The 144,179-nt window shown below is 40.1% G+C and overlaps 1 protein-coding gene and 2 long non-coding RNA genes across 3 annotated transcripts in view; all 3 read left to right on the top strand.

The window, feature by feature from the left end:
* The window catches only part of LOC311435885, a 47,456-nt gene extending 11,793 nt beyond the window's left edge, over positions 1 to 35,663 (top strand). Inside the window, exons 2-4 of the long non-coding RNA XR_014692472.1 lie at positions 22,432 to 22,555; positions 34,488 to 34,682; positions 35,413 to 35,663. This is a non-coding gene — a long non-coding RNA (uncharacterized lncRNA). The remainder of the gene's footprint in view (positions 1 to 22,431; positions 22,556 to 34,487; positions 34,683 to 35,412) is intronic.
* A 2,526-nt stretch (positions 35,664 to 38,189) lies between these two features.
* On the top strand, positions 38,190 to 39,127 carry LOC311435886. The gene is made up of 2 exons (XR_014692473.1): positions 38,190 to 38,346; positions 38,841 to 39,127. It is a non-coding gene; the product is annotated as an uncharacterized lncRNA (long non-coding RNA).
* Positions 39,128 to 74,796: 35,669 nt separating this feature from the next.
* SLC7A11 (solute carrier family 7 member 11) lies at positions 74,797 to 134,471 on the top strand. The gene is made up of 12 exons (XM_084517394.1): positions 74,797 to 75,432; positions 78,360 to 78,486; positions 82,833 to 82,948; positions 90,525 to 90,650; positions 93,307 to 93,406; positions 96,258 to 96,302; positions 121,385 to 121,508; positions 122,695 to 122,798; positions 123,304 to 123,400; positions 126,405 to 126,554; positions 128,264 to 128,441; positions 133,769 to 134,471. Exons 1-12 carry the CDS (start codon positions 75,156 to 75,158, stop codon positions 133,834 to 133,836), a joined length of 1,512 nt encoding a protein of 503 aa, XP_084373520.1. The 5' UTR covers positions 74,797 to 75,155; the 3' UTR covers positions 133,837 to 134,471.
* The last annotated feature ends 9,708 nt before the right edge of the window (positions 134,472 to 144,179 follow it).

Here is a 144,179-nt window from a genome sequence, read left to right as displayed (position 1 = left end):
TTTCTGAATAGCAATTTTATTATCTTTACTTACTTTTACTTTTTACTTTATTATTTATGTTTGAATAAAATCCAGTCTGGATAATTACATTCTAGCTACATGAAATATTGTGCCACCGTAGTTTCAGTTGGTAGCTCTTTCCAATAGTGTATGGTAGCCACTGTACATGATATTTTTCTGCAGCATTTAAATTTACTTTATCTGCTTCCATAAAGTTAAGGTCCATAATTTGTATGTGTCCATCATAACAAGCTGATGTGGTATTGAGGTCTATCAATAGGCAGTGCTGGGTGAAGTTGTGGTTTGTTGGGTTGAAGAAGGGGCTGGCTGATGAGAGACTGTGGGGTATGGAGCTTGTCCTATGACTTTTGTTGCCATGTCACAGCCTCCTTGCCTCCTTTGCCTCTTCTGAAATTAGTCATGATTAACACATCTGAAATTTAGTCACAAATCTGTGCAGATGTGCCTAAGAGGGAGTGGAGGGTTCTTTGTTTATCACCACTTCCCCAATTCAAGTTTTAGTCTTATGACTTGCTTCAGTACATCAGGTTGTGCAGTTAATTTATCCACATCCTGCCTCCACTGAAACTTCTGCAGCCCTGTTGAGGTGCCTCACATTCACAACTGACAGGAACAAGTGATGATTTCTGAAAATTGATGTTGAGTGTCTGTAGCTACTTCTTGAGTTTGCAAAATCAAAGGCCAGTATTGCGTCCACTATGGCGTGTGATTATTCAGAGAATGACAGGGTGATTTTGTGGTTTCATAACAGGAACCCACACTACTCCTTTTCTGTTTCCAAAAGAGTGATCATCTTATCTTAATTAGCTGAATGCATGGTAGCTCCAGACTGCTGGCGGTGTCTGGAAAGGGAAGAGAGAAATGATGCTTGCAGTGCTTAAAACAATATTGGAACCAATGAAAGCTGCTCTTGATGATTATATTGGTCTATAAACCAGCATATATTTGTGTATTGCACTCAGGTGCTGTTGTAGGTGTGAATTGTGAATTAAATTGTGAAGGGTACAGCCCTGATATCCTTGAAAGCAGCTGGAGCTGACCCAGCTGTCTGCCTGAGGGTGCCGGGCCAGCAGCGAGCTCCCTGCAGGGAAGGGAAGGCCCAACCTAGGGAATATCGTGGTGTCTGGTTTGCAGAGGCCTTGCAGGGCATCTAGGATGTTGTACTGGGATGCTTCTGGGGTGGCAGGGGTGCACAACTGTTGGCAGGCTGTGTCCCTTTGAGCTGAAGGCGGCCTTTCTAGGGACACAGCACACACTTAGCCCTGCACTGTGGCTGGGGCTCAGCCCCTGGCCTACTTGTAAACTGGCCTGTGCCTCACCAAGGTGTTTAAATAATTCCCCTGGGACCTGAAGGCCTCCCCACGTGCCTGCTCGCTAGTGTGACGTCTTGGCTGGGAGCATTCCCAAATCCATTTGGAGAGAGGACCTGGGTAAGAGAATGGGGGATTCATCCTTTTGCAAACATACCCAAAATGTACAACTGATGATGGGCATATAGCACCCACTGAAGGGGTATTTTAAGGAACATCCCAACCTTTGAACCAGCAAACCGTATTGACCGTAGAGGAGGTGAGGGTGCAGGGCAGTAGTGGGTTGAGGTGAAACCCTCTGCTCCTGGAAGCTGAGGGAGAGTTGTGTTCGGATCTTGTCGGTGTGAAGAATCCAGTGTTTTGTCATGTTAGCACCTTCTGGCATGGCATAATACATATATTTCAGCATTGAAGATAAGCCTTCAACGTCCTATAGCTTCAAAAACATTGGATTCTAAATTGGGTTTTGTTGGGCCTGGATTAATTCCTCAGAGTCTTCAGGCTGGCACGCCTCATCTAAACAGTCCCCTACTTTCTCCCAGCTTTGTATTTGCCCATGGCCTGCAATTCTGCTCCAACTCAGAAGGAAAATCAGATAAAATAACTGATTGAAAGATGGAAAAGGAGAAGTATAACCTGATTTTAAGGCAAAGATAAAAGAAAAGCCCATGAAAATGTATTTGAAATGTGTTCACACAAGGTCTCTAACTTCAGACTGTGCAAGAGCTTTGGCATTCAATGTTGCCTGTATTGGCAGAGAAAAAACAGCGAGAGAAGTGAAGACAAGTTGAAAAGATAAGCATTGAAGTGCCTCTGATGCAATTAAAACTGAAAAATGTGTATTACTTCTGTCACCCCACTGTATTCTACACGTCTTTGAAATTAAAATAACCAAAAAGTTATGTTACTTCACTTTCTCCTGTAATCTACCTTTAAGGAAAAGTGACCATGCTGTGTTGTGAGTCGGAGAGCAAGCTGTTCAGCAGCGTGGGTTACAGACGGTCACGCTTTTAACGCTCTCTGTCAAGTCCAGTCTATTTGTCACCCACTGAAGAGAAGATACCAGAATGCAGAAGGTGCAGTAATATCACAGCCTCGCTACATCAAGCCAGAAAATTTGTTTACTTGACACAAATATAGAATATGCTTCAGGTTCTGCTCCCTTGATGTACTCTGTTTGAGGATCCTCTCTTAGCTGAGTTACCAGCATCCCGTTTTTTCTTTTTTCTCCTTTAGCATCAGGCTCTTCAAAGTGCATTCTTTATCTTTCATTTCTTCAGGTGTAAATGAGAAATGTGATTTTTTTTTTCTTTTCTTTTTGGTGGGGCACTCCAACTAATACAGCTTTCATCTAGCACATTAAATGCACAGATTTCCACCCCTGCTTGCAGTGACCATTTGCCTGGTGTGGAGACACACCTCCAAAGCAGTTTCTTTAGTAATTGATTGTTTGGCTTCCAAGCAGTCTTTCTCATGTGGGAAAATAGCTGCACTTTCTAGCAGTTATAATTATGCTCTCAGAGAAGCCTGTCACCTTCAAAACAGTGGGAAGGTGGGTAGTGGGGCCAGCAGAGACATACACAATTAGCATGTACTCTGTTTCCTGGCCACTGCCTCCAGTGGCACTGTCAGCCCTTGATTGCTGTGTCCTCCTGGGGTTGAGGGTAACTCATGGAGGGGAGATGGTGGCTTGAAGTGAACAGAGGGCAGGTGAAAGGAGTTGGAGTGTAAGCATGCCAAAGCCAAGGGTGCAAGTGTTTTCCCCACAAATACAGAAGTGGATGGAAGAAGTAAGAGCACAGGTTATCAGAAACAAAATCTACTTCCTTGTAGATACAATTCCTTCCATCAGGGACCTTTTTATTCCCTGCTGTAGAAATATTGTCATCTCCTAGTTGTGCTGCTTTATTGCTGCCTCTGTCCAATTTGTTACTGGCCTGTGTGTCAGCTCAGGTTGAAATATTGAAGAGTGCCCCAGTGAGAGTACCTCTAGGTAGGAAAAACCTCATCACCCATGAACATGACAAGAATCAAACCAAAGTATTGTTATGTGTGGAAATAACCAGGCTAGATGATGCTGAAGTGGAACTTATTCTAGCAGTAGCTGGTATTTTCCCTCCCTTGAAGAAGCTGGGAGATCCCCTGAGCTTTATTTTGAAGTAGTCTTGCCATTTGCAGGAAAATCTTGGCGTGACTCACAGTTTGTGACCCCATGGCTTCCCAGTAGCTCTGGGGACTTGTTTTTCTGGGACTCCCAGACTGTGGTTACTTCTCAGACATCCCCTTGGAGGCAATTCCCACAGCACAAGGAGCCCTAAACAGCATTACAGGTCAAAGGGAGAACTTGAAGTCTTGTCATCTCCCCTGCTGCCTGCTTTCTCCTTTCTTTTTGTTTCGGGGCAAAGAATGAAAGTCAGAGAAGCAACAGGGTGCTATATGGATTTAGGGTGATCTGAACCTGCTTGAAATAAGAAGGAATTTGTTGGACATTTGAAATATGGTGGACGGGAAAGAGGTGTTTGGAGGAAAACTAGATTTCTTGTTTAATATGTCTATAACAGCAGTTCTAACAGGAGTGTTTTTCTAACTCAGAATTTATTTATTTATTTATTTATTTATTTTTTCCCATCTTGACTGTCTCTCATATGTGAAGAATTCTGGATTTTCAAGTTTGTTTCTATCATTGGCTTCAGAGAAGTGGCAGACCTCCACTTGGTGTTTAATTCAGAGCAGGCTCTTCCGATGAAGTCCTCAGCTCACTTATATTATATTGATGTGGCTTCCATGTGAGCGCAATGGGAATAATTTGCTGGCTGAGCTTTGTTTCATTGCACAACAACCTCCAGCATCTCGCCATACTTAGACAAGAGGACAGCACCCAGTACTTTCCAATAGTGCAAAAGCCATGTATGGAATACATTTATAGAAATTAAGATCTAATGTGTTTCAGAAGAAATAGATCCCTTAGTATGGGGCTGGTTTTGTGTGGTTTTGTTTAAGCAGAACTTAACGGACATCAGCTCTATTTTTCTCACATATATTGAAAGGAAACATTTTCCATGTGCTGGGGCTATAAATATATTTTCAGGTAAGGTGCCTTTTAGAGGTGTTTTTAATATCTGATGTCAGGGTGATTGTTCTTTGTGGCTTTACTCAGCCCTGAGGAGGTAATGCTTAATATTGTCAAGGCACGAGTTTGGATTCCACCTCAAGTCTGAGCCTGTAGTCCTCTGTCCTTTCTCTGCATTTTTTTTAAATCCCTGTTTGTTTTGCCCCTGCAAAGGCAATCAGTGCGACTCTCATTAAAAGTGGGGTTGATGACTTTGGCAGGCTGGGTGCAGCACGGATCACCAGACTCTTACTTCCAGGTGTAATTCATGGATTGCAAAAGCTGGGGGTCAGTTTCAAATCCTCAGAGAAAACTTAAGATACTTAACTTGCTTTTCAGTTACATGTTCAGAAGTGACTCATTAAAATCACTATAAACATGATGATTCAGGCTATGTTAACAAGCAGGTCATGATCAGACATACAGATGTATTTAGATTAAGAGACTTCTTTTTAGAGTCCTGCCATCAGGCAGTATAGCTATGAGTCTAACAGAGTTAGAGTGAGTGTAGCACAGAGGTATGCAGTCAACTTTTTATCACATTGTTTTATTTTGAAAAATCTGTGAAAAAAAATAAATATATATTTGTTAAAAGGCTGTATTTTGGTGTGTGTTGTCACTGATATATTCTCAGACATGACTAACCCTAACTGAAAATTCTGTCTGGCAAAAAAGTGATCCTCCGAAGTGTGATTTCTAACTCTGAGCTCATAAAAGCTCTCGAGACACTGGTGGAAAATCGTTGTTGCTTTTTTGTTTGCGTTTGTTTGACAAAACAGAGCAACAACAAACAATTCAGGTTCTGGCCTTTCCTTGAATATTGATATTCCAGTCCCTGTGATGGCAGTGTGAACTGGACCAAAACTGGCCATGTGCTTCTGCTTGGGAAGAGAAATAAACCAGCCCCATCTCTCTGAAGTTTCCCTAGATGCCTCAGAAATGTTGTTTCATGCCCTTTCCCTTTGGTACAGTCTGTGCTGGACTTGTGTTTCCTGAAGAACTTGTAAATATCTACAGCCTCTTTCATCCTGCAACTATGCTTAAGACCACCCCAGTCTTTACCGTGGGAAATTACCAGAGGGCTGCAGCCCCTCTGCTGGTCCATCCTGCCTCACCTGCAGGTGTTGCAGCAAGATGGGCTGATGTGCTGATCCCATCCAACCCTTTTGCATATGTTATGGCCTCTTACGAGCCTGTTAGATCCTTTCAGAAGTACAGGATTTGTTAGATCTGCCACAACAACAACAACAAAGAGTCACGTCCTTTGACACCCCTTCAGAGTGGCAGCTTCAAAGGGAGAAATGTAGGAGCCAGCACACTTTTAAGTGACTGGGTGATTTGAATTTTGCTCTTCTCTTGTTAAGTAGAAAATGTGGATGCAGCACTTACACCTGCAAGAAGACATAGGAATGGAATTCAGTTTTCAGCCATTATTAATGTAGTCCTGCAGAGGTGCAAGTTTTCATCAGAGTTTTGTTAAGAGGCAAAGCATGCTGGTTTTTAACCATACTTTAATATTTACTATGATGAATAGTCACTGTGCAATACGTTGGTTTTATTTGCTGCAGCTTGAGACTTGAATTTGAAATTTGCCGTTTTCAAGTAAAGAGGGGGCATCAAAGTGAAGAAAAATGAGCACCTCTGAAATCAGCTCTCCTCCTGACTGTTCCTTATGAACTATGTGGTAGTACAGGCTCCAGGCACACTCACATGGGTCAACATCATCCTTGGCACTTCCTTCCTCTTCCTCGCGGCGCACTTGAAAGCATGTGTCACCAAGTTCACAGGAGCTGTCAGCAGCAAGGGGCAGAGTGTGGGTGACTGCCCCCTGAGTATGAAAGGGAAAATTTCTGGGCTGGCTCCTCATGACCTTATCTTGTGGTGGGACAGCTTCAGAGACTGTCTTCCTGGCTTCTCAGAAGCCTCTGGTTGTCCCTACCAAAGCCCATGGCTTGCAGCCTTTCCCATGACAATAGCCTGTCTGTTCAGCAGTACAAGTGAGGAGCGGAGCTGTTTTCTTGCCAGGAAATCCTCTTGTTGCTTGGATGACTGGAATGTCTGTCTTGGATGAATGGACTGTCTCCATGGATGGGATGTGGAAAGGGTGTCACGGGAAAATCCTCCTGGGTCTGGCTGATGCCACACTTAACAGGGGGTTTCCAGCATAAGATTTGCTTGCTTTATCTATTCCTCTTCTCATTCTAATAGCCATTAAAATGGCTATTTTATTAAGCCTTTTGTTGCCAGGCTTTTCTGACTGGGATCCAGGAAGAGCCCTGTACCATCTCTCTCTCACCTCACCTCTAGCTCAGCAGAGCCAGGCAGCAAGAGTTTGAAATCATGATATTGTGGAAGTGTGTGTACTATGGGACTAAGTCTGGAGCACAGCAGGCCTCAAACACAAATAAAAGAAGTGACATCCAAAGTGTGGGGCCGAAGTATTCTTTCCAAACACGTGCATCTGACCCGTGCATTGACCATGTCCCAGTTAGCCTTCCCTTGTGCCCCAGTTTCCTTGAGGAAAAAAAACTTGAGCAAGCAGACTGCAAAAACTCTTGGCCCACTCCAGTCATATCCAGCCACACTAGTTGCTCTCATGGCTGGGAAAGCAAGCCTGTGGAGCATGATGCACAGTTCATCTGCTACACAGTACGGCCATTGTGACTGCAGTGGTATTTTGGTGATGGTTATCTGTTAGCTGTGGGGTTGTGGTTTTTAAGGAGATGATATTGCTGATATAAAAGAAAATTAATGGAGTTTTGCTGGCTTGCGCCAAGTGTCTGCACTTAAATCTCTGGTAGTAAGTGTGTTATACGGACAAAGCTTCACAGACTAAGTGAGGGCTGCAGTGTTAGAGATGGGTATGCTGTGACCTTTATCAATCATAACAATGAATCATTTGTTAAATATCATCAAACAAAGGGCTCAGCTTAGGAGCTTGATATGCTTTGCCAAGTACGTTCATGCAGTGCATACAACATTTCTTGTTTTATTTCCAGCTACTCTTACTATTCTAATGTGCTCTTTTTTCATCTTTTCTGCTTCACAAAAATATTTCCTATTTTGTAAGACACATGGTGGCTGTTGCTATTTTAGATCTCTGCCTGCAACAAGAATGTAAAGTTAGCGTGTTGTTTATATTGCTCCACAAAATAGATCTGATTTTACATACAGAGGCTTGGTTTGTTTGTTTTTGCAAGTTACTGCTTTGCATTCAAACTTTACAACAAATACAGAATGTCCAGGCTAAAAACCCAGGAAAAAATATATTCAAAAGCCACTTTGTCTCTTCATAGTAGGGTTTTCTCACCTAAGTAATTACCCACTGAAGAAATTCTAGAATAAATACCCCTCTGAAGGCTGATAACTACGTTTCTGTGTGGAGATTTCTGCTGCCTAGCCTCGTAGGCACTTTTCTGAAGATCCCAAATTTTATTCAGAGGAATACTGCCAACCATTAAGACTCCAAATTTAGAACTCTGTAAATGTTTAGAAGTTGTGAATTGTGCTAAATATTCGCTTAAATTTCGCTGAGATTTTCTTAGTTCTTATGAGATCAGTGTTGTGCTGAAAAAACATTACGTAATGCCCAGCTTCTTGAAAGGGCCATAATAACCGGAGGCATTTATATACTTTTTTTTCCAGCTGAATTTTTTACTCTCCTTCCCCCCATGCCCCATTTGGGGCCTTTTGGTCCTACTCTGTCATCACTCATGCACACATCTCATGTGAGACCACCTGCAGAGATCCAGACCAGAAAACTGGACAAGACTCAAGATAATGATATTGAAAATGCTGAGACTGTTGTTTCAGTTTACTGTGTGGTCCAAGAAAGAGCTGTGAAGGATGGTATAATATAGGGAAAGGCCTAGGCAACCTAGAGAATGGTGCAAGCAGGAGGGAATAGACTGGGGGAGAGGAGTTCTTCAAAGCCTCAGTTGCCACTGGTGAAGGCAAACTGTATCTTGATGCTTCAGTAGAGGGCATTGTACGTTTTGGTTGTGTTGACTGTTGTCCTCACGTAATTCTTGGGCGAAACTGCCATGGAAATTGTTCTCCATGCATAAGATAAGGAATATGGGACCATATCAGTTTTTATTATCAAGAAGTGAGACTCAAAAGCTTAAGCACTTATATTTGCTGTTTTATTTGGGGTGAGATTGAGAATTTCTCCGTACTCTGACTCAGACCTCACTCCCTAGTTAACCCAGTCTCACAAGTAGAGGCTGAGAAGGAACCTCGGAAAGATTTAATTCTATATTGGCAGCTGGACCACACAGGCACACTGAACTGCTGTCCCTTTACTTAGCTCTTGTAGGAGACCACCCAAATGAAATCCCCCCTTCTCTCAGGACACACAGAATTTATGCATATCACACAGTATGGGACAGCAAGACAGGATTATTGCTGTGTTTGTGTCATCAGTGTTGCTAATTTGTCCATTGTTTTGTATTTCCTATACTGTGAATGTTAGTACCACCAGATGGTCAGATTAATGTTTAGAAAATAGTAAAGAAATGGCATCCTGTGTATGTATGGGAAATATGTGTGTCCTCCTTACAAAAGGAGAACCTTAGGAAGAAAATATGGGGACAAAGATCAGAGGGTGGTGTCTTGAAGGAGGTTTGCCTTTTCCCTCTGTTTCAATTAAAATCTTGTTGTTGTGACCCTGTTGTGAGTTGCGCCAGAATCCTGTTGTATTTTATCTAGAAGGGCAAAGTTGCAGCAATGCAGCCACAGTCTCAAGCACCACCTCTGCGGTTTTGATTAGGCCTGGAGCTAAATGAGGTGCTCCTAGGGATGGAGAAAATCTGCCGTAGGAGTATTATCTTCTGAGTGGCCCAATTTTTGTAGAAAGAAAGGTCAAGAAAGCTTTGAAAAGTGACAATTTTTATCATTTTCTGTAATTTACCCAGGACTGTTTCAAGTCATATGTCACTAGGACAACCATCCATTTACAAGCTTCTCGACTGAAATGACATTCTTCTGCTTACCTGCTAACATTTTAACATGAGCTGAGGGGTAATTAGCTGTTTTCACTTAACAAGTTTAAATGTTTTTGGTCTAGGAATTATAACAACAACAGCACCGTTGCACATTTTTTTTTTTTTTTTAATGATAGAGTAATTGACTGCTCAGTGGCTGAGGTATGAGGCCAAAGAAGAGGTAGTTTTTCACTAGAAAATTGGGTTACTGCTTTGCAGAACACCGGGGCAATGATGGCATCACATAATTGTATATCAAGGTAATCTGCTCATTGTTTCCTCGGTAGCTTTCCGAGGTGCAGGGCCAAATACAACCTTGAGATCCGTCACTTAAGAGCTTTGCTGGCTCTTGGAATTGTGCTTCCCATTCCCTGTGCTTTGTATCGCTTTCAAGAAATGCAGCTTGTCCTTTATTTGTTGCTTACTTTCATCATTTTATTGCTGGAAGGCCATAAGAAAGTGCTGTGTGCTCCCAAAACCATGATTCAATGGGAGAAAAGTAAAAATCAAGATGGGTTTGAGTCATCCACTGGCCTTAAAAATCAGAAACATTTGAGATCCATTATAATACAGCATAGGGAACAGGAACAATGTTGGAAACTTGCCACACTGGCATGCAGAAGTAATGATGGAAAGAAGCATCATTCCTAAAAAAGCGCATAAAGTTTTCTTGATTATTAGCACTGTTATATTTTATGAAGGATTATGAACACATACACAAATGTGTACACACAAACACAGTTACCCCTCACAGTGAATAGGCATGATTATTAAAGCTAACATCTATGGTTATTGGCATGTTCTCACTTTCCTTTCAAGTGCCTTCCCTTAGCGTTTAGCTATCTTTTTCTAGGATATTTTTTGCCTCCCAAAATTTATGAAATATTTATGTCATCTTGAGGACAATGGTTATCTATTCCATCACAATCAAGATACCTGCTGTAGCTTTTTATTTTCCCTGTAGAAATTGAAGAAAAATCTATGTTAAGGAAAAACACAGCAAGTACTTAATATATAGTACATTTATTAGAAATCACTTGTTTGTCCAGATTTTAAAGGACATAGGACTGAGAATATACTACAAGGTATAATAAAAAATCTTCTGTTTTCAGACCTGGTATACTAAAATCATGTGGCAAAACCAGCTGGGAGGAGTTGACACATTTTCATATATATCACAGGGACAGATGCAGTCTTAATGTATAATGTGGGTATGGTGGGAGGAAATGTTCACCACCCTCACTCTTCTGCTTCTTGCCAAATTGTTTTTGCTTCACAAGTAACTGTTCTCTTTATTGTGGTGTAATAATTCTGAGTTCTGCCTGAAATACATACAAATAGACTTGGTAGTTCACATGGTTCACATGGTTGTGCAGTAAATGTGTGCAATTATGAGGGCTTTACAGACTGCATGGTGATTCAGTCATGGTCCTGATTTGGAAGGAACAGGAAGCTTGAAGGAGATGGATCTCACCATAATCACATCCTGCAGCTCTTCAGAGAATACCACATGAGGGGAAGTCTTCAAAGGTTAGATTAAGTTCTTTGATGAGAGATTTTTTTTAAATTAAAAAAAAAAATCCTTTTTGATCTTTTGGTGCATTTTGGAGCTGCACATCTAAGCTGCATTTCCCCCCATCCTCTCCCCCCCCCCCCAAAAAAAAACAAACCAAACCAAACCAAACCAACAAACAAACAAACAAAACAAACAAACAAACAAAAAAAAACAAACAAAAAAAAACACAGAAAAACCTGCTAAGAAATGGAATGCTGTGAGGCTAACCAACCCCTGTGTGTTAGGGGTTGGATGCTACTCCAGGATAGCTCTCAACAGCACCTTCATACCAGCTTGACAGCAGCATCTGAAACAGCTGTTTGACAGTATTTGGCACTGTATCCACATCTAGCATTTTTTCAGCCCACTGGGAACATCTTCAGAAAATTCTGCTATCCAGTGACGTATCTGAATGTTTTTTTCATTAGTATTTTGTGCAGTGGGTGCTGTCAGCCACGTTACTTGATACGGCTGCTTTCTGTAGATTATCTTGGGAGCAGGGCAGCATCACAAATTTTACAAAGAAAAGGTTGGACACTCATTGTGTGGGATCTGCCTGGCAGAAAATGCATTGGTGGTGACCTGGAGGAGCAGAATATTTATTTACTGCCAATTCCATTGACAGCAACCCAAGTGACTAGTCTATTTTTTTTTTCTATGAATGTTGTCTACAAAAATATTTTATTTTATGAAAAGACTTGGAAGACACTGGGTCCTATGCAGAGGCTGGAATATAGGGGAAGGAACAGATTTATTAGGTATTTATAGCAAATATCACTTAAATGGTATCTTTACAAATGTTACACTACTGTAGGAAAAACAGATCAGATTATACTTGTGCATACAAACCCTTGTTAAATGTTCTTTTAAGAAATGCACAAACCTGGACATGATTTATTCTGGTGGTTATTTATATTTTCTTTTTTCTTCCAAGTGTGATGGATTGCCTGATTAATAGTACCTGGATCTCTGCCAGCATTAAATATAAACTACACTTTTTTTTTTTTTTTTTTTTTACTTGCAGATTTGTAAAGATTTACAAACTTTTTAGATATCAGCAGAATGTTTAACAAATGGATTCTGTTTTGAATTTCTTCTGCTGTACAGAATTGACTTGAAAGGAATTCAGAAACAAACATTTTCATATTATTTAATTCCAAGATACTCTAGCTGGCCAGTTTAGTTTATTCCCTGTTCAGTTTATTCCCCAATTTCTTAGTATTGTAATAGGTTGTATGGTCTGTTTTAACTTTGAAGAGCAAGCTTCAAGGGGGCAAATTGTTTGAAAAGTGATGGTCCTAGGTGTTCTCAAATTTATGAACTTGCTGGAAGCCCCAGTGTTTCTTTATCTTCCTCAAAATAAATGGAACATGAAGCTGAATATTTAGTGGGAATTTAATTGGAGTAGTAAACTGAAGGGAGTAAGCAATGCAATGTGGAATGTTCCTAAATGTGGGGACATTTTATTAAGCAAAGTGATTGTCACTCTAATGTGTTCCCTTTCTTCAGAATGTTTTTTCATGCTAAAAATCAAAACAAACTGCAAACCAGTCTGTCAGCAATGATTGCATGCTGAATAAAATGTATGAGGAGTGATATGGACAGGGCTTTCAGTGACATGATCTAGTGAGAGGTGTCCCTGCCTATGGGGTGAGGAATGACTAAATGGTCTTTAAAGGTCCATTCCAGCCTCCAAATTCTGTATGTTTAGAACCCCATTAACAATAGTAAATTTCTTAATAGGACATTTAAAAGTTAGATACTCATATCTGCAGCATCACATAAAGTCACTGGCCTGGAACAAAAGTTAGGTTTCTTGGTATGGTTCCTCTCAGTAGTGTTTTGTGTACAGTTCCCGTGTCATGATTAAAACTTTGAACAAAACCAAGTTGTTTTCTGTCTTATAAATTGAGTTATTTTTCTAAAGAAAACTGCCAATTCCCTCTTGGAGTAACAAAATTAAGTTCATGTAAAGTGGAAAAATCTGAAATTTTTAATACTGATAGAGCATGAAAATTTGGGTTTCTACTGGGAAATGATAAGATTACTATCTTTTTAATCTGTGAACTTGCTCCACAGGCTGATGTTACTGGGAATATACATACCAGCCCAATAACAATTATTCGAGTACCTAAGGCAAATACAATAGGATTTCTCTATAATTTTAGTATTCTCAGAATCCTATGTTGAAGATGGCTTTGGTCATTCTGTCACTTTGGCATCCCCACTGACCAGCTCATGTGTGACTGATGATTCCCTCTTATCCCCCTAATCATGTAGGTCCTACTCTAGAAGCCAACCCAAAGTAGTTCAGGGAGGTGACTGTTGTGTTGTGGAAGTGCCGGCCCCACAAGTCAGTGCTGGTTGCTGAGGGACACAACCCAGCATTTTTCCAAAATAAAGTCCTGCACACGTTGATGCTGGAGCATGCTCAGTGTCAAGCTGTGAACATTAGGCTAGTGAAAAATCACAGGAAAAAATGCCTGTTGTTACTGTCAAAAACTTCTGCAGTGAAGCTTCAGTGCACGACAGTATTTCTCTCCTATTCTCATTGTAATCGTTTTCAAGTTTCCTAATTTCTGGGAGATACACATGTTTTGTTTTGTCATATATGACAAGATGTTAATGTTGCCTTACAAGAACCTCTGTTTTTCTTGTTGTTAATTAGGAAAAAACAAATCTAATGACTGTCTTCTAAGTTACCCAGCAATTAAGCAACGAAATGTTTCTCTTTCTAGTGCTTGTTCTTAGAAGCATTTGGAGAGCTGAAGATGGCTATTAATCTTTTCTGTTATCCTCCCCCTCCCCCCGTTTGATCTTTTTCTGTGGAACTGAGTGATGCCATTTTCATTTTATCTTCTGGGCTGGAATGCTGATGCTACGCTTTGAGACTTAGCAAACAGATGCATCAGGCTGACTGTAGCATTTCTCTTCAGGTTACATCCCATTGTTTGTATGGAAAAAAGTGTTTTGTTTTGAGTGATATTTGTCTAATACTTCCAAGGCATCTGTCCCTTTGCTGTACTTTTTAACTACCACTTGTTTTTTAGCATAAGGTTTGGGTCACTGATCAAAAGAATTATTGAAAGTACTAAATGGACATTTCAGAAACATGACAGAAAAAGGCAGTGTTTTATTATTCTTACTAATCTATTTTTCTTTAATGATAGCTTATTTGGCATCCAGTCTACAGAAGTGTCCTTGAATGGGCTGGTGTGACTTCTCCAGTATAAACTATACCAGTCAGCTTTCTCAAAATGAAGCAAAATGTTTATGGCAGCCTGCTGAGAGGACACTTTCAAATCCCGTTAAGATCTTATGGCACAGCACTGCTGGCTGCCTAAATAACAATTTGACAGGACAGCTCAGTTTATTATTTTCTGGGGATTAGTATTGTATCCCAAATGAATTAACCTAAGTGATAGATGCACTCAGGGAACCTATGGTATTTTTCAAGTGTCTGAGCTCAATCTTTACGAGGCTAGTATCACAATGCTGATGTGATAGCTGAAGATGCTCCAGCCATCAGTGGAATTAGGGAGAATTTCAGAATGGTAATTCACATTGTCTTGAGCTCCCCCAGCTAATCCTCTAGTGTACATGGCTGCTTTTGAGCTTTTCTCTGCATTACTTTTTTTCTGGTTTAAATAAGCTCTGTGCTCTGGGTGCTAGCGGGATAAGTTAAGAGTAGAAATAGTATGAAAAATACATATGAACACTTTGCATAGTTTGGGCAGGTGTTTATAAAGATAGGGGACAGAGAGGAGTTGGCTAAGATGGTCTTAACTACAGGCCAGGTATATCCTGAACTGTGAGCCTGAAAAGCCTGTGTGCAGCTCCTGCCTGTCAGGGCTAAATCCCTGTAAGTTCCCCACTTCATGGCAGCACTAAGATATCGCAGGTGGCTACAATCTGTTTGTGCATATGGCTGGAAACACTCCATTCCTATCACTTTTTTAGCAACTTGTGTCAAAGACCTGTCTCCTTGAAGATGTTTGATCTGTGAGGCAGATCAAGCACATTCCTGGAAGTCTTCAAAAGACGTTTAGATGTAATGCTTAGGGATATGGTTTAGTGGGGACTGCTAGCGTTAGGTCAGAGGTTGGACTCGATGATCTTGAGGTCTCTTCCAACCTAGAAATTCTGTGATTCTGTGATTCACATCAGAACCTATCCAAACATGATAGCGTTGGCTATTCTAATACACAGACAGGGGAGCAGTGGCAATACTGCCTCACCCAACCAGACGGTGTTAGGAGTTATAATTACTAAAGACGTGGAGATGATGGGGGTAAAACTTAGTGACACAAAGTCTAACCATGATGCTTGATGATAAGAAATTAGAAAGAGCCCTATGAGCATCAGACTTGGGGAAGCTGTTTAAGCAATAAACTCAACGGACTCCTGAGAGCATGGCCTCAGTACCCGGTTGTGTCTGTTATAGAAGTTCTAGCAGTAGAACTAATATTTTTCCTTTCCTGCTGACCTGTGTTGAGGTTTTGTTCTTGCTCGCCAGCATACGACAGTGTAGCATGCACACTTTGTAAACTTGACCATTAATGTTAAATGTATTCTGGATGAGAATCTTCCCCATTCTTCCACTTGAGCACATTCTGAATCTTTTGCATGGAGAGATGCATTTGTATGGAGAGTAAACTTACTTATTACAAAGGTTTTAATGCTAATAGGGGGGCTAACATCAACTCACGGTGATGGAGCTGGCATTTAGTTTGGGTCACTGCATTAGCTGTTCTTGCCTTTTCAAGTGTGTTTTAAGCAAAACCTCTCCGATTAAGTCTAACACTGCTGTCACAGAAAAATAATTTAGAGGCGAAAGAATGATTTGTTCTTATGCCTTGGACAGTGCTGTGTACAGTCTCCCTGTTGGGTACGGTATTCCCTGGCTGTATAAGGTCGTCTTGCACTGCTAAAGCCTTTGCATTCTAACACTTCAACTGTGCGCAGAGCAAGTCCAACATATTTAACATAGTTGCTCTTATAGGTTTTAAACTGACTAGTATTTAGGTTTCTTCTTCATGAAAGGCATTATAAAAGCCAGACTGCTGCTAGTAATAACAGATGCGATCTACCTCTGGCACATTGCAGAGATTCGGTTCACTAATCCATTACATTACACCCTCTTATGTTGCAGTATTCTGCCAGTGGAAGACTCAAGTGCAAGATGCACTTTTATGTAATGTTTATTTAAATATAGAGAGCTTACCATTAGCTAGTTTTACACGCATACATGTATCCTGCTTTTATTTGCAGAGCAGGGTCCACAGCCTGGACTTGGGAAGGCATTCTTCTATGAGGTACAAATGCAGAATCAAAGTCCCCTACTACAAAGGTACCTTGGCATTTGGTGCCACGGAACACGTGCTGGGATGTGGATGTTAGGGCAATGTGCAGAGAGGGGATTCGGAATAGTAGTAGAACTTTACACTTGCCCAGATAGCTGTCAGATGACTTCTGATTGTGAAAACTGCAGTTTTGGTCTAACAGTTTATTAAATCCCATTTCAGGTACTTCTGTGTTCTTTATAATTTAGGACTTAGTTATTGTTGATGTGTACTGAAAGAGCATGTTAGATTTTTTATATAACATCCTTCTTTGGAGGAGCAGAGAACAGCAAAAATGTATATTAAACTAGATCTAATGCATGTGTTTTAAATAAGAATATATTTTTTTCCTTAAGGGAAAACCATGACCCAGACAAGATGTCATTTCCACTTGGGAAAACTAACTGTCTTACTTGGCAAAACTGAGACTATAACTCGGAGTGTTTTATTTTTTTTTTTATTATTTTTTTTTTTTTTTAATTTTATGTATTTTTTTTTTTCCCTGTGAAAACTTTTGCTGTACTTGTTCTGTACAGGGTTTCTCTGAGGGCAGAAACTCTGGAAGCCAATGGATAATCTTAGCAAGATGGAGAAATTGTGAGGACACGCTCTAGGGTCTTTATAAGGTGCTCTCCTGCATTTCTTCTTGTCTTTTATTTGCGTGTGCATGTGTGAAGGATTCAAGAAAGTATTGGATAGGTAGTAGGAGAAGACTTTTTGATTTTCAGCTTAAATTATGAAGCAGATTGTTTTATTGCATGTTAAAGACTAGTCTTTTCAAACTATAACCAAAGATATAAATGTTTTATTCATAGCTGAGACATAGTTTAAGGCCAGAAGGGACCATTATGATCATCATTTCTAACCTCCTGCATAATTACTATTTGCTGTTCCTGAGTGAAAGAAAAAAGTAGCTGTAGTTTCTTGGAGAAAGATCAGTATAAGCCAAACACATTTTAAACTAATTATGAATACTGTGTACAGTACATATAATAAAGCTGAAAACATGAATGTGCTTTGTCCTGGGCTGCATTACAAAAAAATATTTTAGGTGAGTCTTGACTTTTTCAAGATTGCATCAGAATTGTTTTTCAAATGATCAAAGAAAGGAAGGCAGGAGTAGGCTTGACATTTTAAAATCCTTTTTGTTGCTACTATTTTAGGCTTTTTGAAACTTCAAACTCTATAAAAAGGTAAAGACTGTGTACACATTTGGGCTAAAAAGAGAAGAATGTGATATTTGCATGATAGGAATTGATGCCATAAACACTGTACACAATGGTATTTCTCTGGGGAAGATCTTTTAACACAAAATGTTGAGCTTGAAGATTCCTGCTACTAAATGCTCATTATAAAATCAATATACTTACATATCTTTTCATTGAGTAAATGTTAAAACAAATGTCATAGAATCACAGAATGTTTTGGGTTGGAAGAGACCTTAAAGACCACTTAATTCCACCCCCTGTGCCATGGGCAGGGACACCTCCCACCAGACCAGGTTGCCCAAAGCCCCATCCAGCCTGGCCTTGAACACCTCCAGGGATGGGGCAGCCACAGCTTCTCTGAGCAGCCTGTGCCAGGGCCTCACCACCCTCACAGCAAAGAATTACTTCCTTATATATAATCAAAATGTGCTCTCTTTCAGTTTAAAGCCATTATCCCTTGTCACCACATGCCCTGGTAAAAAGTCCCTCTCAAGCTTTCTTGTAGGCCAGTACCTTTAAGATACTGGAAGGCTGCTATAAGGTCTCCCTGGAGCCTTCTCTTCTCCAGGCTGAACAACCCCAACTCCCTCAGCCTGATTTCATAGGAGAGGTGCTCCAGCCCTCTGATCATCTTCATAGCCCTTCTCTGGACCTGCTGCAACAGGTCTGTGTCCTTCTTGTGCTGGGGGCCCCAGAGCTGAAGGCAGTGCTCTGGGTGGGGTTTCACAAGAGCAGAGCAGAGGGGGAGAACCTCCCTTGGCCTGCTGGCCATGCTTCTTTTGATGCAGCCCAGGACACCGTTGGCTTTTTGTGTTGAAAGCGCACATTGCTGGCTCACACTGAGCTTCTCATCAACAACTACCCTCAGGTCCTTCTCATCAGGGCTGCTCTCAATCCATTCTGTGCCTAGCCTGTATTTGTGCTTGGGATTGCCCCGGCCCATGTACAGGACCTTGCACTTGGCCTTGTTGAACTTCATGAGGTTCGCACAGGCCCACGGCTCTGCCCTGTCCAGGGGTCTCTTATCTTATACCAAGATAATTTTATCATGTGCATCTACTGTCAAGTAGCACAGATTAAATTTGCATGGATGCAGCAGAGCATATGAAGTGAATATGCAGTGTCACTACATAAAATTAAGGTCAAGATTTATTCTAGGCCATCATCTTCTCTTACAATATTTTCAGTGAGCTGATTTTCATTAAGGTAGGATTTTTGATGAATACAATAAAATGTTTCTTATCATCCATACATACCACTTAAGTTATAGAGAATCTTCAAATGTTTGTTTTCTGACAATGCGATAAGGGCACATACGTTCATTGCCCACAAGATCTGTAGGTACGAACTGGATCCATGGGCAGAATGTTTCAAGTGAAAAAACAACAAGAAAACAGGAGATTTTCTTGGTTTTCCAAAGATGTGGTTGTGTCAAAAGAATATTTCTCCATGAAGTTAACATTCAGGTGAAAGGTCAGTGGCATCTGCACTAGGGACTGTATTTCATGCAACTTGATCGACCTGTTTCTTCTCAGATGCAAATCCTCATTTATCAGTGTCACCCCTGGTAGGAAATTGTATGTGGCTAGGATTACTATTGTTTCTTTTTTTTTCTTTTTTTTTTTTTTCCTCTCTGCAGTCCCTGTCAAAGGAGGGAGCCAAGCTATAGCTTCTGCAGAGAGAGCCAGAAAGCTGTCAGGCTTGTCAGGCTGAGGTGTCCACCATGAGGACGAGAGGGTCAGCAGCAGGCTGCTGTTGTGTGCATGGAGCAGCACCACAGAGTTGAGCAGAAAGTAGCTCTGGAAGGGCTCTTTTGAGAGGCATGCAGGGGATGGAGGGGAACAGAGGGATGTAAAAAAGCCCTGTTTTGAGATTTGAGTAAACTCTATGTTGCAGCCTCATTGGCAGTGAAGTTGCTGACCTTTCCTTTTCACCTCATGGTAAAATGTGAACAAAGATGGGATCAAGTCCGATCCCTACGCATTGTTTATTCCTTCAGCTCTTTAGGTTTCCTGCCTCAAGTGGCTCAAGGCAGGGTTTCATACACCCATGTTGGAAGCTGCAGTACCAACCGCTCTCCATCTACCTCAGCTGGCTGTGGGTCTGCTGGGGAGGGGGAGAGGTGAGAGGCAGCTAGTTGTGGCAATTGTCACAGAGGGCAGAGAGATAGCAAGGGACAGAAACTAGACTGTTTCCACCAAACTTTTAAAATCCTGCTTATTATAGAAAGAAGAGAAAACGTTAGAACAGTGTCATCTGGAGTAGAAAATCACAGATAATGTGAACACAGGGAAGAAGCAGAAGGCTAGGAGTTGCCTCTGTGCTCAGAAGAGCAGAAACAGGAGCACCACAAAGACACTATGGGAAGGACTGATTTATCTGGATCGCAGTTAAGGGATGATTTGTCCTGATAGTCTGAGAATCAGTTGTCTAATGTCTAGCTGACTCAGATCCCAGCAGCAGTCTGTCATCCTGCTGCAGCTTGCTCTAAGGGTGGCTCTTGGAAGGTAGCTCAAGAAGTGATTCCCTTTTTTTCCTACAGATGATTTCCACCTGCTCTTTTGTGAATGCCCACCAGATCAGTAGCTGGCATGCGCTTTTGTGAGCAGATACCTCAGTCAAACAAGAATCTGGCAGTCTTCAAATCCTTTCTTTCCTGAGTTGCTGCTGGTGCAGTTATTGAAGCCATGACACAGCTGTAAGCCTGACCTGAAGCCCCTTGCAGATGGTGTGCATCAGTAGGGTTGAGATCAGCATCCTTGAAATACCAGTGCAAAAACTGTTAGATCGGCTTAGCCACTAACTCTGATTTAGAGCAAAGTTGTACATCTACTTCTAATTATCCCAAATGCAGTCTGTTATAAGTCAGATAGATACAAATTAAATCATAGAAGATGATATCATAAATTATAACTCAAAATCTGAGGTTAAATCACACTGTAAATGGATCCAGAGAGCCCTAATTCTGCTCTTTGGTGGCAACAGAAATAGCCACAGTGTGCTAGTCACACAGTAAGCATGTGGAAAAGCTGTTAGCCTTTAAACAACTTGCAATCAAAGGGCAGGGTCACCCTGCCATCCCTGTTCATGGGTGTCCATGAAAAGGAAAGCTTCTTGGACCATTTCACTCACCCAAACAACGCTGTCTGCCAGCATTCAGAACAATCTAACCATGAACTAGTATACACAGTGCTGAACAAATACTAAAAAAAAAAAAAAAAAAAAGCAAACACCCCTCCAGTCAAAAAGATCAATCCACTCCAAAAACATTTAGTAAGTAGTTTCATATAGGCTATCATCTGCATCTGTCTCTTTGTGCTCCAGCCTGAAATTAATTTTCTCTTCAATGTCTTCCCAAGATTTACTTTGCAGCTATATATTTGTATGTGGAGGCAAACAATTTAAGAAACCATTTTCCCCACTAGAGATTATACTTTTTGAAAGCGCTTATGAGTTTAGTCAAGCTTCTGAAAAGCAGAGCAATTTATTTTGACTTATTTATTAGGGAAATTGATAGTGTAAGCGAAGCATTTTATTGTAAGTAGTCTCGTTATCACTGAAATGTGAACAAAGTATGACAAGTTGCGCTTGAATTCTACATCCAGGTGTTAACTTGAACTGGAAATTAACCTTAATGGTGCTTTTTTTTATATTACTGGAAAGCAGAAAGAATTATATATATATATGTATATATATTAATATCTACTTTTCCTGTGGAGTTTTACATGGAGGTTTTCTGACAGTCTTCAGTGCTACAACAACATTCTGCAGCACTGTCATAGTCTCTGAAAATATGCCTCAGCCTCAGAATCAAGTGTAGATGAACTCAGTGGCATCAAATTAGTCAAGAACGAAGCCACAAGGTCCATACAAAGTTTAACATCTTTGACATTTACATTTCTAATGGTTAAAGTGACGTAAAGGAGCAGAGGAAATGGTGTATGGCATAGCAGAGGAAGAAATGGAGTGGAGAAGATGGTACCATGCTCATACTTTGGAAAATGGTTTGCATTGGCTGTGGAGCAGTTTGGTTAGCTGAAGAATGAAACAAACTGCTCAGGGGTGTATGCAGAAGTGAAATGTTTGCTAGAATATTTCCTAGAAAGATTGGAAACAGAGGACAAAGAGGGATCTCGAGGATTATCGAGTAAAGTTCTCTGTCGTTACAGGCTGTGTCACTTAATCCCTTCTAATCCCATAATTAGTTTTCTTTTGTATTTAGAGGTTTCATTTTCCCACTAATTTGCTTAATTCATTGTTTGTCTCCCTTTCTCTAATACATTTATTACCATCTTTTTGATATCATAGGTATGTTTTGGTTGTAACTGGTATTGGGCTGCTGGTTTATCCTCAAAGACCTACAGTTAATTTGTATTCAAGAGTAGTTGTATCTCTATAGCATAGCAGTTTTAGCTAGGAAATATACAGAGAAGAATTCTAATGTTAAATGGAAAAACCGATTCAAATAGGAGTTCTTTGTGCTCTCTAAGTTATAAGTATTATAAATAAATTACTTGATAAAGTAATTCTGTTTATGATAGCTACCAGGTGATGTGCTGCATTGTTCTAGAGAAAATTTAACTTTACAGTATTTTCTCTTGATAGTTAGAGCTTCTATATTATGGTTATCAGTTACTGCTTCATCATCATCACAGGGTTATAGATACTTTCTAAACTCTTTAATTGTGTTGGCAGACATTTTAAGGGCACTTAACCACAAAAGTATAATGCAGAAGACAGTATCTGGAAAGTCTCCTTTCTGTATTTCTACTCGAGAAGAAACAATTGGCCCCTGATAAGAAGTGCTGCAGTCAGAGCCACAGCAGTGCATGGAAAGAAGCAGCCAGCAGCAGCAGGTGAAGCAAAGCTATTGGTGACTTTGGTTTATCCTTTTGTCACAGGTCGGGGTGCTGCCAAGACCGGAGTCACAGCTACTGTCCTCCCTCCAGTAGCCCTTCTGTTCTGACGACTGAGCTGCTGTTGAGCAACGTTTGTGACACCGTTTCCACTTGTAGTTACTATTTGGTGAGCCAAGATAATTTCTATTTCTTGCTACTTGAAGTTTAGGATTGCCTCCTGGCCACCTTTCTACTCATCCTGTTCTGATTTTAATACTGTGGCCACTTTTCTACTCATCCTGTACTGATTGTAGCAAGTTCCAAGTATGAACAGAAAAATGTCTGTCGGAAGCTGGTTGAACCATTCTTAGCTTTTTGTTCTTCAGTTAGTGATCAGAGAAGCACTAATGATTTGACGGTGGCTGATGACTGGTGGAACAACTTTCAAAAGAAGCAGACTGTCATAGGAAAGTATTCACCAGTAAGGAAAAAAGCAAAGAGTGAGGCTACTTCAGGGTTCAGAAGGGTAAACTATAATCTGAACTGGCTGACGCAAGGTCAGATGTCTCTGCTTAACGATGTCCTAATTAGTAATGCCTCTGATGAACTAGGAGAGCAATACTGCCAGTCTGATGTTAATCACATGAACCTCACTCACTTAATTGGATTGTGTTTTGCCACTTTGCAAATCCTAATTATACAAAGTGACTGTTTAGCAGCAAACATGCTTTAACTCTAAAAAATATATATTTTTTTTCCTTTGTCATGCTTGTCATTAAAATAAGGCCCTTTCAAGAAGTATGCTTCTGCTCCAGTTAGATGGCAGCTATGGGGTTTTTATTTTTTTCATCTGAAATCAATATTTACTGGTAAAATCCCACCAATGGGGTGTTTCTACAGTTTCTAAAGCGATGATGCAAATGGAGAACATTGTCACAAAATAATGGTCTCCTGCTGGTTCAGAAAAAACAAAGCAGAGCAAGTTATTGATTGCAAAGCAGGGAGACATTGACTGTATGACAGTGTTTTCTTGCAATGAGGTTGTAAGTTACTCTTCATTTCTGTTAGTCCTAATGAATAATATAGATTTATTTGTTTTGTTATGTGGGTGTTGGTGCAGGAGTGATTACTGCACTGTTACTGTCTAATTGTATTCTGTTTGGGCTATAAAATAGAGTGACTGATTTGGGTTTCTAGAGGTAGAGGACTTAAGACTCTCCATCTCCACTGTGTTGTTCAGCAAATCAGGCTACCTCTTCATGATGTTGTATTAAGAGATATGTTATCGTCTTATCTCTCTGGGGTGTACATTTCTGTGACATTCAAGGATCTGAGAAAGTTTAGTGGAGTCTGCCTCTTCTATTTTCCAGAGATGTCTCTTTCTTTTGCTTTCTTTTCCATCTGTGCATCTCATAGCATCTAGTCCTCCTTCCTAGCATCTCCTATATGGCAGCCATGGCAGGGACAGGCTATGAACTTTCTCTTCTTGATGGTGAGTAAAACAAATTAGATGGTATTTCCCAGTGCCTGCTATATAGAGAAAATTGTCTCCTAACAACTAACATGAAATGTCATCTTCAAACAACTGCAATTGTTCGTGCAAATAAATGTCCTGCCTGATCATGGCTGCCTACAAGGTGGCTGAGTTGGAGCAGTCCTTTTTTATTATTATTTTTATTTGATTATTCTTTTAGGATCAGCCCACCCTAAAGACAAATATTTAGGAGTAAACATTTTTTTGGAGTAAAAAAAAAATATTTGTCTTTATAGTGGGTTGATCAAAACTACAAGTGTTGGCCTAAACTGGCTCCCACTAAAAGCAGTGATGAAGCTCCCATAATGGCAATGGTTGAGCTAAAACTGCCCGGTAAATTATGCTAGGGCAGCTTCTCCCACGAGCACAGCCTCTTTCTTTTATGGGATGTGAATACATCATACAGTGCTGCAGTAGGCAGACTTCCCTTGAAGCACTGTAGGCATATGTACCTTGTGCTCAACCAAAACTAATTGGTTCAGCTCATCAACGCTATTTCACTGTGCTCACATGATTTTAAAGACCCCCTGGTGCCTTGGTGTGTACATGTAACTTGTGGTGTGTCATTCAGTGCACCAACTTGCTTGGCATTTCTTCAGATGTCATAAAAGCAATACAGAGTGAATGTGCCCCAGAAATCTAGGTTTCATCATTTCAGCACTTCAGCACGTTTGTTTCTAGATGGCAACTGTATGCTTATTTCCACAATGTATTTTTATTCTGCAAAAATACAAATGAGGATGGCAGCTACCATAAGCAGCAGCTCTGATAGGATCCTTCTGTTCTCAGTAGTACCCAAATCTGTTTTCCCCATACACAAACCCCAGAATTCCATTTAGAGATATGAAGACGACTTTAGTGGATTCGTGAATATTTATGAAAGACAAACAGCAACAGTCAGCAGGTAGAAAACGACAAAAAGACTTGTGTTTTCTTCCTGACTAACGCACTTACTTCCTTTTTCCAAAAGTAAAGCTATTTTCTATGTTTTCAAAAAGTTTATCTTGTATTTTAAAGCTTATTTATTTATTTATTTTTTTAAAAAGGTGAAGATTTTTCCAAAATAGGTATTGGAATATTTCTGGTTACAAACAAGAAAAACAAACAAACAAACAAAAGTAATTAAAACCGAACAAATTAATCATCCTGAGTTCCACCAGTTTCTTATTAATGATTTAGCTTATCTCTTACTTTTTTTTTTTTTTTTTTTTTTTTTTTTTCTGAAGAAGGGAAAAATACTGCTTTTTAATGTGGGATCTTTACATCTGTAAAAAAAAAAAAAAGTGGCCCTATACACACCTGTGTGATGTTTCTGACTCTGGTCCTGGCTCCTGAGCTGCTTCTAGCATGGTTGTTAATGCTTTTTCTCCTGGTGATTTGTAGCCTGAAGAGGCAGAGACCTGGACACAGACCTAACTGTAACCTGTAAGTAGGTTAGGCTAAAACAAAACTGTAAAAAGTAACCTAGGGGAGGGAAAGAAGGAAAGAAAAAAAAAGTAAATGGTGCATCCATGGTGCACTCTGAAATCTGTGTCTTTTCTGACTATGTAGGTTGCAGACCTGGCCAGCGAGTACCACTGCTCATTCCTAATGTGAGCACCTTGATTTTCTGTCCCTGAAACCCGAGCAAATGAGGGGGTAGGAGAGAAGAAACAGGTCTGTTTGACACAGTAAACCATCTGTATCTCATCCTGACAGAGTTTGGATATTGCCTTGCTGTCTACCACCCCATTAACTATCACCTCCCTTCTCAGACAGCTGCTGGGCACCTGTATCTAATTGCATTTTCTTATGTTTAGGTATCTGCCTTTCATTTTTCATCATGTTACCTATCTAATCTGGTCTGTGATATTTCAAAAGAATTTCTTACTGAAGCATTTCAAATGTCTTACAAAAGTAGATGTGAGAAAGGGCCGTGAGAGGAAATGGAAAATGGTCAATGACGTGCACTTCCTTTTTTCTTTTTTTCTTTTTATATTCAGGTTGTTACTTCTAGGGAAGGTTACCTCAAAAGCAGTGTGTGCATTTCACTCTCTGTGAATGAAGTACAATAGAGCCAAGAATGATATCTCTTGGCAGATTGCTCCATAGCTAGGTTCCTGCTTTTGTAAATGATGGTTGTCAGATGATGAACATCTGATTATCTCCAGCTGTGGTATCTCTGAGGTGTACAATTGTCTGTCTGAAATACAGTGGATTAGCTGCTTTTGAGGTATTGATGAGCAGAAGTGCCAGAGCAATCTCCTCGCACATCTCCTCCTGGAGAGAGGACTAAAACAAAGTTTTTAAATATCAAGTTGTGTATGTGTATGTAACAGTTTTATTATAATATTGCTTAGGAAGTCTTCTGGCACCATGAGAACCAGTGAGTTTGGGTGAACTTGCAGCCTGCGTGGATCAGATGAGACAAGCTCTAGTCCAGCAGGCAGGTCAGGGGAACAGCAGGCACCATTTTCATCCTCAGTTTTAGCACTGGGCTTGCTGCTAGAGAGAGATCAGTGTGACATGGGCCTCAATGGGTCCTTTTAGGCTATGCCTGGAACTGTGGAGCAGGTTTAAGGGCAGTGGTGTACTCAGTGTAAATACTGTATTAGTATATGTTTAGCATAGGGCAGTAGAGGAGTTAAACACGGATACACACACACACACATACACATGTTAATCTACCTCACTGTGGGAAATGAGATACAAATCAAAAACAGATAAAAAATTCAAGCACCTTGAGAAAACAGCCTCCTAACCCAAAAGTAAACACTCAAATAAAACTATAAATACTTCTGCTTTTTCCAATACTGCAAGATTATTGGATTTTTTTTTTTTTAATCGTTGTTGAAGACTACTGACATGATCATAGGCTCTTCTTTTATTAGATAAACAATCCTTTTACTTCTCTCTAAAGCAAACAGGCTCTTGAGAGTGATTAATAATTTATGACTGAGAAACTGTAATTGTAGGTAACATTTTTGCCTTGTTAGTTGAGAGAGGAGATAGGGGAAAGTAACCTATACACCAAGGGAAACGGGCACCCACATAATAGAAATAACCAGCACCTTAGGAAATGTTGCAAACAGACCAGATGCCAAATACGGAGCACAGAAATAGGTAGTTAAAAATTGGGAAACAGAAATAAGTATGACCCTCACCCTAGCAGGCTTTTGGGCAGAGGTGTGAATTAATTCATGTGAACGTGTGCCTGCCTAAGTGTTTGCGAGGGCAGGGTCTTGGTTTGCAGTGCATCCAGGGTTTGGTAATTGCTGGCCTTTTTACAGTGATGCTCAGGCTCTGTAGTCAGAGCCACGGGCTCTCTGTATGTGGGGTGGTAGAGCTGTAGTAGACAGCATGAGTTTTGTTGTTAGGCTTTCATCTCCAGACTGAATTCACTAAAATACATGGACTAATGGAAGTGTGATGTGGGGTTATGAGGCGCTTAGGGTCAGTTCAGTAGAGGTGGGGACAGGGTTTGCAGCAGCAGTAAGAGAAAGTGAAGTGATGGCATGTGTTATACTGTGACACAAAATTACACAGGAAATATTTAATTGGTGTTATCTAAACAGAGGTACATCTTTCTCCTAACCTTGAATGTTACATTCAGCTCCAGATGCATCATAGCGAAGGACGTGCATGGCAGAAATAGAAGAGATTCAGAGGGCAATGGAAATTATTACAAGCAGAGGGGCTACCAAGCAAAGAGATATTTATAAGGCTTGCCTGACCTACTTAAGGAAGGAGGAGACAGTAAGAGATGTTAGACGTGTATAAAATATGAACTGTTATGGAGAAACTCAATCAAATGCTAGCTTTTACTCTTTCTCATAACAAAAGAACAAAGGGACGTTGAAATTAAAAGGCAACAAGTTTAAAACAGAAAAAGAGAAACGTATTTTCATGCAACATTTATTTAATCTATAGAAATTGCTGAGGCAGGATGATGCAGTTGCCAATAGCTCAGTTAGATAATAAAAATGACGAGACACATGAAAAGGAGTTCAGTTACACAAACCAGGAGAAAAGTTACAGTATGTAAGCAATTAATCAGGCTTCAAGGGAAAAATAATGATCAACTGCTGGGTGCAGGAAGGCATATCTGAGCCTTGAGTTCTTAAAGAGGCAAAACTCTTAAATTCAATAGAATTTTGTCTAATTAAGGTCTACGTGATTGGCTTCATCGTTGCACCTTCTCCACATGATTATACAATTAGCAAAAGTGTATTTAAATAAATACTGCCTCCTGCCCAGTGCCTAAACACAGGATATCATGCTAAAACCCATCTCTTTTGCCTCCATTCTGGAATGTGTTCTTATGGAACAGTCAGCTAACACTTGGCTCAACAAGCAAGAATTGTTTTAGCCTGTAACGTCCAAGCCAAGTTGCACTAGTAGCCTCTGTTGGGCCAGGCTTTAACAGAGCAGCTTTGGGCAAGAATCTGGGTATGAAGTCCTGGGCAGAGTCACACCAACAGGTGGGGCTTCCTGCAGGCATTGTATGGTAAGATGAGAATATTTATTAGCTTTCTGTTGCTCCTGAGGTACATAAGATTAATCATATTGGTACCAATGCTTCAGTTAGAAAAATCCAGAATGCTGGGTTTAGCTGTGATGTGCTCCTTGTTTTATTAAAATAAAAAACACATTTACAATTCCTTGCCCATGATTTGAAATCCAATGAGTGTGTTGGATGACTATAGACCTTGCTGCCTGCTGTGTGTTATTAATAGCTAGCATTAAATGTTATTTTGAAAGGAAAGCTGCAGTATTGCACAAGTTTTTACCATGTATACTGAATAAACTATGAAAGCAAAAAGAATGTCTCTTACTGTCTCAGAGCTCCTCGATATTGCTTTGCTTAAAGTTTGTTTAAAAGATAATTGCTTCATATGTTAAATGTTTTTTTTTTTTTTTTTTTTTTTTTAAGCTAACCTTATATCTGCAAATCATCTTTTAAGTTTTTAAGCATTCTTCTTGACAGGATGTCACATTGGCTGATTGTTTTGTATTCCATGATGTTCAGTAGCAATTTAGCTTTCATCCTCTAAAACAACTTTTCAGTACCTAATTTTGCATATACTTATGGAGGGAATGGATATGAGAGTTGAAGTGATTGCCTGTGTGAACATATCTCAAAGATAAAACAGTCATCAGTGGATTTTCTTTGTCTGTAAATCAAGAAGTCTCGCATTAGATGGGCTAACTGATGGCGGCTTCTGTCAGCTCAGTCAAGTCCCAAAGCCTTTATTATCCTGCTATTGTCTTGTGGGTCAGAGGCTACAGAGCAAATTATTGTGATAAATGTCAATAGTTAATTTAACTCCCATTAAAATTTTCTGTGTCGTAAACCTTAAATTAAAGACTAAGGGCATCTCTTTTATTATTCTCTATGGCAGTAAAAGCAGTATTACATCTGGCTTTGGCTCGCAGGGAAAGGAAGAAGTGACTTGAAAACCTGCTACAAGACTGCAGTGGCAGGGCGCAATGGCACACTGCTTTTCAGTGTTACTCATCACTCAGCCTGCTGCTCTCTGTAAGAGCAAGGCTGCTCTGCTCAGCAGGATCCTGACCCTGCTTGGTGGTACGGATGCTCTCCTCTGCAACTGGGAGGCGTGGAAGTAGCCAAACCTCTCAGAGCTACTTGAAGTTTCTGAAGGTATCACTGTTAACTGTAGTCAGTGATAGCAAACCAAGTGGGAATATTCTTCCCTGTTCCCATATTGAGAAGGAAAAAAATAATATATATATAAATATATGTAACATAATATAGTTTTTGATCTCATTTTATGGATGACACAAAAACCCAAATTCATATTGGAGCCACTTAATTTTAACTCCAGTCACTGAGGCTGGACTGGAATTCAATTTTTAAATGATTTTAATCTTTTTCTTTGGGCAGCACCTGCCTGTCTTTTGAAGGACTTACGGTTTCAAACTATTTCCTGCTTAAGAGGAAATGTGCTCTGAAAGGTTGACCTCTAAAAATTGTGTAGAATTAGGACTCATGTGTGTGGGAAAAATCTGTGAAAAAAAAAAAAACAAACCTCAGGAGTTGGCAGAGAACTTAGTTTCCCACTGGAACCTCAGCTTTTGTGATGTCCTTGTCACTGTGGCAAACCTGGAGTTTTCAGCAGTTGGGAGGTGTTGTTTTTCAGTTTAGTAAGTAATGGTTTAAAATGTTAATGTTAGGGTCTTGGGTTTTATTGTTAGTCACTTAGACAATGTGAATCTAAGCATGTGAGCAAGGCATTACCCAACAATATGTCCTTATTTTTCACCAGTGGTTTAATGCCCAGACACAAGTCTGTGACTCAAAGACTGAAGTCATGAAGTACCACCACAGGTCGTCTTTGATTAGGAAATGCTTTTTACTGTCAGTGTAAGCATATAACTAAAGGGATGTGGATATTTGCATGACTTGCCCTCTCACAATCTTTCAGGAAAGAGGCTGACAGTGCTGTTAGCAACTACTGTCAGGTATCAATGTTCTTGTGTAAAACAAACAAACCCATCCTTATGAAAGTCAAATGTTTGGGAAATAGCAACAAAGGTATTTCATTTCTTTGCAGATGGCATTAGATTTCATAGCAGTGAGACTGCTACATGTCCCACGGTAATATTGTACCTGTACTGTTTACCTTTGGCCACTTGTGCCATCTCTAGTGGTGGTCGCCTTTCATACCTGTGGACTCAAGGACAGAATGGTTGTTCTAAATAAGTGTTTCTTCATCATCTCTTGATTATATTATTATATTATAGTTTAGAGATGAAGTATATTGGCATTACATTTTTGAGAAGTTAATTTCAGTTAGTGTTAATTGTTGACAGATGCAGTTAGTAACTAACTGTAAATCACAAGGAAAATTTAAGTTACCTTAAAGTTATCTCTTCGATTTGTGTGAAAGTTATTTTTGGATTTTTTTTTAATTGCCCTGAATTTTAGGTTAAAGATTAATGTAGGCTTATGGTCTATTTCCTATTTTATTTTTCTTATCTTGAGAAAAGAATATGAGGCATAGCTGATATCTTCCTAGCCTTCCTGTGTTTAATGTCACAGATCACTAAGGACTTGAAAGATCCTCTGAATCTTTACTAAGTTTTTTTTAGAGTATAATAATTAAAACAAACATTTGGAAGCTAAGCATTATTCTGCATTAATCTATCTGTCATATTAGCCTTTAAAGTGAGTTTTATTTTGTACCAAGAAGATAAGTTTGGTAGGCCTATCACTGTACTAATAATCTGTGGAAATGTATTACAAAGGTGGATTATCTCCTTGAGGAAATCATAAAAAATTTGCTTTACTAGGTCTAACCCAGTGTCACGCAGTCTTGATTTTTCTTTTGGTTGGAATAGTTTACTTATTAAAGTATATGTGTTCAAAGGTTGAACAGAAAGAAAGGAATACTGTTGTGAATGGTCTTAGTAACTGACATGATACCATTTTCTCGTAGTCTTGTAAGTGTCTTGTGATGCTGCAAGGTCTCATTTTTCTGTTCTCCAAACAAAGTGGTTTTTATTTATTTTTTTATTTTTTATTTTTTTTTGTCCAACTGCAGCATGTTCATGAAATGAGGATGAAAGTCTTGGTGAAGTGTTGGTGAAAATTTATTTTGTGAATATGAAAGGTCTGAAAGAGAGGAGCTTTATTTGGCTCACTCAGATGTCTCTACTGAGTTGCCAGCAAGCCTTTAGTCAGTGTTTTTCCATGTCTTTTTACACCTTCAGCCTATTCATGAGTTTAGGGTAACCACACTGCTGTAGTTGATTCATTGTAAAGTCCAGGAAGAGTTGAAGAAAATATGAACAAAAACCCATCCAAGAAAAATAATAATGGGATTTGGAGGAGACAAGTAGGGGATGTTATTTCCTGTATGTGTGCATCTTATTGACAACTTTGCTACTGTATTTTCTGTGTTAAAAAGAGAGAACCTAATCAACAGAGGCTCCTCAATTTCTTGAAAGTTTGAAGTCTTGAGTATATTTATCTAGGTAGCTCCTATGAAATATAGGAGAACTGATCTTAAACTGGTAACCTGTACAGCTGTTTTTATTTTTTTTTTTTTTTTCCATTGGTGTGCAGGAATAATTTTTACAAGGTAAAAAAAATACAACTGCGTTCAACCACTTCTTTTCCTCTTTGTTTTCAAGTACAGCATTTTGCTGGTATTAAATTTTCAGCATGCTTTGAATGTTTGATATGAAATTGAGAAAACCTCATAGGCTTCACAGTGAAAGCAACCAGTACTGAAAGGTGATAAAAATATAAATACTATGGAAATATTGTAAAATATTTTAATTTTGTGGATGATGCATTTTGTGAGTAATAAATAGAACTAGGCTTCTCTTGGGGGTTGAGTATTTCATTTCTAATGTATCAATTCTTTCTTCTTTTGAAATACACAGGGAAAGTGCTAAGGTAGCCACCTTATTCCACAGTCTATTATTTGAAAATACGCAATTAGGAGAGCAAATAATTTAATATTGGTTGACAGATCATTAGCCTGTAATACAAAAAGTAGATGAACAAGTAAGAAAAAGCAGGAGCCTAAGGAAGCAATAGCTATATTTGGAATTAAGCATGGGGGTGGGAGGGAGGGGAGGAAGGTCTTAATAGTGAAGCATGGTAATAGCTAGAGATAGGCACAAGAAAGTAGAAAATTGCTGGTACACAAAAAACTTAGGCTGTGTCTCACCACTGAAGCTGAGTCAGCTTGAATGTGAACACTAATTGGCACTCATAGGCTGTTCTCTGTACTTCTCCTTCATGACCTGGACCTGTCTTAGGTGACGGTATATGCTGAGTACCTCAGTGAATGACAGCTGTGATGGGCAAATTTGGGCCTGATTTCCCAGAGGGCTGTGTCTTCATTAGGAAAAATATTTTTCGAATGACTGAAAATAGAGTCAAGTCCTGGTGAAGAAGTAGCTCGAGGATTTAATGTGCTAAGATTGGATTTATACATCACCCTGAAATAGGAGTATGCCTTGATGTGTTGCAGTGAGGGGATACTGCCTGGTGTGTGAGATTGAAATGGGAATTTCATGAGATGAGAATGGGAAGCTGTATGGTCCCAAGAGTAGATTTTTAAAATAAAGATTTTCTTTTAAGGAATGACTTAGGGCCACCTCAAACCTGCAAACATCTTGGCTTTCTAGATCACCTCATTCATAGTTTGGGAACAAATCTAGTTACAGATCTTTCATAACGAAAAAGGAAAGCTACAGGGAATACCTACCCTACTCATCAAACTGCTGTCAGACCTGGGCATGGTAACACACATCGTGTTTAGAAAAACATTTCAGTAAACAACAGCAGTAGCAGCAACAGGAGATGGATGTCCTAAGACAGGAAAAAGCGCATTCAGCAGGAAAAGAGGATATTCTTTCAGTAGTTTATAATGAGATCAGAGCAAAGGCTGGGCTGGAACTAACAAGTAATTTTTCATTCTAGGCTAATCAGTACAATGCATTCTGTTGTTAATCTATTTTTTTTCTGGGGGGGGGGGGAGAGAGAGTTAATTTTGTGTCTGATAAATCTCCAGAAAATTGCCTAAAATGCAGTTTCCTCAATACTACATTGGGATTTGGGATGCCTTTTAAAAATAACTAACTGTAGTTAGAACAAGAAGCTTTCAAGGTACTTTTCTTTCCCCCTGGCTTTTTAAAGGAAAAAAGCAGAAAAACTTTTAAAGTAAAAGAGAAGTTTATTCTTTTTTTAGTGTTCATTCACAATGTTTACATTGTTAATGTTTAGTCTCTTCTCTCCCTATATTAAAAGCTTGCCTTTGCTCTCCATTTGTTCATGTGAAATTATTAGGGAATAGAATCAGTAGTGGTAATTAAAAATAAACATGAAGTTTGAAGTTTTCTGTATTCTCTCAGAAGCATGAATTCTGAATAGCTTAGAGTAATATGCAGTTCTTGAGTGTTATATAATTACATGTTTTTTGTTTTCCCTGGAAAACAACAATCTAGGAGAATAAGGATTCTCCTTCCAACAGGAGAATCACTGTACTCTTTCATTGTAGTTCAAAATTTCCATCCTGCAAAGACAAATGTTTGCAGTATATTAGCTACTCATAATTTGTGGGCTACACACTCTTTTGAGTTTGAAGTACACTTTTTAGAGAGGGCATTTAAGATACCTTCTAGATTGCTGCTTGGATTTTTATTTATATGAGATTATTCTATAAACACAGTGTAGTATAAATCCCATTAAAACTGATACATGAGACACCTATCCTTCATTTAAAATATGGGCATGGAATTTAAATGACATGTTTGAAATGACTTTGTGTTGTATAATAGAGATAAATAATAAACATATATCTGTAGAGGAAAGACAGCTTAGCTGGAGAGTGGAAAAAATAAACTTGATTAGTAACAAAGCCTGTCCCTTCAAAACCTGAACACAGCATAAATATAATATGGCAGCTATGGAAAAACACCTGAGTGATCTTTTAAGTCAAATGGTGGCTGACAAGGCTAGGAGCTTTCTAGGAACAAGACTGTTCCCTCTGACTATTCTGATTTTTTTTTTATTTTTTATTTTTTTGTTTGTTTCATGCTCTTTCTGTATATATTTATGAATGTACAGGTGAAACACTGGATTCCACCAACGTGTTCTGGCAAGGCTTACCATCAGATGTCAACCTGTTTGTCCTCTCCACCAGACAAGGTTCCTCTTTAAGAAGTTCCACTGATGAAATACGAGTGCTCTTAGGAAACTGCTTGTGCTGGGATTCATCTCATCCAACTTGAAATATCTCTGGAGTTGTTGTCTGAATCATAGGTAGTCACCCTAAGCTCCCTGTATAGTCAAAGTAGAGAAAGACAAATTTTTGAGATGTAATTTCCCTGTTCCATTTTCAGTTCCTTCTGACTTGTGCCCTGTTTCTTTCCATTGACTCTAATGGCAGTCCAGGAGGATGTGGTTCATATTGTCCCCTTTGCCAGAGGGATGTCACGTTCAGTATAGTAATTGAACTTTTTCCTGGGTGTTGTCCATGTGTATTTCATGAACTGCTTTCTTTTGCTAATATGGGAAAACAGAGTGGAGGGGGAGGGATCTTACAACACTGATTTTGGAGGAAATTAGATCATCTAAATACATAGAGAAACTTATAGTTTCCCCTATAATTTAATTTGAAATACAAATTTTCAAATACAGCTACTTTGGCTTGCACTGTTTCTTGATGAAATGTTGCAAACTCTTTAATGCTTAAAAAATTGCCTAGGCCCACATGTTCATTTTTCAACTTGTTTTCTATGAGCTTGTGGGCCGGGTTCTCTGGGTCATTCTGAGTTTTCTCAACTGTAAAGTACAGGCTGATTAGAGGATTTTTATAGATCAGGGGACCCTGCACATATGAACTATGGCCACAAAACAGAGGACTGAGCTGGGAGTACAGCAGACAGAAATTTTCTAGTGAGTGGAGATGAACAAGCATGCTATATACTTCCTCGTCTGTTAATTTGCTAAGCACCTATTTATTTATTTATTTATTTTTATTTCTCCTCAGAAAAGCTAAATGAGAAGACTGCTGAAGTACTGTCTTATTGCTGGACCATCTTGAGCTGATCTAGATGGATAAACATTAGTGTTTCTGTACTTAGAAAAACTGATATTTCAAGCCACAGATATTTACATTTTGTGTCTAGAACAAGCCTAATAGGTTATGCTTGAATTGAAGTATAGCTTGGTATAAAATTTCATTGTGGCTGGTTCTCACTGTCTTATGTCAGACTTTTTAATACATAATTTTCTACAGTTCTCCATTTTTTCTGTCATACATGCAAATCAATGTCAGGTGTTTTAGTTTTATCATGGATTCATGTAGAAACATTCCAAAACTCTAAGCTGATTTAAAGTTTCATTTACACATAATGATATATCATTCATAATGACACTGTTGTGTCAGGATCAGCACTGTGACTGGTTCCTCTCCACCATCTCACAGAAGCATATGGGTTGTTGATGAGTACCTACATTTTCTTAGGGACCTCTGCAGTTTTCTGAAAGCCATGACTTCTTGAGGGGAGACACTAATGTTTTATTAGAAAAAGGGGTGTGTTTTAAATCTCTTGGCTCAGCTGTTCTGCAGGGAAAGGCCAGAAAATAGGAGCTTAATTCCTCCTCAATGTCCAGACAACAGAAGACAAAGGGATACATCATGAAGAAGAGATTTTTAAAGACTTTTGAGTAGGGGGATTCTTGCAGGAGGAATGAAAGCTGACTAATGAATTTGTAATGCCAGGTATTGGCAACACTGTATGTATTCTGGAACTGAATTCTGCCTGTGAAACTGAAGGCGCAGAAATGACTTCTCTCCTTTATCTTGTGTGTGACAGCTAACAATTTAATCTGCTCCGGGTGTTATGCAGGTTGGCTTCCCTTCCTGGTTAGTGGATTACAGGAACAAAAAGCACCTGTGCTTGTGAAACAATTACTCTGATTCTCTGATTGTCTGTGTGCTATAAAGCAAGATAATCTTTCAGATATTAAACAGATGCATTTAGGCTCTCAATAATGTGACATTCAGCGGTGTGCTAGGTGTTCTGATAAGCAACCTGCGGGCTCGAGTTTCATTTGGAGGTCAACTTAACAAAATAAGGTGTCATATGAACAATAACTTGGTGTGCCTCTTTGATCAGTCACTTATGTGAAGTTATTTCATTTCCCTTTCAAAGAAAATTCTTCATGAAGTAGGGTAGGTGAGGTCTGCAGGAGTCTTGACTGACTCAATGCTGGTTGCTGTGTACAGCAGCACTGGCCATGACTGCGCTCTTCTGATCCTTCAGATCTGTTACATCAGTTTTTAAAGAAGTGCGTGAGTGAATGAAAGGGGTGGAAGGTGAGGCTTTTATGTTTGTCTCTGATGGGACAGCTCTATCTCTTGCAGAAACACCACGTGTGGCCCAAGGTGGACCCATCCTGGGGCCTGGGGCTGCCACTCTGGGCTCTACTCTTGACCACAAGGTAAAAGTGGAGAAAGGTCAAGCCTTTGGCATGTATAAAAGGAGAAAGGAGACAATTCCAGGAAAAACAAAACAAAACAAAACAAAACATTTTTTACTTGCCAGGAATCTCTCTCTCTCTCTCTTTTTTTTTTTTTTTTTTTTTTTTTTTTTGGGGGGGGGGTCTGTGCCTCTCTGGTGGAGAGGCTGGTTACTTCAGTCTGGTTGGAAGCTTAATCCTTCTAGGGATGTGGGTCAAGAAGGCAGCTGAGGATTGTCCCTGGCCTGCCATTCACCTTCTTGAAGAGCCCTAAGGGTTGCTGTCATGGGAACCAGCGCCTTTTTCCATTCACCCCTGTGCTCCCTGATACCTGGCACAGCACAGCTGCTCAAACTGGCTTTTACACAGCTGTGGTCGTGAAGGAGTGCAGACTTCCTCCATACCCTGTCACACTGTTTGAGTTAGGTGCTTTGGTATTCATTCAGTTGCTCATTCTGTCTGTCTCTTTTTCATTATGTTAAGGGTATCAGCCTGTCTGAGGAAAGGACAACTTGTCCCATTAGAATTGCAACACAGATTGACACAGTGTCATTTCCTTGTATATCCTCAGATAAACTTTGATTTCTGTCAGTCTTATAATTCAGGTGGTCTGAATAAAATCTGACAGCGTAACAGAACTCTTGAGACACAGTGTGCTTTAACTCCAGCTTGAATTCACTGGTTCATTAAATAAATGATGAAAAAAATGTGCCAGTTCAAAATCTGCACATTGTCATGTTTTCAGTGATTTGGATGCTTTGTTGCCTCAGTCTCTCTGTTTGCCTCTCACCAGGTTTTAAGTCATAGAAAAACCCTATCTTTTGCCTGCCCACACCTGGCTTCCTCATTACTTTGTATTTCTGAGCCCAAGTTAGTAGAAGCTATCAAAACTTGTCTTGGCACCCTCGTATATTCTCAGCTCTCTAGCGTGTCTCTGATACAGAGATTAGATATCACGTGATTAGAAGGTGGAGTGGCTTTATGCAAAGCTATTCTTTTTCCTTGAGGGATGCTGGATTAGTGTTGTTTAGCTCCTCAGCTGGCTCTGTGAACCAGCTCTTTATCTTTTCTCCTCAGACATTGCACTCTCAAAGCAGGGAGTACAGAGGAGTGTCAGTGATTGAGAACACTTAGTCCAGATAATTTTTGATTTTGTGCCTTAACATTCAGAAGTTTTAGGGCTGTTTGTAAATGAGGCGTATAGAGCATTACAGATTCAGAGTCCCAAGATGAAGCTTAATTGTTCTGGAAGTGAATCACTTGGGATATGAGTGTAAATCTGTTTTTGTCTCTGTAGTCTGAAGAAAAAGTTTGACATTTCAGAGAAGAAAGAAGAAATACATAATGCAGGACAGCCTGTACTCCATATCGACTGGGTGATGTTGAAGATAAAGCAGCAACACGAATTACTGATTCACACATGCTGGCATATTCATACTAATTTGTTACCACTTATGAGGTACTAGTACCTTTAAAATAAATGTAATTGTTTCTAACAGGCATATTTTAAAAAAAGATCTATTGAGTTCCTCTCTTCAGCTTTTGTGCTTATATGTCAGACATTTTACAATGAAGAAACTTGGTTTGGTCTTCCAGACATCAGCAGTTATAGCCAGCTATAGGCTTCTGACCTAAAGCAGCATATGTGCTTGTTCTTGATGAAAAAGGTAACACATAGTTGTTTTTAGGAAGTCCCAGTCCTGTTATGTCTTTACTTCAGTAGCCTGCAATGAAGATGAGCTAAAATCACAAAACTGGGATTAGCATTAGAAAGAACATTAGGAAGTTGAATCTTTTGTTATCTCCCACATGTTAAGGATACTGTGTTGAAGCTTCTTTTCCTACCTACCTCACCAAACCAAGTTCTGAAATAATTTTTATTGTGTTGTACCTGAAGGCTGTGACTGAAGGCTTTTTTTTTTTTTTTTTTTTTTTTTTTTTTTTTTTTTTTAGGTATATACAAGCAAAAAAGAGTACAAGGACACCCTGAATACATTTTCTATTTTGACATTGGTGGGAGAAGAGATTATTTAGCGACAAGATTACTGAACAGGCAGTTTACCTGCACCCTGTCTCTGTCTTCTTCCTACAATTATATACTCCCACGCATGCACATTTTTCTCCAGAATTGTCTCCATACAACTAAACTGCAAAACCACTTTCAAAGCTGTTGCTGGAAAGGAATTCCATGTTCACTTTACCTTGTAAATCCTTCATGTCAGTCAGTGGCTTGCACCTCATGTTTGTTATTCATATGAGGGGTTGTAAGATGGGCCATTTTTTCTTTATTATGCAGAACAGAGTCATTTCCTGGTCATCAATTATAGATATGACAGGGTTTTGTTTATAAAACCGTTACTTAAACTCTTTTCCCTGCTTTTAGTTTATATAACACAGATTGTATGTTTCTTTTTCTACATACACAAGCCTTTGTCTGCTGTAACTCACAGAAATTTGCTGAAGTTATTCCTGGTTTACAGTAGTGTAAGAGAAGAATTAGAGAACAGTTAGCTTTAAGAAAATGAATTATGTTTGCAGTTCACTAACACCTGGCGTTATACCTTCTTGGAACCTTAAAATTACACATCTTGTAAGAAGGTATTTTCTTTGTCAGAACACTACTAACACAATTAGTTTTGGAAATTGGCAATCTGCACTATTCAGACCGTAAGCTTCCAAATCTGCGCCACACACTGGATTTGAAATGCATTGATGTCTGTAAAGCAGTAGAATATATTTATTTTATCAGAATGCCTTAAGTCAGCACCACTATGCCTACATGGCTGGTTTATGGAGCTTTTGGGTTTCCATTGCCTAGGTTCCAGTGTTCATGGAAAGGAAACCTAAGCTTGAAGGCCATATCCAAGCAAGGTACAAGGTTATTCCATGCCAATGTTGCTTGTGAGAATGCTACTGAAATTGAAAGTGATTTGGTTAGTTGATAATAGCTTACTTCAGAAATCCTTTATGAATCTTTTTGGTAATATCAATATCGATCTGTCAGATCAAAGGTTGAATTAGTGCATAGACTAGTGAAACTGTTAGGGATGACTGTATGTGAGGGGTGGCATCAGGTAGCTGATCCACCACTCTTTGTGCTGTTGTTGTGGTAGGAAGAGAATGTTTCTCTCCAGAGTGGCCTGAATGGCATCATTCACAAGATACGCTTCCATTTGTCTTTTCCTTTTTCTTCAGTCGTCTGAGCGTACAAGTCAGAGGTTGTGTAGGAAAGTCATCTAGCAAAATAATTCAAGCATTGGCTTATGTTGCTAATAAAGTAAGAACATCAGTAGATCTGTACTTGCTACTTCTGAAGTAAATACATCAGGAGAAGTTACTGAACACTTGGAAGGATATTTAGCTAACAGCATTGCATCCTTTTTAGAAAATCACTTCTCTGACTAGCATCTAGTCATTTCTTTCATGACCCCTGTATCCTACTGGTCATTTTGGTGTGTTTTTCCTACCATTACTTGTCCACATAGTGCTCTTCTGTTGCATTATTAATGGTAACCTTTTCCCTGCATGCTGTCTTGTTAGTCAGCCATTGTTTTGACCTCCTGGCCTGAGTTATCCAGGAGGAAAATGTCAATGGACAGACTTGTAGCTTGTTTGGTGCCCCTTCAAGAATGCTGCTGTTTTTCTTTTTTTCTCCCCACCTGTGGTAATTTATAGCAGCTGCCACCCTTGAAAGTGCAGAGCACAAAGGTGAGCCTATAATTATGGCTAAAGGCAGATCCCTGAAATGTTGAGCTTTGCTGTGGTGCTGTGATTTGTATCAGAATTTCAAATAAGGCATGTCTGTGGTACAGGAGAAGGAAAACAGCAGCAGGAGAAGCCCATAACCAACCAACCAACACAACCTCCTGCTTGGCCCAACAGGTGATCAGAGAATTGCAAACACAAAAGCTTTCTCTGGAGAAATGTTTGTGAATGGCTGCTAGCATTTGTCTTGTGCCATCATATCTAAGCACAACTGAATGAATAAAATTTTCCTTTTTTTTTTTTTTTTTTTTTCTCCAAAGGAAGTGTATAATGATTGCCTGATGTTCAGCAGTTTTTCTTGCAAGGTAGCTGTTAACCTGCTGGGAATTCCAGATCAGAATGATAATTGCATGATTATCCTAGCTCTGATGGATGATGTTTCTTTCCGAATGTTTCCCTGAGCTTTGTTTGAAGTCCTTTGTGAATCTTTCTTAGATGGAAAAGATGGGAAAGAAACACTCATTTTGGTTTTCTAGCAATCCCTAGATAGGAGAAGGGTTATGGATATTTGAGTTTTCTATCTGGCCATGTCTCATCTCATTTACTGTTGCCATTTCCCCCCTCCCAAAAAAAACCCACTTCATTGTAATGAATATTATTGGAGGCTGTGGCATATGATCATTAGAAGTGATAATAAATATTTGGAGCTTAATGTTGAGACAGTCGAATAGAAGACAATTTTTTTCTGTTGACCACAGTAACTTTGGATCATGCCTGAAGTGCTCTTTTGACTTTTGATGTCTGATCATTGTTCCAATGAAATCTGATGATCTTAGTATAGCTGAGATGCTGAGAGTATTTGAAGAGTGAGAATAAAAGGGGGAACTGAGTTATTTGACAGTAGATCTGATAGAGAGGGAAAAGAATAATGTTGTAGGAAAGAAGATGTAATCTTAAATATTTACCACTCTGTTGTCAATGTCTCTGGACTGATTTAATACACCATTATAAAAAATAAAATAAAAAAGTAAATTGTGCCAGACACACTTCCATTTTATATGAAAAAATAAATTTAGCTGCAATCCAGTAAATGTTTAGGAAAGTAACAGATATTGTCCTGTATAAAGAACCCAAGATCAATATCAGTAACTTTTTAAAAGGACCTAAAGTTGTGTTTTTATTGTATGTAATAAATAATACTGTCCTTAGTATTGTGTCCTCAGGCAAACAGAACGGGAACTCTTTAAGGAGAAGAATTTCAGAGTTCAATGTGCTCAGGTTTTTGCAAGCTGTGTCTAAGTTCCATATACTTCCAAAACCTTATTGTTTTTATTTTTTTTTCCCTGTAAGAACGTTTACTGTCTTTTTTTCTGATGACTGTCTTTTCTAGGTTTACTTCTTTAGTCCAGGTTCAGATATGTACTAACAACAAACTGTTGCCTTTAGAATATTCTTTTTAGAGCTCATCAAGGGTGCAGTTTCTGCAATACAAAACTGTACAAAACTGTAGTTTTTCAGTAGGTGAAAACCTACAACTGGAGCAGGAAGCAATTCTGTGCACCAGCACGCTGTAGCTGAGCACTGAGGCAGAAGTGGGTCATGGCTTATAGCTACCATGAGCCCATTTTTCTTCTGGGCAGTAGGTGATGAAGAGCCTGCAGCCCTTATGACCTCCTTGGACCCAGGATTAGGAATTCTGGGCAAATGGTGCTAGACCAGTTGCTTGGGAGCACAGGCGATTTTCAGGCAGAACAGAATTGAAGAAGTCATTGTTTGTTCCCACTCAAACCCTGTTTTAGGCATAGAAGTGTTGACCACAAATTGACTGAAGACACGTGGTCAGCCCTACGAGCATCAAAGGGCTCAGAGAAAAAGCTGCAAAGCCCACTCTGAATAACATTTCCAAGGACAAATCACATCTTCTCATTATCTATTTTCTATACAGTGTTGTCTGTTGGATATATTTTTGTATTGATGAAAAGATCTATTAGGTACTTATCTGAATGCTGTTAGATCCACATGCCTGAACCTTATACATTTAAAAACAAAAATAGACACATGGAGAAGGTTTTACACAGAATCATCAAGGTTGGGATTCCTGTGGATTTTGTCTTTGTGCCCTTAATTTGTCAATTAGACTTAAATATCAGGCACCCTGACTTGCAATTTATTACATTATACAACTGACTACTTTTCTGGCAACATCCTCAGTCTGTAAGTGTTCAGACTCACTTCTGAAGGGAGCTAGTTGGAAATACAGCATCAAGGGCAAGGGTTAGAGAGGAAGGCCTCTGAACGAAGAATGTGTGCTTAAGTGGGGGGGGGGGAGGGGCGGTATTTGGTCAGTATAGGCTGAGCAAAGGATGATGATGCTTTTCACTGAGTTTCATTTCCTTTTTCTTCCAAAGCATTTTACCATGAAAAAATTGCCCAGGAGGCTCTGGCATGTCTGAAGAAGAGCTCATGGGTACATACATACAAATGCAAGTTGAAAAGAAATGCCAATGTTATGTGTAGTCATTTCATAATGTAATGTTTCACAGGTTAAGTTGTTATAGTAGAAATGTTATACAAAAACTTCCATTTCTAGAAGACGCTTATCAGGCCTCTGCTGATCAGTAGATTCCGACCAATAGGCATTCTGTCATTTCTGAGAAACCCACTGAAACATCGAATTGTAGCATAAAAGGACACAGGTTTAGGGCTGAGTTTGAGCTGAAAGCAAAGACTCAGCAGCAGCTGTGTAGAGCTTAACTTCCCCAGCCCCTGTGAATTCCTTCCCTAACGGCTGCTGCTTTTCTGCCCCGTGCCGTCTGCTCCACCCTCCCGATGGGAACCCAGCTATGAAATCAGTCTGCCTTAAAACACTTGGTTGACAAGTGGGGTGGGTTGAGAGCTGGTTGGTAAGTGGATCAGACATCCGTGCCTTGGGGCAGTGGTGTTTGGAAGGCAGGTGGGGAGGAGGGCTGGGAGCTGGGGGATGGTGGCAGCTTCAGCTTTGCCCTTCTCTTTGCTGTTGCATGTCTGCAGGAGCCCTGCGGTCACAGGTTACCCTTGAATAAAATATCTGTCCCAGGCTGAGGGCTGCTGCTCACTGTTCTCAATGGGATTGTGAACTGTGGTGTGAAATGCCAGCTGTTGCCTTTTCCTCCTGCTTTCTCGGTTTCTCTTCCATGTTCTCCACCTTACCAGATTTGCTAATACCTGCATTTTTACAAAGCTCCATCATTTGCTTTGCTTCTGTTGCAGTATGCTTTTCCAACAGGTTTTAGGAGTTCTTTTCCTCATTCAGATGTTAAATACAGAGCTCCTTTGGCTGCAGACAGCAGTTAACCATCCAAATACCACAGAGTTAGACTGGTGTGCCCTGAATCAGTGTATCCCGGTTGCTTTCAGTCTAAGGACCACTGTTCATAAACAAAAATCCACGGACAGTCCTGGAATACGTAGTCAAAATGGTTAACTTTAAACATTTGGGCATAATCTGTGTTTTCTTCTGCTTAGTTTGGTGACTTGTTTTTGCCTATAGGAGTGTGTGTGTGGTTTTATTAAAGTTGATAACTGTCAGTTATGGTCTATTTCTTGATATCTTACAAACGACAGACTGAGGACCACGGATCGCCTAAAAAGTCTTGCCAGCCTCTGAGAAATCTCAGTCACAGCCAAAGTCTCTATTAATAAGGCAGAAGTTAATAAATCTTGCCAATTAAGCTTATATTTCCCTGCCAACCTCCCAGACTTGAGTAAGATGGAAGGAGTTGATTCACCTGATGAAATTTTTCTGGTGGCATAGTCTATCACAGCCATGACTATGTGCTATGTTGGCTATGGTGGACCCAGGTGTCCCTAGGACAGAAACTAGATCTCAGGAGTAAAAGATTGTGCTCACCTGAGCTGCATGCAGATGTGGAAATGGGAGTGGGTATACACCCTGGCCTTGGAGAAGGGAGCTGGTGATACAGATGTAGCTGAAACCTGTTCTGTTTCTGCTTATGATGACAAAAATAGCATTGCTAAATAGCACTGTTTTTCTTCCTGGCATAAAATCCATTAAAAAGAAAAGTCAGGCATTTGTTCTCATCTTTTATGTTGAAGAAACTAGTGGCATTGGATGTAGTGCTGAAAGAAGGGACCACAGTGTAGGATGCTCTGGCAGGGATTGTTCAGGTGAGGTGAATAAGTGGGAGAGCACAAGAAAGAAGAGGATATATAGGTGAATGAGACAAAAACACTTTGAGAGAGGTTTCATCAAAATCAGAAAATTTTTGCCTTGTGTGGCTTCATCTCTTTTATTTACTTATTTCCCAGCCATTGCATCTTATTTATACATATTAGTGAGGAACACAGGAGTAGTGCTGCTGGTGCTCAGTCCCTGCCGAAGTGTTAGACCTGGAGTGGAGTCCCTCTCAATTCAGTCTGAGCACTGGGAAAATAAAAATGCAGGTGCACAAGACATGCAAAACCAGCAGTAGTCATGGTGAAACAAATCCTTATACTCAAAAATTTTCTTCTGCCAAAAGCCGTATGCTTTTCCTACAGCCAGCTTATGTCCTATTATTTTACAGTTAGAGGAGTATTATTCTTCTAAGATGCCGAATTAGATATATACATTAAAATAGTAAAGTACTAAGCTGTAGTATCAATCAAATAGCTGTTGTATCAATCAACTCATTTTTATTCTGCTGTGATGAGCAAACATTGACTTGACAAAGAAAACATGCATGTGTAGAAGTGTGTGTCTGACATGAATCTGTAGATTCAGATTCACACTTGCATGATAGTTAGGAAAAATATTTTCACAACTCCAAAATAAAGTTGCAGTTTCTCCAAGACAAAGCATTCCTCTTCTATGTTTCCATCCCCTCACTGTCTGTTCTTCCTTGTGCCGATCTCCTAAATGGATGAGAGATTTTTTTCCAGTCAATTAAAACAATGATCTAGATTATTTCATTATCCTGGCTTTACCAGATCACTCTGCATCTAGAGTGAGTAAGAAAGATTTGATCAAGTAAATGTGTATAGCTTGGGAAAACTTTGTTTTCATGTGGGAGTTGGCATGGGTTTGTGCCAAATTTTATTTTAATTTTTTATTTATTTTTTTTAAAGTACAAAAGGCAAGATGTGAATAAAGGTCATCAGATACTTAATCTGTTTTGATCTCTTTGAAGTGGCTGCTCGTGTTGCGTTATGCAGGTGTGGTGTTAGGTGTGCTCTTACCCATTTCATTGCTTTCTGTGGACAGCCTGGCACCAGACCCCGGCAGGCTCCCCGGGACTGTTCTGCAAAGGCCTTGGTACGCAGCGCGTCCCAGCGTGTCTAATTGCACTCTAACGAGGGATTAAAATCCACAGCTATGACCTGCCTCAGAAGAGCAGGGAACAGGGGAGGTGTTGCCAGGCACAAGTCCTGAAGTGCCTGGCATTTCTGACTCTCTGCCTCTTAGCCATTCTTGCCTCGCTCCTGCTTTTATGTGCTTAGCTTTGCATTTTTGAGCTTTTACTGTAAGAGCTGCTACTAAGAGAGTGCAAGTGAAGTCACCAACCAAGTGTTTTTGTTATTAACTTTGAAGCTTTGCTGTTCTTCTGCTCCATCATTTTTCTCATTGAGATCAATTATTTTGAATGCAATCCTCAGAGAAATGTTAAAAAAACAGATTATCTTCTATGGGTCCTGTCTCTCTTCTTTCTCTAGCAATCCAGTACACAAACTGGGACCCAGATAGGATGCTCTGGGCAGTCACACTGCTGTTCATCCACCCTGACTTGTATCCATGCAGATGCTGGGGATGCCCAATAGGATGTAACACAGACCCCTCTGGGGTAACCTTCCTCTAGTGCAAAAACTGGCCCTTTTTTCAAATCTTTTACCTAGTCGCTAATCTGCATTATTAATCTTCCATTCTACCCTGAGCATTTTACTTTATTTTTTATTTTTTTTTAAGTAAACTGGGATTTTGGGTGTAATTGAGGACAAAATGTAAACCTTTGGAATCTTTCTATGGGAGGTTAATTAAGCAAGGGGAATTCTGGATTGTGCTGGTATTTGCTTCTTCAGGAAAGAAATTGAGAGTGGGGTAGAGCTTTCAGAAATCATGAAGGAACAAGATGATACCCAGTGCAGGCAGAAAAGCCAGCCTCCTTTAGATGGTTCAATCTTTGTTGTGGTGTCTTGGAAATAGCATGGGTATTTCTGCTAAGTGCTCTGCATCATTAAATACTGTAAGCTCTTTGCATTATTAATTGTTCTCACATTCTCTGAAGCAGGAAAACAGCCAAAGGTGCATAATCTTAATTCCCAGTCTCCTTATATAATTTAACTAGTGTTCAGTGACCTTTAACTGGAGAATGATTTTTCAAAAGCTCTTTCCAAATCTATTTTTTACTTGACATCCATTCTTTCAGCTATGCCTGAGATTTTGCCAAGCTTAGGGGAAGGTCAGAACATTATATAAAACAGATCATCTTGCTTCTAGCCACACTCCAATAAAGAAATAAAATAGATCAATAAAGCATGTTGAAGCCATTATAATCCAGATTTTGGAAATTCCTGTTAGCAGAGCACTTGCAGGTATTAACAGAAAATATGTTTTCTTTAAGGATGAGTGGCTGCAATAGCTGCTGTCACTCAGTGACTGAGAGCTTTCTCTGCATGCAGATATGATGCCCAGCTCAAAAATGTGTCATTCAGGTGGCAGCCTTATTACAGTAGGATAGATAAAAGGAGAAGTATGTCAAAACTCTGATCACCCTTCAAACTAAGCTAACCTTTTTTTTGGTAGCTTGGAAATGATCAGATTCAGTAGTATGTCATCAGTGATCCAAACAGCAGAATTTATCGCTCTTTTTAAATAAAAGAAAATGAAAACCCTTTTTGTTTTCCAGAGCAAGGCATTCCCAAGAGAAAAAGAAAATCCATGAAGTGCTTAGTGCTTGGCTTGCTGCGGTGTGTTTCCTATCAGAACTATGAAAAATTCCAATAGTTACCCGATAGATTTTCTAGCTATTCAGCTAACTTTTGTGTACATAAATCTTCATGGGTAAATTCAGGAAGTCAAGATAGCAGCAGCCAAAAGAGCTCACTAGTTAATATTTTTTTCTAAAAAAAGTTGGTTCCTGGTTTGAATGGATCTCGTTATAAAATATGGTCTACACATTGCACATTTTGAACTACATCCCAGGCTGATCATCTCTATTTCAAAGAAATGGAGAAGGACGTAGAAATGTTGGCACATGTGATTTGTTCTTTATTTTTAGGGAAACAATTCTATCATGCATTATTAATATTAGAAAGAAAGCACCAAGCTGAAAATAGTGATGTGTCTTCACCTCAAAAATCTCAGGTTTTAAATGTATTTATTTGTTTCTATAGAAGACATTCTTTCACTTCTTTTCTCTGTGATAGTCATAGCAACCCAGGCAAAATTGAATTACTCTGTCCTGAGAAGGCCAGGGCTGAACAGTCAGCAAAACAAATGACTAATGGGCTGATTAATTCTAAAGGAGTGGAGATAAAGCTGCTGCGGGACTGTGTCTTTATTTGAACAGTTTATAATGATCCTAGCCCAAAGAGTTTTGCTAAGCACTGACATGTCGGGGAACTTGTGTTGTAGGGCATGTGTTAGTTTTGTATAGTTCTAGTAATTATGAGTGTAAGAGATCTATAAAACTGTAATGTTGCTGCTTCTGCCAGGTCAGGACTGCTTTCCAGGGCAGATGTAGTACTTTGTTATGGTATTTAAAATCCTACGGGTTCAAACTTCCAGAAGAGCATGCAAGTCTGCAGCCATGGTCACCCTTTGAGCTTCTCTTGGAGAGCAGAAGAAACTCAGCAAAAGGAACACAAAGTTAACCCAGTCCCCCTTTGAGCACAAAGTGCTAAGAGTGGGCATGTTTTCTGTTCCCACTTTCATCCCATTATTCTCATTTATATCACTTATTGACATCTGAAATGTAATCCTTACATATACAACTAGTTAATCCTAATGGACTTCCGAAGTGTGAAGCATTAGGATTCCAACTTGAGATGTCAGTGACTGGGACCTTGATGCCGTGAGGTGGAAGTATGATTCTGTCCTTCCTAGGGAGACAACGGGTACACACAGTCCTTTTGTTTTTGTTGTGCTGGGAACAAAATGCATGACTTTTATGTCTGACTTCTAATGCCCAAGGCTAAATTTATAGGACTGACAGCTGTTATAAATGTAGTGCTGCCTACAGAATGATCAGACTTGCTCTGGAAACTGCTGACAAGTATGTCTAGCTCAACAGTTTCTGAACTTAAATTTCTGAGTAAAGTCTCAACATAAGTGCAAGGGCCATTAAATAACTTACAAAGAGATTTTAACTTGCAAGAATTGGTTTGGAGACCTTCCTAAAATAAATGACATCTAGATTTTACATGGTGTCACATCCAAAACATATTCCTCAGCAAATGGACGCATTCTAAGCAGAGGAAATAAATACAGACGTTTGACCTTTTTCACCATTTATTAATAACTTTAGCTTCAAAACTCAAGTACTTTTGTTCTCAAATGAAGATGCACGCTGTTCCAGTGATGATCCTCAAGTAAGTCCTTTCTGACAACTGTTGTGCCCATCCCCAGCAGCACCTGAAGCTGACAGAGAGAAGCTGCTACGGTGCTGGCGATGGATCAGCAAACCGTTTTCTGTTGAAGGCACCACTTAACAAAACCTTTCCCTTCTAAAGCACATCCAAACGTAACAATTGTCTCTTTCTCAGTAGCTAAAGTAATCCTTTCTCATTTGAAAGACTTTATTTAATTGTCTAATGCTATGAAGTAATTTGCTGTTCTCCAGTATTTGTTTATAGGGAGTTTTATTGCAGGAAATATTTTGTTTGTTTGTTCATTTTTTAATTTACTTCCAGAAGACTTTAAATGTGAAGTCTTGTAAACTAAATTGCATTTTCTTAAAGTAATGCCTAGAACTGCAGGCCTATCTTGGAAGGGAGGTATCATGATCCGTAGCTGGGAAGTTAACAAGCTGTCAAGGATTTAAAGCATTGGAAAAAATGAAACTGTTATTTACCCTTAAGTACCCAGTGTACTGAAATACAGGATTTCCATGAGGTTTTGAAAAGTCAAACTCTGCAGTACAAGGGGATTTTTGATTATTATTTGCATTTTTAGTATTTTACTAATGTTTTTATATACCTGTAAATATAAAATAACCTTTAATCATGCTACAAAGCTTTGTGACAGCAAGTAGACTTTATAAAGAGTGCATCAGTGCCTCATTGAAGCTGAGTAGTACTTGATTGTTTATATTCAATATATAAAGAAGCAGCACTTAGCTGCTTCTGGGTGCCAGAACTTGCTCTTTGCCTCTTAGGCTAGGGTTCATTTGCTCTAATGTAGACCTCTGGTGTGCCTCCATCTGAGGAAACAGCTAGACAGCGAATGTAGAGTTTACAGTCGCTGGAAACAGGATGAATGTCTGGGATGTGGTGGATCTCATTCTGAAGGTGGATATGTCAGATGATCCTGACCCTAAGAACACTTTTTTTTTTTTTTCTCAGATGTTAACAGAGCCTATGGTACAGTCGATGGTTGATATGAGGCCTTACTTATGTGACCTGTAAAAGCTTAGTCATCTGAACCTAGAAGTTGGCATTTAAATATATCTTTTGGGGAAATTCAGAAAGGTCTTAAACACAGGATGAGTAGCAGCTTGGGGAACAGAAAATATGAATATTCGCCTAGCTCAAGTCTAGGCTTGCTTGAAAATCTTGGCTTTTCTCAGTTTATCACTCTGTAAAGTATAATAATATTGCTTTTTAATTGGAAATGATTTTGTGCTATCCATATGGTAAACCTGGACCACAGCCACAGTCCTATACGCAGTAGACCACCAAGGTGTGGCAAGCCTTTGCAGTGGCTTTCCTGGAAAATTTGGTGAAGATAACTTGGAACAAAAGCTGATATCAAAGTCCTGATTTTCGTATGTGTTACTGTCTATACCTGTATGATGACAGGATACGAATAACTGCAGTATCTCTTTGTGGATGTACCCTTATTTTGTAACTGGAATATTCAGTACCTCTTCACTTTCCTTGAAGGTAGGTGTGGAACTGATTGTAAAGGGCACCACCTAAGGAAAAGGCAGAGGGGTACTATGCTATGGGATGTGTCTGTGTAATAACATTTACATCTGTATGATGTTATTTACATTATAATGCAGCTCCTATATGTTGACCTTTTGGCTCTGGACAATGTTGAAAAAGCAGAATTGCCTGTTATATGTAAAACAGCAGCAGTGTCTCAGATACACACCACGAGCATATCAGTAATAAACGATTGACTGTTCTCTGTTAACAGAAGCTGTCTGAAGCCCTTCATCCAATTTAAGAGATGCCTGTAATAGAAGTTCTCAGTTCAGCCATTGGAATTTAAATTACGCAGGATGAAAGCACATTAAAATGGTGAACTAATATAGCTGCTTGGGTCTGTGAGAAGGAAAAATTAATAAGAGACCATGGGATCAAGGTTGGCTAGCTGTGATTGAAAATTAGAAGTGTTGAGCACTGTGTGATTTCTTTGGTGTAAATGGAATGAAAGCAATTTTGAAAGCTTAACAAGTCTGTCTCCCTGTTGCTTTTTGTAATTCAAAAAGTGTCTGTGCTGGTAATTTCTGCCAGTCTCCTGAAACCCCAATAGTTGGGGAGTGTAATTCTGTTAGTTTTCTAAATTCTAATCTTTGTTTCTTCTTACTACTTCTGTATGTGGGGATCGGTGTTAATTTTAGAGAGGAAATGCAACTTGAATCTTACAGGCAGTGGTATCTAGGTAGCTTGCAGAGGAACTCTGGGGCATGTCCTGGACTTGAAGGGTCCCCAGTCAAGATGCCTGGGGGAACATGCCACAGCTTCTGGCTCCCCTCGGTGCTGTAGTTCCTGCTGGTGGAGCTGGGATGCAGCTAGGGCACAGACATAGGAGCTGCAGTTTGATTCTTCTGAAGCATCTTGCAATGTGGCCTGTTCCAGACTTGTCCATTTGACATGTAAATTTAAGTGTTAAATATACTTGATCTCAAGGGTGGTCTGACTTCCATCCATTTAAATGCTGCATGTCTTTTTAGTACATGATATTATGCAAGTGCGAGAGGGAGATATGTGACCTTTTTCCAAAATAAAATATTGAGTGTCCCAGTGCCAACAGATTATAATAGACGGAGCAGTGGCAGTATCAGCAGTAGTGCTGCTATGTGGGATGTTTTTACAAGCTCATAGTTCTTAGACCGTGAAAGACAGATAAAAGAGAAATGATTTGGGTACTTAACTTAGACACCTAAAAGATTTTAGATTGCTTATATAGCCTTGGTAGGATTGGCAGAGCTGTGGGATGCCCATGCCCATCTGCAACATCAGCTGAGGCAGGAAGACACCTGAAAGCATTGCAAATCATTGACATCAGTGTCTGGGCACATGGATCAGTCTCAAAGTGCTGAGAGCTGAACAGTGACCTCCTGCTCTTCTGCTTTGTTAAAATCCATCATATGACACATTCTGTTCTCCTCTTCCCTTACTGTCAAAATAGTACTTTGTCTACTAGCACTTGTTTTTAATGCTCAGCCAGGACCAATCTGGGGATAACGTTTTGGCCATCACCACTGTAAGGGAAGGATAGCTGGATTGATGTGTGTTAACTGTTGCATAATTCATACTCAGAATTCATAATTTCTATAATAAATGAAATATTTTCATGTTGTATTGGTTTTCAGTTCAGAAAGAGGAGCTATACACTCTCTAAATTATTCTGCATTTTTTTCTTTAGATGAGGGTCAGTGAATATATAGCAAAGAATCTCAATAAGGTTTCCAGAAGTTACACAAACAAGCTCCTCTTCAGTTCTGTGGTATGTCAAATCTGCTTATAAAATGATACTGCTACACCTGATAAAAATGTAAAAGCTATGGTATGGAAAAGAAATCGTAAGTTACCTTAGTACCTATGCAGTAGTTAACTACAGACCAAGAACTAGTCTGTAGTAGAGGGGTAGCAGTGTAAGTGCATCATCAGCACACTTAGGACTTAATGTAGTCAATGTAAATCATTCCATTTTATTTTCAGATAAAATATCTATGTATATTTATGCCTATTTTCAAATTAATTATTTTATATTGAAATAAAAACAGTAAACACATTGCTTCCCTAGACTGCAACTTATTTTTCCCCTTAGGGCATGATGAATATACAGAAGTGAATGGGAGGTGTGAGCTCGTAACACATCACTTGATTTCCAACACTGTCTGTAATGATCAGGATTTAGTCTTGCAGGACTCTGTAAAGCCAGATGAATTTTTTTGGTGAAAGTGGAGAAAAAGGGAAATCTGTGACATAAATAATTCAGGGTCTTGGACAAACTCTAATCATTAGGACTTCTGTAAGGCACAATGTGTCCTAAAGTCATCAGGCGGGGAATTCGGGTGTGTGATGGCCTCAAGAAAATCTGGTTAGAAACTTGTTTCCAGATGTAGTAGGGAAAGGTGGAATTTCTCAGATAGGAGAATAACTACTTGGAATAATACCTCAATAATTCTGGTTGCTGGTGATTAGGTGTGCATTTATTGGCAATTGTTGCACTTCTCTTTTTATTTTTTTTTTTCTAGGACCTTCTTTGTACTTAACAGTTTTTCCTTTTAATTAGTTCTCTTCTTTGGTCCTAACATGTAGGAGAATTAAACAAGGCTCTCCAGGCTGCTAGTAAGATCAAAATCTGTAAAATGAAATGGAAGATGGAAACGAGACTTTGTTTGAACATTAAACAAAGAAAAATAATTATGATGATCATAATAATGAGTCCTCAATTACTGCAACAGCCTGGCCACAAAAATATAAAAAGAAAAAAACAAATCCTTCCTAGCATTTTGCATTTTAATTAAAATGTGTCATATTTAAGTGCTGCCATAAATTTTACCTCCAGGTTAATAAATCCTGACATTGGTCCTAACTCTGATTTCAGGTCAGGAGGTTCTATGTCCACACAGGTTTCAATGGATTTATTTCAGAACAACTGCTGGAGGAAAGGACTTGTTTCTTGTGTAGACCAAAAACCAACATACTGTAAAGAAAGCAGCAGTTCAAAAAAAAACTGCTGCAGAATAACAAGTGAATCTGAATTTAGATGCTACAGTCGAACCTTTTCACTTTATGTACCTTTCTGGAGTAACACATGTTGAGGTGCTTAGATATGAACAATCTGTGAAGCCCACAGGTGCTGGGAACTCATGAACTCCTCTTCCTGGAACCTAAGAAAGACTATATTTAAAATAAGATAGGCAATATTAAGAAAAAGCATACAGTAAAATTTGATGTCACTTATCTTGTTGGGAGTTTTACTTTTCTTATCGAAAAGTTTTGTATTTAGAAAGAGAAAAGTTCTCCCTAGGACAGCCTGAAGATAATAAAATAATTTCTTCAAGTGTTTACAGTGTCTTCTGAGAGAAAATATCATATTTGTGTGCTAATTTTAACTTACTGAGTCTCCACAGCATATGGAAAGACTGAGCTACACAAAGTTAACTTTGACCACTCCTGAAATGCAATAGTCTCTTAAGAGTGCACAACTGCATTGACTGGTTTTGCTGAGGAAATGGAGAAGCCAGGAAGGGTGGGAAGCTGGGGGCCCCCAGGAGCTGCTGGTCATTGAACTGCAATTACCTGAGTAGAAATTTAATTAGGGCACTGTCACTGACACAGGTGATTTTATAAAGTTGCTACCAGATCTTTATTGATCATGACTGGACTCTGAATTGATAGCTACCTTGAAGGACCATCTATTTTGTGTAATTCTTGTGGCATGCTTTTTGGAATTATAATTGGTGGTGGCTTGGGGATGGGAAGTACTGAAGCATGTGTTGGGTTTGGGCCAGTCATGTAGATGATAGAGAGTTTGTTTTCTCTCTAAATAAGACACCATCCTTTATCCTATTTTTATGGTAAAAACAAAAACAAAAAGAACACCACCACCAAAAACAGAACCTGCCTGTTGGCAACTCTACACAAGTTGTGGGAATGCAGGAAGGTTATCTCATGACTCACCACATCCCTCAGGTGTGTGGGCAGTATTTGTTCAAAAACTGCTCCTGTGCTCTAATCAGCATGTTTGTGACCTTGCAAAATGAAAGAAGGCCTGCACACTTGTTCATCTTCAATGGGCTTTCATTTTTACTGTAAGAAGAGAAGTCGTGCTGGGCCCAAATTACTGTCTCTGGGCACCATGAAAGCTCTAGGGGATTTACTTGTTAAATCAACCTTTCAATGAATATATGTGGAGGTTGTGGTTTTTTTTTTTTTTTTTCTTTTCTTTTCTTTTCTTTTTCTTTTCTGTAGGTATGAGACTAGCACATTCATTTAGAACAGTGAGGGACCTTTGTTTTAGGAACAGCGTGTTTCTCTTATTCTCCACAGGGATTTTGTTATGTATATGCAGTAATTTTTACTGGCATAAAGCTACATTTAGTCTTATCTTCTATTATAAGCCTGTTAATGAAACTTAAGACTGGTATAGCCTCCTCAGGTTTTGTGTGTTTGGGAATATCTGGATTTCTTCTACCTTTCCCTATTAGATTTTAAAAGTGACACCATTTTCCCCTTGCATCACTGCTGAAAAAAAACATTACAACTGAGGTGCAACTGCAGGCTTGAATAATGACTTAATACCCGCCTTTGTCTCCTGTTATATTACCAGAAGAATAATGTAATTGAACTATAACATCATTTTAGAAACTTACTGGTGGGTTAAAGGGAGACCAGATCTATTTTGGCCAGTATGCCAAAGACATTCACACACTGCAGAAGGTTATTAGTATGTTATATAAACTGTGAAATGTATTGTAAAAGAAAGCAAACGCTATAATTTTTTTTGGCTGTGATGAAGCTGCTGCTGGTGTCACCTATCTAAAGCTAATTTCAATATTACATTAAAGCTGAATGCAGATGGCTCTGCAGTCTTCTGTTTTCCTACAGCTAGAAGCACTGGTGCCAGTACTGCCTGATGCCACTATGAATAGAAAAAAATCACTGCCTGGTGTAGTACAAATGATAATAAAGAAAAATAAATGCAAAGTATGTTAGATGTTTCATTTTCAAAAGCTACCCATCAGGCACAGGATGAGAAGTATTTATTGTCATGCACTCATTGCAGAGGTCGTGCTTTAGCAGTCTGCTTTTCAGCAGAAGTCCTAGCGTTGGCATCCCCCACCATGGCAGTGAGGTGATTGCACAGCTTAGCATTTTGCTTTGTTCATTCGTATGTGGTTAGATTCCCTTACAGGATGGATGTTTCCATATCTTTCCTTGCTGTAGCTGTTACAGTTTTACAATTGCTGGGTGTTTCAACCTCCGTTGCAGCCTATGCTGATCATCTTTGCTTGCATTCTATTCAGATGTAATTTTCCTCTTTGGCGTACTGCTGGGCTTGGGGAGACAATTGTAAGTACTGAAAGATCAAAAGCTGAGATTGTGACCCTGATAATTAACTGTGCCTAAGCTTTCCTTGTGCTATCCTCTAAATTAGTGAAGACATTTCTATGAAAAAGAATCTGAAGTGGAATTAAAACTGGAAAAAAAAAAAAAAAAAAAAAAAACAGTATTGTTTAATACAGATAAAGATGATGAATAATTCAGTGACATCTTCATTTTGATTTTAAGTATGTTTGAACGTGTGATGGACAAAGTGCTAACAGCAAAGTCAGATCTCAAATCTTTTTGACCTGACGTGCCTGACATGCAATGATATGCAATTTCCAGAAAGAAGACCCAAGTATGAGGCAGCTGTCGGGGAGAGTGAGGAATGCAGGAATATATCATGTTATGCTTACAAAATGTCCACCTCCCACACTCATTTATATAGAGAGTTTTCAGCAATGGAGCAGATTTGCTTGACTGAGGTGGGGACATATAGCAATAACTTGCTGCTTCTGTGATTTCTTTTGTTTCCAGAGTCTACTAGTCCCTGGGATGAGCAAACTGTATAGCCATACTGCTTTTGTTTTGTTTTGTTTTATTTCTCTCCAAGGGCAGCTTGTTGCATTTTTCTGACTAAAACAAGATTCTGCAAAGTTTGTCCATCAGTATGTCATCATAATACAGTCTTTTGTGTTGTTAGAGAGAAGCTTGCTGTAGATTGGATCTAGCATAATAATATCTTGACATACACTAGAGTACACACAATTACTTCAACTGATAGTTAACATCCATGGGAAAAGCTTTTTCTAGAGAGATGGAGCTTAAAAATAACCGATGACCTCTGACTCTGCATCTGGCTGCACTTGGTTTAAAGCTGGGCTGTGTAATGTTAGATAAGCAGAGAACTACAGCACCTTTTGTTGTGAGATTCTTTTATGGCCCAGAAGGATTATATGGATGTGTCTGAAAAGCAGAGGAGCTCAGGGACAGGTCAGAAAGACAAACACAGGAGTGGGAAATAATGCATTTATTTATTTATTTTTTAGGCTCCCCTTTTCCCTGTAAGAGGAGTGTTCTCACAACCCTTTTTTCCACTTTTCCTAGCACTAGTTCCCCATTTATCAATGCTTTCTGTGCCCCAAAATGTGTCTATGCTGTTGTATTTGGCAGACTCCTGGCTTTATTTTAATGCTGGGTGCTGTGGTTTGGATGGGTGGTCCTGTTTCTTGTTTTTATTATGCTGCCATTATCTGACCCTGGAGCATTGCAAAGGGTCATGGTAGCAGATATACTCTGCTGTAAATTCACTTCACCTGGATGGCTCTTTTACCCTATGTGAATGTTAGGGGGTAGTTCACCTGATAAAAACCTCAATCTACCACCTCCTTGTGTGAAGGAGCCTGTAATTTATCCCTCTTGCTGATGCACATACACACACATCTTAAATGGCTTGGTAGGTAATCATTATCTTGAAGTGGCAGGCGGTAATTGCTGTATTAAAATTCTATGTAGCTTATTTGCTGTGCAGAACCACAGCAGAATTGTACGTACCTCGCCAAGCAAGTTGATTAGAGATGCCTTAGGCATCATCTTTTCCAATTTTTTAAGAATTAATCATGCATAGTTTTCATATTAACTTAGCACAGGGCAAGGGGTGAATACGAGGCAGTTCTTGTAGCATGCTCTGCATGTTCTGTATCTTTTTATGAGCCCAGGCTAACCTCTGCCTGTCTCTGATGACCCGCTCCTGAAAAAAGAAGAGAGAAATATTGTAATGAATCCACCTTCTCAAGGCAGAGTTTCTACTCCTCATAGAGAAGATACAAATGAAAAAAAAAAATAATGTTGGAGATGCTGAGCACTCACGTTGACCTTGCCAGAACTAGAACAGCTCTGGTAACATACGCTAGCATGTGTCATGGTGTTAACACGGGGAAGGTGGAGAAGCTGCCTAGCAGAGGTATGGAGTATTTGCATAGCACAAAAAATGACAAATGACATAAGCTAAGCCTGCAAAATACTCAGATATTAATGAATCTGTTTCTACACCGCAAATTTTGATGTCTTTGGGTTGACAAAGTGATTTATTTTGCCTTCCAGTGCCAACTGATGTAGCTGTGATGGTGAACCTTGTATAGACGCTGTCATGCAGTAAGTGTAGAAATCGCAGCAGTCTAAAGAGGCAGTTTTGCACATCTAACAATATCTGTGAAAAGACAGGGGTTTCAGCAGTCACCTGTCTTCGTGGAACCGAATGCAACAGTTTTGCTGAAACAGTGATGTTCTTGCTCAGCTTCCCATATCATGAGGAAGTCTTTAGTTCTGGTCCATTGGTAAAGCTGGACGAGGAAGCATGTTGTACTATGTGGCTTTATTTTCCACAGTGACGGGTCCAGCTGAGTTTTGAGAACTGGCTGACTGTTGCTGTGTTCATCCTTTATCATGGAGAGGAGCCTGCTCTGAGGTGAAGTGGTTCAGGCAGTGGAACCAGAGCAGCCACAGCAGCATGAATACCCAGGGTGGGAAGGTGTCTGTGCATGCCCCTGTTCAAACCGTCCGAGGTATTTCTGCTGTGTGGGTTGGCTTACACTTTTAAATTTAAGGCCTAATCCATGCCTTGAATGGTTTACAGCCTATGAACTATGACTATTTATCAGATTGAAGTTAAGCATGGGTGTCACTGGGTATGCACTGAGGCCTGTGAGGTTAGTAGTGAATACAAGAAAGGAGAAGTGTGATTGCAGGTGTGTGGTGAAAACAGAAGTTCCAGGACCCTCCTGATGCCCACAGCGATTTGGAGGCTATGAATTATTTTCCTCATTTTAAAAGCAGCGTGAAAAATTCCCTCTTGTTTTTTACATGGGAGGAAGTTTGGTGAAAGTTACCAGAATTTACACTAGAAAACCTGACATACTCTAACATAAGTAAAAAGCCCAATTTGATGTTTATAATTCACTCACCTATTACAATTTTCACAATGATGCCAAAAGCACAAGATTAGGATGAAAGGTATGAAAGAGGCAACAGGAGCAAATTTCCTATTAATAATGGGTATACTGAACCCAAAAGATGAAGGAGGGTAGGCTGCTTTCCATTTAAAGCAAAACAAATCACTTGATAGCCATGTAAAAATGAAATGATCAGTACTGTCAGCGTCTCTGCACTTATGAGTTGAGGTCAGTCAGTGATTAGTTTATTTGCTGAGATTCTGGAATAAGTGTAGTTAACTCACGTAGGCTCAGCCCTGCAATTCTTCCTGCACTGCTGTATAGAAAGTAAATGTGCAAGATTGCTTCCCTTTTTTTCTTTCATGCTGCTTGTGTAGTATGATAAATAAATTTACTGTGCTCCTGATTACTACTGCCAGCTGATAGAGTTCCTTTTGCAGTGAAGGTGGTTTGTAGTATAGGGTTCAGCATTTTCTTGATGGTTTGTGACAGAGGTTGTTGTGCAGCCAATATGCAGTTTTTTCAACAACTGGATGCAAGAAGCTGCTTATGGACCTCCGACTCTGCCCCCCTTCAAAGAAAAAAAAAAAAACACAAAAAAACAACATTAAGCTCAATTATTTTTCTTCCTCTTAATTTTATTTCTCTGTTTTCACTTGTAACCTATGTGCTGGGACTAATGACAGAGTTACCAATATCAGTGTGCAAATGCAATTTGCTTCAAAATGAGGATCTGCCATACTCTCTGCTTAGCATTATTGTGATCTATGAAATCTGTCTGAATGTAATTTTTTTAACTTTCTGTTGCATATGTTTTATAAAAGTTAATAAAGCTAATAATCTGCTGAAAATCTCTTCCCGAATAAGCAGGAGCTAAAGATGTCTGAGAGCACTGAACAGCATTCAGATGGTGAATGCCTTAAATGCAACAAACAGGTATCCCTTGATGGGTGTTTTGTCCTCATTAAGCCCTGACACATAGATTATCTTGTGTAAGGTAATTGAATGAAGAGTATATGAATTATACGAAATGAAATAACTACAGTGGGAAAATGTCCTGCTTGTTTTGTTTTCACATCTAAAGTACCCCATTTTTAGGGTCATTTCTGAACAGAGCTGGCCCATAACAAGTTTATTTCAGTCACAGAAGGGCATGAGAAGAGGGGTTGCCCTGAAGCATTAGGCCAGTGTTTATGATCAGTCTCTCCTATTGCAACATTTCACTTCAACTCTGCAGCTCAGATGGGCTCAGCCAACTTTAAGAGGGTTTTACTAAGAGAGGTAAAAATTTTTTTTTTTTTTTTTTTTTTTTTTTTTTTTTTTTTTCCCCTGGAGGAATCAGTTTAAAAATATTTAAGCATTATAAAAGCTTCTGACCTTAATGAACAGCGTAAAAGACCTTGGGGTCTCTTTTACCTTTGGCTTTTTTTTTTCTTTTTTTTCTTTTCTTTTTTCCACCTGGAGAAAATGTAATGTAATAGCTACAGTGTACTATAATCTGTCTCTCAGGGGTACCATTCAGAAATTTATCTTCCTCATCTTTGGCATTTAAATCTGACCACTACTTCCCAAGGAATTTTAAAGGGAAATGTTCATAGTTTAAGTGCATGCAGATGTCAAATTGCTCTTCTGAATTATATTCAGCAACCTTAATGGAAAAAATAATTCTATGTTAGAAATTTGTAAGATTGGGATTTGTTTTTCCTTTTTATCATCTCTTTCCTTAAAGTTGTTGAAAAATCCAACCTAGAAAATTTCACTCTAACATCCTGCAGGCAGATGGTTTTCCTTGGGGAACCCAATTTGCCAAGTGCTGAAGAAGTGCTGTGCTGATGGTGAGGGGCTGACGTTAAGTTGGTAAGCAGCAGGTAACGAAGTAACCAGAGATGACATCTTTCTTGTGAAAGACAATGTTCCTAGAGGAGAAGGATGAATAATATTGGCTCAATATTAACCCCAGTTCTCTGGACCCACTTTTTCCCACTGTACACTGTTTGAGCAGTGTCTACAGAACTGGTCCAAGCCACAGTGTCAATGATGCCATGAAGGTGTAGGTGAGGGCAAAATCTGCCCAGCTGATGGGACAAGGTTGCGTGACCTCCCTCTGCTTCTACAAAGGTGTCACTCTGTGAAGACTGCAGCTTAGCTTGATTCATCCAAAACGCTTCTATTTTATTTCTGTCTGAAGTGGCTTTGGAAGCTAACCCAAAGGTGTTTTTCTGACTGAACAGGTTTTGTTGATATACGCACTGGAGACTGGGGAGAATGCAGAGATAAGCATACAACAACTGAATTGTGTAAATGAACGGTTGTGACCCTGAGCTGTTCCAGCAGTTCTGTGATTTAATACTCTCTGCTTCGAGTGAGATTTACTGCACAGTCCTCATCTGCAGAGTCTGTAGCGCAGAATTTTGTTGTGCTAGATGCATCTATTAAATGACTTCCAGCTTCCTTTATGCATTATTCCAAAAGAGGAAAATTTATAGAATAGGAGGCAAAAAATGTTTTATTGCAAGATAGAAAGAAAGGAAGATTAAAAAAAAATTGGAAAAAAAAAAAAAGGATACTGGCGTTTGCTAGTTGGCTTTTCATGTTAATCCTCTTTAACACACACGTGACTTCAGCTGGAAAGCCTCTCACATTTTTCAATCTGTTGAGGAGCACTGAGCTTAGTGACAGTCATAAGAACCTTTAAAAATCTTTAAGCGGTTTGTATCCCCTCTCAGTGTCACTCTCTGGCTTGGCAGGCTGGCACTGCTCAGAGACCTAGGACCAAATGATAAATACTAACCCTGTTTCTATGTATTTCAAGTAGTCTGTTGTGCCATGACTAGTGGTTCAGAATGATGTGTCAGAAATTGATGTGTGGATTTTAACACAATTTTTGAAAAAAGGCTTAAACAGGATTTTTATTTTCAAAGTGCAACTTGATATTTTGTAGCATGTGCCATAAAAAACATACCCTGGAATTCCCTGGATTTCAGTTGTCAAGATATTTCAGAGGAACTACTACAAGTCCTGAAAGGACATGCAGAGCGTAATTATGAATGCTTTCCTTCCTGAATGACCACAGAGGTTATAAATAAAAAAGATGTAGCACAATAGATCATTTTGTCTGTTGTGTCGTCAAAGTCATGGTTCATGCATCGCCATTCGCAGCACTTATCCAGATTGATTCTGATGTCTCGAGAAGCTGGATTTTACTACCTTATGTACTCAGACCTACAGACGGAGGGTTACTTTTTTTTTTTTTTTTCCCCCTCTACTGGCAGGTCTCTTACATGGATTATCATGAAATATAGTCTGACTGGGAACAATTTAACAAATAATTTTGGCGTATACAGCCTGACAGTGTGGAGAAACTGTATCACATTGTTTTAGACCTTAAAATAAAACCGTACCCTTGACAATTCAGTAGAAAGACCAAACAGCTAGAAAAGAAAGAAAAGAAAATGGTCAGACTTTCCCTCCCTCCTTCCTTCCCTCCTTCCCTCCCTTCTTTCCTTTGTTCCATCCATCCATCCATGCATCCATCCATCCATCCATTAATTTTTTGTACCATTAAGCATAAGAACTGAAAAGGATAGCTGACTGTCTGAAATGCTATCAGTATGCTAAGCTGTACTAGAGGTTATTTTTCTCTCCTTGGTGGTCCTGTGCTTATGTGCCTAAATTTCAAACATGGTGATACTGATGAACTTTACTGATGATCCCTTTCATATTGTACAGCATGAGATAATGTCACAGTCTGGAAACACCAAGAAAGTCATTTAGCTCTTATATCATCCTTTATGAGAGCTTGGACTTTGCTGTGTATAAATGCTTCAGCTAGTTTGTATGCCGGTGTACATGGCAAACCTACAGAAACTGAATGGAGGGTGAAACATTACATCTGAAAGATCTCTCTTGCATGATGATTGTGGGATGATATACCATAAATATGTATGTGGATCCATTTTGTCATTCAAAATATTATCCTTAAATCAAATTTTGATTAATTGATTCTGACAGTCTTCTTCCTACTTGGTTTCCAGGTCCTGTCTAGTATTAATGAGTGCAATGCAAATTTTAATACTGTTTTATAAACATAAATGTGTCAGTTATGGTTTCATGCACAGCTTCTTTGTTAATTCAGAAGGTCATTGTAAAATTCATATATGCATGTGAAATAAAAATAAATTGATTTTATCCTTGTAAAATGATGCAATGAGGGTAATTAAAAGTGAGACTTCATGAACAGAGGGAAAGCCCTTTGGGAATGTGACCCCGACAAGTCTGGGAACCAAGTCCACAAATCCTACCAGCACTAAAATTCTGATGGCAGGTAGTACAACTCAGTGGGAATGCTGGATAGTACTTAAAATTATTAAAAAAAAAAAAAAAAAAAAAAAAATGAAATACCAGTAAAGCAGCATGTGACTGCACTTAAATAAACCTTCCACCAGGTGATATTTGAAAGATAAAACTTACACAGGGACAATGTATGAATGGAAGCAGCCAGGCAGGCTGGGGGAGTGGCCATCAAATTATGCACACAACTGCATTTTCAACATAATTAGCTGTCTAATTGAGCATTATAATTTAACTGACGCATTTAAACATGTAATTTATTTGAATGCATGCTGCTCGTAATCTGTTTAAAATGTTTTGCTCTTCAGAATGGTGTCAGCCTCTAGAGGATGAGACTATCTTTCTGATGAACAGAAAAATAACCAAAACTAGTATGTTGAAGAGCCTTGAGAGCAAATAAATTTCTGAAATTTCAAACCATAAGAGGAGTATGGTAGCAGAAATGGCATGCAGAAGAAGCCAAGTAAAACCTGGCTATCTACTCAGCATACTTGTAGGCAGCAGCTTTATTTCAAATACCAGGGAGGCTGTGCAGAACTTCATGTTATCAGGTTATCGTGCAAAGCTACTAGTTTGCCTGACAGGTAGGTAGGAAGGACATTTCAGTAACAAAGAAGTTTAAACTGCACATCTGTCTTGTCTGGAAGAAAGAAGTGTCCCTTTCTCACCGTGATAGATATTGCCAATGGGTACAATTCAATTTGCTCAAAGAGGCGATTGAAAATGTTTAGCCTGGGTTCTTTCCACACAATCTGGCCAATTTATATTTATGCAGGGGGTGGATTCTGGACCCGGAGTTGATAGACTACTCTACAAGGCAATCACTCAAATAGAGGTTTTTTGTTTACTTCTTCAGTGATGATGCTGGGGTTGTGTTGATGTCTGCCTGCCATTTCAGTTCCTATTTCTGTCTTGCAGTCCTTATGGCAATGCTTCAGGTATGGCCTTTCATATCTGAACAGGAACAAATCCATATAATCCCTAGTCTCTGATAAAATACAGAGACCAGCAGAGGAAGGAGCCAGAAGTACCTTCATCCACCATTGCATACTCTCTTGTGTGCTGGAAAGTTCACTCTCCTAGTGATAGCTAAGCACATGGACATTTATTTTCAAGGAAAAAACAAACTAATGTGTATTTACTTTTTTTTTTCCCAAAGTACTATTTTTACTTTCAGTCTTTGTTTGCTGAACAAAATTGTTGCAGGTTTTCTTTTAACCCAGTAAACTTTTTTAGTGTTAGACCTCATTATATATTTTGTGATGCTGTGTTTTGAATCTGTTGCTTCAATTACGGAAACTGCCAACAGACACAAAAATCCAGGGTATAGAGGCTGAAGCATTCCTGCTTTTTAGCTTTGGAATTACTTTTGCATACTCTGACAAATTTCTCTTACAAACAATTCTAGTGATAGCTACAGCTGTGGAATGCAAGAAAACTAATGCAACCTTAGCAGGCAAAAGAAGGAAGAAAACATTTTTTGTTCAACTCGGAGGTTTGCACAATTCCTGGCTTTTGCCCCCACCTTCCTCTCCACTCTCTGCTCTCCCAAGTTGGTTACTAATCATCAGAGGTAGAGAAGAGGAAGCATATGCAAGGTCATGTGAGAGGAAATAGAAATGTGTGGGTGTTTAACCCCGAGGAGTTGCAGCTTGCTTCCTGACAAGACATATTGTGGTTTCACGTCATTTGAGTTTATTATGCTCAGCTCAAGGTAGGATTTAAAGGAAAAAAGTTCTGCCCCTGGTATATTTAAGGCTAGGAGTTTTTGCTTTGGTCTTTAGCCTAAGTGATCGAAAATTGCATTTGTATTGTTTGTGAAAATCAACAGAAAATGAACCGAGTGAGTGGGTGATACATTGCACTGCTTGGAGTGGGAAGATTCATTCATTTTCAGATTGAAAAAGATGTATTCACTTATTAGGAGATCCTGAAATTAATAGAGATGGATTTTGTATATATAGATAGATTAGGCTGGGATAAAAAAAGCCCAACAATTAAAACTGAAACAGGGTTTGCAGAAAGCTCTCCCAGGTCTTGGAGAGACTCGCCTGTCACTGTGGTTCCAGTGTGTTGGTACGTTGGTTCCCAAATATATGGTTGCATGTGTGCCATGCAAAAGACCAGGGGACAGGGATCACATCCAGGAAAACTGGACTTTCTAACACTCATGGGAAGATGAAGGAAGAGTTAGGAAGATGGATGGGGGCTTAGAGCATTGTTTCTCATTTCCAGCTCTCTGACAGAGTAATAGTCAGGAGGTTGGATTCCGATTTTGTCACCCAATGTGTTCAGAGTAGATTTTGTCTTGGGAAGTAGTATTAGAAATGTAAAGCCAAATACATCCTATGAAATAAAATTCTTTAGTACTTTGACCTTTCAGTCCTTTACACTGTGCTTCATAGAGATATCCTCCATTCTGTACAGCTTAGCAAAGATGACAGCCCATCAAAAACCCTCTTGGCTCTGGCTACTCGATTTGCTGGTGCTTGTTGGTGTTTTAACTATCAGTACCTCTTCTGTTTTTCCTTAAAGATAAAGGAGCAGTGAAGCCTTTCCCTTTGAAAAAGGACCTGAGAACTGAGCATGGGGCACAGTTCTCATCTGCCATCCTAGTGCATGACCCCTGCCAGCCAGCTGCTCTAACTGGATGCGTGCAGTCCTGGCCCAGCTTTGTAGCTATAGTGCCAGTCATTGTATATGCATTCCTCTAAATAACCCAGGAGGTTTAAAAAAAAAAAAAAAAAAGATTTTTTTATTTTTTTCCTGAGACACATGGGTAGGAGTTGGAGAATCAATGGAATATCACTCCCAAATTACCTGTAATAGAGTGGGTCCCATTCTGATGATATTGCTGGTTCTAGGGAAAAACAGACAATACTGTCTTTCTACTCTTGAGTTGGAAGATCTAGCATATTTCTGCTGCAGCCAGCTGAGGTAAAAAGCAAAGCCGTAAATGCCCTGAGAATTTAAGTTGTTTGAGAATAGATACTGAAATGTATTGAAATACTTCAGCTGTCTTTCTTTTATCAGTCAGTGAGGGACGGTGCCTGTGGAGGAATCACAGAGAAGATGAAACAGCAAAGGAGGTTGATAGTTTATGATGGAGCTACAAGTGTCTACATTGCAGGTCTGAGCCCTGGTCATCGGTCCTAATTCACTGACTATTTATTCAGCCTGCTAGCCCGTCTGCCTCAGAAACCAGGGCCCCTGGGTGGAGAGGGAGAAGGTTTGCCCTCTGTGGTTTAAGCTTGTGTGGTTGGCTCTGCCCAGGAAGGAAGCAGATGTGGCAGCCCTCAGACAAGGTTAAGAAGTGGCACCGATGCTAAAAGGCAACGTCTGTTTCCTCACTGAGGTTTCTGCTTGATTGTGCCCTGGTGTGGACACACAAGACTGGCTCAGAGCTGGCTGGTAAAGTCCTCAAACGTGTAATACTGACATAGCATAAAGGGCAGGTAGGACAATAAACAACTCTGGGATAAACTGCCTGCTAGGTAGAGGCTTACCTAAATGATCTGGAATATTGATGAGAGCTGGGATCAAAGAATGAACGAGACATAATTCATTGAGACTCACAAAACTTGGGCATTCATTGCCCTGGAAAGGGGCATGGAAAGATAAGGAAAAATAAGAGGAAATTCAAAAAGGCTTCTACTTTAGCTCAGAATTTGAGAAGTTTACTTTAAGTGGGAGAAAAGGTGAGAATAAAAAAAAAAAAAAAAAAAAAGGAAAATGAAAGTAAAGGGCAAGTTACAATATCTCTGGGGTACCAAGCATGTTACTTTTGTGCCTGAGGAAGTGCCTTACATCTGTGTGGTTTTCAGAAAGCCAAACTAGGGTATGGTACTTTCCCAGCTTCTTTGAAAGGTTGTAATAAACTGGAGTTAGTTAATTATTAATTTTTATAATATCCTTAAATTATTATCATGATATCTTTGCGTAGACAATTTTCCTGCCCAAATAAACATTGATTCTGAAGCTTTAAAAATTAAGAATCATATATATATATATATATATATATAAAACCTACATTGTGTAATCTGAATAGAAATTGACACAGGGGAAGGCCAGGTTTCACCCAGCTTAAATTTCTGTGATACTTTGAGCTGTTCTCCAGTAAGTGTTCATGTGGTTTATAGTACAGCATCTTTCAGTACCCTCTTCTAGCCCTGTATACATGGAAGGAGTACATTTTACAGGGATGTATTGTGCTACTTGAAAACGACCACAGTTAATTTCATGTACTGTTTTTTACTGAAGTACAGTTATTGTTTGTGTGTTGACCCACAAAGCTGATAAACTACCTTGTAACAGAGATGTCTCAGGAGAGGTCAGCTTCAGTGTGTGACAGGTTATGCCATGGGACAGATTTGTGTTTGCTTTACAGACAGCCGCATTTCTACTCTAAGTATTGGCTCCAAGTCTTAGAGGTGTGTGTGAGAGAGAGGAGCCTGAGTCTGTTATCTCATAGCATCCCCTCCCCCTCTGCCACCCTCCCTATGGTGAAGAGTCAGGACCCTCTGGAAAAGTGAGAGCAATACTGATTGTATTACTTTATGTTAAGGCAGGAGTCCTCTAAGTGTGCTCTATAGAGTCCTCTAAACTCTCCTCCTTGATGTGAAAACAAGATATTGAAAACACTGAAATTAGTATATGTTTATTTGTAAAAGAGCCTATGATAAAAGCAGAGGCATTTGGTAGAAGAGCTCTTTGGCCTAGATTAAATTTGGGAGGGATGGCAAAACGCTAGAAGTGATGCATTATAAGCAGAGGGGATTTATCTGCCAGTTGTTTGTAAAGCTTATATATGAAAAATGAATTTGAAATGTACTTAGAAATCCATGGAACTGCTTTTTGTTTTCCTGGAGACTTGGCTTCTAAGGCTCGGACTAACGTGTACTTTCCTGCAAATGTGGTGCTCGGTCTGGACAGAAGAATGACGGTGAAGAGGGCAGATTTCTGATGGTGCAGCTGACTTGCACATAATTTTGAAATCTAACATGGACAGCATGGAGATACCCTCATCATACCCACGCACTGCCTGTGTTTGCTTTACATTGTCTTCATAATCTTGTAACTAAATATCACAAAACATGAAAAAATGACTATGCTTAGATAGACACTATCTCTGAAGAGTGCAATATGAATGTGGAAAAGATGAACTTCACTTTCAAAGAAGAAACAGAGCCTGATCTCATCACTAAGATGCTCCGATCTATTAAAATGCAGGAATAATATACGGAGCAGCATTAGTACAAACCACTGAACTGCTGTGGCAGTGCTCCAAATGAGTGCTCTTTCTGATGGAGTTTTTAATACTTCAAGAAGATGTAGTATGCGCATTTAGATGCCAATAAAATGATTTCTTGTTGGATCCATAGGGCACATTTCAATGCTAAATTACGATGCCAGTGGGAATGATTGACCACCAAGCATCAGTGAAGCATCTCTGCAATCCTGCGTAGAGTAGCGCTTTTGCTTTTCTGCTGTTTAATCCCAGCTTGTGGTAAACTGTCACTGCTTCAAGCCTTGACTGAGAAGATTTTGTCCATCTCTCTCAAAGCACATGTTGTGTCATTGCTGCTGTTGTTAAAGAAGCCATAACTACCTGGTAGTTTATTGACTGGAGCCTGACCTTATTGTGTTCATGACCTGCTAGAAGCTGTGGCCAGGACTTGGTTGGTCTCCAGACAAAAAGCTATATTAAAGGAACCAAAAGAGAAATCCATGGATGCAACTACATTGCTGCATCTGACAATTGAGAGAGGAATGAGAAGGGAACTAAAAATCCCATTACAATTATTCTTGGGAGCTTGGCTAAGAGTGTGGTTTTCTATTTCAGAAAAATCAAATAACTTTGAATCTATGCTCTCTGTATAGTCTAAGTTCCATGCAACAGGAGGGGAATGAGCTCATTAAACTTGACATAAAAGAAGGGTGACCTTCTCTTGGGGTGAGAATAAGGAATTGGAGTTCAGATTAAGACAAGTGATCTGAAAGATTTCCCTGTGGAGTGGCCAGTAAATTAAAATTTTACTCAAGTTCTTGAAAACTCCCTTTCCAAGATTTTGTATAGATTATTTTAGTGACAGGATTCAGTGGCTGAATCTCTCTGCCACACCTGTGAATTGGTATAGGTATCATTAACTCTTTTAAATTATTTTTTTAGGAATATTTGACTCATCATGGAAGAACATGATTCACATAAAGTACAGGGCCTGGCCAAACAGAAGAGTAAGGTAAATGTCCCAGCATCCTATTTCTTGTGTACACAATCCGGGATAAATTGTATGAAAAATACAATAAAAGCAAATGGGGAGTAGTTAAATTGCCAAGTCTAAATGTGATAATCTAAGCAGCTCTTACATGATTTCTTCACTTTATAAACTTTTTACCTACTGTGAAGAGCCCTTATCAAGCAAAAGGAGAAATGAACTAGCAAAGAAAGCCTTCTCAGTGCTAATTGACTGTCTTGATTTTTTAGATATCTTAACTTTTCAGAAACACCAATTAATTTTTTTCATATGATCTGCCTAGGCTGAGACTGCTCAAGGAAATTCTCTGCTTCCTGAAGCCAACAAGAATCCTGCCGTTGTGACAGGTATCTGGCACATGCAGTTTTGACAGAAATTTACCCCCAAGGTCTTGATTCTTGAAAGTCATGGGGGCATCTCAGCATGTGCATCCAAAAGACAAGGAAAAATAACATAGTGACTCTGAAAATTGTCTCATTCTGCTGATTCAAACAAAGTAAAGTTGTTTAGTTTATAATTGCATAGATCCATATGAAAAATGAGATGGTATGAAGCACAATCATGTTTCCATACATGTAGGGCTTCAGTAAGAATCAGCTTTCTCTCATTTGGAGCTTTTTTGCTTGGCACCAGGGAGTGATGATTCTTTCCCATTAAAAAAAAAAAATCATTAAAATGTCAAACAGTTTGGCTGAAATCATCATGGTTGCTGTTTGAAATAAAGCTCTAGTAGTGAGAAAAATAGGAAGGATTTCTGAAATCCCTTTTTTTCTTTGCTAGCTGAAAATTGATAGGCAGCTATCAGCAAATTGGAGACAGGGAATCTTTCAGAAGTATTTGCTTTCTAAAGTGCTATCGTTGTCTGCAGTCTTCTTGAAACCAGACTTTTATTTGCTGACTGCGTAAGCGTTTCGTTGGAAGCCTTTTACTGAAAATACCAGAAATAACATTTGAATTGCTTTTGGATTTCTTCTAGTATTTTTTGGTTTTTATTATTATTATTTTTGAATTCTCTGAACTGGGGATGTATTTCATTCTCTCTCTCTCTCTCTCTCTCTCTCTCTCTCTCTTTTTTTTTTTTTTTTCCTTCAAAGTGTCTTCTTTGTATTCAGCACAAAGTGGAATGCAAAATAATTGAGTAATTTGCGAGTCTCTGATTACAAAATAACACCTCCCCTGCATTCTCTGAAATCCCATTTTTTAAACTAAAATTTTGGACTGTAGTAGAGACAATACCAGATTGTTTTCATCTTCTCACAGTTCCAGGTTTTCATTACAACATAAAAACCTGTCCTGATCTACTGACACTTCTGTACTTCATGATGATGCTTTTCTCACTTAATTCCCAGTGACACCTTAGCTTTTAAATTGCTTACAGATTGTTTTCTTTTCCCAACGCTAGTTAAAATATTTCTTAACATTACAAAAGGAATAGAAAATCCCCAGTCCAAACTTTTCAATGCTAGATTATCTACATGAAAAAAACCAACTAACACTTGAAGGTATTTTGCTCTCCTTTGACATTTGAAACCAGACTACCACCTTCCTACAGGGCTGCTTTTCAAGGCTGGAAACAGTCAGGATTATGCAGAAGACTCAGCTCAGTTTTCTAAGCAATGTTTTCAGTCCTCACCACCCACACAGAAGACTTCGGGGCTTTCCTTGCCTCTTCAGTCTTGCTGTACTTCCTTTTTGATTCCTGTGTCTCTAGTCACTGTGGCAATGTGTGGCCTGCAGGCTTGGCTTGTGACTCTTGATTTGCTTGATGCAATGAGCAGATATACAAATGTCTGGAAGGATTATCAAGATATGCTTGCTACACCTTTAATTGAAGGAGGTTTTGTGGGCTTGAGAAGTGGAAACTCAAGTCCAGACTTGAATTTTAGCTTTTTTACTTGTTTGTGCGTGTGTTATAGCATTCCCATACAGGGGAATGCCGTGTGTGTGTGTATGTGTGGTAGCATTTCCCAGGGGAAATATCCCTGTTGTAGCTTCTTCAGAATCAAGGTGTAGCTGTGTCTGGGTATTTGGCACAAGCTCTACTAGTGTGAAAAACTTCAGTGCCTCAGTATCAAGTCTTTTCAGCATATGAAATGCTGCAGTACTATCGCTCCCTGTGATGCTCGAGTATTTTATTTTCTAGAGTACTGCAGGGCAGCTGTCAGAGGGGTTATCACAGCCAACATGCGTGGTGCCAGCAGCACTGCTGGTCCTGGTGGCAGCTGTCAGGCAGTGTGGTGAGGCTCCCCCCTTTGGGTAGCGCTGTAGTTCTTTGCAGATTTGGAGCGCAGGAGCCTTGCCTGCCTGCCCGCCCACCTGATAAGGGATTCTGTCTGAAACAGGCAAGGGATGATGTAGTCCAGGGCTGATGGTGCAATTCAAAAGGAAGCCATTTCACAGTGATGATCTGGGTTATGCTTTAAAATGTTTGCTCAGGAGAAAATGTCCATGGATTGGTGGAGAAAACAAAAACAAAACAAGGAGGAGAAACAATAAAAGGCTCTGCACAATGCCAGCTGCCATTAAGGGTTGAAAGTTTAGTTTCAGAGAATCGTCTTTAGAAACATTACTTCCAATAATTTCATCAGTCTATAGAAAATTGCACCTTTTATCTTTTTGTTCTGTTTCCAGAGCAGATTTTTAGGACAGAACAGGGCCGTTCTGAATGTTGGGCAGGTTAAGCCCCGTGCTTTCAGAAGAGCTCTCTGAAAAAGACACTGACTGTAGGTAGTATTGCGGTTGCATAGTGATGCCACAGCCCTTGCTCTCTGATGGATAACCCAAATAAAAGCGGCTGGTGGGCTACAGATGATGAGAAGGTATTTGGAATGTGTGGGGTAACGTGGGGTAGCAGACAGTGATGGACCCTATCCAGCATTGGGGCTGGGCTCAGCTGGCAGAAGATTCTTATGAAATCTCTAGGAAGCTGCTAATCATCCCTTGGCACCAAATAAGTATTCTCTGTCCTGATAGTTTGAAGCAGGCTTTGAATGCAGAGGAGGAAAAGTGGTCCTCGTTTTTAAATGTATGTTTGTTATTAATGGGCAGCACTGGGAAGCTGTGTATGCAACAGCATCCACCGGGAAAGCTGTGCATAGCGTGATCAGTAGCAAGCTGCCAATATTTAGCAAAAAGCGAGCTCTGTTTCCGTCCCTCCTTGATTCACACCTTAGAAATTTCAGTATGGGAATTTTCCACAGTCTTAAGCTTTGTATGCCTGCTATCCCCACATGACAGAAGCAGCAAGCACACTTTTCCCTGCGTGGGGGGGGTGTTAATAGCGATGTCCAAAGGGCAAATGTGGATTCAGAACATTTTTGCATTCTTCTGGCCAGTGATCAAATAAAATTAGAAAACCGTTATACTGCCCAGCATTTCTACTGAATAGCTGATGCAGACAGCTGGATTGCTGGGAGCTGCTTTAGGATCATCTGGGAGCTGATTGAACTTTGGTTTTGATCTTGGAGCCATCTTCCTGTTGAAATAATGGGTAAGCATTAGTTAAGAATGACTACCTTAAGCTATCAGATGCTTTAAGATGTCATGTGTCTCATCATTAAACAGCCTTTGAAAATTAAAATGAAGGTCATCAGCCCAGCCCAGGTTAATGCTTTTTCCTGGTTTAATCTAGTTACTTACTTCAGGCATTTATAATCTTCCTGGGGGACAGCCCAACAAATGCACATGAATGGCAAACAATTCTGGTAGCATAACAGCTATTTTGCGTCGCATGTTAGGGGTGCTGTGAAAGTTGGCTTGGTTTGGACTGTGAAGACAAGAAGAGGTCTTGCCTGCCATTGCCAGTGGTGTGTATGCAAGGGACGGACACGAGGTGTACTGGGAACAGGAGTACAAGCTATATGGAGGGTCAGGGATCAGCTGCTGCTCACAGGAGCAGGTGGAGGAAGGGGTAGGATGTGTTCAGAAAATAGGCAAGCAGTACCAGCATGTACTCAAAAGCTAAAATCCCTTCTGTTTATATTTGCGTGCGTTTAAACTCGATAAGCTTTGGCATGCCTTGTGTCATAGAAAGGTTTGGGTTGGAAGGGACCTCAAAGATCATCGCAACACAAACTGTCACAGGTGAGTTATAACTGAAAATATGAGGCTTTAAAAATGCTGGAGTTTTACAGCTGCAGTGTTTTAATACTCCAGTATCTCCTGTTTGCCAAACAAGTTTGAAAGCAGGGTTGTACTCTGAGCTCAGTGCCTGCTTTGCAAATGATAAAATGTTTTACTGCTATCTACCCGCCCCCCCCCTCCGCCCCCTACACACATCGTAGGTCCTAATTAAGCAGGAACTGCAGGGATCATTTCTCTTTGCACTGATCTAATCTGAAGCCACGAGCAGCTGCAAAAGTTATGCTGGGCAGGATTTTTCCCCTTTGGCACAGGCTGTCCCTTGATTAGGTTACAAGTGCTTGAAGGCTACTGATTTTTGCTCTGCTTTATGAGAATGTTCTTCTTTTTAACAGTTTAATTCCTCAGGTTTGAGTCATCAGGTAGTGAAACAGAAGCCTGTGTGCATCTGTCAGCCTGCTCATCTGCTCAGAGAAGCTCGGTGGGAACACAAAAGGCACTTTCTGATTTCAGAGCAGCTCTAGTGCTGTCCTTCTCCTGACAGATCCTAAAGCAGAGAGCGCTGCAAACCTCAATGGTTATTTCTTAAGGGGAAGTGGCACTGCCGAGCTGCTTACCAATGTCCCATAAACACTGCCTGGGTGGAAATTACTGTACGCGGGAAATAACCTAGATTTTTCATGAGTTTGATTTGGGTGTGTTGCTAAGCGACAGGGGCTCAGGAGGGTTTGCATGTAGGCTTTAGGTAGGTGCAGGCAGTGCCTGCGGAGGTTTGCAGGTAGGCGATGCTGAGCAGGGGGAGGCTGACCAGTGGCGGCAGGGCAAGAAGTTCAGCTACACAAACTGAACTTTCACTGCGAGGGCTTGAAAGAGAAAGAAATTGGATTAGACCCAGAGATGACGTATCCTGTTTGATTCCTTTTCCCCCTCACACTCCGACAAGCTTTGTGTTTCAGCAGGCTTTTATTTCTGAGCACGAGTTGCTTTAAAAATTGGGGAGTGTGTGTCTCAGGGTGTCGGCGGTGATGTGCTGAGCTCGACTGGCTCGCTTTCCTCGCGAGGGCTTTGTTCTTCCCACCACGCTCAGATCGGTTGTGCAACATGCCCCTACCGTTTAAAAAAAAAAAGAAAGTGCTGAGTAATGCCAGAGGTTTCTCAAATGGCTGATGCAAACCTGGAGAATTTGCATCATCATTCAGCTGGAGTAACTTGGTATGACAAGAGCTTAAATACAAGTCCACGCGGAAGCTGAGCTGGTTTCCAATGATAGGGCAGCACCGGCGAGCTGGGGGAAAGCACAGGTGTTGCTGAGCACTGCGCAGGCAGCAGGGAAGGGTAAAACACGCTTCAGGAGCTCCCTACCTGCGCGTAGGAGCAGCTTGGCAGATAAGAGCAGGCAGAGGAAGAGGCTTAAGTAGTTGGCTACAGAGGGAGGAAAAAGCCTTGAGTTGCTGCTGCAAACTTTTTGGCTGTGCCTGCCGTCGGCGTGCTGGTGGCACGGGAGCATGGTCAGGAAAGCTGCTGTGCCGACAGCATCTAATGGGAGCTACTTGCAGGGGCAGCCTAATGGCAGGTTGTCCTCTCTGGACAGCGGGCAGCCAGTCCAGGAGCAAAAGGTTGTGCTGAAGAAGAAAGTCACGCTGTTGAGGGGGATCTCCATCATCATTGGCACTATTATTGGAGCCGGCATCTTCATCTCGCCCAAAGGGATCCTGAAGAACACAGGCAGTGTGGGCATGTCCTTGACTGTCTGGACAGTGTGTGGCATCCTCTCGCTCTTTGGTAAGTCTCTGAAAAGTTTCTAATTGGTCCAGAGGGACAGCTGGTGGATTATTTCTATTTTTTGTCTGATTTTGCCATTGGATATCAAGGCACAGTGTGGAGCTGGAGGACCAATAGGGCTGCGGAAGGCTTTTGCTGTGTGATAGGTTGTGTGGAGGGTGCAGCGCTGTGCAATCCCTGTCCCCTGGTGCCGTGTCAACACAGGCTGTAAGCGCAAATCGTTTCTCATGGACCCCTAAAGAAAAAGCGAATGTCTGCTTTATGCCATAAAAAGTGCTATATGTATAATGTTTTCCTTCTGGCTGTGAGAAGTAGTTCACCATTTGCTTGTAAGGCCCCTGGCAGCGGGGCACACGGGTCATTCCGAGCACCAGCGAAATGTTCAGACAGTTTGACTCAGTTCCCTGGAGGCTCGGTCAAGGTCTGGGAGGAATAACTCCCACTGGACATAATCTGTGTTGGCGTGAAAGGGAGCAAAGTAATAATACTAATAACCCTTCTCCCTGGTCTTGTGTTACTGTTTTTCCCTTTATTCCCCGCTCACGATGTGGCTTGGAAAGGTTGGGTCACAAAAAAGAGCATGACGGAAACAAATCTGTAATGTGAATTTTGTTGCTGGCCTGCCGATCGTGACAGTTTTTACTAATTTTGCTGTGTTTCCTTTTTAACAGTATTAAATTCTGAAGAATGCCAGTTTATTTGTTCTGTACACAAAGCCCCCATTCAGAGTGGAAAACCCCACCCTGGCTTCTGTGGGACAGAGGGTCCATTGACCTACTTAATGAGTTAATCTCAAAGAAGCTGAAGAACTAACATGAATATTGGCTTTATTTAAAACAGAGACGACTTGTTTTCTGGCAAGAGGTAAAGAAGGCAAACACGGCCTAACATGTGTCTGCTTAATAGGTGGAACATGCGAATGCCACCCTGTGTAACTTGGCTCTGAACTTAAAGGCAGCGTTGACTCTATAAGTCCACCCAAGCCAAACAGACAATACAAGAAATTTAGGAACTATTTTGGTCAAATGTTAAATGCTTTGGTACAATGTGAAATGTAACCTGCTGTGCTAGCATGGAAGTCCTGCCAGGAAGCAAAATTCCCCTATAAAGAAAGACCTCAAATGCAATTTGCAACCCTGTTCTAATACCTTGGTCTTTAGATTCAGTTAAACTAGAATTTGCTTAAGCATCACATAATTTTAATACTAGTAATTTTCTGGCTGTGAAGTCAAGTCTGTGGAAGAAAATCAGATGGATTTTCCTGGGCATTTCCCAGATCTCAGGATGTGAAGATGTGTCTAATTTGGCCCAGCAAAAGATATTACCTCTTTTCTCTGACCCGTTACAGTTATTTTTTCATAATTTTTATATCATGGGTGTTTTTAATTTCCTGCATGATATAATAAAATCTCATACAAAGATCACCTAAGGTCTTGCTGAGGCTGTCTGTGTAACATGTATCAAAGCACAGTTTGATTTCATCCTGAGCCACTCCAGAAGAAGTTGGAAAGAGAAAAGTCATCAATAGTTTTTTTGTTTGTTTGTTTGTTTGTTTGTTTGTTTTTGTGTGTGTGTGTGTGTGGCTATAAGTGTTTCATTGAGTACATTTCCAAGTAAGCTGAAGATGATCAGATACAAGTTGTTGTGTTTTTGCAAAGCCCCAAACAAAGCGAAGGAAGGAGGATGGAATGTGTCATAACGTCTTACAGCTCCATCCAGTTTGGTGTGTGTTAGGTGGTTTTGACAACTGTAATTTTCATCTTAAAGTCTAGTAGCATAAAAGCAGGCGGGGAGCAGACTTCGTACATGTTGCTGATCATAGCTCTGTGTGATTCAGTGCTTGCCAACTTTGTTTTGGTTTTCCTGTGGCTTCTCAGAGTCTCTCAAAAGGGCTGCCGACATTGAACTGAGGTGGCAAACCTTTTTTCTGCTGATGAGGTCGACCTGTGGAGCTGAGAATCCATTGGCTTTGAGGCTGGGTGATGGCTCATTAAACAACAGTAGCAGACGATGCACGGGCAAAGAAACCTTCATGCAGGTCCTCATAGTTGCAGCATGCTTTTTCCTGCTCCATAATGGCTGAGGCAGTGTGTTGTGCTGGAGGCAGCCTTGGCGACCTCCCTGGGAACTGCTGCTTACTGTGAGTGCTTCTAATGCTCACCCAAGGGGGCCTGAACCACTTCTGCACGAACCTGGTTCCCCACTGTGGCAACATGATGATGATTTTGGTTTTATTTTAGTCGTCGTAAAGACACTGAGTGTTGAAGTGAGCCCCCTGCTAAGACAACGTGAAGTTGTCTGTACTTAAGGCAATGCAGGAATGAGCAGAGCTTCCATTGTGTTGGTTGCACACACAGCACTGCACTGGTGTTGGAAAGCCAGGGCCAAGCCGTACCCAGAGTTCTGTATGTAAGGTGTTGGGGGTAATAATGAGGAAAATCCTCCACCTGCAATTCCTGCTTCCAAACTTCAGTCTGTCTATTGCTTTCCCCATGGCTGAGGAGAGGGAATGCAGTCTTTAGGCTTTCCTTCAGGGGCAAGGCAGGGATTTCTGAGGCTGCAAGGAGCTGATCGTAGTTCGATAACAAGCATGTGTGTCAGAGGGCTTTCACTTAGCTGGGCCAGCTGGGGTGGCTGGCGTGACACAGCAGTTTGTCATACCTCTTCCCAAGGCACGGATGAGTAATGAAACACCTTGCTAGCAAATAGTTTGTTCAGTGGCTTTCACGTAAATGTAACTGCATACATGTACAGCTTGGGTAACTGCAGGTCTAGCTGAATGACTCGAAACTTATAAAATTGCTTGAAAGAAAGAGGATTAAAATGTATCAGAAGTTGTGATACTGCAGCAGCTCCGTTGTTTACCTTACAAGTGTTTGGAAAGGTATTTCTGGATATCTCGTGATGCCTTAGCTTAACTCTTACAGGTGCCCTCTGCTATGCTGAACTGGGAACATGCATTAAGAAATCTGGCGGTCACTACACCTATATCCTAGAGGCCTTTGGCCCATTACCTGCTTTTGTGAGAGTCTGGGTGGAATTACTCATTATTCGGTAAGTGTATCATGGCTTTTCTCTGTTTCTTTTCTGATGGCAATATGCTTTTCAGTCATGAAGAAAACTCTCCAACACATGATGTGCAAAAGAAATCAAACATATCTTGACATATGAGCTAAGTTTTTTAGTACAGCTGCTTCAGAGAATTTAACAATGCTGTTTTGCTTGTTGGCATTGAAACATTAAAAAATGTTTCATGTATAAAAAAAAGATTCTATGAAAAAAGCCTGTCACACAAATTCAGCTACTTGTTTAATTTTGCTAAGCTTACTGTACCCATTAATGTTAATACCTGTGCCTACTTGAAATACAGTGGAAGAGAAAAGTCACCTCTGCATTTTGTCAGTCTTGAAAGTGGCTTTTGGAGTCGTTGCTCTTGTCTATACATACAGGAATAATGCATAGCAAAGTTATTGCCCAGTATATTTAAGATTTCGGGGCACCATGTATTCTCTAGATGTCAGTTCAAGTCCCTGTATTTTGTTTTCATGGTGTGTTAGAGAATCACAGAATCACAGAATTTCTAGGTTGGAAGAGACCTCAAGATCATTGAGTCCAACCTCTGACTTAACGCTAACAGTCCCCACTAAACCATATCCCTAAGCTCTACATCTAAACGTCTTTTAAAGACTTCCAGGGATGGTGACTCCACCACTTCCCTGGGCAGCCTGTTCCAATGTCTAAAAGAAGTTAATATGAAAAGCACTAGCTGGGCAAATAAAGCAACAGGAAGTCCTTACATATCTAAAACGTGTGAAGTACTGATGTGGTGTGGTTGATGCAGCCCTCGACTTTGTATAAGATATTACAATATGAAGATGCAGAATTACGAAACCATAGCAAATAAATTTTCATAATGTAACTGGATCTTGTTATCACACTAAAATATGGCCCATTTTTATTTTATTTTATTTTATTTTATTTTATTTTATTTTATTTTATTTTATTTTATTTTATTTTATTTTATTTTATTTTATTTTATTTTATTTTTTTAATAGTATTGCTGAGGCTGAAAAGCTTGTTATATGTAGAAAATGCAATTCACTTATGTAAAATAAATTCAGGAGTGATCCATGCGAGCCTTAGGCTAGTTAGCACTCCTTTCCTCTCTCTTCTGAAACCAGCAAATGAATCACAAAAGCACAAGCCTCATCTCAAATCACAGCTATGTTTACATAATATTGACAAGTTCTAGCATAGCCTGTTGAGTTTAAAAGCACTAAGAGTGCTGAGTCATTATGAATCCATAAATCCTTATCTTGTTTTCAGAGGAAATAATTGTGTACGTCAGATGGTCCCTCACATCCTCCTCACTCATCGGTAACCCTTGCACAAATTGCAAAATTTCCACCAAATGTAGTGAAGGAGTAGATACCTTAATAATATTATCTTCTTGCCAAAGAGAAAACCAGATAGAGGAAGCAGACCTATGGTTTTCACTGAAGGAAACAGTGGTGTGAACATAGCTATATCCTTGCACAACAGAGAATCAACAAAAGAGAGTAATGGTAGAAATCCCCTTGTTAATCTGCACCCTACTGGGCAGAGGGGACACTATTAGCTTAGGCATAAGTACCCACAAGAAACGAGACTTCAGAAATTCCTCTCCTCATGAAATGTTTAAAAAATTTTGTACATATGACAGTGTCTTAGGAGTATCATAAAAACATTCTTAGTCATTGTGATCTGCCCCACACCCAGTAAATAATCATCCTGCACATGGGAAAGAACATCAGTGGATTCTTTAATCATCAAATCTGAGAGGCAGCAAGGGAGACGTACTTGTTATAACTTGTGATGATCAGAGTAGCGCTGCCTAAACTCCATGTAGTCTCCTGTCTGACTCTGGCATCGTAAACTAATTGGCTACTGCTATCAAAGAATTTGGGACTTAGTATGCACCTATGGTGTTTTCACTGGGTGAAACTGCACACGCACTTCTCAGTTAAGCCTTTTCTCTTCTGAAAGACACAGAATTATCACACCCACAGGCTCTGGAGCAGCCACGACCAAAATAAACTTTTTCTCTCCTCATATATCTTTACAGCCCCTCTTTTACAGTGTAGGATGCACTTAAATTCTGCCCATGCACTGACTAAACTGTGCTAGCATCCCCCCGTATTCAGAAGTGCCTTACGCTACGCTGTTCCTCATCCAGTACATGTAGGAACTCCTTTTCTCCCTAGGAGTCAGGTTGTGGGTGTACTACATACCTACAAAAATACTACAAAAAAAAAGTTCACAAGTGAAGACAACAGTGTGAACACATTGTCTGTAGTGCTTGTATATGGTGGTTGCTAAACACAGGTTAGGTAAGAGCGCACTGCCAAAGAGGTGACTTACTCACCTCTGGTATGTGCTGCCGGCAGTAGGCCTGCCCTTCTCCCAGTGGCTTTTTTTTCTCTCTCTGTTGCTTTTTTTTTTTTTTTTCCTGCCCTTAAATGAAAGCTGCTAATTCACTTTCTGTGCATTCATGAATGTACAGATCTTAGGAGCCTGCCAATCTTTCTTTCTGACTGCAGTAAAAAGGAATTTGCTCCATCCCTTCAACGTCTGCCTCAGCTAGCCAGGCACACCATCACCACCATCTCCCCTAAAATGTGGGAACACAGGAGGCCTACATATTTATTAAAGATATAACTAACTAGATATTTAATGAAGGTATAACTTAAGAGCTCTGTTTTTAAAGATGAACATTGTGGAGCTAACGGTGACTGCCACTTTATTAAGGCTTTTCTTAAAATGAGAGAGAAAAATCCAAGTTCTGGGGGAAGGAGCAGAGGCTGAGGAAAAAGACCTGGGAAAGCTCCAAAGATCTGATTCTTCATCTGATCCAGGCCAGTTCAAGCTACTTTTGGCAGTCTGCAGCATTCAAATGCTGGAAGCCTGGTGATCTGCTTATGTAAATCAGAAATATTCCACCAAGGTAAAGACAATAAATGGATGGGTAAAGCTCATGCAGGGGGCGTTCAGCCTGTAGCAAAGGCAGCGGCTGTGAAGCCAGTTGTTGGCCAGTGAGAGGGGTGGTTCTTGTGCATGGGGTGTACACAAGCAGCAATCCTCACTTGTCTCTGCAGAAACTTTCTTAGGAAGATGCTTCTGGTCTGTGCTCTCCTGCTGTTTGGTCCAACACAATGTGTGACCTTTTGGTTGAGTCATGGTGCTAAGAAAGTGCTTTTTGTCTCAAAGGCAAAGCTCTCTTGTGGAAAATTCCTCTAGCATTCAATGAAGAATAATACTTCTCTGCAGAGTTTTTACACTGCTGTATAGCAACTATGTTTTTGTTAAAATTCTTCTGGGAGATGTATATTCTGCACTTAAGGCATTGTTTTATTAAATGTTCTGGATTCCTCATAACAAATTTGAATGGACTCTTGTTTAACTCAAAAACAATATGAGGCAGAATCAAATACCTTTTTTTTCCTTGCTGTGTGTAAGTGTGATGAGGCACAGTTACCACCAGCTGTCCTGAGGAGGGAAAAAGTGTCCTCCCCAGGCACATGGGAACAGACCGCTGAGACTGTAATGTGCAGACAGTGTCTGATCTCAGGCACAGGGCAAAGTACTGGTAATACATGCCAGTGCTAGGGCTCCTGGCAAACATTTAGCTTGTCTTGAAGAGAAAGACTGTATGAATATTACTTCAAATTTGTAGATGCCTGCATGCCTGCTTTCCCTTGCATTCCCGTTTCATGGAAAGGACTTTCTGTACTTTTGAGGATTTTTGTTCTCACAGTGCTGGAAAGTTGTTACTCAATAAAAGTAGGAAACATTATAAAAATTCTTTGCATTTTAGGATATACCATTTTCATTCATTTTTTTTTACCTTGTCTTTTTTTATGTTGTCCCAGATTTATTAATAGGTTTGGGTAACTTCTGGATGCTTATTTCAGTACAGCAGAATTCTCAGCTTCACTGAGATTAATTTGCTTGTCTGTGAGGGGTAAGATGTACCTTGCCACTAAAAATTCAGTCCCCAACAACTTTCACTCAGGGTGTTGCCCATGCAATTTAATTGTGGACACGTTCACTTCAAGCACGGCAGGGAAAATTTGTGTTGATACATTTCCTTTCTTCACAACACGAAAGTTGTAAGAGTGAACATGGGAAGAAGTGATGCTGGCAAGATCATCATCACTGAGCAAAGCCAAACTGTTTATGGTTATCTGTTATACTCAGAAATCATGGTACCTGGTGGCATAGCTGCTAACAGGCACCACAGTTAGGTACACTTTGCAGTTCTGTGATAATAAATTTACAGTATGATCCCAAATGGATATTGTTTACATACTACTGCAGATTAATTTTGTGATTTTTTTTTTTGTTCTTACTTTTCACCCTAGCCCTGCTGCCACAGCAGTGATATCGTTGGCATTTGGACGGTATATTTTGGAACCTTTCTTTATGCAGTGTGAAATCCCAGAACTTGCAATCAAACTTATTACAGCTGTTGGCATCAGTAAGTATCCAACTTTAGTTTTCAGGAAGAGTAAAGATTATGTAAATTAAAAAAAAATAAGTAATCACACTCTGAACAGGTAGTCGTTTGGTGTGAATCACTGCAGAATGATTGTGCATTCCGTGCCAAGGGCATCAGCATGACTTTTTGCCTTGATTTGTGTATTTGTGAACATATGTAGTAGTAAAAAGAATACCAGACTTTATTAATGGCAGAGAAAATCTATTGCCAACCCTGATTCTGTTGCCACTGAAATTAATGGCAAAACTCTCATTATTTTTGTGGAAGCAATTTTAGTCCCTAAGAGATGGTGAGCCAGTGCCAGAGATAGGAAAGAATGATTACTTGATTTTAAGTGCTTTGCTTTACCTCTGTTTTAGGAGGCAAGTACTTGCCAAGTATGATGCCATGAAGAAATGTAGTTCCCTTGACAGGAGCACAGGCAACATGAGATCATTTTTTCTAGTCCCTCCCTGTCCTGCACAGTGATAAAACTTACTGAGGCATCGCAGTTCGGGAGGCAGGAACCCAAAGGACTTTGGGAGCAGGGTGTGCACTTTGGTGAAAATGCATGCTGGTTACCAGCAGTTTGCTCTCCTCTTGCTAAGTAATGAGTGTAAAGGGATCGTTTGGAGCTGATGGGGGGAAGGAGGCTACCCCTAGACCAGGAACTTTTCAGTCTGCCTGGATTGGTGTGTGAATGAGGCTCTGCTCCACGTGACACTGGAGGCTTGTTTCCATCTTTGTGCAATTACCAGGGATGGTGCTCCTCGCTCACGCACACACACACACACACACACACACACACACACACACTCAGCTGTCCTGGGAGGAGACTGTGGAGCAGACGTGAGTAATTAGTAACAGATTGTTCCTTTCAGTTTGGCCAGTGCACATAGCAGAAACAAAAGGACTGGAAAAAAGAATTAAGACTTGCAAAGTGATCAAAGGCACACAGGAGACCACTTTAATTTTGCACAATAATAGGTTCGGATTACTTTTTCTTTCTTTGGGGTAGAGAGTTCAATTGACATTGAAATTTGCAGTCTACAGGTTACTGAAGCTTTGTGTAGGAGCTCTCTTGGTAAGAGAGCTCTTCTGGCAGGAGTGTTAAAAAAAGCACTGTGTGACCACATTTCTTTCTGAATTAATTATGCACAAACTATAGGTTTCATAGGAATAATTGAATTAAGGGCTTGAATTTTGAGGTCAATGACTTTTTATGGCTACATCTGGCTAAAATATTTCAGTAAGAGATAAGGGTGAAACAGATGTTCAGCAAACTTCAAGGTCACTGTGACGGAATGTTAAGTGAGGACTCCGTTAAAAGTGTTTTGTTAAGTGTGTGTGATTCAAGCACAATAAGCGAACACTTTAAAATAGATTTTTATTGCTTTTAATTTAATTGAAAATCTGTGTGATAAGCCAGGGCTACACAAAGTAATTAAACAAAGAAGTAGCGTTGCAGGGGGGGTGCGGAGATATGCAGAAATAATTACACCCTAAAGGGAGATAGGAGCTCACAGCAGACTGTTCCTATGGTGACCAAGGGTCTGTGCAGAGCAGGTAGGATGAGCTGTTGTTTCACTGAAGCAAGAGTTTCCTGGAGAAAGTTTGTAATTGTGAATGGGATGGTGCTGAGAGAAACACGGACATGTCAGACTGAGGCTTTATTGTAATTCTGCAGCGTGCTCTGCAGTGGAGTTTCATTTTTAGTGGGTTTTGGTCATATGCTACACTTAAGCTCAGGTACCAGAGGATGTACGGCTGTTAATCTTGTACTGTAACAATTAGCTGTTGGGGTGGAAATTGTTATGAATGTTTTGTACTGTGCATGTAGGCAGAGCAATAGGCAAGATTAAGATGTTGTTGAGCCTCACAGACACATCGGAGCCCTGAAGATCTTATAATCCAATTTAATGGTGCCAAAGGTAGTGTTTGCTTCCACTGAAAATTGTGTTACGTTAATCAGAAAGTGAAATGATGTGCTTTTTTGTCGTCTTACCAGCTCTTGATCCCTTCTACCACCTATGATGACAGAGCGCTTGCTACATATCTGTCTTTATTACGTGGGCAGAAAGGTAGTAAGAAGCACGGTTAAACTCTGTCCTTGAGTGAAACTTTATTTTATAGCTTTACCTTGTCATTTCTCATCATACTGGAAAAGTCAGGAAGAGATTTTGAAAAATCTCTAGGTGATCCCCTGCTCCCCAAAACAGTCAGCGTACCTAAACAATTTCTGACAGATGTTGGTCTAAAATCGTCTTCAGAGCTCCAGAGAAGGAGTTTCTACATCCTCACCCAGCTCTGTAGCCCATTTTTCTTTCTATCCTTATCATAAAAAAGTTTTCTCATTTGTTTTTCACCTAAATATCCTTTTTTTACAATTTAAACCTAATATTTCTTCTCTTACACAAAACGGACATGGAGGGCAGTTCTTCCTTTCCTCTTCATGGCCATCTCAGCACAGCAGATTTGTGAAGGAAGATAAGGGGGGAGCAGGTGAAATAGTGCATACCAGCATTATGCATGACCAAGAACGATGTTCATGCTTGTGCAGGAGAGAGGGTTCCTTTTGACATGGTGTGTAATGCTTGCCCAAGGTAGGTGCAGCCAGGATTATGGTGGGGAGTGGCAGACACTGCAGCTGCTTTCTAGTTGTGAACAAGCACTACTCATGGGGTGGCTGCAGTCCATTCTACTCCCCACCATCCCACCTCAGCCTCAGTGATGAAAAAAGGAGCAATGGTGCTGAGAGGAGACCATATGCAGATCATATGAGAACTGAAATGGAACTACTGGAGATGGTGACTTTTAAAAATATCTCCATCTTGGTTTGTTATTTTTAGGAGCAAAGCATCTGCTGGGCACAAAATTTCTCTTGAAATCATACCTGTCCTGAGCTGTAGACACAAATTTTCTGTTCCAGGGTATGGTGCTTTCTTCATGGTAACTTTTATTTTATTTTATTTTTTGAAACAAAGAGTCTGAACATTTCAGTGGCTCAGAAGAGAAAAGGGTGCTCATGTGGAGTTTCTCATTCCTCAGGTTCCTAAGCCTCTGAGAAGCACAAGCTGCCTATTTTCAAACTTAGAGATCACTTTAATTCACTCTGTGTTTTTCAAATGAATCTCTCTGCAGGGGGGAAACACCTAGGCAAATACGGGATATGCACATCTTGGTCTGCCTGTCAGTCTGCCATAAAATTTTTTTGAACTCACTCAATTTAACTGAAACTTAGAAAAGAACAGACGTCTCGAACATATTTCATTATGACATTTTTTATGAAAGTAAGTGGATAGGTAGAGAAGAGAGAACCGGTACATGCCCTGACATAGGGAGGAAGTATAGAAGAAAATGAATACAGGAGAGGAGGCCTTCTAAATGCCCAACTTTGCTTGAGCTGGAGATTTGCCTCCTTGCACACAACAGCCCCAGGACACAAAGCAGAGGGATTCAGGCCATCTTTGTTCTGATGCTGAAGACTATCTTCTTTTTAGGAGAAACATTTAGAAATTTATTTTTCTTTTTAAATGAAAGCTGATAGACTTCTCCATATTTATCGCTTCTTCCATTGAAGAAGACCTTTGCAAAGCATGAAGATAGGCAGTGTAAAAAAATCTATATTCATGCATTGCTTTAATTGCATCTGTTAGCTCTTCTCCTAATCTTACGGTTAAGTATATTCAAATATTCAAATATATTCAAAGTGAGGGATAAATTGTAGTGTGTTAATGTATTGAACTGTACTATTGATCTACAACCTGAATAGACATGCAGCCTTAACTGAGCCAGTTCTAATCTTTTCACTTGGTCTCCATATCAGACAGCAAATATACAGGATTCAAACAAACAGAAGAAAAAAGAAAAAAAAAAAAAAACACAACAAAAAAAAATAACAACTATTAAACTGTGAGGTTACCAACTTGCACATTTATAAAGCTTTTAAATTTACTCATATTTTGGGCATTTTATGCCACAATAATGGATGATTTTCTCTATTTTTTTTTTTTTTGAGGTCTGCTAAAAACCAACCAACAAACCAAAAAAAAACCAAAACAAAAACAAATACCCAAATTGTGACTGTTAGACAGAGGCCATATCATGCTTGAAAACCAAGGCCGCTGTACAGATCTATCAGGGTTTGCTGGCAAACACTCTGGAAAGTTTTGTTGGCGTAAATTTGATGTGTATGTGAGCCTGTAGTTGCTTTTTTCTCATGTCATGGCAGCTGTTATGGACACTGCTCTCTCCTGCTGACAGTTTTCAGGCAAGCAGTGTAAATGAAGACATCTCTTGGCTGTAGGAATAGCAAAAGCTGCTCTGGTGGGTGCTTTTGTGCCCCCTGTGACTTCCTTTTAATTGATGCATTAAAATCCACAAATTGAGGATACTTTTGGCTTTGTGTAAATGCCTTGAACCTAAAAGCCTGACAAGCCAGAGGAAGGCAGCTCCTGTGGTTTCCTGCTGAGGCAATGGCACATACGTTCCTGAAAAGTAGGCCAGGATGTAATGCTTGCTGCTTCTGCTCCTGTTAGATTTTGTTATCCATTTATAGCTGTGTCTAAGTGAAGGGAAAGGATCGTGAAAAGCAACATGATCAGTGTTACCATTGTGTTCAATTGTTCACAAACCTTATTTTGTTCTCCCTCCACACTCCCCTAGATTAGGATTCATCTCACTTTTACTTAGCTATTTAGTTTGTCTAGTTGTCCATGCTCCCTGTAAAGTTAGTGGTGAAAAAGGGGAAGAGACCCATCCTGGAGGCAACTCATCTCCTCTTAGCTAGGCATCCAAAAGAGATGTTATTAATCATCCTCTGGAGGACAATGTCTTTTCACTGAGGATGCAGGCAGATTAGATGTCTGACTTTCAGCTTGCCAGTTTAGAGCTGAGTCCTACTTTTGCTATTCTTTTGTCTGGGGAGTTGCTACTTCCTTCGGATTTTTGCTGTGATCCTGTATCAGAGCCTCTGCAATCTTGAAGTATCTCCATAAGATCTTATTCACATAAGAGTGCTGTTGGATGACGACCATAGACCCGAGATATAATTTCCATCTTCATTAGTGCAGCTGCCCAGCTGTGCAAGGGACTTGATCTTACAGAAGACTTAAAGCGAATGGCACAATGCGCTGGTCTGGCTGCAGATGTAGCTTTCCTTCAGCTTCCTCATCAAATGAAGGTCCTTGCTGTGTCCATTTTGCTTTCTCTGTTCAATTAGAAAGCCTCAGCTAAACCGTTTTGCTGTTTTGAACTCAGAGTCTCAGGGTTGGAGAAAGTTTAGCAGCCTGCTCACATGCAGGTTGTCTTCATGAAAACATCACACTCAATTTTTTTTCCTTCAAGCCAATGTGGCTCTTCCACAAATTTTTGGCTTGTGATTTGTGTGTGGCTGACCAGCAAGGAAGGTCATGAGTGGATCAAAATTAATGTTTGCACTAGTTTGCCATCAGATGACACTCTCACTTGTGTATCAGGAAGGTGAAACTGATGCATTAGTAAACCTTGAGGAGGAGGAGGATGCTCACATTGCCTATTCTGACCTGGGTCAGGGTAGCAAATTGCTGCAATGAGCTTGAACACTGGATAAGCTGGATGTCAAACTGCACATCTTTTCCTACCCATAAAACTCTTCTTTCACTTTTTCTCATAGCCTAGTCCCTGCCCAGGCTTGTCTTGTGAAATAGGAAAGTGCAATATACTGAACTTTCCAAGAAACTTGAAGTAATTCAGTTCTTGTTTATGGCACTGGATTTTCTTAATAGCTTAAATACTCTTGGCAAAATAACAGTTTTAAATATATTTTGCTTAGATGACAGCTGTTTAGCTTATCTACCGTTTTACCATGTGATCAAGCCCTAGAAAAGATGGTGTTATCTCAGTCAGCAGTGACTTAAAGGGAACTTTGAACATCTAAATAAGTGAAGTTATGTCAGGGTAATGTTGTGACAATAGAGTAATGAATCAGGCCCCTGGAATTTTATGTTTCCTGCCAAGTGTATGTATACAAGGAAGTAATAAAGCAAAAAAAAAAAAAAAAAAAAAAAAAAATATATATATATATATATGTAGTATTTAGATCTGATGTGATACTTTGCAGAAGTTCAGGAGATTTTCTTGTGACTCAGAAAAGAACATTTCAGTTCAAAACAGTGAAATACTGTGACCTTTAAGATGTCTTTTCTTTTTTTCTTTTTTCTTTTTTTTTTTGGTGAAACCCTGAAATTAAGTGATGTTGTGAGTTTCTATTGAATTTGGTCAACAATATTGGTTGACTTTGGTTATAATTATATTGGAATGCAGATTCCTTGTTGTTTTCTCACTTTTCCATTAAAACTAAACCACTTCTCATTTAAACAGAGAAGACTTTTTTTTTTTTTTTAAATACAGTTTTTGGCCTTGTCACTTCAGAGCTGATAAAAAGGGCCTGGGATAAAGCAGCTGTTTTTGTAGCCAGAAAGGTTGTGCCATGCCAGGCCTGCAATGCTAGCTAATGCAAACTAGCTCTTAGGCTCTGGTGGGATTTCATGTGTCCCGTGATGCACCATGCGGCTGCCGATGCAGATGAAGCAGTGCTCTTGGGAGAGCTGGAGGGAAGGAAGGGCTCTGGTGAGGAGCTCGTTCATTAGTTCTGTGCCGTGGAAGGAGAGAGCAGATCACTGAGCAGGCTCATTGTACCATGTTCACCTTTGTCTGCAGCAGTGGGGGAAAGGGAATTTTTATCTAGTGAAATGACTCACATTTTCCATTCACTTGGTAAATATTTTTTCCTTTTTTTTTTTTTTTTTGGCAAACTACTTTATCGATTCTGTTTTACCAGGGTAATAGTTTACATAAGCTGGTATAAGCTGGAATGACTGGCACTCATATAAGGCCTCCTGTTCTCCTGTTAGTTGGTTCCTAGCAAAGACCAGAAGATGCCCTCCCCGACCCAGGACAGGGTATGAAAGCACTTCTCACCCAGACTGGTTGTGTTGGCGAAGCACAGACCTGGGCTTTGTTTTCTTTGCCAATTCCCAGCATGGACAGCAACATTTCTTGCACTCTGGCCCTGTTGAGTCTAAAGTGGCATGGCTGTAAAGGAAGGGAAATAGTGGGAAAGAGATGCAGGTGTCAATAAGGCAGTGAGTGACAAATTCATACCGGGTCTAAATGAGTAATGTCATTAGTAATTTTTTCTATTTTCTGAAGTGCAAATCTCTAACCAAACTGCCATCGATGCAGAAGTATGGAGTGACAAGGGTTGTGCAATTAATTTTTTTCATCTGAGGCAGGCTTCTGTCAGCTCATCGTTTACCAACAGCTAACGAACCTGGGGAAATGAAGCTTTAATTTGGTGCAGAAGGAGCCAGGTGGAGAATGAGGAGATGGATGGGTCAGAAAGAGGGGGTCGGCTCAAGCATTTCCAGGGGAGCCTGGAAGGGAAATGTGAGAGGTGGGAGGGCAGCAGAGGGAGAAGGTTATCAGGGTGTGTTTCCTTCAGTGCACCTGAATCTATTGTCTGTGCAGCCTCTCAGAGTTTTGTGATTTCAGTGACATGAATATTTCTTTCTGACTTTTCTTTTTCCCCTTGCAGCACTAGTGATGGTCCTGAATAGCACAAGTGTCAGCTGGAGTGCCCGCATTCAGATTTTCCTTACCTTTTGCAAGCTTGTAGCAATTCTGATAATTATAGTCCCTGGAGTTATCCAGCTAATTAAAGGTATGAAATGAAAAGTAAATGCTTTTAAAGTGCTTTTATCTTTACGCTCCCCAGTCTCCCCGCACCTGCCTCCACCAAATAATGCTTATAGCAGCAAAATCTCTTAATTAGTCTCTGCTTGTTCAACTGAAGCTCTGCACTGTCATGTAATTGATTAGAAGTGGAACTACACTGGGATGAACTGGTATTTCCTTCTGCATGCCAATGAGACTATTCAGATCAGACTTGGCTTTCAAACGAGCGATAGGATTGCTCTTCTCTGTAAATTGCATTTTGCATGAACCTTGTGAAAGGGTCAGGATGAGCTTTAATGACGGATGGGCATGTCCCTCGGCAAAGCACTGGCCTCATCCAAGCAGAACATGCCTCTTTTAATTGCACTGGTGCCTGGTCCTGTCCAGTACTGCGTGTGGTGGTGGTAGGGTCTCAGATTTGGGGAATGTGTGAAAGAAACAGTATGATGAAGGCTGTTCTAATTGAGAATGCTAATCTCCAATCAGTCGGTAGGGGTGGTTGGATAGGTATTTATTATTAGAGAGAAATGCAGAAGTTAAAGGTGCTGTACTGGAAGACAACCCGTAGTTAGCTAGCTGTTGCTTTCACAGGCTTCCTGCCCGCAGCTCTACTAGATTCTCACATTTCATGTACGCTTTATTTCTTCCAAGGAAGATACTAACATGTGCACCTAAATGCAATAGTTTGGGACTAACCAAGGGTAAGAAAGGCAAGCAGCATTGTTTGGAAGGCCAGATTTACTCTACAGGCTTTGTCAATGTTGCTGCCTAAGCGAGGAGCATGAACAGAGGCCATTGGTCTCTCCCAGCCTGGAGATGGCTATGCAGGCCTTTTGCTGGCTGTCATTTGGGTAAAGCCATGCTTGCAGAGAAGCTTTACTGGTACACGCTCAGCCACCTGCAGAGGGAGGCTCTTCAGTCAGAGCCCTGGCAGCAGAGAGGGTGAGACGGAACAAGCCCCAACTCTCTCCGTACATGAATGCTAGGCAATAATGACAGGAAGCACGAGGAGCTATTCAGTGCAGAGGGTCAGAAAGGGGAACACTTTTGAATGAATCGGTGGCAGATTTTAGCAAAAACTATTGCTGCTGGCTGTGTCCCTGGGGACGCTCTCCTATTGTGCTTCACAAAGCCTCCCGTCTGTCAACAGCACAGCACCAGGCTCAGTGTAACTCTGGCTAGCAATAGGCTCTGAAATAAAACTTTTCCTACGCAGCACTCTGCTGATTCACTATTTCTGTTTTCATGCTTTTCACTTTCTTTCTGGCTGTTGCCATGCCTCTTCCCTCACTTCATTTCATGTGCAAGCTTTCTCCTTGTTCCCCTCTGTCCCTTTTCCTCTAGGCCTTTGAAGCAGGCCAGACCAAAGTTTGGATTGGCTTTACCACTCTTACATAGATCAAAGAGTGTCCCTGATTCCCCACTGGCACCTTTCTCTGGCCATGGCTCTTCACGTATACCAAAAGCCTCCACTTCAGTGGGAATTCTGACTGAGAACTTAGTAAACACTGAGTAAAGAGTAGAGGATTTGGCCCATTGCTAATTAAATTCTCAGTGGATTCTCCTTCCTACTACATTTCTGCAGAGTTGGGGTGCAACTGGAAAACTGGAATTTTGTGGGGAGGTCTTAAGAACTGTAGAGCACCTTGCAAATGATGAAATACCACACCTCAAGGGCTCTGACAAAGGCACACATTTAAAGCTTGTATTGTGAACTTAAAGTTCCCAGGAAATTCCTCCTCAGTAATTTCTGTTGCATATTTGGGGAACTATAGTATTAATCAGCCTTGGTTTCTGCATGGAAGCTCTTGCGTTGTTCAGCTGTGGCTATGCATACACTAGGAAAGACGAATGCCTTGTGTTTCTTAGCAGGAGTGTGTTTACACCAGCAGAGAGACAACTGGTTCTGTCAGAACCTTCCTCTGTAACCAACGGACATTCAAAAAGATATTTACTGAATATCAGGACTTGGGGTGCATATAGGGTTTTGGGGCACATTGTGTGTTCACTTTGGTATTGATCTTTGGCACTCACCTATCCTGCATCTTTCCTGCTGTCTGCCTGGCATTTTTTTTCAAAATGTTTACTCTCAAACATCTGCATGTGTTGAAGCATAATTCTTACTTGGTATAATGTAAGCTACAGTGCTGCCTATAATGTGGTAGAGGGTTGCTAAGGGCTAAGAACTTCTGGGGCAGAAAGGTTTTAAGACACGGAGTTTGTTTACTTTAAAAATGTTGCTTGTAAGTGAAATGCTTGCAATGTTCCTTCTGATGAAAATGTTAACAAACAAGGGAAAATTTTATAGCAAAAGCTACAGACCTCATTCTGCTCTTTCATGTTGACGTAAGTCACTGCTGGAGACAACAGTTCAGTGAGTGTCATCAAGCTCAGAATGCTTTAAAAAAACCTAATAGGTCAAATTCTGCTTTGGCATAGCTAGAGATGCCACAAAAACCTTTTACAATTACTGGCAGAATTTGGCTGCAGGGGTTGGGTCAGAAATTAAGGTCAAGAGCAGAACTTGAAGTCAGTGGACTGCTGGGTGATTAAATGTTCTGTGGGGTGATATATTTATTTGTTTTAAAGTAGGAGGTGACCAAAGAGCTTGTTTTTCAGTACTGTTTTTGTTGATGTTGCAGGCGAGACACGGCACTTTAAAAATGCCTTTGCAGGGAATGATGCCAGTATTATGGGATTACCACTTGCTTTCTATTCAGGAATGTATGCCTATTCAGGCTGGTAAGTTGTTGAAACCTTAAAGTATTTGTCTTGAAAGCAAACACTGATATGATTTAACAGACAGATTTATTTATATGACAAATCGAGTTGCACATTCTACATCTTTTGCCAAACTGCATCATGTAGTAGGGGTAGATCTTGCCACTGTCCCATATGCTCAGTAGCTATTCTGTGAGCCACTCTAAGAAGAAACGATTATTCTTCTGCCATGTACAATATGTAAACACTCACTGAACACTAAAAAATAAAAATTAAATTAAAGAAAATCTTAAGACTAGAAATAAAGGTAACAAGAAAAAATATTCTTAAATCCATACTAGGTATTTTAATCAAAGTCTAAAAGGGATAATAAAGCTTTAGGCTTTGTTGAGACAGAATTTACAGGAGAAACATCTCTGAACTAGTAGAAAGTTGTGGATCTCCATCCCACTTGTGTGGACCTCAGCCTTTGCTTTGCAAAAGCAGCATTTGGAGAACCTGAAGTAAACTATAACTTCAGTGTAGACCACAAAACAAGGTAAAAACTAGTTTCTTATGCCTTTTGCTCTGGTGGAATTGGATCTCACTTAACAAGAAGTGCAACTGGCTGCCATAGAAGTTAAGAGCTATTCACTGCGAGCAAAGGCATGAGAATCTGCCTTCAGGTATCCAGCTCAGAACTTTCTTTTAAGTTCTTTCCCTCTCCCCACCAAAGTACACAGCGGCCAGTTTGAAAGATGCTGATGCGCTTCAAATCTGCCTTACGATTTATTCATGCTTAGTGAGGGCTCTGTGTTGCACAGTGCTGATGTGCTTTGCAGCCGTGGCATGAAAAAAAAAAAAGCCTACAATGCACAGAGTGGGCTTATTTTTGAGATAGCTTTGTCTGCAGGTCTTCCCTTTCCTTTCCATAGCCTCGCAGGCTGTGAAGTTCTTTCCCTTGCACAAAAGACAGGGGCCAAGTGATAAGGGTTTTATTTATTTAATTTGAAAGGACAATGGGAAGAGTATTTGAGTTCTCTGCTGGCCTGTAACTCCCCAGTCGCAGGAGCACTATAAACATGCACAGTAAGGAACTGAACAGTACTTTTATATTAAATGGTGGGGGGGAAACCCAAGAGAGTCTGAAGCCTTTATCTGTGATAGATATGTAAGAAAAGAGCCTAGCATTTTGAAAACGCAAAGAAATTGAACTCATTACAGGGACAGTCTCTACCTTCTTCTCTCTCTCTCATATAACCGTCCCTGTCTCCCACATGATAGTTTCCCACTTTTAAAATATTACCCTAGCTGTACATTTTTCTATGATAGCAGTTTTAAAAGCTCTCCAATATTATTCACTGCCGAAGCAGTTTGTTGACTGTAAAATATTGCATCAAAAAGATTGTTATTCTGCTGTTGTTTCTTTCCCTTTTCCTTCCCTTCTCCACGTAACGTTCCAAACCCTCTAAAATAAAAATCATCTCAGCTTCTCCTTTACACCTTCTGACTTTTATTTCAAGGTCCTTATTTGCCACTTATAAAAGAAATTAGCAGGAAAAGATCTAGTTGGGCTAGTGGTTCTCCTAAGCTGCCGATTTGTCTTTGTCACCAGCTCCAATTGATTGCCTCAGAGCACAGAAGAGCAGACCATTAAGTGGAGTGTCAATAGCCTCGCACTATCGCTTTCATGGGGCTAAATCAATTAAATAAGCTGAACGTGAAGGAGTGTTGCAAGTGCTGGTGGTGTGTCCCAGGACGGAGGCAGAATTTTATGCATAGCCTGTTACACTATTAACTTTTAAGGATACAGCTTTAAATTAGAAAACAAAAGTGGTATTGCTTATGTGTGGGTTCATCCTGCCAAGGGCAAATGTGAACTCCTGGGTATATAAAATGCTGGGTGAAAAGGGACAAGTAGAGAAAGGAGTGCAAGGCAATGTGTCTTTGCATTAATAAAAACACTGATGCAAGATCACCAAATTACTTCTGTCTAGTGGCAGAGCTAAGAGTAGAAAGAAGTTGCTAGACATCTTACTAGGCAGAAGCCATCTCTCCCTGAACTATCCTGACCCCTTATTTTGTGCTGTGCACTCTAGTGAGTCTAGAAACAAGTGCTGAGGTGGTTGCATACGATGGCAAATCTAGTTTTGTAGGCTTTCATGCTGGGTCACAAAATCATGCTGTTTAGTGAACCAGCCTTAGCTCATTCTTCTAATCCAGATCTCCTTCAAGAGCCGGGGTCCAGAAACGCTCCCAGACTTTCTAACAGATCAGCTATTGTCTGTTTACTCATTGTAACGCAAGGTTGCATCAGGTATTGTTTGTCTTCCTGCATCTGGTCTAAAAGTAGAAAGCCAGCACAAGCACTGTCTGGACGGTGGCTCTGCTTAATTAGCCAGGATGTGGCTCTGTGCCCGTCTGAGCCAGGCACACCTGTGTGATCCAGCGATGCACAGACCTGGTGTTAGCACATGCAGATCAGTGGGTTCAGTGACCCTGAGGCTTTATGGTCGCTTTGCATGCAGGGCTGTGCCCTGTGCACACTCCCAGTGAAAAATGTGTGTGTCTGTGTTTAGGGTTAGGGAAAACATAATGGGTCTAGTATGTAGGGGGGAAAATGTAATTTCATTCTGCTGGGATGACATAGCTCAGGTCGTTTTTCCCTCTTTGCTGTTTTTTTCCAAAAATTGAAAAGCAGGCTTCCCTTCCTGAGTGTGAGGATGAAGGGGGGTTAAATCTCAACCCATTCTTAATCCAACATCGACCTGTGGAGAGTCTGTTGGAACTGACAGCACTGCTTAACTAAAAGCATCTTCTTGATTCTTTGGGAAATAAATACAGGGTCAAAATCTACCAAGTCCTCATAATATATTTTATAACTCTTTTCTAGGTTTTACCTCAATTTTGTTACTGAAGAAGTGGAAAACCCTGAAAAGTATGTACCTTTTTTTTTTTTTTTTTTTTTTTTTTTTTTTTAATTTATTTTTTTGACGTTTGAAAAATGGTTGTAAAATTTAAAATGCTCTAAAAGTAGCGATCTTCAGAAATTCTGCATGCTGGTCAAGTTGCTTACTTTTCAGCAGATCTGAAATCTATTTGAATTGCAGCTGCTTGAAGATTTGCTATTTTTGGCCTGTCGTGACCTTGTTATGTATGCTGCTTTTATGTGCACAGAAAGCAGAAAACTAAGTAGCTCTCCAGGGCTCTGATTCTCCCCCTCAGGATACAAGTAACTATCAGTGGCTCCTTTCAGTGGAAGTTACTGGTATCCTGTCAGGGAAATTTTGCCCAAGAAACTTATCTGCTGCAATATTTGGCAGTTTTGCTATGTTTAAATATTAATCAAATGCTTAGTTCTACTTGTTTTAGATGTCTCTGAGTTGCGGGAGCCTGAATACACATAGCACAGCATCCCATCCAATTAAGCCTAACATGGAATATTGGTGGGAGTCTGTTTCAAACCAGAGATGAGCACTCTCACAGCATCTGTCTGTACAGTATGAAAAGAAAAGCTCTCCTCTTACCGACAGTTTGATTTGGCAGATCTATTTTCATAGATATATTTTGGTGGAAGAGGGCAATAGTAAGACGATATTAACCTTTTCTAAAAATTAAATAAATTATGTCCTGTCAAATCAAATGTTGTTCTTTGAGGAAATTAACTGTTTACCTAAAAATTCCTGGATAGATATAATTTACTTATGTTTCTTAAATGAGGCTCATGGCTGGGTATCACATAACTATGTTTAAAAAGACCTCCAGCACTGTACACTCGTTTAAAGCTTTACATCTGAGATGTATAAAGAAAAAAACCACAACACACAACTAGCAGTTAGAAGTGTGCTGCAGGGCTTTAGGTGTTTTCTTCTGAGTCTGAACCAAGCCTGGTGCTATTCAGTATTTTTCTGAAAGACCTAAAAATAATTATAGAAAGAAAAAAAAAAAGATGATAAACATGAAGATGGCAGAAAGGCTGACAGCTTTCTATTGTCTGAGTGTCTGTGAGGGGTTTTGTGTGTTAACGGGCTCTTCAATGTGATAAGGATGTGTATATCAAGGAATTTATGACTGGAAGCTGAAACCAGACAAATGAAGGTAGAAAATACAGCATTAATATTTAACAAGGCAGTTGACTAATCATTAGAACAAATACCTTTGTAAACATTGGATTCTTCATTGTTAGTCCTCCATTCAGACTGAACACCTTTTTAGAAGCTTTAGCAAACCCAAGTCATTTAGGTTGGTGAAGAGTAGCTGGCTGATGCTAGAGGATCAAATAGCAAATCTGGGTTTAGCTACCAAGAATCCGTGTGCTTTGAAAAGTCAGGGGAGGCAGACATACAAAACAAAACAAAAGAAGCACTTTTTTTTTTTTCATTTTTGTTTTTGCAAAATTATAGCAGAGTGGCTTAAAAATTAATGTGAAACTAAATTAAATGAGTTAAGTGATTCTGGTCCAAATCTGCTTCAGGAAATTCTGTGGAGATGGCTTGGGAGTCAGTCTTAGTGATGTGATCAAAAACATTTGCTAGAAGCAAAATAATTTATAAATTCTCATGTGGTTACCATCAATACTGTATGATGTTTTTAAACATACAGATTCCTACCACCCTTTGAGACTTTTCATACAGTTATGTGCCTCTCCAGTCCTCTTAACTTTATGATGATTAACTGAAATTATTGGTAATTTTCATTACAGCTAGTTTGCTTTATGTTGACTTTTTCCTGCTTGTGGTTTCAGTTAGGTGAGTGCATGTTTTTGCACATGTTGCCCTCTGCTGCTTAGGACAGAAAGATATCATGTTGTGGCCTGTCCTCCTTGCCTTCATTTTTTTTTTTTTTTTTTCTTATTTTAAGCTAAGCACCCATTGAAACATGTTGTATCACAGCTAAGAAAAATGAGATTTGGATTTGGGGATTTTCTTTGTGGGGTGTGAGGGATGAAGATGCTCTTGTGTGCCCCACCTTGTGAGGGCCTCCCTGTCCTCTTGGATAGAGGGAGTGGAGGGTCTAGAGACAAGCCCCAGGGCTGGGTTAGTCCTTCTGGTCTGCGTATTTCAGGACAGCTTTGTTAAAACCAGCTCCCTTTTATTTGTGTAATGCTGTTGCCAAGCTGTTAAAGATTCCCTTCATCGCTCTCCATGATGGGGCTGAATGGGACGATAAAGATGCACGGTGTTTACAGCAAGATCCCAGCCTCCCTGCACCAGTACAAACAAACAGTGCAAGAGATGGGGATTTCATGTGCTCTGTAATGAGGGGCAGGTAATAATAGGGCAGGTGGCTTGTTACCTGCTGTGCTGCCAGAGACCTCTGCACCCCTGGAAATGGGGATTCTGGACTTCCTGAACTCAAAACAGTGGGAATATTTTTTATCCAGTTGTCCCACCTGTAAGTGGCAAAACAAAGCAAGAAACAGTTGAGTACAGGCATTAGGAGAGCCACTGACTGTGCTGCTGAGCAGCATTCAGAGTCATAGGCTTTTATTGCAATGCAACTGCTTTTGTATATATATATATTGAGCTAAGATGCTGTCTTTCATTCTTGTAGTATGCCTTATGTTAAAGAACACACACAGTGCTGTGGAGATGCTCTGTAGCTGTTTTAAAAAAGGAAGAGGAAGCACAGCCTTGAACCATGTAGGGTTTGTACCAGCTCCAGGTGTGCAATTTGTATTATTTGTCCATGGTTAGGGATGCAAATTACTTACAGCGGCAGAGGTGAACATGGTGGTTCCTCCTGTGCTATGCATGCCAAGGTAAATGTTTGTCAGAGAATCAGTCACAGTTGCCTCTTTCCAGGTGTGTGGCAGCTTTTTAAATAACTGCCAGCTGGTGCTTGGGTGAGCAGTCGGCAGCATCCCTGCCTTAGCCAGCCGTCTGTAAACCTGCAGAGAAATGTGCTGAAAGGGTTATGGAGAGAGCTGCTCCCTTACATCAGTGGGGATGCAGAAATTTTCCTTTTTTTACCCTCTAAGTCCTGGACTCCCTCCCCACTGTTGCAGTATCATGAAGGAAAAGAGACGGAGCAGAGCCCTTGACTATATCCTGAAATGCACTGGAAGATGCAAACATCTGCTAGGTCATCTTGTAGATGGTGCAGTTTTCCAGACAGGGATATTTTTTTGTTTCCTGAGGTGTGTGCAGCACTGGGAAAGCTTGCTGGAGTGTGGCAAGTGCCTCTGCAAAGGCAGGGAGGTAGGAGGGAGGCAGGGAAAGTGGGTGCTCTTGACCTTAGCCAGCTGAAAGCTGCCCTTGTGCTCCTGCAGAGGCTGTTTGTATGGGCAGAAAAGACTCCTGAGGGCCGTGGGAGTCTGTGTAGGTGCAGCAGCCTGCCTGGGTGCAATAGATTGGAGAACTAGGTCTATAAATAGGATAAATACTATGGGCCTGAGGCACTGAGATACCTAGGCAATATGAAATCCTAGACAGAGAGCTGACAGAGACAGTGGAAATGAGCCAAGTGGAGAGGAAGCACCCTTTAAATTATAGAAGGGAAAATGGAAAAAGGAAGGAAAAATGCAAAAGTGAATCCCACTGTTCTCTTGCCAGATTTTTAGAAGTAGCACTGATTCTCACTTTGGAAATAGCACGGTTCCTTCTTTTGTGTATTAAAAAGGACATTAATATAACCCCAGCTATCCTAAGATGTAAAAGCAGCTGTTTCTGTCTCCTCTTAAACCCCTCTTTTGAGGTCTAATTTTTAAGCCCAGACTCATTTCTTTTATTCCTCTTTGTTAAAGAGCTTCCCCTGTGCAGTACTAGCAGGACCCGAAGTAGCATGAAGGTTGTGTTTTTTTCACGAGGAGCTGTGGTTGCACTGTTGAGCTTCTTTAACGTGCCTGGAATAATTTTATTACCAAGAATATATGGAACAATGTTGAAATGTAGTAACAGATTTCTTTTTTACTTTTTAAGCATGCTTTGCATGTGTATGCTGGCTCAATAGTGATTGCTGTTTGAAGTGAAATACCTGAATAATCCTTGAAATAGAGCTTCACTGCAATAACCCCATGCAGCCACATCACGTGCAGCTTTGATCTTTTTGATTTTCTTACATTATAAGGATTGGCCCTGCTCAGACTGAGGTCATATTGTATTTATCCAAATAATGAGTGAGCAAAGGAACAGCCAGCTCTCTGAAAGACAATTTGTCATCTGAAAATTGACAGGAGCCATATTGCCCGGAGCAGTAAAATTAGAGGACTGGAAATCAAGCTTGTTGGACATTCAGACTCATTTCTTACATGTAGTCTTTGAGCTCATCCGTATTCTCGAGCATCTGTTCTCTACTTCCAAGAAACAGACCCAGCTTCTCAGTCAAGGCCCTAAAAGCAGCTGGTGCCCGGCCGGCAGTTCCCTCCTCCCTTGTCAGGAAGAGCAGGCTCTGGGATCAGTGCTCTAGTTTGTCAGGAATTTTGACAGGTTCCAGATGAGGAAATTGTAGCGGAGTGCTTTTACATTACAGCGGTGTCTTCAGAGCCTCGTCAAAGTCAGGGCCAGCTTGTGTCAGGTGCTGGCCAAAGAGAATCTTGCTTTAAAAAATTCATGATCTGCGTCCTCAGTGTGAGCAGATGATGAGCGTGAAGGCTTCATGTTATAAAGATTAGGCTCTTGGTGGAAGAGAGAGAAAATATTATTTCAGTTTAAGAGAAAGGAAACTGAGACTTGAACTCCTTAATGACTTGAGGGAGGTCTGTGATCAAGTGGGCAACTAGAGGTATTGATTCACAGTCCTTCTTGAACCCCACATCATATTTTCTTTGGCAATGTAATTTTTTCTTAGTGCTGCTGGACTTAAGAAATATTTTTGCTTTAGTGGTCTTCAATTTCAGTTGTATAGAATGATCAATAGGAGATTTTTAAAAGACGTGGAGTCTGAAAATATTTTACAGCAACAAGTTAGATTACTTAACAGTGGTGGTTAACTAAAGCTACTATCTGGAATAATCTTATATATATATATATATTTTTTTTTAACTTATATATTTTTTTTTCTTCCCCTATTGGGCCGTTACATTTGCAAAAATTCTGTTTCTGTTTGTAAAATAACTTTGGTCCAGCCTAGGCAATCTATCATTGTTTAAAAAGTTACACAGTGCAAAGAACATATTATTGAGATGTATAGTGTTTATAAGCCTGGTCTCAGATTGATAAATCATGTCTTGTGCTGTTGAAAAGCCAAGAAATGAATTGCTTTGCTGTGACCTTGGGGTCTGAGATTAGTCAGTTTGTCTATTAGATTTTTCCAGTGTTCTTCTCACTTCATTTATTCCTTCTTTTCTAAGGAACAAGAAGCAGTAGATGTATAACAAGTCACCAAAGCTTGATGTCATAAGACATTTTGTAAAGTCAAGGGTTTAAAAATGTTCAGTATAATTTGTTTTTATATTGGATTTAAATAATGTGAGTGTCATGTCTAATTAATCCAATGTGTACTGCCCATTTGTATTAATTAAAGTTTAAAGTCACACTTTGCATCTAGGAGGACTGAGTGAGAGCAGCGTGGTACTAGAAGGTTTTTCAGGGTATCAAAGCATCACAGAGATGCAGATGGATGGGAGGAGAACTGTGGCTGAGACACTAAAACAACTCCAGCTCCCTTGCTGTTTGTAGCTGTTTGATTTTTTGGCACTTCATGTTAGAATGCACCCCCTTCCAAAATCAGTCAGAAACTTGTTGCTCTCTAACAATCTAGACCGCTACTAGTTATTTTCTATTTGTGCGCTGAACCCAGTAATCACAATAAAAAATATTTTAAATGTTTATTGAGAGGATGCAAGCCATTTCTGCCTCTTTGCTTCTTTATTCATTTTTGTTATTTTATAATTTAACGATGAGCTCCTCTCTGAAGAGGAATATTGATATTCATAATCCTAGGAACCAGAAAATGAATAAAGTCAGAAACTTATCTCCCTCCAGCTATCCTGTCCATCATTGGAAACCCACCTCAGCACTGCTTTTTATTTGGGAAAGAAAGACGAGGTAGTTAAAAGCATTGAACTGGGACTCAGGAGATCTGTCTCAGGCACAAACTTGCTGAGAAAATGGAGACTAGGTTATCTTGGTTTTTCTTCTTCTTTCCCTCCTTTCTTTCCCTTCTTTTTCTCTGTCCACCTTATAGAGTGTGACGTACCATGTCCTGGCTACAGTCTTGGAGTATGTGTGTCTTTCCGAGGCTGGGGGTGAGTCAGGCTACGGGGAACCTGAAAAGTTTATTTGGATTTAAAAATGTAGGTGTCTACTGCCCAAACTGATGGCTTTAGCAAGTGAATTAAACCCTGGGTGTGACTTCTCTAGGTCCCAGTCCTGTAAAGGATCGTGTGGTATCAGTGGAAGGAGAAAGCCTGTGTAGGTATATACATAAACCTGAAAGCACCTGGGGGTTTTCCCCATGGGACTACAATCTTTATTTTATTTAATTTCACTTTTTTTTTTTTTTTTCAAAATAAGCTATGGATAAGCTTTTCCACAAAGTAGCTGGGTATAAGTACAGATCCTTCCTTTTCAGTCTGAAACTGGATTCAGATATCCTGCCTAGCAGAAGCAGAATAGCTTCTGTACGTGGAGATTGAAGTCTTTCTTGCATTATTCTGCTCCACTTACTCATAAAAGATACATCTGAGTCCAAGTTGTTTTGTTCATGGCAGGCCACAGTGCCAAATATTCAGTGCAGAAGTTATAGGATTAAGTTGTGATATTTTATCTGGAGATAATCAAAAGAGACAAATGCTAATCTTATAACTATTTTGCAAAGTTAATTTGCTCATGTGAATTCAGCAGATTACCTTAAAGTGAAAGGTCAGTTAAATGACCATTTGCAATTTTTTCTTCAATATATTATTTGTGCATTGGGATATTTTTCTATTTGAATACTTAGTCTCCACTGTAGCATGAGGATACTCTATTTAACCCCCTTTCCTCCTACCCCCCAGCTATTCCTATGTGACATTTTATAGAAATCTTACTCTTGATAATTTCTCCTTTATCTAACAGCATTACAAGCTACCTGAATTTCATCAGTTATGTGCTTAGCACCTCAGAAGACAAGGTGTCCAAACATTGGTGAATCTAACATCGCTTTTCAGAGTTTAATTGTACCCTGTGTCAGGGGTAAAATGATAGATTCACAATCACATCTTCAGACCTATAAAACCCCTTAATAGGGAACTGAATCAGCTGAGGATAGAAAAAAATTTACTAGACCAAATATCCTACTTAGACAAACACAAGCATAGGTTTTGCTATTTGTAAAGTATATAAAAAAGAATTTAATTAAGTCTGTAATTCAGTAGTATTTCTGTGGTTTTGGGAGGCAGAAAGAGATCATTACTAGCTCAGGGGAGCTGGTTCACTAGCATGAAATTGTTCTTGATGAAATGAACTTGCTTTTACTTTTGCTCTTTCACTAAGCTTATTAACTGCTTACTGCTTGCATGCATCACATCATCAACTCATTCATTATAGTTTCCTATAAATGACTGATAATTCATTTCTGAAACTAAATATTTCAGTCTCGGATACATGTTTTTGGATGGCTTCAGATTTCTGAAAACTCAGTATGAGAATTAATTTTTTTGCGCTTCCCTACTCAAATTCTTTTTTGCATTGAAAGATTTTATTTCTTTTGCTGTAAACTGGAAATTCTCTCATAGTGGGATCCAAATGTTCTGGGTTACTTTGCTCCTATTTGTCATCTTTTTATTTTTTTATTTTTTTTTCCAATAGATACATAATTTTGGAGACTGTAATTGACCTATAATTTTATTTTATTTTATTTTATTTTATTTTATTTTATTTTATTTTATTTTATTTTATTTTATTTTATTTTATTTTATTTTATTTTATTATTTATTTATTTTTTCTTTTTCCTTCCTATTTCTTAAATATCTGTACTACATACATTGATCTCCTGGAGCAACCATTCTCAGAGTTTGTAATCTTGAAAGCAACAGAATTACCTTTTGTGATTTCAGGCTGCTGCTTCCTGAAATCCTGGAAACTTTGACTAACTTGCTGCCCTCGAGCAAAACACCTGAGATCCCCTCATTTTTATGTCTTTGGCAGTATAACCCTTGCTTTAGCCTTGGTCTGTGGAAGAATGTTGTTTTGTTTTTGGCAGTCAGGAGGAAAAGTTTGCACTTCAGCTCTGCCCCACAGCTGTGGGGCCCAGATGTACAGCGTCTCTGACTCAGCTTGGCACCTATACAAGCCTGCGGGCGTCTTGCCTCCAGCTCCTGCCGGGTTGTAATGCTTGAAGGCCCCAGGTACAACATCAGGCTGAGAAATGCTTGACAAAATATTATGTGGGAGGCAATGCAGTCATTAGCTGTGACACGATATGCTTCATAAATGCAACTTGCCAATAGGAAGGAGCAATTATTACTTAATCTGTCACTGATTTCAGCTAATTTTTGCTGATGGTTTGGGTCAGCTTGGATTCAAAACTGATTGCAGAAGTGTGGGGGATTGAAAATACTCCTTGACTAGCTGTGGTCTCAGCTTAGACATACTGGTATTACAGTGAGGAAGATTTTTTTATTTTTTTTTTGTGCTTCCTAATTCCTAGTGGGAATGCCAGTAAATCAATAAGGAATAATACACTTTTATAAAAACAGCCAGACTTCCTTCAGGACATATTGCTTTTGTTGCTGTGTGGTCCTGCACGGCAGTGAGTGGAAATTTTAGAGTGGCAGGTAAAAGGATCTTGAAGAAAAAGTCCATGCTGGAGCAGCAGATGCTGTGGTAGGTTTAGCTGAATTCTGGCTTCATCTTTTCTTCTCTTCCCTCCATACCAGCCCCGGGAGACCTGATGAAAATGCCCTCACCTTCACAATCTGTTGGTTCTGGCAAGGGTGGATGCAATTAAGCAGTCTGCAGTGAGACACGCACATGTTTCAAGGGCTTCAGCATGCTTGTAAGCCATGCTTGGGGGTTTTCTGTGATGGGATTTGGTGAGAGTCACTGAATCCCCAAAATATTTCCAACCACCTAGAATGAAGAAGGGAAACTGTGATTGTAACTGTGTTAGTAATTTGAGTTAAAGCAGGGAAAAGGTCAGGATGGAATTGAAATTGTTGACCCAAATTAAAATCCAAGTTTTTTTTTTTTTTTTTTTTTTTTTTTAATTTCAATTACATTGAACTAGATTTTCAGATTGGATAACGTGGTTTACCCTGTACTTTTGCAGTATAGACATTTCTTTGACACTACAGTTTACTAGGGCTTCAGCACACTAGCTACCATAAGTGATATCTCGTAATAACTGGTGGTAGGGATTCAGTCCTTTGATTCTCATTTTCCCTGTCTGAGGACGTGTAAAACAAATTCCTCCCACCACACCTGGGTGCCCCATGCCCTGCGGGTACAGTGTTGCCTTCCTGACTAGTGGTGCTATGTCCTAAGGGGGAGGAAACAGGGATCATGCCTGGAAAACATGATACGTCATGCAATTTGCGTCTGCAGTGATCCAAGCCACATACACAGCAAGACACTCTGCCAGCCTGGATCCCCTGCCTTGCCTCTGACACATGCACTTACTCTGTGTCTGAGAGGTGCTTTGAATCCACCAGAGCAATGTATGCAGACAGCGGAGGGGCTGGGAGGATGACTCACTGCATGAATTCACCTGTCGTCTGCAATAGGGATCAAAGAGAGTAAAGGCTTCAGCAGCAGGGACAACATAAAGGCTGCCGATTCCACTGGCACCATTCCTCTTACCTCTGCAGAGAGCTGGATGTAGCTGCTGTATGCAGGCACTGCTTTCCAGAGAGTGCATATTTCCCTTGCATGTTTAGTCAGGGACTGACCTAGTGGGCATTATCACCACCTGTGATGTCTAGGAGTGTCCATGCATTCAACATACATTGTTATATCTTTTTGCTTTCCCTTTGGGCAGCTCTGTTTTTTCCCCGTGCCATGTTTTATGGTGCTTGTATCAGTGCTGGGCCCTTTGGGACAACTCCATGCCATTAGAAGGAGAAATGATCCTTGGGTGAGGTTTCAGGCCCTGGTACCTGTCTTGTTGGCAGCTGCTTTCTAAACAACAATTTAACATTTGAATTGGTTCGGGTGACTTCCAGTCTTTCTCTCCTCTGCTTCCACTTCATTAGAGCTACTCGTGACAGAGCTTAAACTGATGTGCCAGTCAATATGTGTAAATTAGAAAAGAGAATGATGTAATCTGCGGTGTCTGTAAAGATTTCAAAGGTATACCTTGATCATTAATTAAGACAATAAGGATGGCTCATAAAATTGCAGTAGAGGAGACTAATAATTCACTACTGAATGAAGAAAGGCAAGGTCACTCACATAATTACTTCTTCTAACAATTATATTCCTGGTATAGATAAAATGTTCCTGCTTGCACAGAAGTTGAGGTGACAGCTGTGGAAATATTCAGGACTAGGAAATGTAGCTTTGATACCTTAAGCTTTGAGGGCATAATAAAGATAAGTGTAGTTGTCTTTTCTGTCTGCTTGTTCTGTTTTATTTTTTTCTGGTATGAATTATTATTTCAAACAGTCAAAGCTAACTTACAGCACAAGCCTGGCATGGATGCTCAAGGAAGGTTGAGTGGGAAAATAGAAGAACAAAGATGAATGCAATAGGTGCACGGATCGGTATTGCTGTGCTGGGTTTTAGCTGTGGATAGTTGTATTGAAATTAATGGTGCCATTACTATTCTCTTTCACCTAATTGTCTGATATAGTATCCGGTTTTAATCCCTTTTGTGTTTTAAGAATGCAATAAAGATATTGTAAATGGTTTTAGCAATGAATTCAGAAAGGCAGTCAGCTGCTTGAGAAGTCAGAGATGAGGATGGAGGGGAAAAGAAAGGGGAAAAGACAAGTAGCAAAGGTGAAGGCAATACTGCTGCACAGATCCAGGCCAGGCCGCAGGGCAGGTAGTGGCTCTGTTTCTGTGCCTGCTGTGAGGAGGCAGGGTAAGGCTGGGAATGAAAGCTAGTTGGCCTGTGATCAGCTTGGTGCTAAGGCGCACTATCTCCATTAAGGAAATACTTTAGAAGCCGTTCCTTTGATATGCCTGTTTCTGTTCACACAGACTCTGTGGTTTAAGATAAAAGCCCAACTTGAAATGAAAATGACCAAAATACCTCAGAATTCTGGAAGCACTAAAAACTTTTTGAAGATTATTTGTAGTTCTGCTTGGGCATCAGTTGGGGAGGCTCCTGCTGAAGGAGAGCCTTTGGCTGGGTGAGGAAGGTTGCTGCTGGCTGGCTGATGGTGGGAGTGGACGTGCAGCTGCACGGGCATTACCTGATCTGGGCGTAGTGAAGCAAAGCGGCATGAGGTAAGCTCTTCTGCAGGGGATGAGGATATTGCATCATTTCAATTTAACAAGTGACTCTCCTGATCAATTCAGTGCTGAGAGTGTAAGGTGTTGTAAGCAGGTAGGTACAGGTGAAGTTACTGCCTCGAGTGTACACAGCAGGGACAAACATCCACACGGAAGCGGATGCTTAAGAGGCAAACCCTCAGCCAGGCCTCTCATCCTCTGCCAAGTCCGTGGCACCTCTTTTGAGGAAGCAAAGTTAGGGGAGCTCAGCTGGAGCTGCCTGTCCTCTCTCTGAACCCCTGGTGGCGGTGTCTCTGGGTACCAAAGGCCCCACAACTTTGCAGAAGCTGGCTGGCTGGTGCAGGGTCTTGCAGCACCTCTACCCCCAGGAATTTCACTCTTATTTCCAAGAGTTTTGGTGGCTCCAAGCATACGGATGTGATGTGTGAATGTGCTCACTTCAGCCCTGGGTGGTGGCTGCCCCGGCTTTTCTCTGTGGTTGGTGTTTTGTTTGCGTTGCCCGGTGTCACATTGCTACAGAGCAGGTCACTTGTTTCAGGCCCTCCTGGCTTGCTTGGCTTGCTGATGTGATAACCTGCTGAGCGCAAGGTGTATTTGCTTTTCTCCTTCTTCCTTTCTGTTTATTTATATGAATCACTGTTACTATGAATCAGCCCTGCTAGAGAAGTAAAACAAATGTTTATTCACAGTCTCCCTGGGTAGCTGGCAAAATGCAAATCTGCTTTAACAGCAGGCTAAATGTAATGTAACAACAAAACAATGTAACCTTCTAAGTTTCCCCTGCCCTGTGTTTTTCTCCATTTTTACCACTTTAGCGCCCAAAATACACGCATGCCTATTTTAACCTCTTTCACTGCGGGAGGTGCAGCCCCAGGCCCATGGCAGTACTTGTGCAGAAGGATGACAGCATCCTCTGTCTGGGAACCCTGTGCTGCTCTGTGGAGTGCTCAGGGCACGAATAAAAGCCTCTTGCAAGACTGATGTTCTCTTAAAGCTCCAGAGCTGTAAAATAGTCTGTGTTTTACTGGCAGGATCATGGGTCTCTCAGGGTTAAGTTAACAATGGTTCTGGGCTCTCGTTAGCCTTTTTATTTTTTCTTTCTTTTTCTGTGATTAATAAGCAAGTGGCTTATCCCAGCGGCCTCTCTGAATCCAACCAAAAAGGTGAGAGAGCAGCGCATTGATGGCAGATAGGAAAGGGTAAACTCACCAGATCAGTTAACCAGAGGGGAGAAAAAATGGTCCTAGTAGGAATCAGATAAACCTATGTCTATAGACTTACAATGTCAGCTACTGCACGGTGATGTGAGCCATCAGCGTCAAACACACGGGGCCGAAACAACAAATGTTTTGGCTGTGCAAGAATTACTGGTTTGGGAAGCAGTCTGTCATTCAGCTATAATGTACTGCATGTTTGTATACTGACGCAATGCACGAAAGCCCTGATTGTGCTCAGCCGATAACCACTATCAGGTCATGCTTTGGGCTGCCAGCTGGATAAGGTAACAAAGTGTATGTGCACTTGACATGTTTTGGAGCCTGCCTTTTGATATGGAGCACAATCGCTACAATTCTCCAAAGGCTTCTCCACTTATCACCTTGGACCTGGAGGGGATATACTCTTTGAGAAACAAGGGTGTGGCAAGGTGATGCAAGCTTCAGCCTCCGCACTAGCACACTGCAAACCTCTGCACTCAGGGCAGCCAGCCCATGAGCCTGTGTTGCTGTGGGAATACCCTACAAACCTGGAAAGAAAGCATACGTGGTGGGTACCACTTTTCATGGTCATGCTGCTCTGAAGTGCAGGCAAAACTCTCCCAGGTTTCCCCCTTCCCAATTTAAAAAGTACTGGAATAGCAATATAAAAACCAGCAAAACCCAAGAAATTCCTTATGAAAGTGTATAGGTATAAAACAGTTTTTGCTCTTGAGCACTACCCATGTAGGTCACATCCTGCATATAGAAAAAAGGAGTTCTCTGACTAGGATTCACAGCCATTTTTCCTGTCATTTGTAAAAGCAAGCCAACACCTGCTACCCATGGGTAGTTACATACAGCAGAACTTGTTAGCTTAATTCAGTTTAATGTTCTGATCTGTACCCTGGTGCAGCCTTTCCTGGCTGCAGAAATAGACGAATTGCTTTGTGCCCCTTTCGTTCCACTTTCCCTTTAATGCCGAGCCTCAAAAAATACCAAGTGTGGAGCACTAAGTCAATGTTATGTGAGTGCAATGTTATGTCAGAATTAATAGTGACATCCTGTATGCCATTAACAGCAAACCTTTACTAGAGCACCATCTGAAACTTCTATAGGCTGATGATGGCAACCAACCGAGAGAAAGTGTGGTAGTATTTTTTGCTTATATAAAATACAAATCGCAGGACAAAACACAAAAAAAGGAAAGAAAAAATGGCAAGGGTAGTATGTTCTTCATTGCACCCAGGTACATCAGAACTGAGTTTTATAACTGCATAAGCTGTAATTACCATGTTCTATGTTGTCAAGAGTACTTACACTTCAGAAAAGCATAGTCAAGACATGAATAGCAATGGTATTATCATACCCAAGAAATGATGTATATTCCACTTATGTCATTTAACAGAGTAATTTACTCAACTTTTGCAGTCTTTTTTGGTTGAGAAATTCAACAGTGTTGTCTTATTTATTTGTCCATCTTTAATGAGCATTAAATTGCTGACTGGTATTAAGTTATGTCATAGTCATATCAAAACAAGACAACTTGGCTTCGTGCATCTTTCCTGTAGATGAACATCTCCCATTCTGTGTGATCACAGAACTTCCATCGGAGAAGGCAGTGGACTCTCCTTACTCAGTGAGTGCTCAGACTCATATTCCTCTGCATACCTGCTTATGGGTTTGCTGATGTTCTGGAAGCAGGTCACTTACAGTGTAGTTTATACTTGGATATTTGGCTTTGTGTATGTTGGAACTTGAAGTACACAATGACACTGATATTTTATTTAAGAAAAGAATATGGTTAACTAACATCCCATAAGGGTTTTCAATCACTTAAATTATAGTACAGCCGATATCCATGAACTGTAAACTAAGAGGATTTATATAAGATTATAGTGGCTCCAGAGGAGCTGTGAAGTGAATAATCTGCATTTTACAAGTTGCACTGCTGTGGTCTATTATGTCAGTCCTCATTCACTGGTAGCACTTGTTGTTAAGCAAGTACTGTTATTTGCATCTTCACCTTGTCCTTATGTTTTGCTCACTGAAAAAAAAAAAAAAAAAAAAAAAAAAAAGTTGAGTATGTAATAACAGTGTTTAATTTTTGAAGTATGATGGAACAAATTATTCCTTAGAGAGTAGTTTTGATATCATGATTTGAAAAGCAGTGGAGAGATCCCCTCTGTAGGTCATGAGAATGGGTAGAGAATAGGAGCACTCCACTATGACAAGAGGTTCAACTTTTGTTGGGGTTATTTTAGAGAAAAAAAGAATCAGACTCATCCTATCATGAAGGAAGGACAGGCACTTCTGTTTCTTCACATCTACTTACTACAGGAAAAAAAACAGCTGTGGATAAAAAGCAGAAAAAAGTAAATAATTTATCTACAAAGAGCACAGAAGACCATGAAATTCCATTTGGGTAAAACTTCACTGTAGGATGAACTTCTTTGGTGGATCTAATACCACAAAGTATTTCTATAGATGTGAAAAAAAAGAAGAATCACTTTAGCTTTCTTACTTGGTGTTTTTGAAGGCCATGAGAAAAGACTTTTTCCTAGGTACAGACACGAGTAGATCCCATCCACAGGACACCTGTGGGCTACACCTGGGCATGGTACTGTCATCAGGGTCAGGGTGCTGTCCTAGAGGAACTGCCCCAAAGCATAGGAAGTTATGTCTTTTTTCTGCTTCTAAGAAAATAATTTCCCCCATGACAGCCCAAATTCTGTGATCTGTTTTCTGCTTATACTGGTTGCTGGAACAGGGCTTGCCAGCACTTCTGCTAAACTAAAGCCTGGATTTGTACTTTTCCACTGTGCTGGTGTTTTCTCTAGGCTTATTGTCAGGTGCAAATGTCTGGGAGGCTGGTGCTGGACAGTGCTATGGAGTGCCAGCATATGGGGCTTCTTGATGGCACCCTTACCCAGGTTTTAGTAGGTTGATACTGAATCAGACTAAGAGACAGTGTGGTATGTCCTGTAAAAAACATAGTTGTCAGTTTGTTTTTCGATTTTAGCGTTAAAGAGTAGAGCGTCATTGACAGAAGGTACACTGGAGAGTGTGCAGTTGCAAAGATGAGTCTCTTAAAAAAAATAATAATTCTGAAGCCTCACTGACCACACTGCCTGAGGTCATTGGAAAAGATTAATAATTCTGGCTACTTCATGTCAGTATCTCATTTGAAATAGCTTGAAAGAACTTGATTTGCAAAAAGGTTTCGGCACCTTAAGTGTACTTTACACCTTAAGTACCTTCAGTACCTTACACCTTAAATGTAAGCCTTAAAGGGCTTACATTTAACATTTCTCAGCTTGGACGCAGAAAATGAAAATCCACCTTTACCAGTGATTTTGAAAATTTTGTACACATATGCTTTTCTTCTCCTGTGCATGTGATTGTAGTTCAAGTATTACGGTTTTTTAGTGAGAAGCAGTAAAGGTAATAAAACAGAAAAAGTTGATATTCCCATTTGAAGTCTGTTCAGGCCCCTCTGGTTACTGCACTCAGCAAAGGCATGTTTTAGCTCACACTTGGAATTTGCTGAATTTCTCTTGTCAGTCATGTTGCAGAGTTATATCAGTGTGCTATGTGGCCTGCCCCACATCTGTAGCCTGCCTGTAGGGCTGTCCTCAGCTGGAGCCTCATTTCCTTCCCTTCTGCAGAGAAAACTGTTTTTCTGCCAGATGTTTTCCTTCTTGGCAGTGCAGTATTGTTAAGACATCTCCCTTTAATTTCATTTAAACCTTTTTATAGCTTTTAAAATGCTAATGCAGCCAGGTACCCGCAGTTACCCTTTTTCTCGTTTTGAATTCCTTCAGAAGAGCCTGCCTCAGTAAATGATATTTCAGTTTCCATGGTGTTCCTTATTGCAAGTAGCTGCTCTTTTCATCACCGAATGATGCAATTTCCATTCATGCCAAAATATCAATGGTAACGTACAGCAGCAAATTGTTCCTTTATGATGGTTGGCATTGTGGAAACTTTCCTGCTCAAAATTAAATGTCACGGAATTTAACAAGTTTGAAAAGCCCGACGCCTTTTATACGCACGCACATGCAGACACGCACTCCTCCCTCCACCCCTCTGCACACCTCAGCATTTGTCTTCTGTCCTTACCACGAGGAGTCATTAATATGCTAATGATGTGCTTCATAAGAAGTTCAGAGGCAGGGATGAGGGGGCAGCCTCCCCTCCTGCACCCTCAGCAGGAGCCGGGCGAGGTGTTTTGTATTCGGGCTGCTTGTTGCCGGCTTTGAACCTCATCGGTTCATTTCCAGAGTGATATCAGCAGCACCAGTCCGCTCCCTTACATTACTCATAGTGTCACTTTGCCATTTGCTGTTCCATAAATCAGAAACATATGTTCTTGCTGTAGACAGCAGGAACACATACACACCAAGGCAGCGCTCCACGTCCACCCCAGCCCTGTTGCCTGCCAATGCCCAGGTACCTTTAGAGCATGGGAAGGGTGGTGGGACAGGCAGTACATTTTAATGGGAATCCTTTTGCAACCACCATTGTCTCTTTTCCTGGCATTGCCATTATTGGTGCGTGGCAGCTACTCTCTGCTGGCTTGGGTTTCTGAGTTATGAGGCCTGATCTGCTCATTTCCTCTCTCTCGGGTGCCCTTGTTTACACTGCTAAATCCCACCCCAGCTACTGCCAGCTCTCTGCCTGCTGCTGCCTTGGTGCTTTAGGGGCAGGTACTCATGTAGGGTTGCAGCTCTGTGTGCTGGTAGGTCTGCAGGGAACTTCAGGAGACTCCTTTCCTTCTAAAAGTGATTCTGCCTGGGGAAAGTAGACCCCGTTCATAAATCAGGTGTTCAAAGATTTAATACATTCACATTCCCAGGATAGCCTCCTATAATAGATAAAAACTGCTTTTAATATGCAATTATTTCTTCACACCCTTTTTATTACATTTATTTTAGGCCTGGCAGCGAGGTGTGTGTCTGTGCGGAGCAGTTAAGAGGAAGTTAGACCTGAGATCCTGCGCTAGATAAGGCAGGTTGGAGGAAGAGCCTTGAAATGTTCCTCAGCCCCACTTCTCTTCATTTCCATATGTGATGGAAATGGTGATGCTGGCTGGTGTTTTATTTTTAGAATCCCTTTTAGAATCCCATGTCAGGTTTGTGGTTATAGCTTCCTTGCCTCCAAGCAAGCGCTGTGATTTACTATTGCTTCTCATCATAACCTACACAACTGGCAGTGCTGTAAGCACTTCCAGCAAATAGGCCTCAGAAGAAAATAAGAAGCCGGAGCTCGTGAAAGAGCAGAGGTGCTCCCTTCATCTCCTGGCTGAATGTGAGCTAGGTAATAAAAATAAAATCTGAGTTTTTTGGGTCTCAAGTGGAAAAGGTTACAAACTTCCTAGAGTACATGAAAGTTTCCCAAGAATGAAATAAACAGAGCATGTCAAAGCACTGACATTTGATAGGGAACTTGGAAGTCATTTATCAAAGCTGTGATTGAGAACCCAGCAGTGACAATACACTTGTATTTGAATCCTCTGAGTCTAGACTATGCTGCTTTCTAAAAGTCAAGCTTTTGTGAAAAAGAGTGGCAGACACCACTTTTTTTTACAGGTCCAAACTAAACCATACCTCGATTGTGTACCCTACATTAATGAAGCTGTCTCTAAAGGTGAGCAAACATGTAATGATTGGACGTGGCATCCACCATCCACGAAATGAGGATTTTCAGAATAATTTATGCTCTGAAATGCTAAATGTTCCCTCATGCTCAGCTGCTTCCCAGTTTTTAGGCACTCAACTTACATCACAGGTATTCCTGTGATATCATTGTGTTCCTAGCAGCAAGCCTGGCTCTATAGTGGGGTGAGCAAGCCTGACAGTTACAACAAGGAAGAAAAGCCTATTTAGGTTCTGTGGACCTTTAGGTCAGCAAGAAATGTGTACCTTAAGGTCAAATTACAGCGCAAAATAAAAACCAGGTCTGATTATTCATACGTCTCTTGGAAACAGTCATAAGCTTTGTACAGTAAGGCTGCAAATGGGGTAATCTGGAGATGCTAGATACTGGCACTCAATGGATATATGGAAATGGTTTATCAAAGAGTTGGCTGAGAAGTTAACAGGAGATAACTTACATCTTAAGTTTCAAGTCTATGATTTTTTTTTTTTTTCTTTTAAGATACATTTTTCAATATGTAGAACTCTGTTTCATTTTGTATCATTTCAGGAGCTGTTTTCCTCCTCTTGTGTTCATTTCTTGGTTAAGAGTACTTGGTACTTGTTATAAAAGAAATGTGCATGGCTAAGCAGAGACACTGTGTCTGATATTTAGTGTAGTAATCTCAAAAGTACTTTGTGGATTTAGCTGTCGTCTTTAATATCTGCTGAGTTGCACTGTTTTTCTTTGGGAATACCAGGAATCCTATCCATTCCATGTGAAATGAATCAGGATCCTGCCTGAATGTTAGATGTCTCTTGAGCTGCTAGTCCAAGTTTCAGATGAATCAATTCTGTTCTTCAAAGAAAGGTGTTTTGTAAAAGACATTGGCTTAAGGAGTTAGGACTTGAGCCATGATGTAAATGAGTTCTTCACTCTGGTGAGATTTGGCTAACCAGCCTGAGTTGGTACATGATGCGACTTCAGCCAAGTTCAAATTTCTATTAAAATAAAACAAATTGCATTGCAAATGTAGCAATTACACTTAAGCTCTCAAGGGCTGTTGACAGATCTGTTTCTGCTTAGGACTTCAGCTGGAAGGGTTTGGCTGGAATAAGATGTTATGGAGAATGGTGTTACTCTGTGCAATTGGTACCTTTCTAGGTCTTAAGTTTTAGCCAAGAGAGTATTTATGCTAGTTTACTTTTCAGGAAACCCTGCTGGAAAGGGTACTTGAAAACATTTGAGAAGTTAATAAAATCTCCTGCCCTTCCCAGCACACTTATATCACAGTTGGACCCTTCAAAGTCAGTTGGTCATAGAAGACCCCTTTTATGAACTGTAACCAATTATAAACCAAACCAGTGAAGTCAAGCTCCAGGAAGACAGCAAGTAATTAGACACAGCAGAAGCCCTTTTCTTCTCTTGCGAGGTGATAGAAAGTGAGAAGGGTTTTAAATGCAGAATGAGGCCCGATTCTTCTCTCTATTATCCTGGTGTCGTGCTGTTGTATCTCTGCAGATGTCAACCAAACGCATCAAAATGGGGAAGGGAGCCCTTCAACTTGCACCCCAGCAGTAGCAACCATGGTGTGTGCGGTGGCGTAAATGAGAGCGCAGCTTAATAGCTAGTCTTTCCTTTCTCATTTCTCCCCTGGAAAATCACAATTAAAAGAAGATAAAGAGAAGTCGCGTAATTTAATAGTGTCTGCACCACAAGCCCACAAACAGCAATTCCAGTCTGGATCATAAGGCTGGGACATATTGGGAGGCAGTGAAGGGAGAGAAGTGGGGATCTGTTGAGGAGAATGCTTGCTACAATAAACAAAGTAATCATAGTTTGTTGCTAAAACTAGTCATCGCCAAGACCTATATTAGCATTTACAGATATACAGACTCAAGATGTGCTGTGATGAGCCCATACCTTTTGCCTCCATATTCCTGGCTTTGATTTTGTCCTGGGAGGTGGCCTCTGCTCAAGTTTTTCATCTTCCTTTTACTCCATTTCTTGTAACTGATTGGTGAGATTGCATTTTTTTCACACAGTGACATGGTGAGAACTGTTTGATCATTCCGGTGTAATGGTCTGTCTTATAGGTTGCTGTTCACATGAAAATGGTGTATGGGAAGGAAGCAAGTTTATGTCAGTTCATACTGCTCTACTGCCCGGGGTTCAGGATTGCCATAGTTCACTGAAAGGCCACCTGGGAATGTGTAGAGATGTAGGCTGGGCTCTGTTGTACACAGCATTTATTAAAACAAGCCTGTACATCTCCTGGTCTTGTATAGGAGTCCTGGGAATCTTAAATTACTAGCTCTCTTGATGCTTTCTGTACTGTGTGTGGCTATTTTTTTCCCAGTATTAGGATATGTGGGTGAATCTACACTTGCTATTTCTTCGCCGAGCTTTGGCCCTATGGACTCTGCAATGGATGATTAGATTTTAGGAGTGCCAAAATCTGGAAACAGTTCATTTGGAAAATTGCTTAACAGATTGCAAATGGTGAATAAATTATTGCACAGGGGAACCTTTCAGAAGGAACTTGAAACTCCTGTGGCGGTAAATTTCTGACTAAAGAAATATAGAATATACAGGCTCATGCTCATGAAAACCAAACCCTTTCCTGGAAGCCATGTGAAAGAACTGGGACTTTCCCTCTCTTCTTCTTTATATTTATTTGTTGTTATTTCATTTTATTTTAATATAACACAAATTCTCTTTGACAATTACTAAAGCACAGTAAAGATGTGTTTTATCACACCTAACTTTCCCAGCAATTACTGGATTTGTTTACTGACTGTGTCTCATTGATGCAGTTTTTTTTTTTTCTTTTTTTTTTTTTTTTTTTTTTTTTTTTTTTTTCCCCAGGAATAAGCTTTTGTAAAATCTGGATTTAAAGTGGATGTAAGGAAATAATTTTGTCATGGCCTCTAAACAACAACGGATGTGGTGACAATGTATTTTATACTTGTGAATTCAGCTGAATCTGTAGGGCATATTTTGATGGTGTGTTTGTTGTTTCATAGAAAGATCAGTCTGCAGTGGTCACAGCTCTTAGCACTTACTGTTTGTTATTATAAAACTTGTCATTAAGCTGGGATATGAGCTGTAGACTTCTGGGAATGTTCCTCAACTGATTTATTTACATTGTTCTTCTTATCCCCAGGTTCTTACTCTTGATTTTTTTATTTTTATTTTTTTTCCTTCATACTCAGCCTTCTCTGTTTGTTTCTCTCAGAAATATGTGTGGGAGGCGGTGCAGTGCCAGAGTAGATTATCAGAAGATCTATGGTTCTACAACACATGAGGTCAAATCCAAAACCCAGTAGATATCCTGATTAACTGAACCCCGTGCCCTTGCTCCAGGGCTCTTTACAGACTCTAGAAGGAGGAAATTTGCTTCCAAGCTGTAGAGCAGAGCTTGGCAGTATATGGCAATGCATTTCAGCCCCATACAGTCACAGGCGGGACTGGCTGTATTCCTAATGCTGCATTTCTTTGTGGTGGTAGATGCCTCAGAGACTTGTATTCTGGGAAGCACAATGCAGATGTGCCCTTCATTTAAGCTGTCTTGATCCTTCCTTACAATTGCTTTGTATATAGAGCAGAAAGGGAAGATTTGGCTTAGAATAGTAGCTAGGGGTGGGTAAATCTTAACATGCATAGAGATTCAATTCAGTTTTAATTACCATTTAGATGCTACCTTCATTGTCTAAATCTCATCTGATTTTATAAAGACTTTTGATGATATTGTCGGTATTTTCTTGGTTCAGTTTTCCTCAGAATTATTTCCTTTTGATACTGATTTTCTTTAAAGTACCAGAGGAGCAGCCTGCTTGAATATCATCTCAGTGGTAATGCACAAGCCAGTTCTTAGGCATTGTGTGGGTTTGGGACTAGCATCTGCACCTGAACTTCTACTCAGAAAACTACTTCAAGATTGATTTTTCTTGATTTGGAAAGAAGTTGAGATTTCACTCTGAGATGAAATGCAAAAGGAAAACACCGCCTTGCAGTAACCAGTGACCAGTTGAATGCAGGTTCAAGTCCTGGGTCAGTTTTATGCAAAAAAATATTGCAGTCTCCCATGTGTGAGCATAATGCTATGTTTTTTAAGCTGTTGGCCATCCTGAGGTCTGTCTTCGTCGGGCAAGAATTCAGTCTTGGCTTTAAGATTTTTTTCCTAAGAAATGTCATACTGAAATGGCCAGGTTTCCTTTCAAAATTTTAGCTTCAATGAATGAAAATCTTCAAGTGAAAGATACCTTTTTCTTGAATGTTCTCATTCCTTCTAGTCCAGAAGTGTTCACTGCCTGTGTGGTAGTTGTGAATTCACATTGTGTCAGAAACATGACTTATCAATATGCTAACACCATATGTTGCATTTGATTCATAGGACACGCAAGTGAAAAGGTGAAATCTACATACTTTGAGGCAATTTAATAGAGAATAGAACTCGGGTATGATTTTTCCTGATTTGGAGAGAAGCCCAGGAAGATGTATAAAATACAAGAAAATCAATACAGCGATCCTCTAAGGAAAGGAGGTTGACTTCAGTGCTAATGGCATTGAAGTTCTTACCCCAGTGCACTCACTGCCTGTGGTTCATAGCAGAGAGTTTGATAGCGGTATCCTGCTGCAGGTTGGGAACTGCCTCTTAAATTGGGTGGATAGGAAAGGCATGATTAAAGCTCTCACTTAGAAGTTTTACATAAGGCTCACACCTGTCTCTCCGTGCCTTCAGATGATTCAAGGACCAAGTGTAAATCTGAACTGAAGTGTCAGTGGGAAGCGAACCATGCTGCGTTGCTCACCCCCGAAATCCTCAAACCGGCCTTTCATTTCTGTTGAAATCTGTCACTGAAAGCAGTGCCTAATAAGCAGCAGTCAGGCAGGCTCTGTGCTAGCGAGCTGCAGCCCTCTGAAGGCCTGATCCCACTGGGAGACAAAAGGAGTTGCAACCGGAGCGCTCGTGTCACAACGCCCCCCGTGCTGCTCCAGGCACGAGTTAGGATCTTTGGGCTTTATTTTTTTTTTTTTTTAATTTTTTTAATGAATACAGCCTGCTGACGAGTTTGGGCTTGTTTCGTTGTTGTTTTGTTTTTATTTCTCCTGGTGGTTGTTGTTGCTATTACTGTAAGTGGGGGTTAGTGCTTGTCAGTGCTGAGAATGCTCACTTGTGGAAATGTGTGTTTTTTCATCCTTGGTTTTGAACTGGTCTTCTATTTTAGAGGAAATAAGGCTGGGATTTAAGTTAGAAGTGAGTATAGCAGCCAGGTTTTGATAACAGTTAGAATGGACAAACATAGTTTTAGTTTGTTTGTAAGTTTGACGGAAAACGTGGTTTCAGTCATTCAAATGGAATGGTGAAAATAGCCTAGAATCGATATTTTTGGCTAGATTTATTTATTTATTTATTTATTAAAGCTGGAGTAAATGCTGATTTATTCAACAGCTTGGTGGTTGAAGCATTCGATTAAAATTTCTGTTCTGGGAGGATTTGAAACTGTGTATCCCTACTTGGAGTCTTATGCTAAGTAGATGGAAATCTATTTATACCCAGGTCAGGCTCAAAGCTTAACCAAACTGGCCATGAATTACCTGGCAGCTGAACTACAACTTTTTGCATGATCATGTTACCAACATCCAGTTCTGCAGCTTTTCTTGAGTTGGTAACTGTGTTTCTTCTAGCAATACTGGACTTGTATTCTGGGCTGTCTTCTCTGGTCCTTGGTATTGCCTTCTCTGTCATTAACAAGTGCAACCTACAAACTGATTCCTTCTAGCTTCATCACATGAGACCATTGGCTTCAGGTAGAACTAATATCACATCTACACAGATTTGATCCTGCAGTACAGCATGATCTTGTGCACCTGGATTAACTACAGTGGCTGGCACCACAATTGCTAACACATGCAAGATGTGCAACAAGCGATGCTGCCCTGCTTTATTTATTTATTCAGTTTAGAGCTTCTTTTCAGCTTTGTACAGGCATACTAATGTTAAGGATTCCCCTGAGAAACGAGGACTAGAAGTAAAGAGGATCATTAAATTCTGACCCAGCTGTGTTTCTTTGAGGAAAAAATGAGAAAATAATGGATTTTTGTGTTGGATTTCAAAACACCTTGTAATTTGAGACAGATAGAATAGCCCTTTTGCTCTGTGCTTGCAGTCTCTTCTGGCACACCAGAATTCCCACTTTTTTCTCTCCTTTCCCCCACCTGATTGAGTGACCTTCACAGCAGAGTTTGTCAGTTGTGGCAAATTTGGCATCTCTTCAAAATGTTAATGTAGCTATCTGAAAGGATCTGGCCATGATGCAGCAGCTCTGAGCTCTACTCAGAGGGAGCACAGGTATAGTGTCCTTCAAACTGAAAAGTGTGGCCTTGGAATTAAAGGATCCTGGTTTCAGACCTGAATCCCTTCTTGGTGTAGAATATCACTTCAGATATTGAAGTGTAGATACCACCTCAGCTGAGCAATGGTATCAAGAGACTTGAGTAGCACTTGAAACATCTGGATTCTGAGCCCCATTGGGCTCAGCTTGAAAGGAAAATAAAAGTAGGCAGCTCAAATTGACCATGCTTCTTGTATGGGAGGCCTGGGAGCCACAACCTCTTTGCATCCTCAAAGGATTTCTCCTTCAGAAAGGTTTCTCACTTCGTTATAAGCGTGGCAATTTACTTTGTTGAGATGGTTTTGTTTAGATGTGTTTTGTTTTTTTTTTACTGGTAGTTTCTAATTAAGGTACTTTGCGCTCACCAAAAAATGCACTCACCATCATTAGTGGTTGCTTCTTACATTATTTGTTTCATGTTCGGGGGTAGCAACCAGATTGTGGAATAATGATCTACCTTATGTATTTCAGAAACATACCCCTTGCAATATGCATTTCAATGATTATTGTCACAGTTGGCTATGTGTTAACAAACGTGGCTTATTTCACTACAATCAGTGCTGGGGAATTGCTGCTTTCAAAAGCTGTTGCAGTGGTAAGTTACAGAAGAGAAATCCAAAGCTTTATATCCCTGCTGTATCCCAATTACATTTGTTGATATATTTTTATTTCCAAGGGAAGGAAAAAAAAAGAAACTGGGAGGGAGGGTGGGGACAATGAGAGACATTTCCAGTCATGTTTGGCTCCTCTTTTACCCAGCAAATTAGCAACCAGGTAAACTTTGTCTGATTTTTGATCCCATTGATTTGATGAATGGGATTGTATTTAAGGTCATAGCATTTGTAATAAAATGTTAGACCATATTTGTTTAATTGATATAACAAAGTCCTTAGGACTTAAATTTTATAGCTAAGTACATACTTGACAAATTATTTTCTAAATCAGGGGCTGTGCTCCTGGGAAACAGAAAATACAGATACTTGTGAAAGTCTAAGCTATTTTTTGTAGCAGGAAACAGTAATGCTGTCTCTGTACAATGTGTGTCCCAGGTGCTTAGGAAGGGGAGTGCTGTCAATACTGGAGTTCATTTGGGAAGGAGTTACAAGGCCACCTGGATTGCAAATGCTGTTGTGATTGGTCTTGCTGAATTGCTGTAATGACAGATTTTTATATATACAATATCTGATTTGCAGCAAGGAAATAAAAATTTCCATTTACCTTTCCAGTAGCAACACTGCCTGTGACTTTTTCAATTGGCATGCCATTTAAAAATGACCAATTCTATAGCTCTTGGGAGTTTTAGGAGCAAAACACTTTGCAAATCTTCAGAAAATTATGCATATCTCTCGTGGTGCCCTCAAACAATGAAGCGTGACTGGATGGAATATAGTCTTGGATGGCATCAGCTAAGTACAATGAAGGCTACAGAAGAAAATATAATTTATGCAGATCAGATTTTGGTCTGTTCAGACTGGGTCTTCCTTTTGGAAGCGTAATGACCTGAAATGACATTAATAAAAGACTGGTTCCACCTCAATAGCTTTGCCTCAACTGGAGGCCTACCAGATACAGCCAGAAGTAAGAGTGAGAGACCTTATCGGCACTAGTCCTGATACCAAAACAGGAAAGGTAACAAATGCACAGCACAAGTTTCAATGAGGGATGCAGAAAAGGATATAAATAAAAGTTATAGTACTTATTAAAAATTTTGTTAATGAAGTAAAATTGCTCTCATGTTTTATGATGGAAAATTCAGTGTATGTTACTCTCTTCTCTAACAGACCTTTGCTGAACGATTAATGGGAAACTTTTCTTTAGCTGTACCAGTATTTGTTGCTCTCTCCTGCTTTGGATCTATGAATGGTGGCATTTTTGCGGTCTCCAGGTGAGCATATGCTGGTATTACTGGGGGTGAAAGGCATGGGATATACACTGAAAGTAAGGAAGCAAGGGAAAGGGAGAAAAGGACTCATTCCTTTAGCAGGAAATCAAAAATGACTGTGATATTTATCAGGTATGGGATTTTTTTTTCTTCTCACTTTGTTCCTATTGAGTTTAGTATCTTTGTTAAAAACACTTTGAATGGTTTGGCAGTGAATCTCTCTGAGTGCAGCACTTAATTAATGACTGCTTTGTTTCATGTGAAGGAGGTAAATTGGAGGGAAAATATTAACTACTTCTAAAGACTGATCATAGTGTAAGGTAAGAGGGGGGGACACATCCAGATTGACTTTGATTTCTGCATATGGGCTTCTCCTGCTACTCTTTGCATTCAGAATACCTCAAACAAGCCTAAGAAGTGCTGCTGTGTTGTGTGACTTTCATGAGCCGCTTTGCCTAGTCACAGTAATGAGCACATTTAAAGTCTGTCCACATTTATTTCCCACCAGGATGTTCTTCGTTGCATCCCGTGAGGGTCACCTTCCGGAAATTCTCTCCATGATTCATGTCCGCAAGCACACTCCTCTGCCAGCTGTCATTGTTTTGGTAAATCATACAAACAAATGTTCCTGCACAAGAATTCATATTACAGGCTCGCTCTGGAGGATTCGAACAGAATTTGGGCACTGCTTGAGTCTCATTTATTAATGTATATGCAGGCTTTGGGCAGGGCAGAGGACAGTAAAGAGAGGAAAGAGATTTGGGAGTTGTTCTTATTCTATCATCTCCTCCTCACTATCTTGTCGGTAGCACTTCACTGCCTATCATTGCAACCTAATTCATGTCTTATTGCCGTTTATTTCTAAGAACCTGCTAGTGATGAGCTACTTTGCCTTTCAGAGAAACAAATTCCACTTATACAAACAAACAAACAAAAAAGGGCTTCATTTAACTGGAAGTGCAGCTAAACACTGGCATCTGGGAGCACCCTAAAGGCTCATTATACTACCTTACAGTGAAAAATGCAAACAATTATGCACTAGGATAATGGGAGGGGAACCCTCAGCAGTGCAGTGTAATGGTGATTAAAAAATGAGAGAGCATGTGCCTGGGCAACAGTCTGTGAATTGTCTGAGGAAAAGCACCAGCATTATAGTTGAAATCCTATTACTGACTTCTAACATAGAGGCAGAGCTAAATGTTGGCCATGTCTTTGCATTGCAGGCTAATTTGTATAGTAAAATGTTAGGACAAAATGTCAAAATACAGACCTCACACCAATTTGCATAGTGCCAAGTAGATTTCCACTTAACTCGCAGACTTCTTCCTAACTGTGGGTTGGGTGTTCAGCCCCTCTTTTGGGACGGATGACCGTAATGTATCTGGACAGACCTCTGCGTTGGGGAGGCTTCTAACCACAGTAGAAGATGTGTGTGCATATAAGAGTGTACACTAATAAGATCAGTTGCTTATACTGGAATCTAAATAATCTTTTTCTTTTGCTAGACATGCCTGTGAGCTCACTTGTGAAGTGCCAGCTGAAGTGTTGAATTTTATATGTGCTCATACAACTGTAGCATCCAAGTTTTGAAAATTAGACAACATATATATTGTGAAAAGTTTTAATGAAATTCACTTTACTTAAACATTTACTTTGCATTTTATTTCTTTGGACTGAAGGATTTGTAACTTTGGGGTAAATTGCACTGACTTTTCTGTGAAATGAAATGTACTAAATATATATAATATATATATATATATTTCTAAAAAATGTCTTCTGCTCTTGCACCTGGTCACCAGTGCATTGATTTCCCTTTAAAAAAAAGTCATATGAAGATGGCTTTCACTCAGAGATTTTTATTTTTTTCTTTCCTCAGTGCAAGTAGAGTAGTAGTGGGATACATTCTGCATCAGTAGTCCACATTTTAGAATTTTCTGATTTCATTTCTCCTGCCAAGGTCTCTAGACACTGTTCAAAAGGAAAAAGATCTTGAGGAGAAACTGAGAAAATGAGCACGTTCAGTGTTTGAGGCTTGCTAAAAATAAATAAATAAAAATTAGGAATTGAGAAATTTGCTTATTACATATTTCCTGATATTTGACAGATGTGGGTATAACAACTCCAAGAAATGATGCAGTCTTGTTGTAACCCTATTTTGTTTCTTTTATCCTTTTGGCCTTCACTGGCCATGACTCTTTGTTGCATTTTCTTATAACTGAGATTTAAAACCTGTGGGCGCTGAGTCTATATAGAAGAATTCTTGCCCAATGTAATTCAGCGGTAAAATTTCCTTTGACCTTTACAGAGAAGGAGCTTGCTTAATATCTGTGTGTAAAGAACCAAGCTCTTTCTAAGTCATTAGAGGTTGGAAGCCAGAGACCCATATTTGAAGTATTGATCCTTCTGGTTCAAATCCATACAGCCTTCATTCCTTAAAAAAATAAATAAAATATTTTTTTTTTATTAAAAAAAAAAAAAAAAGGAAAGAAAAAGAGCCTGTGACTCCAGGTAACTCATACAACTTAGTTTTCTTTATGTAAGGATTTAGCCCATCATAATAGTGCAGCTGCGGGTGATTTCACCTGTTGCCTCATTGTAAACCTGGAGAGGCTGGCACTATTAGGACCTCCTTTTTTTTTCTGAACAATAGCACTATAGGGAAGTTGATGGGTGCCTTCATCCCCAAATGCAAGGCTGTGTCATTGCAGGCATAGGGTGTCTCATATGGACACCTGCATAGTCGTCCCAAGCTACAGATATTCTGTTTTTGTCCAGAGATTACACTGAAGCAGGTCCATGTAGCCCATACTAATCATCTAAGCCACCCTCTATGCGTAAATTTTGACTTCCTCACAGAGACCTTGTATCTCAGGACACCTGTTTAATGAGGAAATGCATTCCTTCTACTGTTGTTTTTCCTTCTTGCTGTTCAGTAGGCTCTTGAGTGACAGCTAAACACTTCTCTGCTTTGAAATGTTTGCATTTCTGATGTGCAGTAAGTCTGCACCCTGCGAGCCTAACAGGCGTGCTGCAGATACGAGCTGGTGTCAGTGTGGTGTGCCCAGCTGGCACACAGTGTGTAGCTAACCCCTACCACCTCCTCTTTGCTGAGTTCCCCCATTGCAGACTGTGGGAATATAAGATTTTTTCCTCTTCCACAACACACCTTGAATCCTGGTCATACGAAACTGCCTTCGTATGACCAGATGCAACCAAAATTTAGCTGCTTTTGTCATTTGCATAAGCGATGAGAGAGTGGCAGTGTGCTGGGCAGTTCCCATGAGAACGAGGCACAGGGTACACAAGTGTTGTGGTGACGCAGTGGGCTCTATGCCTGTGTATTTGCCTGGGTTATGGGGGACAGATAAGTACTGATCACATGTGCTCAGCCAAGACAGATACATATTGATCAAATGTGGTCTTAGGAGACAGTTAAGTATTGATCACACATCTGATTGCATGAGAATGGGAGGCTCAAAGTCTGTGGCCCTCACATGTTGCCAGCTAAGGCTGTGTTGCTTGTCCCCATGGAAAGATTTGGCATCACTGCTGTAAAATAATTGAGATCAATCCATTAAAAGCCTCTTACGCTCTGAATTTCTTTTGCAGCACCCTCTCACAATGATAATGTTATTCAACGGGGATCTCTACAGCCTTCTGAATTTCCTCAGTTTTGCCAGGTGGCTTTTTATTGGACTGGTGGTTGCTGGGTTGATTTATCTCAGATATAAACGTCCTGATATGCCTCGTCCTTTCAAGGTAACCTCCGCTCTCTGCTGTTTTACATGAATCCTTTTCCCTTGTATCTCACGTAGAGTCAGACAGCAAAGGAGCATTTTCTGATGTAAAAAGCTAACCTCTTTTGAGAAAAACAATAATTAATTGAAAATAGTATATTATATTGAAGAGTCCCCTTGTGTTTTCCTGCAAGTTCTACAGTGCTACCCTGGCTGAGTTCTCTTTGGAAAGACGATTCTTGAGAATTCCCTGGTGGCTGTGGGGAAGCAACTGAGGTTGCTGTGCAGAAAGGAAGGTGTTTGCTCAGTTTTACCTGTCTGTCATATTGAGGTAGTGTGATGCAGGCTAAGGTCTTGATATGCTTCCAAGCTGTGTGAAAATACATCTAGTCCTGTGTAGTCACAAACCCTAAATATTGGCTATATGTGCCAACCTGACTTTCAGCTAGTCCTCAGTTTAATCTTTATTTTGATAAAGGCTTGAATAATTTTGCTGACAGAATTCAAGACAGGTATAAACAAATAATATAAACATTTATTTCATTGTCTATCCAATATAGAATATTCCAGTGTGAAGTACAAATAAATTGGTAGTGGATCTTTTGTGATATATGGGACCCACAGTTGAGTTGCAGATACAGTTACTGTGAAACCAGAAATAAAACGGTAATAGTCCGGCGTGTTGAACAAAGCCACTTTGGCCTTGGTTCTGCTTCTTGTTTCTGTAGCATCTTACAAAGTTGTCCCATTGTGTGTATGAAAAGTAATGTCTATCGTGAAAATAAATTGGAGGATTCTAGCCCTATTTATGTATTTCCAAGAAGCTTATTTTATAAAGAACTAAGACAGTGTGCTGTTGCATTCTTGTAGGCATATCAGCAAATAAGGTCAACAGCACAACCCGTTTTGCTTTGATTAAAAAAAAATGCTTTGACAGTGCACAAGAGGAACAGTAGTGTTTCAAGGCATGAAAAGAAGAGAATAATCTCCAGGGAATTCTCCAGTTCTCCATTACACCAAACATCTCACAAGCTACACGTACAGGCATTTCCCTCAGAGAGGTGCTAACATAGTGATTGCAGTGGCATTCTTGAAAATTGAGAGAATTAATTTGATATTGTTATTTTTTGGTACTTTCAACAGCGACACTGATAATGCTATCAGTCATACTGTCAGAAAGTGCTTTTTCAGTAGCTATCAGTTGCATAATGCTATCAAATATCTTTATCACCAGTCAAATGGGTGTTTAATTTGCTCTCTTCCTGCCAGATTTTGATTTTTACCTTAGGAAGAAAATCAATACGTTCTTAATAGTTTTAAAAGGGGACTTGAGCTCCTTGTTGTGTTTCAAAATGTTTTCTAATAGGTAATTATCAAAGAGGAAATCTTTACTGCAGTTAGTGCTGCTTACTTATCTACTGGAGGATTAGAGAAAGGACTTTTGTAATGTAACATATTTACAGCCCTTAAATTTTAAAGGATGTAAAACACTGTAGTGTTTTAGTGTGTAATTAAAAGACTTCCGTGGTGCTTACTGCATAGTACTTAGCTTAGTTTGGTTCCTGCAGTCACTGGTATTTTGTGTTCCTGTTCTGGATACCTGTATTTCTCCAGGGCTACCCTGTACTGCTGGGTTGTATCCAGTTTGCATTTCATGGAACACTGAATGCTATTGTCATTCAGCAGCAAGGTCAACGCAAAGTAATGGTTCTTTGTGTGGTTGTATTTCAGGTGCCTCTATTTATTCCAGCATTGTTTTCCTTCACCTGCCTCTTCATGGTTGCACTGTCACTTTACTCTGACCCAGTCAATACAGGGATTGGATTTGCAATAACCCTGACTGGAGTTCCTGCCTACTACCTCTTTATCGTATGGGACAAGAAGCCAAAGTGGTTCAGAAAGCTCCTAGGTAAGTCACTGTGGGGCTCCCCTCCTCCATCCTGACTCCATGAATTTCTCAGGGCTCCGGGTGTTGTGAAATCCTTTTCATCGATCCCCTCGGCTGCTCTGCTCGGGGCATGACAATGCAAGTTTCTTTTTGGTGCATGCTATAGCACTGGTCTGCCAGTTACAATCCATGTCATCTAACTAAACAGAGATGTTTACAGCAAGCCTATTCTTCAGCTAAAGAGATTTGACTTCAAATACCTGGATGCCTCTCCCCTCAATCTCTTCTTCCCTCCCACCCCGTCTGATTCCTTTTAAATCACTGGTCTACCTCCCCTCTGTAACACTTGAGAAAGTGTTTCACTCCTAAGAGTGAAATTAGTTTGGAAATTTAAATGTCACAATGGTGATGAGAAAATAGGATGGACAGAATGGGCCCTGGTGGTACCATGTGTGTAGACCACTGAGGAATATGTAGAATGGGACAGGCTTGGTCACATTTGATGGAGATGTGCTGTTCTTAGAGATGATTTCCAACAAAATGACGACAAAATATATCATACCTGATGCACCTCTGTGGAAATCATTTCAGTGCGTTATGAAAAACAACTTCCAAGTGATTTGGCTGTGGTATTTCATACCTGGAATACACTGAGAATCATTTTTATGCCATTTCTCAAAGTTTATAGAAGCATTTGTGAAAGTTGTGATGTGTTGGAGGAAGGTTACTTGGAGCTTTTCAATTCAAAAGAAAGCATTGTAATTTATTATAGCACCCCCATTCTTTTTTTCTTTTTTTTTTTTTTTTTGTTAGTCAACATGCTAAGAGGTTACCAAAATGCAGGTAATTTATAAAGAATGTATTAACAGAGGCAAAATATTTGAGAAGTAGCAAATAGTCTGTTAAACAAAACCAAAAGAAAATCTCTGCTGCAAAACAAAAACTCAACCCCTGAAAATTTTCGATTAAAAATAGCTTATGTATATGTACTAAGTGTATATGCTGTTATATAGTATAGGTTCTGAATTGAAAACATGTATTGTCTTTTGTGCTGCAGTATTAGGGGATGATTTAAAATGAGATGCTCACAGTAAAAGAATATCTGAGGATTTATGAATATATTATACGCTAACCTATTACGTGTGTTGTGGTTTTTGTTTTTGTTTTTTGTTTTTTATATATATATATATAAATATAGGGTATATGCATTTATATCCTGCTTGTTGTGAGATCTGTGAATTTCTCTGTCAATTCTTGCTGGGAAGTCCACAGACAGTAGGGCAGAAAATTTTTACAGGAAAAGATGTTAGTTTAAGGCTAGGAAATTCTAGTCTATTTATTTTTATATCCATAAAGTTGTAAATTGCATGAGATGTCCTGGGAATGGGTAGAAATTTCCAGTGCAAATGAAAAGAGACATGTCAAAAACACATTCTATTAAATTGTTGTTATTTATCTGTTTGTAATTTCTCAGACAAATTGACATCTAGGGTCTAGGAAATTCTCCTTATCAAACCCAGGAGATTTTTAGCATTTTCTGTGGAGTCTCAGAGGTTTTGGAACGCAGTTACTTGAGTCTGTGGCCACAGGATGCCAGTGTTGAACCACATTACTTAGGTGAGAGGAAAAATGTTCTCTTTAAGGTAGACTGGGTATATGTGAAGCTCATTCTGCCAGCTGTGACAACGAAGGTAAATCTAGCTTTTCAGATAGCACAAAATTCTCCTCCTGGAAAGAAGGCCTGGTGCCTGTGTAATGTGCATGGACACAGTGTGCTGGCTCAAGGGGAAGGCAGAGGATGCCTGACAGTGGGTGAAACAGCTTGTTCACTCTGTGATTATTATTCCCAAAATAACGACAGTAATGGCAGAAAAGTGATGTCGACAGTTTTGGGGTGGAGTGGAGATTTACTTGGTAAATATATATATATTTTTTTTCCCACCCAGAGTAAGCGATAAACATTTTGCATGGGTTATTATTAAACTGACATTATTTCTGGAGAGTTAAGGGTGCTCCGCTGTATAGTCCGAGAGCATTTTTCAAAGGCATTGAATGAGGCTGAATTCACTTAAGGTACCTCTGTGAAATACGGGAAGGAAAAGTCATGGGGCAGCTGCAAGCTTGTTATTCTAGCCTTGAAACAATACTCATTAGATGAGTTTAGGCATGAAAGAGTAATTTCAGACATGGGGTGAACAGACAACATGAAAAAATGGGATTGTAATTTACCAAAGGCAGATTTTTTTTCCAGACTAACTGGGTAACTTTCTTTATGAAGATAACATATTTTTTCTATACAGAATCAAAATGTGATAGATCCAAAGTACTTAGACTTCAGCAGAGCATTTCTTGTAGTACTGCGGTGGAGGTCAGAGCAGGTTAGTCTGAAGGCAGCATCCTGCCAGGTAGGCTATGTCCAGGCTGCCTGTGGCATGGTTCCCTCTCTGCCCATTTGCAGAGTCGCCTTGTCAGGGTGCACCTGACTTGTTCAGCTACCCCAGCATGATTTGGAGCACGGTTCAAAACCACATGGGTACAGACCAGCCCTATTGAGACTTGTCTGGATATGAAGGATAGGTTTTGTAAGGATCAGAGGAGAGGGGTGTTGAGCAGCTGGAAGGAGCAGTGGGCTCAAAGACCCAACCTGAAGATGAGTACACTCATGAAAGGAATTTCAAGCTGGTTGCAGTATCAGAGCTCCCCAGGAAATCCTCTCCAAGGCTGAACATCTTTGTTCTTTGGATAAGCACATTTTGACTGTCCTTAATGGTATTTACATTGCCCATTCTCCTTACCAAATTACTATATTGAACAAAAGATTACTTCACAGTTTGTGAGGTTAATAGGGTCTGGGTGGTGTTTTGCAGTGAGAATAACATTTTGTTCTTTTCCAAAGGAATTTTGCTGTAGTGCCAAATGTACTGGGACAAATAATTTTCAGCTAGTACAGGCTTCATTTGACCTCTGCTTGCCTGCTTTTTGTAGAACTAATGTGAAAATGAAAAAAGTCAAGTCTAGCAAATCCTACGAGGTAGATGAGTGTGTAAAAGAGTGGGGCACCAACACCAGGACTCTTCCATTTGGACTTCTCAGTTGAAAACCTAACCTCAGATTCATGTTTTAAAAATCTTTATTTCTTTACAATGGATTGAATTTGGGAGAATTTGGAATTGAATTTTGTTCTTTTTATTGAGCTTGCGATCCACAGGAAGTTTTCCCAGCATTATGCTGCCACAGATTTTATGTGCAGTCTTATGTGTGTGTAGTAAATTACTTCTTTCTTTCCCAAGCTTTATGTGGTGCTTATAGAGCTATCGGATCAGGTTTTTTCTGTTGTAAAGGTTGTCCCCTGGGCCTTATTTACAGTGAATTCTACTATTGAAAGGGAAAATTAGGGTTGAAAGTAGAAACAAATGGTGTCTTTACTCTCATGATATGTTGACTCATTACAAATGGGAAGGTACTCCTCAAAGTACACAATATAGAGATACTGACTGACAACAGATAGAAATGTTTTTTTTTGGGGGAGGAAAAAGTCCTCCTTACTCTGTCTTATCCTGTGTATATCGCAACCAAAGAAAGAGCCAAGCAAGCAAGCTAGCCCCCCAAACATGTCTGATTGCTGTTCTGTTTGCTTTGCTCGTGTTTCATCACAGTGCAGAGCAGAACTACTGCATGGAGATGGGAGAGTGGCAGCTGCCTCCTGCCGCGGCGAGGGCAAGGTCTTGCTGCAGGGGGCTCAGCCCTGTTAGTTGGACAGGATATTAAAATCGCAGCCGGCTCTTGAGATGCCCAGGCTCTCCCTCTGCTGCCGTGCCCTTTTTCCAAGAACTGTTACACCATAGCTCAGCTTGACAGAAAATCTCTTTTTCTTCTTATTCCTTTGCTCATCTTCAAACCTGGGAGGGGTGGGACAGCTGGGCGAGCCCCTGCTGGCTTTCTGCTGCTGACTTTCCTCCTACCCTTCACCCCAGCTCTGCTCAGCCCAGATCTGAAGTCCCCGCTGCGGGCAGGGGAGGGAGATGGGAGGAAAATGCAGTCCCTGTTGACTCTCAGCCTCTCTGACCCCATCAGTTTGTAGTCTAAGGGCAGCCTGGCTTTGCACTGAACTGGTGACCTCCAGAGAGACGAGCAGAAGATGGTAGAGGCTGTTAGACAGGAGAGTAGGGAAGTAGTTCATGTTCATGTCTTCTGAGAGTTGCACTGTTTTACCTTCCTCACTCTGCACTAGTGTAGATGCTGACATGTAGTGCTAGACAAGGAAAACCATAACTTTCTCTTGCAATAATTCCTGCTATGAAGAAAGACTGAGAGAGATGGGGATGTTCAGCGTGAGGAAGAGAAGGCTCTGGGGTGACCTTATGACAACTTTTCAATACTTACAGGGGGTTTATAAAATAGATGGAGAGCAACTTTTTGCTTGGGCAGATAATGATAGGAAAAGGGGGAATGGTTTTATAATAAAAAGAGGGGATATTTAGATTAGATATTAGGAGGAAATTCTTCACTCAGAGGGTGGTGAGGTGCTGGAACAAGTTGCTCAGAGATGCTGTGGATGCCCCATCCCTGGAGGTGTTCGAGGTAAGGCTGGATGAGGCCCTGAGCAACCTGGTTCAGTGATTGGCATCCCTGCCAAGGCAGGGGGTGGGCTTTAAGGTCCCTTCCACCCAAACCGTTCTGTGATTCTGTGAAAATAGGTTACTTAGAAGAAAAAAAAGTGACAAGCAAAAGGAGAAGTAAAAGAATGCTCTTTTACTATTCAGTATGTAAATTAATTGTGCCATTTATGAATTGGTTCTCTAAAAAGAAAACCATCAGAAACACAAGGTGGAAATACATGTCTAAAGTGACAAAGAGCATAAAGTTGCTTCCTATGTGTGACAGTCTTAGACCTGTGAAGCATTGTAATCATTTTCTCCTTTCTTTTTTTTTCCTTTTTTTTTTTTTTTCTTGGTTAGGCAGATCTTGGCATGGCAGAATTAACTTGTTCAAAGCCTTTCAGAGTTGTATTTCAATATTATGACTTTGCTAAAACTAAGCAGTCGTAGAGAGTAGTCGTGCTTTAAGATGTTTTAAAAATGCATGCATACATTTATTGAACAAGTTTATACTTTTATACCCTTCCACTATTATTGTATATACATATCCTTGGATCAGAGGCAAAGAAAACATAGTTAAAAAGATAAAAAATTAAGTCAGACATTTAAATGATACATGCACCAGATATATATAACTTGTGAACAGTATGTGGAAGCAGGTTGTCTATCAGCTAAGATAATTTTAATGGCTGCTTCTCCCCTTCTCCTGCCACCCCAAAATCTCCCATGTGTATGTTTTTATCTTTGCAGATAATGTAACTGAAACATTGCAAATCCTCTTGGAAGTCGTCCCGTCAGAGGAGGACCAGAAATCATGATCCTAATCTACCTGAAAATGCAGCTTTTGGCTTGGTGTTTCATTTCAACTTGAGGAAGAGGGCAGGGAGTTTTCTTCCTCTTCCTAATGTTCTGCAAACTGGAGGAACAGGTCACAGCTGAGATGGATACTGAGCGAGTCAGTTACCAGCACTGTATTTTATGATGTTGCAATTTTTTTTTACATGGTCAGTTTGTATGTAGAGAGCAAGAACTTATGCTATGAGGGGACCCATCTTTTTCTTATTTCTTTTGTTAGTGTCATATTTTAACAAAACATAGGTTCTTCAAACTAAGATTTTTGTTGCATTGCCACTGAAAATATGTTTAAGCATTGTTTAAGTAATGGTCAGGTGTACTGTGAAGAATGTATCCTACTTGCTGTCCCAAGGAACCTACCTCTCACCCGGAAAGGTTGAGATAAAGCTGCTGAGTATCACTTAACAATGTTCTTCCAGTCACTCTGTCTGACCCTATTTTACTTTCGTCTTGCTGGGAGCACCAGCACATTGAGGCAGAAATACAGTGGTTTCTACTGCCTTTGTGGTAGCAAGTTCAAGGTTACTTCATTCCAGAGTAGTTATAACATAGCATAAAAGAGCATCTTCTGAGGATTAGTATTTCTACCAGTGAGACTGACAGATTTTAGCCTGGAGGCAGTAATTTCATACGTGTTAAATTTTCTACCAGTCTATGACTATTTTTACCAATGTTTCTTTGTGTACATATGTATAGGAAATATAGCAACTGAGTAATCGCCTTCAAATCAGCCAGGTGTTTGAATGCGACCTCCATTGCTGTATGAATATTTTCTATCTGGAAGTATATGGACCTGCAGTTATCAGCCAGGCATACACAATTTTACAGTTTTATATGATTGATTGTGGGCAGCAGATGAGTAATGGTCACTGGTTGTGTAATCAGTGAGAATTTTGTATAGACACAGCAACAAATGCAATTCTCTTTTACAAATAAGATATAAGGCAAGCTACAACAGATTTGTTGATTTGAGTAGGGTACACACCTAATCTGTGGGGTTTTTATTCAAGCACACTCCAATTAACCAGACTTTGAAGCACCAAGGAACAGGTGCTCTGACATCTTTCTGGTTTTATCTCAGCTGAAACAGAGAAAAGCTATCAAAACTGATAAAATCAAACTAATTTGAAATTCCACCTGCAGAATGATGTTTGAGCTGAGAGTTGGCTCAAATATGAGCTGAAGTTTTACCCTTTTTTAAAAGTAGTTTTAGATAAGGATTTTTTTGTAATGCTTAGAAATTCAGTTTTATGTTAATCAAGGACTACTCAACCTTAAGACTAAGGTTTGTTATCACTATGTTAAGAATATCATGCTTAAATATTGAATGCACTACTTTTTGAGCTGTTTGCTATTAGCAAGTCATATGTTTCATGAAAACTTTTATGAAACTAAGCAGCATTAGACTTCCTAAACTGGGAGGAAAGCACAACTAATAGCCAGACCACTACAGTAAAGGGAGACTGTGTGTTGTATATATGTTATATATTTACAGAACATTTACCATTTTAAGGGTGTACAGTAAAATATCTTAAAATTCTTAAATGGTTTTCTTTCTTGTATTCCTATGGTGGAATTTCCTAGAAGCAGGGAAATGGGAATAACTGATTATTTGGAAGAGTGGTAATTTAAGACAGAGAACACTTTGTAAACTATTTTTACTTTAAATGTTTTCTGTTTACAGTAACTTAAAGTGTTATTTGGAACTTCTCTTAGGCCAATATTTTGAGCTAGATTTTTATGTTGACAGTGCATGTATTTAATTAGTATTTACTTGTGGGTCAGAAGTGTGCTTCTGAGGCCATCTCCTGCCAATCCAAGTTCCCCATGTTTTGGCCTGTGTCATTGTGGAGCATCTCCTGCACACAAACTGCATTTCTCTCTGATGAAACAAATGGCGTGACACCCTGCAGGACCAAGCCTAATGTGCTCCTCAATACCCAATGTTGAGCGTGTGGGATCTCACCAGAGTGAAACCTCCTCAATACTGATGCTCTGAACAGCAGGTCTTCAGCACCACCTGGTCGATTCCACCAATTCACTCCTATTGTGCCATATTACTTGAAAATTTAGACTTAGCCAGTGTTAACATGCAGAAATAAATGGGCTTTGTAAGTATAAGTGAATGTTACTTTTTTTTTTTTTTTTTTTTTTCCGAACATGGGCTTTAAAGTTTAGAAATGTTTCTGAAGTCTGACTGTATTTTACTAAGTTTATGTTCATGGAAGGGGTTAATTTGTCCCAAGGGAGATCCTATGACTCATTGATTGTGAAGTTGTATATTTTATGAAAAACAAAACAAAACTGCAAAATAAAAAAACTAATTTTTTGAAAACACACATGGATTCTAATTTCTGTTTCAGTTTTTTTAGCACATACAATCACAATACAAAATATTCTAATCAGATTGCCATTGTGTTATAAAAGTCAGTATTAAGGGCTTTTATTACACCTGGAAGCGGTGCATATCGTCACAAAAGGAGTGAAAATAGGTAACAAATGATTTTTTTAAAGCATTGAGTTATTTTTTAAGGCTTTTCAAAGTATTGTCTTCATTGTCATAAAGGAAATTCATCTAGAATAATGGATAATTTTTATATATTTTTTCTTATTAGGGCCTGAGGTGATGATACCAATGAGGCTGCTTTTGTGGAGAATTTTAACAATCCTTACATGTATTTTTTTTGTTTGTTTACTTTTCTTGCACATCACATATCTTTTAATCAACTGGACTCTGTCAATCCATTGATTTCATTGTTTTTTAGGTGGGTGCTGCTGTTTTTCTGTGAACTTACTAGTCTTCTGGGGTAAAGGCAGAAATCTCACCAAAGGCAGCAGAAATGAACACTTTGACAGCAGCAAATACCTACAAGGTTTAGTAATACATCTCCGAGAGACACAGGGCAGCATCTGAAGCCTCAGGAGATGCTGTACACACCCTGATCTGGACTGCTGTGTGGTCCAGACATGTGGCATGGCCATGTCATAGGGACAAGTTCTGACTTCTGAAGCCCTCTCCCAGCTCCGTGTGGGTACAGCGTGGCCCAGTTTTCTTATGGTGCCATGTGCTTCACAGCTGCGTTGGCCATCCCCTGATGGCCCAGGGGGCTGCCCTGGTTTCTGAGAGGCTATTGGACAGGGGCCTGATGCTCCCCTCTTTCTTCCAAGGCAATGCAATCTGAGTTGTGCATGAGATACTTCCAGAAGCACCTGCTAGAGTTTTATGCAGGCGTTATGCCCTTTTGCATGGCTGTACTCCAACAATATTGCTACAAGACAGAAGAGCCTGGGGTCTGTGACATGACCGGTAGCTGCCAAGTCCTTCAGGCCCTGAGCACAGCACTTTAATAACTGGTACAGGGCTGGAAGGCAGTGTGACCCACCTGAACCCCACCAGGTGGTGGAGAGCACGGCATTCTTTATCTACAGTATAAGCTGCTAGGACAGCATGAGGAGAACAGAAACCAGAAAATTTGCTGTTAACTGAGAAGACCAGGCAGTTTAAATACAGTGTGGGCTACATCAGTCTTCCTAAAATTGCTTTCAGCATGGATTAATTTAGCCCCTTGCTGTTATTAATGGGCAGTGACTATAGATGTTGAAAACACTGCAATATGTACATATATACACACTTTGTGTGTGTGTGTGTGAAAACATTCAATATTTTAAAAAAATAAAACTTCTTTTTATAAACTCAACAAACGTCTAATACCTCTTAGGATTGTGTGTGTGATATTGACATATCTATATGCAACATATAGATGTGTCAATATACCTATATCTACAGATATATAGATATATGTCAATAACACATTCAAGTTACATTTTGGTGAGAAAAGCTTTAAATACTTTTGGAAAGGCCATTAAAAATGAAGCAACTGTCATAAGTCTTATGCCACATTTTTGATTTTTTTTTTGGTGTGTTTATTACTTTATACAGAAATTGTTGCTTATTTTTATTCTCATTTGTGTATATCAAAAGTTGACTTTTAATAATAATGCAGAGCAACAAAGGCATTTAATCAGTTTTGACATAAATATGCATCTGATTGACATAATAAATTAAGGGTCAAGCTGGCTTAGGGAGAGACAAGCCTGAGAGAACTGAGCTGCCCCAGGACGCGATGCATCCCATGCTATGACAGGGCTTTTAGGTCAGTGAGATGAACTGATCTCTGGAGTTGTTTGTAGCATTTTCTTAGAGAAGGAGATGGGATGACTGGTTTAGGCATGCTTAACATATCAAACAGATGAGCTGGAGTGAGATGAACCCAAAGTTACTGCAGCCAGCACAATACAATTATTAAAACATGTAAGAAAATGATTGATGATGAGGATTACAATTCCCCCTTAAGAATTACTTATTTTTTTCAATTCAAATTGCAATAGAAGTTTATTTTGATTAGAATACACTGCATTTTCGAGATTTTCTAATTTGAATTATAATCAAACTAAACAGCTTTTCCTGAAAAAGTTCATCTGTCTTTGACTACGTAGCTGGCTCAGATTTTAGTATTTCATAGAGACGTTTTTGGAAATAGCTCTAGTATTTCAAGAGATATAACTCCTTGGCTGAACATATATGCTTCTGCTTTTTGATTTCAGAGGAAAATCAGCCTTTATTTGAGAATATGTTTCAAACATTCCAAAGAAAAAGAATTTATCTTATCTACAGGATAAGATAGGATAGCTAATTGTGTTGATACAACAAGATGCAACAAGATAAAAAGGACTTTCAATGACATTTAGTAACTCCAGACGTTTTGGTTCAAGCATCAGACATATTCCAGGATCCAGACAGATTTTGATCAATACAGGTCTTAGAAAAATGGGTGTTGATCTTTCTTCAGATGGAAGCAGATATTTCATTTTTTTCAAAATACATACCAAGCACTGTGTTTAATGACCAGCAGAGCACAGCCAGCTCGTATAGCAGAGCCTGCAGCAGAGCCTACCATGCTGTAATCCTGTGCAAGAAGTGTGTTTCTACCTGGGAGGATGCAAATGACCAAGCTCAGCATTTTGAGCTCAGGAGGAAGCTGTTTGTTTTTATGCAACCCTCATCACTGTAGTGAGGGCCACCAACCTAAGAGAATGCATCTTTGCCCATGCGTGGATCCTGCATGAGGTTCTGCGGTCTGCCCCCAGCTTGGCCTTCCCCTGGCAGGATTGGTCCCCAGGAAGGCTGATACAGCCATGTGGAGGGGGCAGGGCTCACATATCCCCATGCCCACACAGGACCTCTCATCTGCAGAACATGGTGGTTCTTGCCATTGCATTTTCTGTCCTCTGACACCCACAATTGTGTTATTTAGTTCCCTTGGTGGTAAGTCTGGAGTAATCCAGGAAGGTCTTCTTGCCTGAAATCCCTCCTGGTGACTTGCTGAGACTTGGCAAACTGATGTTGAACTTCCTGCTGGCGTTCAGAAGCCTGTATTTTTTTCCTTGCATGTTAGTCCATGTTTAATTTGATTTCTGCTATTGTCTTTTGCCAAGGAACTGCTGGGGAGCATGACTACAATTGACACACCAATTCAGCTTACATTTGCTTTCTTTTTTCTTTTCTATTCAAAGGAACTTTTGAAATATATTTTTGCTTGAAGTGCAAAGACCCAAATGGATAAAACACCTTTCTCAACAAAGGCTTGACTTTATCAAGACAGACTTTGGATTCTCTTTAAATTCCTTGTAACAGCAATGTCTACAACGCTATGATCTAAACCAAAGCTTTGATATTTTCCAAATAAAGCGTTAGTGATGATCCAACATGGTTATAAAAGAACAGTGACTAGGATAGGTTTTATATTTGCATGGATCATTCTCTTTCCTACAATGTGAACTACAAAACGTTCCCACTGCTAGGCTTTTCTGCATGCCTTTTTCTGCTCCCAGGAATTCACCCAGATCTCCCCTGAAAGGGAAACCCCATCCTCTCCTTTGGGGTGCACCTCATCACCTACTCACCATCCAGGGGTGGTGCTTTGGAAGCTCACATGTGACTGCAGCTGCAGATGGATGCCTTGCTAAGCCCAGGTCCCACTCTGATAGAGGGAAGCTGGATTCCTGAGCCTTAGGAAGTAACTTACTTTTGCAATCACCTGTTGTACTTGAAAAATTTTATAAAATTATTACCTGGGGATTTTGATTTTTTTTTTCCCTGCCTATTTGTTATGAGAGGTTAAATTGTACAGACTAGTTTTCTAATTTTACCCCCTGCTATTGGCTCTGCCTCAAGAAAGCTATTTGATGCAGTTTTAGCTGCCAATATCTCTTCACCACTCAGTCATTACAGTGTAATTGGATCTAAAGTAGACATATAATTTGCTGCTAGCGATGCTGGCTTGTCTTAATTATGATATCCAGCTGATTTCTAATGATACTGATCAATGAATATGCATAGCATAGTAGGCAGACTTGTGCAGATGAACGACCAAGTCTTCAGGAGAACCTGAGCTTTCATGGTACCAGTATGTCAAGCAATTTAAAAGCACCAGGGCAGGACCTCAGGTTTAAAGCAGAGGGGTGCTTTAAAAAGACCTTGTGACACAGCCCAGGAAGCCATGCACCAAGCCTGAGGTGTTCTGGACTCTGCTTCCATATGTGTGCTGCTATACTTGGCAAAATTTCTGGGAGAAAATTAGGAAAATTTATAGGTGTAATTATAAACTCCCAGGCAGATGATGATTCTTTGCATTTCCCCAGTGCTCTCTCCTGCATACACCCTGACTGAAGGGTACAAATAACTTTTCACTGAAAGTATTTCCTTTCAGTGTCTGAGACATCTGTATTTAGTTCTAAGCTGGGTGCTATTCTTTCCCATCCACTTTCGATTTTTTTAAGCCTCATATTTTTCCTCATCTGAAAACTGTCATGTCATAGACAACCAGTTTCCCAGGCTGTAACAGTGCTTTTAAAACCTAAAACTATTGCAAGCCGTGGTCACACGGGGATTGAAAGCCTGTAGGGCAGTCTGGGTGTGTTCCTTTCCCTTTCCCTTTCCCTTTCCCTTTCCCTTTCCCTTTCCCTTTCCCTTTCCCTTTCCCTTTCCCTTTCCCTTTCCCTTTCCCTTTCCCTTTCCCTTTCCCTTTCCCTTTCCCTTTCCCTTTCCCTTTCCCTTTCCCTTTCCCTTTCCCTTTCCCTTTCCCTGTTCAGCACAGCTCTGATTACCAGAAACCTGCAACAGGCAAAGAAGCTTCCAAGGGAGTTCTTGCTGTATTTTTACTTGACATACTGCACTGTGCAATTCAATATTCATAAATTACTTTTGGCTGCTGTTAGTATTTCACAGCTCTGTTTGCTAATTCATGCGCCAGATATATTTAAAATGAATCATTAAATGCCAGGAGATTTGATGCTTGTTCCACATGCAACAGCTCGCTATTGAACAAAACTCCAGCACTTTATACTGATGCTAAACTCTAGCTACCTTTGATTTTATAATAAATATGAACGTCAGAAAGAGGCAGGATAAATCAGATCTTGTGCTGTCAACTTGGCAGAGGTGATTGATCACACCTTTCTGACAGCACTGCATTTAACTGCAAGTCTCATGCAGCTCGACTTTAGATCATACAAAGGCATCTGGATGATGAAAAGTGTGCTAGCTGAGAAGATAACATACAGTGCTGTACCAGTATTGTATTTATCCAGTGGTATGTGTACTCTAAAATGCTTCAGGCTGTAGCTCATGCTAATAATTAACTCTTGTGCTGAATCCACCTTGACCTATTTTTATTCTTCTACCCATATTTTAAACAGAAATTGTTTTCAAATTCCTTCCCAAAATGGAAATGTAAAGCCTTTATCTAAAACAGACACATGTGGGAACTGAAATGCTTTGCCTCTGTGCTCACTGAGAGCTGCTACTTTCAGAAATAAAATCACTGTAAGGTTAGGTGGTCACCAGAACACTCCCCTTATTCCTGTTTTGGAAAAAAATAAAGCCTTTGTCAAATGGGGTATCCGAAACAAGTGAGTCCTACAGATTCAGGTTCGATTTGTTGCTCCATGGCTCTTGAAAATGGACATCTTGAAAGAGGCTGGGAGATGGCGAGGCCTCCCTGAGTGGCGAAGGCATCGTGGGGCTGGCGCTCGCTCCTGCCTTCCTTCAGAGCAGTGTGTGTGCCCGCTGGCATGGCGGGGCTCCTTCCCATGGGCTTGTGTGCCACTCGCCTCACCATATAAACATACCTATATTTACATATACATATAAGCATACATATGTTTAGGCAAGCTATGCGGTGATGCATTCCTGCGTTGCAAGTTTAAGAAAATCAGTAAAGTATTATTTAATGCATGCCAACTTCATCTTTAATACTATTTCTAAAGTAAATTGCAGAAAGCATATAACCACCCACCATGGAATAATAAATTGATACAGAATGTGTGGGGAAAAGGCAATAAGCCAGAATCATTAGCGAGCTCAGCGCACTGCTCCAGCAACACAGAGCAGCCATAAACCTGAGGCTGGAACTGCACACAGCACATGGTGTACACCAGTAAATCTGGCCCTCCTAATTTTATTGCAAATGACATACAAGCCAAAAAAACATTTAGATAATTGAAATTAACACTTTTAACAACGATCTATAAAGCAGCGAATAATAATTAGGAGGTCCTTCGAGCTCTCTGTAACAAGCCTGCTGTCCCTCTGAATCTGAATCTGAATCCCTCTGGAATAAAACAAGACAGACCCTCTTTTCCTTATGCATCCTTAACAACAACATCTTCATGGGTAAGGTGTCATACTGGTGCCTGCTTTGTCAAGCACTGCAATCATGCCTGAAGTGAAGGCTTTTTATTTTGAATTTGGAACAAAGCTAGATGGAAATGAAAATGGAAAAGATAATAAAAGGGAGCCATTAGAAAAACATAACACAGTGTTTATTATTATTATTATTAATTATTATTATTATTTTTGATTGATGCAAATCTGCACCTGTGTTTACCCATATAAAAGAGTCTGTACACATCAGGTCATGCAAACATAGCTCTTGGTTATATATATATAAATGCTGCTGAAACATTGAGGTCCTTTTGAGAAGGTAACCACTAGTGTGAGGTTTGGGGTATTCTTTTTCAGTACTCTAAAGCAGAAAAAGTTTTCTATTTTGTATGTCATCCATACCATATTTTTCAATGTTGCTCTTAACATACGACCATTTCCTTTCTTTCCTAGTAAACTGATGAATGAGAGGATTGAATCTGTCGGGCCATAAATCAGCTTTTTGATGTTGGATCAGCTGTTCAAATCATTGTTGGACCAGATGATTGGTCACCGCCTGCATTTACACGGCCTCCCAACAGGCATGCATCCAAGTGATGCTTTTAAAACAGGTCCGGGAATGTCTGTGATGCCTGGGAACATGGGCAAAGTGTTTCTCTCTGGATTAGAACAGCCACCCCAGCTGAACCCCTTTAAAAGTTGGTCTTGCAATGGCTCTGAAACAGGGTGTGCAGGCTGAGTTTTGTACGGAAATCTGGCCATCACTTCCCAAATAATCAGTCTGAGCTCTTTCATGAATATCAAATTCATTTCAAAAAAATCGGATTCAATAAAACAATTTCTGTAGGGGAAGCAGCACTGTTGGGAGAGTGACTGAAATATGGTTTTGCATTAAGTTCCCCTTTTTGCCAGATGATATGGATGCTTCAGAAGCACTACTGCAGACATTTAGAAAATAACATCCAATCCTCCAGATTTATATAAAACCTTTTCCCTCTAATAAAAATGGATAGGTGTGTGTGTGAGAGGGGGAATACAAAATTACAGGTGGGTGCAGCATCTAAAAGCAGTGCTCTGTGTGCCAGTGCTGACCTGTAAGGGAGATGGCTGTGCTGCTGCAATGCTGGGACAATACTTTTGGGGATTAAGGGAGAGTCACAGCCTCTTGGGTTCCAGCATTGTGGAGAAATTTGGCTGCAATGATTTTTCATGGCCAGGTGGTGGAAGTAGGTGCTTAGATCCAGCAAGAAAGACAGGAAAGCTGTGGGCCTGAGTGGAAGCGTGTCCCGTGAGGCTTTCGGGCAGGGTGCTGCTGCCCCCTGCTCTGGCTGCACCCAGGGGTGCTGCTGAATTTAGTGGAAGCAACGTCTGGGGAGAAGTGGGAGGCTTTTGACGGCCACCCAGCAAGTGGTGTTTGTGACAAACGCAAGCTGTTGGATGCTTGCCAGCTGTGAAGTCTTTTATAATGAGCCACAAAAGACTGACCCCAAAAACCAAACATATCAATGCTGCCAGTGTTGCACACATTTCTGTGCTCCTCTTTCCATTGGGGATAATTAATTCAACTCCCTGGAGAGGCAA

This window comes from Aythya ferina (genome assembly GCF_964211825.1).
Source record: "Aythya ferina genome assembly, chromosome: 4".
Taxonomy (NCBI): domain Eukaryota; kingdom Metazoa; phylum Chordata; class Aves; order Anseriformes; family Anatidae; genus Aythya; species Aythya ferina.
Note: the sequence above shows the minus strand (reverse complement) of the source record. Positions and strands in the feature narration are given on the sequence as shown.

Coding starts and splice junctions, on each gene's coding strand:
- SLC7A11 (XM_084517394.1), top strand. CDS start 75,156: ATGGTCAGGAAAGCTGCTGTGCCGACAGCATCTAATGGGAGCTACTTG. Junction 122,799..123,303: donor GGCATTTTTGCGGTCTCCAG/GTGAGCATATGC, acceptor ATTTCCCACCAG/GATGTTCTTCGTTGCATCCC. Junction 128,442..133,768: donor GTGGTTCAGAAAGCTCCTAG/GTAAGTCACTGT, acceptor TTATCTTTGCAG/ATAATGTAACTGAAACATTG.